This window comes from Prionailurus viverrinus, chromosome D2 (assembly GCF_022837055.1).
Source record: "Prionailurus viverrinus isolate Anna chromosome D2, UM_Priviv_1.0, whole genome shotgun sequence".
Classification (NCBI taxonomy): Eukaryota; Metazoa; Chordata; class Mammalia; order Carnivora; family Felidae; genus Prionailurus; species Prionailurus viverrinus.
The window spans coordinates 59,891,755-60,034,054 of NC_062571.1; the positions used below are offsets into that span (position 1 = coordinate 59,891,755).

At 51.8% G+C, this 142,300-nt stretch overlaps 1 protein-coding gene across 6 annotated transcripts; it reads left to right on the forward strand.

Moving 5' to 3' along the window:
- The first annotated feature begins 1,835 nt into the window (after positions 1 to 1,835).
- Positions 1,836 to 79,401, forward strand: PAX2 (paired box 2). 6 transcript variants are annotated; one of them, XM_047826478.1, is made up of 11 exons: positions 1,836 to 1,893; positions 5,435 to 5,603; positions 6,411 to 6,608; positions 32,900 to 32,985; positions 34,243 to 34,362; positions 39,943 to 40,011; positions 59,291 to 59,466; positions 61,663 to 61,789; positions 76,170 to 76,271; positions 78,455 to 78,541; positions 79,023 to 79,401. In XM_047826478.1, the coding sequence occupies exons 1-11, from the start codon at positions 1,851 to 1,853 to the stop codon at positions 79,142 to 79,144; spliced, it is 1,299 nt and encodes a 432-aa protein (XP_047682434.1). In that variant the 5' UTR covers positions 1,836 to 1,850; the 3' UTR covers positions 79,145 to 79,401. The 6 variants fall into 6 exon arrangements, with proteins under 6 accessions (XP_047682434.1, XP_047682435.1, XP_047682429.1 ...); XM_047826473.1 differs by having other exon boundaries at positions 1,851 to 1,893; positions 79,004 to 79,162; XM_047826479.1 differs by lacking the exon at positions 39,943 to 40,011 and having other exon boundaries at positions 79,004 to 79,162.
- The last annotated feature ends 62,899 nt before the right edge of the window (positions 79,402 to 142,300 follow it).

The following is a 142,300-nucleotide window of genomic DNA, read 5'->3' on the forward strand; positions in this document are numbered from 1 at the left end:
AAAGATCTCCCGGATATTCTGTACTTAACCAGTTAGGAGACAAAGGGCTTCTCCTGCCTGGTGCGTACGAGCGGACCGAGCGGGTGCGGACGAAGGCTGCGGAGGCCGGGCCAGAGGCTCTAGCAGGAGCGGGCCCGGGCCGGGCGCTAGCTCGGGAGCCGCCAAGCTGGCGGCGGGCGGCGCTCAGCCTCGTTCGCAGCCTCTTCTCCCCAGCCGGGGACAGCAAGCCTCGTCTCCCGCGTCCTCTGCCGCCAGCGACCAGTCGCTCTGCACTGTCTCCCTCCCCAAGCCCTTCTCCCAGGCCACCCGAGGGTCCAGAAGCCAAGTCCCGGGGCTGTCCCACCGTCCGCTGGGTCCCACTGAGGCAGGTGGGTCCTCGCCGGAGGTCTCCAGCTCCATCGGAAACCGAGCGTTCTGGGCTGCCCAGACCCCGATGGGCAAGGGGACGAGGGGAGCCCTCCGCGCAGCCGCGCGTGGGATGCAAGAGGACAAACTGCCGGGCACTTTGCCCCGGAATGAGATTGGGGGGTGCGTGGGTGGGGAGGTACCTCAGGAGGGAAAGGCGAGAGGGAAGGACCAGAGAGAGGAAGGAAGACTCAGGAAGGAACGGAAGGGAACTCAGAGCTGAGAGGAGGGGGGTTAAGACTAGGGATGCGGACCGGGCTCGGGGCCGCGTGGCCCACGCGGGCACTGGCCGGTGGATGGCAGGGCTGGGTGAGTTGGGACTGTGAGCCCGGCTGCCGAGAGCGGCGCGCTCCGCGGCACTCTGTCGTTGCCTGAATATTCATTAGACCCGCCGCTCTTTCTCCTTATCTAACGTTTATCTTATCGGCGAGTTTCGTTGCTCAGTGTAGTTTTAATCCCGGGCTCCCCTTTCCCCTCCCCCTGGCCCGCTCCCCTCCCTCTCCCTTCCTTCGCCTGCTGCTCCCTCCCTCCCTCCCTGCCGTTTCCCCCTCCCCTCCCCTCCCCTCGCCGGCACCGGAGTGACAGGCGCGGGGCCCTCCTCGCCGAAGCTCGGGGCTCCGGCGCTGGCGAATCACAGAGTGGTGGAATCTATTGCCTTTGTCTGACAAGTCATCCATCTCCCAGCGCGGGGAGGGGGAGGGGGTCTGGAGGGGGCTTTGCAGCTTTTAGAGAGACACACACCGGGAGCCGAGGCTCCAGTCTCCGGCCGAGCCTTCTCGCAGCCGCAGCCCACCTGGGGCCAGCCCGGTGCGGCCGGCGCTGCTCAGCTCCCTCCCTCCTTCCCGGCCCTTCGGCCGCGGCGGCGCGCGCCTGCCTTTTCTGGGGGCGGGGGCCCGGCTCGCGCTCTCCCCTCTCCGAGGCGCCCGCTCGGACATCCCGAGGATTGCTACTTCTCTGCCAACTTCGCCAACTCACCCGCACTTGGAGCGGCCCGGCTCCCCGCCCGGCGCCCTCGGGCCGCCCCGCCTCGGCTCCTCGCCCTCTCCGACCGCCGCCTCTCGGATGACCGGGTTCCAGGGGAGCTGAGCGAGCCGCCTCCCCCGCCCAGCCTCAGCCCTGGCCTCAGCGGCCGCGCGCGCCATGCGCCCCCAGATCCCCCCGGCCCGGCCCGCCGCCCCGGGGCCGCTCTGCTGACCGCCCGGCCCCGCGCCCCGACGGTGGGAAGTTGCGGTCGCTGCGGTTGCCAGCTCCGACCCGCCCGGGAAGCGTCCCCGCGGGGAGCGCAGCGCGGCGCCCCCCGCCCGCCCCGCCGCTGCCGGGCGCCCGCTCACCTCCCCCACCCCCGCCTCCCCAACGTCCCTCCCTTTTCTCCTCAAGTCCTGAAGTTGAGTTTGAGAGGCGACACGGCGGCGGCGGCCGCGCTGCTCCCGCTCCTCTGCCTCCCCATGGATATGCACTGCAAAGCAGACCCCTTCTCCGCGATGCACCGTGAGTACCCGCGCCCGGCTCCTGTCCCGGCTCGGGGCTTCCCGTCCTAACCCTATCCTGTCCCGCCCCGCGTGGCCCTGGCCCCCTGCGCTCAGGTCCCACCTTGGGGACCACGCTGGCTTCTCTAGCCCTCCCCCCTTCGTTCTTCCTCTTCCCCCCATTTTCCAGTGTTTTCAAAGCCTCCAGTTTCTCTCTTCTGCCTTATGTTCCTGGTACTTCTCCCTCTACCAGCCTTCCTACCTTCCCTGGTGCCCATCACCTGTCTTCCTTCCTTCCACCTGCTTCTTCTTAGGTCATCGATCCACAGCCCCTGGCCCTGGTTCCAGCCATCCTACTCCCTGGTCACCCTCTTGCCCTGGGCTGGGAGACTAATTGGCAGGCAGTTTTGAGGGGTTTGTGTTGTGGTGTTCTCTCTCTCTCTCTGTCTCTCTCTCTCTCTCTACCTCCCCCTCCCTCCATTCATCTCTACCTTTCTCAAACTTAGAGTGTGATTGTCCAGGAGGAGACTCCTAACATGGGCAGCTTCAGTGTCAGGACAATCAGGCAGAAGAGTGTGGGGGTGGGGTGCCCCCATCTGACCCTCAGCTCCCAGCACCTCCAGGCCGTGCCAGCCCCAGCAGGGCTTCTTGTGATTTGTAATACTTCCTTCTTCTCCTTTTCTTTCCCACCTCCTTCCCTTCTCCTTCCCCTTCTCTTCTCCTTGAGTTGGGAGTCTGAGATTGGCAGGATGTGATGGTCATCTTTCTCCGCCTCTCCCTGGGAGATGCTCTAAAAACAAAGAGGGGTTCCAAGGAGAAATCCAAGTCAGCAAGAGATGGGAGTAGAGGAGCCTGCCAGGCGGCCCCTGGGCACAGCCAAGCTCCGCTTGCAGTTCTGGAGGCTCCTTGCCGGCCTCCCACTCCCTGGTGAAAATGGTCCAGCCAGTGACCTGGCCAGTGGGTAATCAAAGAGAGAGAAAACGAGGGGGAAAAAACAAAAGGAAGGCAAGCAAATGCCAAAGCTGGGGAGAAAGGAAAGAGAAAAAAAAAAAACAGGGGGAAGGAAATAAAAGAAAGAAAACAGAAAGGATGTTCCAGAAGAAAGAGAAGGGGAGAAAAATGAAAAAAAAAAAAAAAGAAAAAGAGGGATTTATTTTAATGAAATCTGAATTTATCTAATTCATGTCCTATATCTTTAGCTCGGAGAAGAATTCGGAGATCGTTTTTTGCAGGCTTTTTTTTTCTCTCCCAGATAAATGAATTCTAAATAGAAAACTTCTCCTCCTCTGTAGATTAATAATTAAGGATGGTTTGTAACTTTTCACAGGGAAACTTTTTTAGACCTGGCTTGGATCGGTGCTCTGGACAAGAGAGCCGAGGAGGAAGAGTTGTGTTTTTCTATAAGCATATAATTAGCGTTACAGGGGGAGCTTCAAAAAATACTCCTGGGATAAAATATATTTTCCTAAAGAATTTCTAAGCACAGCTAATCCAAGTCAGGGCCCTCTGGCCGCGGCGGATCTCCGTGAGCTGAGCCAAAAATCCTGTCTCCTTTTCGGAGTGAGTGGAACCAGGTCGACCCGCCGTCTTCGCCCAGCCCGCCGGCCTCCCTGCTCCGCCGCCTCTGCTCTCGCCCTTCTCTCTGGCTGATTCCGCCGGGGGAGTCTGCCGAGTCCCGGCCGCCCACTGGGTGTCACTTGGAAACCCAAAGGGGAGCAAGGCGAGCTGAAGGCGGTCGGAGGAAGGAAGAGACCGCGGAGCGAGCGAGCGAGCAAGCGGGCGGGCGGGCGGGCGGGCGGGCCAGCAAGCAGCCAGAGCCCGTGTCCGCGCCGGCGGCAGTGGCGCATTCCAGGCCTGACTCATCGGCGGCTCCCGGCCCCCTGGCCTGGACTCCTGCCGTGCCCCCTTCCCATCCCCTTCCCTTAGATTGGGGACGAGGGGCCGGGCCCGGAGCCCGGGGAGGCTGAATTATTCATCTTTAATCTGCCCGCAGCTGCCGCCTTTTCATACCGGTAACGCGAGTTCTCCCGGGGCCTAAATTATTGATGGTCGAGGTTTGGAGGGAGGGGAGGGGTGAGGAGTGGGGCTAGAGGTAGGGAGAGTAGCAGGGATGAGGGGCAAAAATAAGAGGTTGTGGCCTCCCCCAGCCTCCAGATCAGAAGCCTCTCCCCAGGGGTTTCGCCGGCCCTTGCTCTCAGCACCCCCAGAAGGGGACGCGAAAGAAATGAGCGGAACACAGATGTCCCCGCTTTCTCCGAAAGTCGCCTGAGGCTAGCAGGGCAGGGGCTGTAGGTTGCCGGTCAGGTCAGGCTGGCCGCTAGAACTCTGCGCTTGGATTGCTCAGGAACTGCGGCTGCGGGTTGATGGCTCTGGGTGCAGGATTTCTAGACTGCTGTAGGCCAGGGAGAACGGGGCGCCGCGCAGCGTCCTCAGGTCTGGCATCCGGTGACCACTTGGGCTCTGAGGTTGAGGGCCCGCGCTGGAGTCGGGTTGGAGACCCAGCGCCCTTGTCCTGGGCGGGAGAGCAAACGCCCTTGCTTCGCGGTGTCCTGGGAGGCTGCCGAGGTCTAAGAGGTCAGAGGGACAGGAGCTGGCTCCGGCTGGCAGCACGGGGTGCCCCGGTGAGCCCTCAGCCTGTCTGGGCCACCTGAGCCATGTTACCTAGGCAAGGCAATGGGTCCCAAGCCTGGCGCAAGGCGGCAGGCAGACAAGCCCCTGCAGCCTGCGTTCTCTGGCTGTTACCGAGCAGAGCGCCCGGCCGCTCTCCGCTGCCTCCCAGTCTCTGAGCGCAGCAGGCTCTGGGCCCCTGCCTCTTCAGCCTTCCCTCCTCCACCTGGCGTTCTTTGAACTTTAGACACTAGGGAGACCAGTGGGAAATATGTCCCCCAAATATATAAATATAGAAAACATAAAGGAAAGGGGAAATCCCGGTCAAAAACCAAAATAAAATAAAAACAAAAACACAGGGAAAGAGGTAGGAAAACTCCAACTCTGATTAAAAATCGATACAAGAGGTAGGGAGCAAAAGGAGAGGGGCAGGGACTTAGCCCCTTTCTGTGCTTAGAACCCTTTTGTACTGAGTCCACCGGTCCCAGACACCCCCCCCCCCAATCATCTGCCTCCAAGCCCTAGCACGCACCAACGACTCCCCCTTGCTTGCGGCTCAGGCGGGCTCCCGCTTCGCGCTGCTTCTATTCTCTGCTCGGCCCTTCCTTTCCTCTCCTACATTCTTTCCTGCCTGCATTAATTCCCCCTCTTCCCTCTTTCCTCTCACCCTGCTTCTCCATTCCTTCCCTCACTTTCTCCCTTGCGAGGTACTGGCCTTCGAGACGCGTTCTTCCCAGCCCTCTCCCCAGCGTCGCGCTCCCGCATCTCTAACGCCCCGTGGGTTTCAGTCCCCAATCCGCCGCGTGGTGTTGACCGGACCACTGTTCTTCCGGGAGTCCGGGATCATGCCCCTGCGCCCTGCCTGCTCCCTTTGCACGTCCTGGGCCGCGGACCCTGACTAATGGCCGGTCCCTGCTGTCTGTGGGGTGTTGTGTTTTTTTCTTGTCTCTCCCCAGCAGGGCACGGGGGTGTGAACCAGCTCGGGGGGGTGTTTGTGAACGGCCGGCCCCTGCCCGACGTGGTGAGGCAGCGCATCGTGGAGCTGGCCCACCAGGGTGTGCGGCCCTGCGACATATCCCGGCAGCTGCGGGTCAGCCACGGCTGTGTCAGCAAAATCCTGGGCAGGTGAGGGCCTCAGAGCTGCCCCTGGGAGACACCTTGCCTCCTTATCCCTCCGCCCTGGGTCTCCAGACCAAGGACTTGGCTAAAAGTCAAGGACGCCAGTGGGAGAGGGGCTATCCAGATACTCAGAGGTATCTAGAGAGCTGCTCCTTTCGGTGAGGGCGCTCAGGTGGTGGCCGCAGCCCCAGGAGCCAGGGCGGAGCAGGGTCACTCAAATTCCGCCCAGCTTCGGGGTTCTCGGGGTTCTCGAGGCTGCCAATTTCCAGCCTTCAGTAAGGGAAGGACTCCTCTTCTAGGAGAGTTAACGCAGACTGGGGAGGGGGGTTGGAGGAACAGGGTGGGGAACGGAAATGGGTCCCCAAGAGAAGAAAAAAATCAGCACTGGGTAGGGGAAAGGAGGGTCCTGGTTCTCAGGGGGCTCTGTGCTCAGTAGGAAAGGGCTGGAGGTGGTGCCTCCGCCGGGGTGGGCCTGGAGGCCTGGAATCGTGCTGTTCCTCCAGTTCCTTCCAAATGAAAGTCTGGGCTTTCAGACTCCCAGGGGCGCCTATTCCCGCTGGTGTGCTCACAGCCCCCCTCCCCCGTGACTGCCTTCCCGGAGGGAGTGTCCCTCTCGTCCTCCCCTTCATCCTCCAGGCTATCCCTCGCCCTAGCCACGCGCCCTCTGGAAGCTGGCTCAGCCATGCTGAGTCTTTTCCCTCCACGCTGTTGCCTCGGGTGGGAGAGTGGCTCGGCCGCTCTGGAGCCTGCAGCCTCCCTGCCCCCGCGTACGTAGCCTGCTTCTCGCTGACCCCGCCGGCCTTCCGGGCACAGGTACTATGAAACCGGCAGCATCAAGCCCGGAGTGATCGGAGGCTCCAAGCCCAAAGTGGCGACCCCCAAAGTGGTGGACAAGATTGCTGAATACAAGCGACAGAACCCAACTATGTTCGCCTGGGAGATCCGAGACCGGCTCCTGGCCGAGGGCATCTGCGACAATGACACGGTGCCCAGCGTCTCGTCCATCAACAGGTGAGCAAGCCGCCCGGGGCTACGGGCTACGGGGCGGGACTCCAGCTCCCAGCTCTCGCCTACCAGCGCGTCTCCCAGCTTGCGGTCTCTGTTCTTTCTCCAGCCTCTGCCCTTGCTCCAGGATCTCAGCCCCAACGTCCTTTGGGCAGGGAGAGGGGACCTGGGAGGCAGAGAGCTAGACAGACAGACAGAGCTGTCTCCAGCTCAGGGCTGGGTATTCCCTGCCAGGCTTCTCCCGCCGGCGTCCTGGAAATGAATCCAAGTGTTTGTGGTAATTAAGACTCCAAGATTACGTGCCTCGGTATCTAGAGACAATCACAGCCCACAGCCGAAGCCTTTAAAATGACCAGTGTCTATTCATCGCTTCCAAACAGACTTCCCTTTCTAAAGGCATGCTCCCTTTCTCCAGGGGCAGCCTCCTGTTCTGGCTTCCCCACCCTCCCTGCCAACTCCCACAAAGCTTGCCTCCCAGGAGCCCAGGCCATGCTAGCCAGCTCCGCACAAATTTCCGGCCTACGAGCAGCACGGAGTATCCAGGCCTGCAGAGCAAACGCTAACCACCAGCCAGCAGTTGGCAGGGAGTAGAGAAGCCAGACAAGGAGTGGGGCACCAGGCGAGAAGGGAGAGCTCTGGACCCCGAGGCTCAACTTTAGGGTGCTTAGGGCCAGGACTCAGTCTGCACCAGATGACAGGCTCAGGCACATGGGGACGACATAGGCTGGAGTCAGCCGCACATATAGCTGCACAAGGTAGTCTCCCAATCCCCAAGCTACTCTAGCACGCTCTCTGGCAGAACGCACGTGCACACCCCATGTACGCACACCCCCGCCAGTGTGCAAACGGGCCTGTGCTGGGTACAGCACTTGCAAACAGCAGTTGGATGCAAGAGCCCAGGATGGCTCCGACATCACAGAGCTGTGCAATCTGACATCAACAGAGACCCTGTACAAGTTCCAGACTGCTTGGCCGGCCTTTCAACCCCTGCCCCCCCCCCCATTTTAAGGCAGATTCCCAAATTAGAAGAGGATTTCCTACCCTTGTTATTCTTTGCACTTTTCACGGGCTCATTATCAGGACAACTAATAATTCAGATGGTGCCTTTTCCTGAAACTGGCATCACGTATTAAGGTTTTTTTTTTTTTAATATTTTGCAAATGATATGGAATTATCCCAAATCATCCTGAAAACAGCAGGTAAAATTAGCTGGTAGAATGTACCTTGGCTAAAGAAGATTCCCTCTGCCACACTCGTGCTGTAACGTACTGCGAGGCGACCCCAGAAATTATCCCAGTGTGTGCCATCTGTATTAAAATGGTTATTCAGTTATGAACAGGGTAACATAATACTGATCAGCTAATTATACACCCTCCGAAAACCCTCCAGCTCCCTGGGCCTGGCTCACTAGGTGTTGAAAGCATAGCGGTTTGACATTCAGACACCTTCGGAAGAAGCCCGAGAAAGACTGTGGGTGGTTTGGGAGGGGAATGTGTCTTTTGCATTTAAAAGCCAGAGGAGGCTGGGGAAGCTTTGGGGCCGGGGCAGGATTGGCGGTTAGGGAAGGGCAGGGGACAAAGCATTGTTTTCTGAGCCATCTGGAGACAGCCTCTTGGCTGTCTGCTGGTCCTGGGAGTGAGTTGGAACTGAGATCTTGCGAGGAGAGCAGCCTGCTGAAGAGCAGTGTTGTTGGGACTGGGCGCTAGTGTTCTGGGGGACGTTCCAGAGAAATGCTTGCTGTCAGTGATAGGATTTGCAAGCCTTTGGAGGAACCCAAGACACGCACAGTTAAGGCAATTTGCTTTTCTTGATGGGCAGAGGGTCAGAGCGATCAAGGCAGTTATGGTGGCAGCCTCCCTTGTCTACCACCCCATCCAGCACCCACCCCCGCCTCTCCCCCAACATATACCCTTTCAGGCTGAGATGTTTTGGGAAGCTGGCTCATGCAAGAGTTTGGGAATGCCCTCATCCTGAAAAGCCACAGAAGACGGTGAACGGGTGACCCCAGGATCAAGCTCAGGAGCCTTGGGGTACTCCACCGGAATTGGGGGGAGGTAAAGGAGTGAAGAGTAGAGAGCGGGTTGAGAGTGGGAAGAGAACAGCCTCAGCTTGACAGCTCTGACCGTGGCCCCGTCTGCTCAGCGTGGCGCCCCACCACCTAAGGGGCACAGAGGCTTCCTCGGGTGTGTAGAAATAGCCATCTGTGGGCAGGTGTTGCTGGAGATGGAGAGAGAGTGGGAGGAGAGGAACGGGGAAGCCACGGGCAGCATGGGCAACCAGCCCTGGGCCTGTGGTTAGGCCTCCTGGCTTGCTTTGTCAACCAGGAGCAGTCAGGGTATTCTGGATTTCACTGTGGGACAGAGTCCTACCGTGGTTCAAATTTCGGAGGAAGATTCTGAGGGCTTCCCAGTGTGCTGCTGAGTTGGGGCTGGAGGGATGCGTCTGGGCCCCCGTGCCCTTAGCTTCATCCTTGTAGGTGCTTTGCTTGAAAGAAGGAAAGGTTTATTCTGAGATTTGTTGGTCCACCCTGAAACCGGATAAAGCGGGCTGTTTCTGCCAGCGTTGGTGATGTCGGGAACTTTGTGAATTCTCATCCTCTATAGGAAGAGCCTGGAGACTTTCCTCCATGCAGAAAGTGCACCGGGGAAAGGGTGGCTCTTGAGTTTAGAGTCTTACTGTTGGTGAGGTGCCCACTCGTCTTAGGTACGTGTAACCATTGTCAGAGTGTGCATGTGCCGGTGGTTGGCAAGAAAGGAAGTCCACACATGCTCACCCACCTGAGCCAAATTGTGAGATTTTTTTCATTTTCTCCTCCCCAAAACAGATGCTGTCGCCGCACTTGAAATATGCTGTTATGGTTACAAACTCAATTGCTTTTCGTGCCTCTAAAATTGGTTTTGGCTTTCTCTGATCCTGTCGCGATAAAGGCTTGGACATTCAATCCGTACACTCCACTGGCAAATCCTCAGAGAAATACCTCTCTGAGTCAGTGGAGTAGGTCAGGGAGGCCTCCCAAAGCCACTCCTGCCCCCGGAGACCACTGTCAAACACCCAGAGGGTCGACTGGATTGCTTAGCATGGGGAACTTTTGTGACTCATTCTTGATGTTGGGTTACTGATTGCTGACCAGGGAGCTGCCAGTTCTTCAGCTTGCACGCTGCCACTGTAGAGGGTGGGTGTTTACGAACAGGTGACTTGAGGTTGAAGCCTGGTGTGGGAAATGGCCTATGGATGGGGGAAGTGATGCTACCGAAGGAGGAAGTCACCCAATTATATCGCTGAGCAATTGACGAGGCAGGAAGGATTCTCCTGATTATGTGCCAGAGTCTCCTGGTTTGGCTGTTGCTCTGGGCAGAGAGTACCGCTCCTTTGAAAGAATAGGCGCAAACTCCAGGTAGAGTCTAGGGTTACGGAGGATCCCCTGAGGGTGCCCCCTTGGAACAAGTCGATAAAAAGGCCGTTACCCTCTTAACTTTTTCAGCCTGCCCTACACTCTTGGGATCAGGGCCTTCCCTGCTCCTAGATCTTTGGACTGGACTCTTCCAGAGTCAGTTTCTCGCTGATCACCTGCTACCCACACTCTCTCTCAGCCTGTTTGGCTCTAAGTGAGCACGTTCATTTTCCCAGCAGTGGCAACAGTGGCTTCAAGGGCTGCAGTCCCAGTGCTGTTCAAGAATTCCATCCTGTGTCGTTCACAGGCCTCATCAGAGGTCTGGCAGTGGGGTGACAGTCGTGGGCCAGCTGTTCATTCAAAGACTATCCAAACAAGCCAGGAGCCACTCATCCTAGCTGAGGGAATGCTGAAGACATGTAGACATGTTCGGGGCCAGAGCCTGTGTCTGTCTGTCTGAAACTTGGGTTCTACAACATGGCACTTTTGACTCTTAGACCTGACTTGAGACCAGAAGGGCAGCTTCACCTGCCCCATCTCCAGAGTCGTGGAGCTGTTTCGTGGTCAGGGCTGGTGGTCTCACGCCAAAGAACTGAGGCAAGTTGGTGAGCTAAGAGGAAGACTTCTGTCCTCAGAAGAATGGGAGAAATAAGGACAGAGAACTTGCCTTCTGTGGCCTGGGACCTACCAGCCGCAAAGAGCCCCAAATAGCGAACAGATATGACAGTTTCTGTCTGAGAAGCCTTGCTCACCTGTCGTTCCCTGGGGAGGGCTCTCCCGCTGCTGAGGTTCCCCCCCACCCCCACCCCGTCATTAGACAAACATGTGTAATAGGCGGGACTGCTGATCTTATTTCTTAAAACGACCTGGAGTTGTCCCCCGCGAAGGGTCATTTTTGTTCCCTTAGTTATGTTAGACTTCTCGGCCAGTGGTTGTATTGGTCTGACTGTTTCTCTCCTTGGCTGGCTCAGAGTGGGCCCTCAGGCCACCAGATGGCTTCAGGTGAGAGCAGTGGCTGGTGGCCCTGAGCTCTTACCTCAGCTGGCAGCTCTGGAGAAGAGGAAGACAGGAGGGCTTGTTCCTAGTGAGAACTCCAGGTAGGTTTTGGAAGGCGATGCAAGGAAGAAAAGAGAGGGAAACTCCTAACTAACTAGCTAAATAGTGTCCCAACTATTTTGAGAACTCAATAAAACAATCACATCAAATATGAAGAGGCATAAATCTTGTGTCTGCACAGGTAACCTACTCAATTGCTTTTATTATCGCTCAGGCTGCCTCCATTTATTACCGTCCACAGCCTGGGCAAAGGAGGTTGCATAGAGGGTGGTCTCCAGTGCAATCCTACACCCTGAGAGGCAACAATCAGCCCATAGAGCCAGGGATTTCGATGGGAGCTCAGGAAGGGCCCATCTGTCTGCATGAAAACCAATCAATAACTCTGTAACCAGAGCCCTTGTCACAGGGAAATGGACAACACAACAGTTCAATACAGGGGCCACAGGGGGAATTAGCCAGTGGAGATGGGGGCCAGGCAGGAGCAGACCCTGGAGAAGGGAAACAGGGTGCCTGGAGAAGGGAAGGTTGGGGAGGGAGTGGGCTGTGGCAGGGGAGAGCAGCGGCTTTGTGTGCATATTGGCAGAATGGGTGAATTATTGTGCAGAGTAGATCCAGGGACGGAGAGGCACTGTTGGAAGTCGGTTGGGGAGGGAACAGTTGGGCTTATTCTGGCGCACGGGAGAGAGTGTGGTTGTATGTGTGATGGTATGTGCCTATAGACTAGAACGTTACAGATTCCAGAGAAGGACTGGCAATGGTAGTAACTGGTGCAGAAGAGGAATCGCCACCCCCGACCCCTGCCACCAAGAGCCTGCACCACGAAGAGGGGCTTGGTATGAGCCAAAATGGGATAGGGGTCCTGCTTCCCCGTCTCGTGAGCAGGACTGATAAAGGAATACTGTGTGCCAAGGGCTCCACCATATGCTCCTAGCTTTGGAGATCTCCGGCTGTAGCTACTTTGCAACTTCCCCTCTTAGTTTCAGGTTTGTCCTTAGTCCCCCTTTGTTGCTACCTGGAGCTGGAGGTCCTCACAGCAAGAGGAAACGACGTATATGTATTTCCTTTTCACTTCTGGTCCTTTAAAAGAGTGCACTACAGTGTTCTAACCTGGGCCACCACTTCTCTGAATTCCCTGCTGTTTCCCCCCACTCCCCAAGCCAGTTGTCCGGAGTTCAGACCCTTGCAAAGGAAGCAGTTACAGGTACAGCTTTGGTCAGTGCAGCTCACCAGCCATGTGGGTGAGTCTAGAAAAGAGAGAAGGGCCCGTGACAGATCTGAGGCGTGGGAAACAGTATCTCACGGCAATGCCCAAGTAACAAGTGAAACAGATGGGAAATTAAATCACATTGGGTTTATCTATCTACCAGGAAGCCACGGGGTTGAATGGTTTCCTCCTGTTGAGCCTGTTGTTTTGGTGCTATCAAGGTGCAGCTTGCACATATTCACGATGGTTTCTAGGCATAGAGGTTGACATCTTCAGTGCATGTGGATTTGTATATGTATGCGTGTGCCATCCCGTGTCTGCTCTTTGGTAAAAGGGCGAGGAGGCCAAGAACAAAGGGAGGAAGGCCCACAGGACGTGACCTACAATCACTGACAGAGGCTGGACACCTTGTCTCTGGCCCAACAGTTTAACCAGTGATGCAGTCACGGGGCCATTGGCTGATAATAGGACTCAGCTGAAGATTCTTTGTTTTGTAATTTGGGCAAACCCAGGTCAAATTTTCCTTCGATCTTTATTTGCACTGTCACACTCCATGGTCCAGTTAGCCCCCCAAAAGAGGGCCCTGGCTACAGTGATGTCACCTTTGTAGTGGAGAGCTGAATGGTCAGCGGTCCATCTTCTCTTAGATACCTGACTCCCAGCCCAGTTGGCAGGACTAGTTAGGGGCCAACTGCACAAGCAGCCGAAAAGGTGCTCTTCCCAGTGGGTCTCCTTCCTATAGACTTGTGTCACAGAGACCCACCAAGGAGTGCGGGTCCCTCCAGCAGGAGGCATGGTAGCAGCACTGGGGCATGGTCATTGGCAGAGCTCTCCCAAGGACCAGGCCCTGGGCCCAGCTTCCAAGTCCTTCCCCAGTAACCCAGATGCCGGGAAAAGAAGGGAGAGGCTATGTGTGAGAACCACGTAAATGGGAACTGGAGTGGGCTTGGAGACCAGGAAGGGCATGAAGGCACAGGCAGATGCCTGGGGGTTCCAGAGAGGGCTGGGCCTCGGGGAGCTGTTGGGAGTGGGAAATAAGAGGAGAGTGACCGAGCACTGGAGGAGAAGGGGCAAGGCCTTGTGCAGGTCCCTGTGGGAACTCCTGGGTGGGAGAAGAAGGTATGTCGAGGGGAGGTACGGAGAGGGGAGAGGCTGTAGAGCCACGTTCCTCTTGTAGCCCATCCTCAACAACCACACACACACACACACACACACACACACACTGGACTCTGTCTTTTGGTTTCTGAGGGATAATATATATGATAAGGAAGTATTTTGTGTTTTTCACATAACAGTGAGAGAAAATGAGACTTGCTGACCTTCTAGAGAGGTCAGGTTTACCGTAGGGATGTGGATGGAGGAGGGTAGCGCTGCAGGAGATGGAATGGAGCTGGTGAGAGCTGGACGAAAAAGGGCCTGGAATATGCAGGCCCAGCCCAGAGGCAGGAAGATTTGGGGTTTAAAAACTCTGTGCTGGGCCAAGAAAACACCATTTCTGGCCTGATTCAGTCCATGGGCCCTGGTCTGCAGCCCCAGGGCTGTGTAACAAGACATAGCTTCTCTTCTCTGCTTCAGACCAGAGGGGTAGCAGGGCAGGTGCAGGGGTGCAGGTGGTACTTCCTGAGCCCCTTGGTCCAGGAGCCCCTGAGGGAGGGAGGTGGAGGGGACGTCCACTCTCTACCGTGAGGGCAGGAGAGGGTGAGGCGGGAGTGGGAGAGGAGGACAGAAGTCAGAAGGAAGGCTGAAGAGTGAGGAAGGAGGCGGGGAGGCTGAGGGGCAAAAGGGAGAGGCCTCTGAGCTGGCTTGGCCTGAGGAGAATGGAGTGAATGGCAGGAGTACAAAGCAAGGAGCTCCAGAAGCTTGAAAATTGGGCTGGATCCTGTGCATCTCAGCCAAGGGCCTCTAGTAGAGCTTGGAGGCAGTTGGAGGGACCCTCAGCTCTGGACACCTGGTAGACCAGGCTAAGGGCGGTGGGGGGGGGGGGGGGGTGGTGCTCAGGAAGCTTAGAAGGTGGGAAAGGAGAGAAGGGAGGCCAGCCAGGAGAGGGAGAGGTGTCAGAGTGAAGGAGGTGGCACGGGAGGTCAAGTGGCGGGAGCCGGGGCTCACGGCCGCCCGCACCAGGCAGCACACAGCACCAGGCGGGCTGGCGGCCGCTGCGAAGCTGCTGCAGGTGTAGCTGCTGCAGCCTGGTCCCCGCAGAAGGGAGAGTGGGAGGGAAGCCAAGAGGAAGGGAGGGAGGTCCTCACTTCCTAGGTGTTCCAGAGTGGAGCCCCTTCCACCTGGGAGCCTCTGGCCGCTTTGCTCAGGGCTTCCTCTTCTGCCTGCCTTCAGCCCTGCCCGAACTTCTCTGCAGTGAGCTCCCTCTGCAGCCATTCAGGAACAGAGGAAGCCAGAGGACGCCGGGAGCAGCTCCTGGCAGGAGTGGCGGAGAGGCTGTAGGACAGGGCAGCAGGCTGGAAGGGGGACTGTCCCCACCTTGTAGGCACAGTAAGGTCACAAAGTCAGAGAGGAAGGGCTCAGAGGACTGCGGGAGGAGAAAGGAGGGCAGGAACGGAGAGCAGTGGCGGCCCCAGAGCTTGAGCAAATGGGAACAAGCATCCCCTGCCCCGATGCTCCCTCTTGGCGCCAGGGTCTTTGCTGGGCTGGTGGAGGAAGCTTCAGGAAACCGGGAGCCATGTGGGAGGAAGCTTCAGGCCCCAGGGATGGTCAGGGAGGAGACCTTCATCCTGCCCCTTATCTTGTGACTTTCCATCCTGATTGTCGAGGGCGAGGTGGCACCTGCCATGTGCATCATACCAAGAGAAGTTGGTGACGGTGTGTTGAGGGCCTCTGTGTGGCTCTGTCGTGGGGAGAGTCTGGGAACTTTGGGAAGAGTGTGTGGGTCCAGCTGAGCGTAGCATTCGCGCCCTGGGAAGCTGTCTACCTGGTGCTGGTATTCCAAGGAGCTCTTAGAAGGAGTCGGGCTTATCGAACGGGGAGCTGGTGGCTTGCTACTCAGAGGGTTTGCGGCTGAAGGGATCGTTTGGTCTCAGAATGAAAGTCTCTGCCGTCGCTTGGACGACCTGCCCGTTTGGGACGTTAGCAAGCGTTACGTGGCAAGTGTGAGTTGAATGGACAGTAGCGCTCCCACTAGGCTGAGGAGTAGGGTTTCAGGTCAGGTCCGCAGGGTCCCGCCACACTCAGTCTGAACGCGGGCACATGTGCGTGTTCTCTGCTAGACGGGAGGGTGTAGAGTGGTGTGCGAGGGCCAGATCGCTACCGGGAGCACAGTCGCGGTGCGTGGTTTGCGTCTGTTGAGATCCTCGAGGCGGGTGTGCATCTAGGTAAGGACACAGGTCAGGCGATTTATCTCCTTTTCTCATCTGCAGAGAGGAGACCTCCCCTCCCTCCCCCTATCCCTTACCTTTTTCCTTCCTCTCTCTCCTTCTCCTCGGGTTAGCTGGTTTGGCTTAGGAGGCCAATCTCAGTAGACTCTAATTGAAGAGGGAAGAGAATGTGATAAGATAAGGAAGGCCATCCATGCTCTGGGGACCAATAGAGGTTTCATGTTCCCCCACTCCGCTCGGCTTCTCTAGGGAGCTGACACCAGGGCAGGCGGCCTTCCCACAGACTGTGACTGTCTGGCCTCTGGCAGAGCCAGAGCAAATGAAGTATCCCTTGGGGTCAAGACTCAGGTTCCTTTCCCCGTCACCATGGGTCTGGGCGGGGGAGGCCCTGACCAAAGAGGAAAAAGGGGTAGAAGAGAGACGGCCTAAGACAGGAGCAGTGAGAAGCGGAGGTGACCGACACCGGTCAGCTCCAACTAAAGCCTGGTTTGGGGGCCACAGAAATGGACTGAGTATGTGTGTTGGGAAGGGGGGTCTTTTTTTTTTTTATTGGAGAAGAGGCTCTGAAGCCTTTCAGCCAGTCTGCTGGGCTGAGCACTCAGCTCTTTTCAGAGGTACAGGCCTGGTTTGGTCCAGGTCCTCCTAGAAATAGTGTCCAGCCCTCACTCTTATGCCCCCTGCCCTCCAGCCCCAGCACATATGCATTCGCCTCTTCCCTCTCCCAACCCTTCCCTTAACTTAGCTCTGAGGATTAGGTAGTTCCTGGACCCAGGGAGGCAGCCTGGAGATTCCTTAGGAGATGACCTCCCAGGGTGGGTACAAAAAAAGTTGAGAGAAATTCATTTCATGGCCAGTGGCTGCTTAGAAAAGGCGATTCCAGCATACGAATGTGATAAATGTTAACTGAGCATTAATCGCATTAAAGAGGGCCCTATAAACTTTTCATTTCTAATTAAATTCGTCCAGTGATGCTGCCCAAGCGAGTACTCTGGGCCTTTGTTTATGTGGAAAATTAAAATGCAAATACAATGGGATTTATTTCCAGGAGTGGAGTGATGGGCTGGCCCCTCTGGCTACTGGTCTCCAGGCCTGTCCGGCCAGGTAACAGCTTCTTTGGAAGTGCTGTCCCCCTTGGGACACATTCTGGTGTGAAGGGAGAGGACAGAGTTCAAGGTCAAATAGAATTAGCAATGAGGAAGTGTGGAAAGATTTGAAGAGAGGGAGAAAAAGGCAACAGATGACCCAGAAATATAGGAAGGCATTGCCCTGGTCCCCCCCCGCACCACCACTTCGAACTCACACCTCTACGAGAAGAGATCCCGAAAATCTTGCTTGGGAATAATGTCATCACAAGCCTCTTCTGCAGCTCTGGGAGGAAGGGTGTATGTGGGAGGGAGAATTTGGAGGAATCAGCCCTGCCAGGCATACGTGGGCCTCCTCCTAAAAGAACTGAGTGGTCATCAGCAGGGAAGGCCCTGGGCCTGGATTTATCTGCAGCACCTTGAGGGTGGGCTGCTGTCCACATCGCGGTTTCACTGATCTCTTCCTGCCGGTGCCAAACGGCATTGACACAGGGCAGTGGAGCATAGAACCGAGGACGCTGTGCAGGCACGCCCGCCCGCACGCTGCCTTGTCGTGTGTAGGGAGAGCCGGTCGCTCATAAGCATAAACAAATGTCCCTTGCAGGGAGTCCTTTAGTGCCACGATGCCTTTGATAAAAAGCAGTAACCCTAAATACTGTTGAATGGAGCGATCTAAAGTTCCTATTTACTAAAACATAAATTAAGTCAAGTGGAGAGAAAACACGGGTAAGGAAAATCGTGTGGGTAGATCAGTAGCGACACTGAAAGATCGCTGTGCTGCTCCATGGATAAGGAAGTTGTAAACGGCATTAAAAAGTAGAGAGGGAAAGAAAATGGAAGTAGAGAGATGATAAAAGGCAGAGCACTAAATCACAAGTAGGGGTACGTGCACAAAGTCACAAACCAGATTTACACCAAGCGTTGCAAAATCTACAGCTTGGGCTGACAACACACAGAGATACTCTGCACCCGGGCATGCAGGCATCCAGAGAGTGGATGGGGCCATGTCAGCACCAAGAGGCTGGATGTGGCCGCAACGTGGTCTCTCCCTGCCGGACAAGGGGACTGATTCATTAGCTCCGCCGTGCAGGGATCTGACTGGTCCGGTTCTGCAGACGGTCCAGGATACAGCCTTGGGACGTTTTTGAAGGTCTCTGAGTACACGAGGCTCTTGTGAACTGGATCCACGTTCTAACGGATCTCCAAGATGGAGTCTGATTGACTAGTTTTGTTAAATAGCTTGCTACCCCTGTTCTCTTTAGTCTGTTTTATTCTGGGCTGTTCTTGTCCTTTTTGGTGTTCACTTATGTCTCTTAGAAACGTATGAGCACTTGCTGACAAACAGGTAAATGTGACAACTCCCAAACATCTGAACGAAAATCAAAGCCTTAGTCAATCGTCTATAAGGGTTGTCAATAGGATGCCAAATATCTGGTGATTTGGAGACATCATTGATCAAATTTCTTAGTTTTTATCCAGGCGCAGCATCAACACTCGTTTTCATTCCACTGGTGTTGCATTTCACTGGAGAACACCTGTTTCCAGAGGGAAGTATTGTAGGCGACAAAGCGTTGTGGTTAGAAAGCATCTTTGATGCACTTGGGTCTGGCTTCTGGTTTAAAAAGAGGCTGGTCTTGACCCGAAAGTCAGGTGGAGAGCTGGTACTTAGAGCGCTTAGTGTCTGGACAAGTACAGCTGATGGACCCAGAAGGTTGGTTGGGAGGGCAAATCGCTTTGTCCAAATAAGGGTAAACTGTCTGGTAGGTCTGGCTTCCATAAGGGGATCCTTTTTGCCACCTTAAAGGGGAGTATCGGGTGCTTAGTAGACATGGCCTTTCATTCATTTATACTTTCATTTGTCCATCCGGAAAACCTTTGCTAAGCACCTGCCATATACCAAGCAATGCACACAAACCTTTGTAACCCAGAAAAAGTAAGAGAATGGCCTCTAGGAGAGATTTCTGGAGTTTGAAGCAAGCTTCCCTGCTCACTGGCTGCGTGGTTACAGGTCAATCTCATCTCCTCCCTGGACCTCAGCCTCTCCACCCCTCTAGCACGGAGATAACCACACAGTTCTGTCATAGGTGTTTGTGAGGGTTATGTGAGTTCGTCCACATAAACCTGCTTAGCATTGCACCTGGCACGAAGCAAGTGCTCAATAAATGTTAGTTATTATTGTGGCAGTCGTAGCCATCGAGTGTACATTTCTTGTGATGTGTCTGTGTCGATGTGTGTGAGTTCTGGCCTGTGTGTGCACAAACAGTGAACTCTTCTAAATTTTTTTTTTCAACGTTTATTTATTTTGGGGACAGAGAGAGACAGAGCATGAACGGGGGAGGGGCAGAGAGAGAGGGAGACACAGAATCGGAAACAGGCTCCAGGCTCCGAGCCATCAGCCCAGAGCCCGATGCGGGGCTCAAACTCACGGACCGTGAGATCGTGACCTGGCTGAAGTCGGACGCTTAACCGACTGCGCCACCCAGGCGCCCCATCAGTGAACTCTTTTAAATAAAAGCTCGAGTTGAAAGGATATTCTGTGAACAGAAATGTGTATCATGAATGCCGGTGAGAATTATGGTGCTCTCTGGGCCCAGCCGGATTGAGGAAAGGGCCTGTTCTATGTGTGTGCAGGGAAAAAGCGCTCTGAGTCACTTATCTGAGCACTGAACAGAATTAGTCAGATAATTGCCCCCTTTGTCCACGTTGTTGGAGAGCCCAGCCTGTGTGTGTGTGTGTGTGTGTGTGTGTGTGTGTGTGTGTGTAAACTTCGTATGCCTGCACACTCCTTCTTTGGAATGAGCTTACTATTGCTTGAGGAGTTGAAGGTTGGCATTTTCTGGGCTTCATGGCATTTTCATGGGTTGTGGTGCTTTGCATTTTATAGGGTTTTTTTTTTTAAGATAAAATGAAACGGTAGTGGAAAAAAATCCTTATTTGATGGGTTTGAAGGGTTCCTCTGATTCTTAAATGTCATAGAGGGAAGAGAAGGGAGGTAAACAGGAAGAGGAAGGAAAGAGAGAAGAGAAAGTAGAGACAAGATAAAGGATAAAGAGAGAGGTGAGGGGGAAGTAAGCAAATATTTGACAAGTTCAAACTGATCTGTCTACTATTGTCCCACATATCTGGATGTTCCAGGGAACCATAGGAGGTTGATAATCACTGCAGTTATTTTCACTGCTAAGGGCTAAAAGATATTAAGAAGTAAATTTAGGAGAAAATTTTACTTTGGGCTTGATGTATGAACACATTGAGCAATGGCTCCAAGTAACGACAACTACAGATTCTTTTTACCCTACACTCAATAAGAACAAAGGTGAAAACCAAAGTTCTCCAAACGCCCGATGATGTGTTCTGTCTCCCCACCTCTATGGAAAGGCCCGTGGAATGAGGCCAAGGCCCAATCCCATTCTTGGCTGTAGTTTTCCCGGCCCCTTTGGTCTGGGTGGGTAACCAAGTTCAGCTCAATGGACTTTCATAAGATCCACACGCAACTGCCTTAATATTCACTGATCTGATTTCCTTCTTATCCCTTCCTTATTTCCCAATTAGACACCTGGATTTCACTATCCCTTATTTATACCTATTGGCTGGCAAAGGTTCTGACTTTTAAAATTAGAAAGCAAATATTTTAAATGAGCTAAATTTGAACCCTGAGGACTCAATTATCCTTGAATTTTTTTTCATAAGTGTAAAATGCCTAAGGGCCACCACCTTCCTTTCTGCCTATTCATCCTTGCGGGGCTGGATGCAGCCCTCTGTATGGAGACAGGCAGTGGCGAAATCTGTCATCCCCCAGCCCCTGCCACTGTCCGAAGGGACCGGAAGGCCGAGGAGGGAGCTACCCCCTGCCTCCACACTACCTGACTGAAGTTTTTACACTTCTCTGCTTAGATCACACACAGCTTTACTCATCTTGGGGTTTTAGGTATGTTAGCACACGTGTGTACACGCTTGTACACATGCAGAGGCCAATCTATGGCCGCTTTACTTGGTAAGCCCTTGTGTTCATAATAATAGTAGCTAACAAGTGCTTACTGTAGTAGAAATCATTATAAGCATGTTGCGTGTATTAATTGATTTAAGCCTCGTAAACAACCCCATAGGGCTTTATAGGATTGTTTATAGATGAGGTAACTGGAGTTTAGTGACGTTAAGTAAGTTACTCAGGTCACAAGGCTAAGCAGCAGAACTAGGATTTGAACCCAGGCGGTACTGGCTCTAAAACCTATGTGTTCATCCAGCACTCCACCCTTCAGATCGCCTTCGCCGTCAGAGGAAGGGCAGGTGTCTGCAGTCTCTTGCAGGGCTCTGTGTATCTCGCAGCCTCACACCCAGCGATGTAGTTACACATTTCCTGACAAGCTCAGAACAAAGACCCTGAACCCTAGTAGAAAGTTATGCCTAGTAGGTGTTGCTGTACTCTTCCATGGTGTGTGTATGTGCGTGTGTGTGTGTGTGTGTGTGTGTGTGCACGCGTCCGCGGCCTGGTGAGTGCAGGCCGCTGCTGAGCCACATCATCTGGGGATGCTGGGAAGGAAGAAGGTGCTGATGGCCAGAATCCCAGCGAGGATTGGACTGGGGAACTAGAATTGCTGTTGGACTTGGGTTCATGTTCCTTGGAATCGGGGAGTTTACTCCCATCTATCCTCCTCTACACAGGCTTGGAGGCTTAACTTTCCACATGAGGCAGATGTAGGGAGGGTGGCCCCAGGACCTGTGTCAGTGTGGTCAGGTCAGAAGTGTCCCACGGATCAGGGGCAGTGTGCTTCCAACAGAACAGAGCCGTGCTTCTGGTCATCAAGAAGAGATCTGTCCCTCATCTCTAGAATCTTCCTTCTGGAAAGCAGCAGTGCAAATGACCAGGTCAAAGTAAGCTAAAAAAGCTAAAGGATGGGCCCTCTCGCCCGCCTCCCGCCACCACACTGAGAAAGCAATTACCGAATCGTACAGCACCACCCAGATCCAACATCATTACTCAACCCACATCACCAAGGAGACACCCATTAACCTAATCTCTGAGACGTACATTACAAAAAAAAAAAAAAAAAAAGATGCTGATATGATCAACGAACACAATAATTCAAAGCTGAGACGCAGACATTGCTGCTAAACAATACTCAAATTCCTCCAGCTCAGTGTTACACAAAGTGCAGTCACCTCAATGTCATATCACCAAACACCAAGTAACAAACCTCTCGCCGGCTGCAGGAATGCGTCCGGCCACAATGCGTTACAACGTACACCCGACACAATTCAAACTCTGCATCCCACAGGCGCACCCACATGCAAAGGCTGAAACCATGCGGCCACCAGAGCAATAGTAAACGCGACTCAGACAGACACAGCAGTGGACCGGGAAGCACAGCACCCGGCCCTTCTGCACACCCAGCAGAAACCGGTCCCCGCCGCAGCCTCCCCAAGCTCAGCGTGCTCTTGACCCCCAAGCTCAGCGCAGCCTGCCAGAAAGCAGCAGCACCATCCGGTTTCTCCAGCAGGTGGATGTGTCCAGACCATCACCTTCAATAAGGCCTCCGGGCCCTGGTTGCTAGTAAGAGAATAAACTGTCCCCTGAGCCTGCTTCCTGAGACAGGATGAACCCCGCTCTCTCCTGGTTGGGGTTTAATAAGACTTTGCTGTTACTGAGAACGACAGAGCTCCGGGGAGGGAGGGAAAGGTGGGGGAGGCCTGGGAGGGGGCTCACCAGGCTGGGTGCGGGATTCCCCTTCCTCCACCAAGCCCTGCCTTCCATGGCCATTCCAGAGCCGAAGCCCTCTTGCTGGGTGTTCACTGAGTATCGATTCAGTCTGCAAGCAATTTTAATATTTCTTCAGGGACTTTCCAGCAACAGCACAAGTCATTAATTCACCCTCCCAAATTGCTTATTCAATAGCAGGAACATGGCTCCTGAATAAAGTCCCAGAATTTATGTGACTCGCACGAGTCAGGAGGTCAAACAACTGTTATGGAGCGAAGTTAAAAATCCAAATAAAATATTGACACTTTTTTGGGGAGGGGGAGGGGGGGGACGTAAAGGTATTTAAAATAGGTTTTTGTTGCAATGCCCCCAGGATAAAGAATGGAAGGAGACTGAAGACAAGTTGGAGTTTATAAAATCAATGGAATTTATTGCACATCTACTTGGCATTTAATAATTCTCTCATTTCCACATCCCCTGCACCCCATCCTAGCCATAGACAAAAAGATACACAGGTGTACAAGTGCACATTTATGCACATCAATACTGGTTCACGGACCAATATAAAAACACAGTTGTGATGTGAGAATCTAGACACCCTGGGAAGGGACCAGTGATACGTGTGACTGCGGCTTACGTGTTTGACAGAAATAGGCATCACTGGGGCAGAAATTCATGAAGTAGGTTTTGATAAATATATCCAGTATTATAAATCTTGGAGCAATGCATCAGAGCAGACATGAATATAAAGATACACTAATCATGGAAGTGGTTTCTAGAAACATAGAAACCGAGAAACACTTCTGGATGCGGTATCGCCACGCGATCATGTACATGATTTGAAAACTCGAGAGATAGATAAAGAAATGGATGCAGAGAATTTGGAAACTCTACACCCAAACCTACCAGTGCACATAAAATACTGAAACCATAGCCACTTAACCTAAAATTGTGGTTCGTTTGTTACACGGACGTGCTGCTCATCAAATACAGGGGAGAGGTTAAGCATGTTTGGAATCACTGCTGTATGCAATTTCTGTTTATTGTCTCCACATACATTTGCTCAGTTGTCCAGATCGCAGAGGCGAGAAGACTGTAGGGGAAATTTGTTCATGCCCAAATAGTTAATAAACACAGATAGCTATTAATGTAGAAATTTCCAGGAGAGGTAAGATGGTTCAGCCTATACACACTGGAGTCCCAGGCCTGTACCCAAAGTCTGGCTCCAGTGCTGTTCAGCACGTGACCTTAGGCGAATTGCTCAGCCTCCTTGTTGTCGCGTTGGTGTAAGAGACAACATGCGTATTTGACAGAGTTGTAGTTCAGATTTGAATGAGAAAATGCACTTGTCACAATGCCTGTCAGTTAGTGAATATGAAATAAATTTTAGTTATTTCTTTTGCCATCATTATATGCAGCTCTTCTATTCAGGGCCAGCCTCTCATAGATTCTACCATCTGTTCTTGATATGAGTTATTCTACCCAGTGGTTGGCAGCGTGGGTTCTGGAGTCAAGCTCCCAGGTCTAAATCCTGGCTCTGCTACTTACCAGCTGTGTGCGCTTGGGCAAGTGACTTAACTTCTCTGAGCCTCAGCTTCCACGTCTGTAGAACAGGGATAATAATCTTTGTAAGAAGTTGTAATAAATAAATTAAATAATCCACCTAAGGTGCTTAGCACAGTGCCTGGTACATAGTGAGCATATATTAGCTCACTATATCCCTTAAGGTGTCATCCTTGTTATTAATAATAACATTCAGTTGTTTTTCAGCAAATAGTTTTTTTCTTCAAAAAAATTTTAAAATTCTGCAAATAGTTTTGAAATACTGACATCATGGGGGCGCCCTGGGTGGCTCAGTCAGTTAAGCTTTGGACTTCGGCTCAGGTCATGATTTCATGGTTCATGAGTTCGAGCCCCAAGTCGGGCTCTGTGCTAACCGCTCCGAGCCTGGAGCCTGCTTCAGATTCTGTGTCTCCCCCTCTCTCTGCCTCGCCCCAACTTGCTCTCTCTCTCTCTCTCTCAAAAATAAATAAACATTGAAAAAAGCTTTAAAAAATACATGTAAATACTGACATCATGCCAGGCCCTGTTACTAGGTGCTGAAAATACAATAGTGAGAAAAATGGGCATGACATCTGTCCTTGTAGAGTTCAGAGTCCAGGGGAGGACTCAGGGTGAACTGAGTAAGCAAGAAAACAAGCTTTCAGCTCTGTGCTAGACCCTGAGGGGAAGAGGGGTTCAGGGCAGAATAGATCGGAAAGCCAGGGTGGAGCCAAACTGGGAAAGATTTTGAAGGCCAGGCTAAGGAATTTTGAATGAATTCCGTTGGTAACGGAACGCAGTTGCGGGGCTTAGCCACATCCCATTCTTTCAGCAGACAGACTAATGGGTTGTTTTTGAATACTGAAGTAACTAGGTAAGAGGTAGAGGGGCTAGGGGCACAGAGGTCAGGTCCCACCTCTGCTGCCACTCAGGGCACTTCCTCCAGGCTTCCTTCCGCTCACCCAGGGAGGTGGGCATGCCAGGGAGGGACACGAAGGTTGGACGGGCAGGACTTGGTCCCAGCAGTGAGTCTACACAGCACCCCTTCCACCATCCTATCAGGATACGAGGCAGTCTTCTAGCCTCTGGACCTTCCCGAGCAGGACCGTGGGCTGGACAGCTGGTGGACCCCAGTTCTAGCCCAGAAGCCCTGACAGATGAGGGCAGGCCGGTGGCGAGAGGAGCTAGTCTGGTCACGCTCTGGGCTTGGCATGCACTGCAGACTGGTTTCCAAATGGTTAGTTAAACACATTGCCCCTTAATTTTTAAACCTATGCATATCTTGAAGTTAAATCAATCCATATGCTTACCATCCATCATATAAACCATCACTATTGCCCCCTTGGGCCAGCCCCATGGCCCATCTAGCCTGGTAAATTGTATCTGGCCTGGGCTCCCAGGGACACGTGGTGGAAGGATTATCGCCCTTAGTGCCAGTCTTAGAAGGCTAAGGTGATGCAGAATACCTAAAGAAATAATAGCTAAGGTGATATCTAAGGAACCCAGTGGGAATCTATCGTCCTGGAATGCACAAAAAACTATCTGCAAATTATTTTTATTTTTAACCTGTAGTTCAGTTTCCACAGAGGAACCGGTAGCTTCTTGAATTTTGGTTACTGGGCCAGTTAGAAGTCAGGATCAGCAGATGGAGAGAAATGTCAGTTGATAGAAATGAGTACGGAACCTTCTGAGCCACTAAGACTTTCTCTCAACCCTCTCAAGGCTCCCCTCTATAACCACAAGGATGGTTTCTTCCCCCTCTGGCTTAAGCTAGTCCTCTCAAATACTATAGAGTTTAAGAGTAGTCTAGAGAATTTGCTTAAATCCAGATTTCTGGGCCCTACCACCATCAGAAACTCTAATCAGGAGGCGTGGGGTGGTCCTCAGGGATCGCATTTTAGCACGAGTCCAGGGGATTCTAAATGCAGGTCGTTCAAGGACACTAGTTTGAGGAAACTCTTCTGCAAACTTTTCATTTATTGGAGCTCAGTCGTGACTTCTGAGAAGCAACCAAAGAGGCAGAAGCTCTTGACACATGTAGGGGGACCCCTGTTAACCTCGGAAGCTGTGCATTCCAGCTCCGCCATGCTATGGCCAGAATGGAAGGTCCTGCCCATACCTTCTCCTCACCAGCGGCCGTTCTCCTGCACAGACCCTGCCTGACCTATGGTTAGTTGTCCAAACCCAAACCTGTAGGGCATGTGAGTGGGCGCGGGCAGGCAACTCTAAGCAGCACAAATTGCAAAGCTGGAACCTGGGACGACAGAGTTCGCACAAAGAAAGCGCTTCCGGGCTGCCAGTGGGGAGGGCAGATTGGATGGATGCTGTGTCCTCTGCGAGGAGGAAGCGGTAAATTTAGGGTTTTAGTTCCTGGGATGTACAGAGGGGAAATTCTAGTTCTTTACTCCCCCGGAGTGGGGGGAGGTAGGAACCATTTTTAGGAGAGGTGAAATCTTCCTGGAGAATCTGTGATCCCTAACTTGAGGTTCTGCTGTGAAAAGTCCCCAGCTGTTTGCACTGGTCCAGTTTGACTCAGGGCTGAGCCAGGGACACGTACCTGATAGAGGCTTTCTCAAGGGCCTGTGTTGAAGCGATTACGTGCAATCACTGGGCAAAATATCCTTTGCTGAAGCAAAAATCATTGTGTCCTTTGGAGTGACCCGGCCTACCATAGCCAGGCAGCCCAAAGCTCTGGCAGGGGCCCCTCCCACCGCTCGCCTGGCTCAGTGGGCCGTGGGGTCAGCTAGTCTGAGACATGCCCTGGAGTTCCCTTGGTTTACCAAATCAGGAAAGACTTTCCCTCTGTGAAGAGTGAAGTATTTTCTGCAAAAACTGTGAAGTGAGCAGTCTACCACCCCAGGGCAATTTCAACTGATTTTTACATGTATACGGCACGTGTGTGTGGGTACCTAGGACTTCTTGCGCTAAAAAACCATTTCAGCAAACCAGTAATATGACCAGGCCTGGGGCCAGGCTGAAGGCCAGAAGGCCATTCTACTAGGAAGTAATTCCAGTGTAGGGAAAGCAGTCTGTTCTAGGCAGCTGGACGGGACGTGATGGGGACAGGCTTGCAGATCATGTGTATATATCACATTGTCAGCCGCTGCTTCTAGTAGGTGTTACTACTCCCGTTTTAGAGCAGGGAATACTGAAGCTCGGGGAGCCCCTTACCCTTGGTTTCTCAGAACACAACAGCAGAGACTGGAAATAGAATCCAGGAGTTTGGACTCTGGGCTTTAGGGTCTCTCTTTTCTGGAGGCAGGAGAGTTTGGTGGTTATGGGTATGGGCCCCGCATTTAGTCTACTTGAGTTCAGTCCCCAGACTTGCCACTAAGTAAACGGGTGACCTTGGGTAAATGATAATATGCCACATCTACAAAATGGGCTATTGTGAGGATTAGGTAAACTATTTGTTTGGGGCACACAGAACACTGCCTAACACATAGTAAACCCTCAATAGACAATGGCTTGCATTACTGGAGCTCCTGCTAAGCGAGCACTGCTCCTAGAAATCCTGACCGGCCCAGTCCCGGAAATGCCGCCACCTGCCTCTCCAAGGTGAGCTGTCTGAGGTCACCCCAATGCTAATAGGACCTCTTCTTGTCTCCACCTCAGGGGGAGTTTTTGCACACCATTTATTATCATATAATACAATGCAATATAATATCATACATAACATAACATAATATGATGGGTAGGTTAACTTGGAAACCCTGAGGCGGACCGTGGATGGATGGATAGATGAATAGATACATTTGTACTAAGTATACATACATTATATCATTCTATTGATTTGTAAAAAGTTCCCGGTCTGCCTGGCTGTAATGAGATTTTTGAACTTTGCGTGGCGATCAATGAGTGGAATATTATTGGCCTGGAGAATTGATATACCTGCTCTCAGTGGCTTGTTCTGCTCCCAGGCTGCCCCGGCCCCCCAGGTGTACGATTTCAGCAGACACTTAACCTTTTTTACAGTGTCATCAGGCTAAAAGGAATCTAATAGTGACACAGGACTTGTGCTCAGCACTCTGCCACTATTGCTTTCCTGTCACAAATAATTTATAGCCTTCTATTTCCATCCCTGAGCCTGCACCCCAGCCCTGCCTCCCGCTTTCCCCCAGCTCCCGGGAATCAATAAACTCACACAGCCACAGTGGGACTACAGGGTGCCCAGAGACAGACAGACGGACAAAGAGAAGGGAGAGCGACAGAGGGGCAGAGAAAGACAGAGAACGAAACACAGAGGCAGGAATGCGAGGTGGAGGAAGAAGTGAGAGAGGGAAGAGAGCCAGCGGAGGGGCAAGAGTGTCCCCCCGGCGCTTTCTTGGAATGTTGAGAGCTCCTCGGTTTCTTCATGAGTTTAACAAACTGTTAATGGGAGTCTCATTACATGCTCTCCTTCTGACTCACAGAGCTGATGAAACTGTCTTGATCTCCAGCTCGGTGGGAGGTGGAGGCTTCCTGGGAATTTCACCAAAGAAAGAGTGGCTTCGCCCCCCCGCCCCCCCCCCCCCCGTCGTCTACACCCCGAAGCGCCACCACAGCTCCCTGGCATCTACCGGGTCCCGAAGAAGCTACTGCTCATACTGTCTGTGGACCCTTCCTGGGGCCCCCAGGCAGAGGACCCTAATGTATCTTCCTGAGAGTGTCTCTGATTCACCTCTTTTTGGGTCAGGCTGTGACACCTGCCACTGGTGTTTCCTGTCTTCTCAGTGCCCTTTCCAGGGCCGCCATAGCAGCTACACTGGCCAGGCTGGACCGTGCTGGGCTGAGAGGCCTCCTGCCCGTACCTGGCTCAGTCCCTAAAGAGAATGCAGCCAGTCCTGGCGGTCACTCATAGGAGTAATGCTACAACTAGTCGTGATTATTGTTATTAGCGACATTAGCGTGTATTGAGCCCAGCATCATACAAATCATCTTACATGCGTTATCCTGTTTAATCCTCACCACAATCCTAGGAGGTGGGTAGTATTATTATCTTATTTTACAGATGAGGGAGTAAGAGACTGCCAAGGGTTTCACAGGCAGTTAAGTAACAGAGCCGAGCCTGACCCAGAGCCCACAGCCCATCCCCTTCTTCCCTTTGCCCTAGTCGCACCCTTGCTAAGTGCCTAAAGTCCCCGTGCTGGGCTCAGGCAAAGCCAGAAAGGTGGAGGAGGAAGGGCATCCCTGTGAAGGAGAACATGCTAGAAAGGGAAGTGATGAGCAGGCGTCCTGACGTGTTCCCATGGCAACAGGAAACAGCACTTCTCGGCTCCCCTGAGTAGAGCTATGGCCTCCAGCACCCCCACTGCACCCTCCGGAGACCCATACCTGCAGACTTGACTTGAAGGCCAAGCCTGCCCGGGGCCACGGAGGCCAGGATGTGTCTGGCTGTCTCGCCGTGCCAAGAATGAAAAAGATCGGAAGAGAAGGAAGATCAACAGGGGGGAATAGTGCCAGACAATCACCCAAAGCAGTGCTTTACTTTATCCTTTTTAGCTGTGGTGATATTCCCACGAGTTGTTGGGTTGTGTACAGGATGCAGGGGGGCAATGGATGACTACCAGGGACCCGCGATCTCAGTTCTTAAATTTCCCGAGAGCAGCTCTGGGGACTAGCAAGTGCCCACTGCCTGGGGGGCACGGATGGACGCCAGGAGCATTAGTAACTCACGGCAGGCATCCCGCCCAGCTCCTGTCCCATGCACCACCAAGCCCCCATCAGGGAGTAGTGATTTTCTATCACTTGCTGCCTCAGCTAAATCTGCACTGGTGCCTCAGGGGTCAGAGGCTCTGGGTAACAAAGATAGAGACCCCACAAGGCCATCTCGTTACCTGTCTCAACCAGCCCCAGCCCTGGGGCTCCCTTAGTCCAGGGCTCATCAGCCCGCAAGCCAGAGCCACCCACAGCAGGACCAGTGAGATCCCAGAAGCTTTTGCTGCAGTGAATTGGGAGCGGCTGCTCTGAGCTGTATACACAGCCTCCTTCTAGACTTTTCCGGTACACCCGCCTACATCGCCCTTAGCCACTGTCCCATCTTTCCCATTGTGATCACGCTCCAAACATTCCCTTAACTCTTGGGAGGTGACCTTCCCTTCTGCTTTGCTGAGAGATAAAAACTGTAAAAGCTCCTTCTCGAAGCTTTTGGCCACCTCAAAATGCACCATCTCTCACCAACTCCCCCTGGCGCCTCTCCTTGTTCTGTCTCGATTTCTCCATCATCCACATTCTGTCAGGCAACTTCAGCTCTTCTCTGGTTCTCCCTCCTCAGCCTGCAAGCGTACCCAAGTCTTTCCTCCCCCAACCAGCCTTCCCTCCACTCAGCTGTCAGTCCCATCCACCGGCTTCCACATTTTTCTCTCTTCCTTTCTACGAACTCCCGAAGACAGGAATCTACTTTCACTGCCTCCCTCTCCTCCTATTCAATCCCTAACCTTTCTGTCTGGCTCCTGCTCCAGTTGTTTGTTGAGACCTCTGTCCCCCAAATCCCCAAACCTGTGCCTCTTCTTATTCCCAGTTCCCTCCAACCTTTGCATTGTCACCGATGCCGCGAATTATCTTCTCCTTCCGGAAACGTTTTTCTCCGTCGACTTAGGTGAAACTGCCCAATCCTTGCTCTGCCATTTCCATTGTAGCCAATTCTGACCCCTCTGCAAGGTCAGGTTCTTTCCCCCAGCCTGTGAAAGCCAGTGCCCTCCAACATCCACTCCTTCGGCCTCTTGTCCCTATCAACGCTCTTTTTCCTTGATGGTTTCTTAAATCCACATGTGCTGTGCCAGCTGGACACCCCCCTCCCACCTCAAACACTGCGTGTCTGAGACAAAACCCGCCACCTCCCTGCGTCTCTCCTCCTGACAGTGGTGCAAACCACCAGCCTTCCAGGTACACAGAATTAGGTTCTTAGAGCCATGATGGACTTCTGTTAGGTGCCCAGTCGGCCATTCTGCCTTCATGACGTCTTACAGACTCTTTCTTTCCTTTCCTGTGACCTTGCGCCTGTGTATTGCTTTACCAGGATCTGTTTGCAAGTGTCCCCTCTGGTTTAGAAATCACTCATGGCTTGAGATTCTCTAAACCTGGTTGCTGAATGTTGGGAGAAGTATGACAAAATACCAGAAAAAGCCCACGTCCTAGAGACTGAGTTCTGACTCTGCCCTGAGAGTGTGATTTTGACTAAGCTACTTAACCTCTGTGAGCTTTGGTTTTCCATCTGAAAAACGAGGATAATAGTATCTACTTCGGAGGTTGTTGGGAGAATGAACAGTAGCATATGTAAGTAATATAAATTGCATATAGTGTTGGCGCATGATAGATGACCAGCAAATGGAAAAATCACGATCATCGCCGTCACTTCCAAGTTTTCAGCCTGATTTCCTCTTGCTTCTTCCTGTACCTCCGCTGCTCCTGGCTGGCTGGTCTGGGCTTTACCCCTAAAGCTCATTCGGCTCCCATGCTTTGCTTCTGTCTTCCTCCAGTACCTACTTTTAATGGTCCCTACCCATCCCCTCTGCCACGGCTTCTCTGTTCACCTTAGAACCATGTTATTTTTTCACTGCAGAGGAGACCTTAGAGATCCTGTAGTCCAACCTTTTTTTTACTTTACAACTGAAAAGTAAAGGTCCAGAAACATAGAGTGATGTACCTCTGAGTCCCAGAGAAGAAGAATGATGAGCCCAAAGCTATGGTGGCCGATTAATGGCAGAGTCAGAAGCAGGACTCAGGGTCCCGGCCATGCATCCCGGTGCCCTTATCACTCTCCTCCGTGCCTTGGGCCCCTTTGTCTGTTCAGCCCTGTCCTGCTTTGAAGGTCTACATGAAGCTCTGCCTCCTCAGTGACTTCTTTCCCAGTCCCCACCTGCAAGGTGGCTGGATTCCTCCCTTGCCTCCCTCTAGCGCTTATGGCCTGGCCCCTCGGGGCTCCTTTGCGTTCTTTGGGTGTGTGTCCTCCCTCCTCAACTTCATCTCCAGCACTGTGAGGCAGGTGCCTCACCTCTGTTGCCTGTGGGTGCTCGGTTAAACCTGGTTACAGTGGAGTCTGCTCATGGTTTGTGACTCACCTGGTCAGTGTGGGTGAACTTGACTCACATGCCACTCTGCAGGGAGGAGCAATGCCATTGGAGAAATTGCCTCAAGGGTACCTATTTTGACTAGCGGATGGAGGGGAGCATTCCTTGGTCTTGGCCCCAGCATTGGTCTCTTGCACGTCTGAGCCCCGGGCTTCTCAGACCACTGACAAGCAGGCCTATCCCCAGTCCTGGGACATTTGATCCAGCCCTCTACCCCTAAAGTGCACAGGGTGGGTGCGAGGCTTTTCAACTAGGCTGGAAAAGAAGCTGTGGTCCAAGTAAGACCCCAGAAAAGCAGGCCATTGGGGCAGCAAGCTGGGCAGAGATAGGACAGTAAGTGGGCTCAGGAAGAAGTTGTTCAGGGCCTGACATCTGGCAAAGGGACCATGTGCTATGCTGGATTCCCTGGGACAAGAAGGGTCATCTGTGACCCAGCCCTTTCCAGGCTATTTCTTTTTAGCCCAAGAAATAGGAAAATCTCACTTTCCCCCCCAACTCTAGAAGACTGATACAGTCCCAATAGGAAAAGCAACTCCAAAACGATCTCTAGACAAAGGAGTCTTGTTCCCAGGAGGAGGTTTGCGTGTGGTTGAGAAGGGAAGGGGGGACAGCAAGCCATCAGGGCAGCCCCCACCCCCAGAAAGGGGAAGGATGCTGTGCTCCGCTCACTCTGCTGCCCCAATCCTTGCTACCAAAAATCAAGCTGCAATTCAGATGATGCACACCGCAGGAGAGAATACAGACTCCCTCTGTCCAGCTGCACTAGGTCGGGTCTGCAGAGCCAGTGGGAGGGAAAGTGCGTGCCTCGCAGCAGTCAGTGAGGGCAGGGGTGCAGGGAACAGATACATGAGGAAGGAGCTGGGGAGCTTGGGCGAGCCCCTCTGGGCTGGGCTGGAGCTGGTGCAGGCAGGAGAAGGCACGTGATGTGTGATGCTGTCGTGATGCTGTTGCAGGATCATCAGGACCAAAGTTCAGCAGCCTTTCCACCCAACGCCGGATGGGGCTGGGACGGGAGTGACTGCCCCTGGCCACACCATTGGTAAGAGGGCTCAGGGAAGGGAGGAAGCGGGGGCCCACCCAGGAGAGCCAGGACGCCACCCCCATTCCCTTCAAAATGGCATGCCTGCTGAGGCCCCAGGACCCCTTCCCCAGCCCACGCTCTCCCTGAGCTCCTAGAGGTGGGGATCTCCCCCAGGAGACTAGCTCACCAGGACTGTTTTTGCTTCTTGCGCACAACACTTTGTAGCTGCCTTGTCTGTCTTTCTGTCTCTGTCTCCTTCTAAATCAAGCTTTTCTTCTCTCCCTGCCTTCCCCTTCCTCATCTTTTGTTTTTATCTGATTCTGTCTCCACTTGCCCCTTTTTCTTTCCTATCTACCCTCTTACTGCCTTTTAAAAATTTTTAAAATTCTTTCTCTCTTCTCCCCTCCTCTCCCTTCCCTCTCTCCTTTCCTCTCTCTGCCTCTCCCTTTCTCTTTTCTCCTCTCTTTATGTGTGGCTCTGGGTCTGTTCGCATCTCTCTGCTTCGCTCTTCACAGCTTCTCTCCTCTTAGCCTGTCTCTTCTTGATCTGTCTCTCCTTCCTCCCCTCTGTAACTCTCTGCTGCTCCAACCTCCTTGTTTACTGATCCTTGGCTGTGGCCTCTCAGAGACACAGCCCAGGCCTACCAGAGCACCAGATAAAACCCCCTCCCATATTGTCTTCCCTTTGACCCAAGGGTGCTTGGTGGTGCTGCAGCCATAGATGAAGCCTGGAGTTTAAGGGGCTGAAATGTGATTATACTTTTGTTGCTGCCCCTCTTGGAAGCTGTCCCCTTATCTCTTGACCAGCAGGAAGTAGAATGGCTGGTCCCAGGCCTCCTGAAGTTGGCAGGAGCCGCTGTTCATGAGGCCGTGTCACAACGTGCGCCGGGAGGGAGGATCGGGCCGGGCTGTACCTGAGCAGAGTGAATGGTTTCACTGGTCTGTGCCCTGAGGGAGAAATTGGGAACTTCTCAAGTGATTTCAAGACCAGAAGCAACTGGGAGAGAGGAGCTGTGCCCTCCTGGGGAATATCGTGGCCATTCTTGTGTCTCCTAGAGAGAGACAGATCTTAGAAAGCCACGGCGTCTGAAAGGAGATAAGTAAAGGCCAGCCCAGGAGACCAGAGGCAGGGAGCTGGGGTTTGTTTAGAGGGCGGAGGAGAACGTGGGCTCGCCATCCCTCTTAATCCTCTGCTTCTCTCTGCCCCCAGCCTCGGGGCTTTGGTCTGTGATCACAACTGTTATCCTGATGGCATTTCCTCCTTACTCTCGTCCAGTTCCCAGTACGGCCTCCCCTCCTGTTTCCAGCGCCTCCAATGATCCAGTGGGATCCTACTCTATCAACGGGATCCTGGGGATCCCTCGCTCCAATGGTGAGAAGAGGAAACGTGATGAAGGTAGGGAGGAGGGAAGAGGCTTGGCTTCCCTGTGCATGCTTTGTCCTTGGACTCAGGGCTCCGGTTTCGGCCCGGCCTCGCAGCTGCTCTGCTGGGAGATCAGTTTTAGTAGCAAAGCCCAGGTCCCCCCACTGCCCTGCTGGCTCCTGGAAAGGGAGGCAGGCTGCTGGTGGGGCCATCAGCTTCACCATCTGCTCAGCAGTCTTGGTGGCCTCACCTTCCACCGGGACTGCCCCTAATATCCCAGTGGGGTGCCAGGGGAGAAGCGCAAACCAGGTACCTTGGGAGGGTTCAGGAAGTTGGGGGACAGCTGGTCTTTGACCCAAGGATGAGAGGCCAATCTGCCTTATTCTTACCTGATCCAACCCCTCAAAAGATGGGGGCGTGATGTCACGTGCAGCTGACCCCAGTGTCCTTTCTCTGTGACACATGGATTCTGCCCCCCATTGAGCTGGACACGGGCCCTCTGTACTCTTCTTCCCTATGGGAGGAGACACCACTCAGGCTCCTCTCTGTCCCTTCCCTTCCATTCCCTATAATGTCTCAAGTGCAGCCAGCTGTTAGGCAGGGAGTTCAGGCGAGGGAGGAATGAAGAGGAGGAAGAGAGGAGAAAGGATACAGGAAGAGGGAGTGGTGGCCATGGCCTGGGAGAAGGTGTTTTACAAATGTTGGGATGTGAGGGGTCCCTTGGTGACCATCTGGTGCTCTTCTCATGCATGAGCCCAGGGCGCAGGGCTGACCAGCCCAGACAAACGGAGACACCAGTGTCTCAAGCCTGCTTCCTGCCCCAGTCTCATGGTCCCTGCTGGGGAAGCAGTAACCTTCTGGTCTAGGGAGGTCTAGAGAATCTCCCATGAAATAGAATCCTCTAGAGATGAGCATACAGGGGGACTGCATACCCCTTTAGCCTGGACAGTCCCAATTTATGCCCTTTGTCTCTGCATCTTGGCCAGTCAGCATCTCCTTTTTCTCTCAAAAATGTCCTGTTTGGGCAATAAATCACGTGGCCATCCCAAGCATAGACAAGCCCTTGATTGGGGCGGCTTCCGAGGGTAAGGAACAGAGGAAAGGAACAAAACTGAGCTTCCCTGGGCCCAGGCTGAGGGGAAAGAGAGTGTGAAAGCCCTGGCCTCCAGCGGAAGGGACAGGACAGGCCTAGGTCTGGCAAGACAGTGATGACCTGGTGCTGGCCTCCTTCCAGAAGCCCTAATGGCCTCGTTTCACAGGGAAACAGCTTGTCTGGCTCTATTTCTCCTTCTTCCAAAATATCCAAACCCATTTGGCTGCCACGGCCTTTGCCACTCACTAAATTTCATTGTGGTTGTTTTGGCGGCCACCCTCGATGGGCAGGGGGAGGCCTCGCGAAAGGCCCTAAGTCCTAATTCTCCCTGGGGGCTGACCATACTCCAGCCTTAGCCAGGTGCCCTGGCACCCCGAGTGGTTGGGAAGATTCTGCCTCAGGCCCCAAGGGTTTCTCCTTTAACCACTGGCCCCTGCATTTTTTAGAGTGTGAGATGTCCAGCAGGCAGGGCGGGGGAGGCCACAGGACCCCCTGTGTGCTCTCCCCTGTTGGTTCCCAGTTGGGGCCAAGCATGCCCTCTGCTTCCCGGGCTCCCGTGGACCATGAGAGGAGGCCAAGAGTAGGGAGGCACTGGCATGAGGCTGTGGCCACCCAGGGTCAGGCCCCACTGGCCCAGAACAGACTGCTCTCCTCCCTGCAATTGATTACATTCATTGTTTCAAGTCAATTCAATTCAGTGAACCTTTTCCTGTGCATCAGCTGCAAGAAAGGCTTGGTGCTACAGGATCCCAAAGCAGAACAAGATATGATTCTTGTCCTTAAGGAGCTTCCAGTCTAGCGGGGCGTGTAAAACACGTGACCTCAGAAAGCAGAAAGCTCCATCAGATATCTGTGTCGTGATGGGAGGCCTGGGCCGCAGGCCATGGGAACTCAGAGTCAGGAGGGAGTAACCTGGCGGAAAGGGCCGCATTTTGAGGAGGAACCTGAACGAGGGGTGAGGGGCATGTGCAGGGACGATGCAGGGTGAAATTCTGTCTGGTGGGGGAGCCTTAGGACCAGAGGGTGCTGTGGCGGGAAGGTGCAGATGTGCTCTGGCAGAGTTGCGAGGGCACTAGGGAAGGGCTGGGAGGGAAGCTCAGTAGATGGGTTAGGGCCACAGGGGACTAGGCCAAGACCGGACCAACTATAAGGAGTCTAGACTTTTTTCTGCAAGCATGAGTAGCCATTGAAAGTGTCTGAGCAGGAAGAGAGAAGAGCAGGGCCGGGTTTGGGAAGACCATCCTCCAGCAGAGTGACCGTGATGGCAGTGGGGAGACATCTCAGGAAGTAGTCAGTATCTCCTAGGTGAAGGATAATGGGGACTCTTAGGTTCCTCTTCCTGCTTAAACACTTCTCTCCTGGGCCTAGCCAGGGTACAAGGAGTATCAGAGGCCCTATTTCTTTCTTTTTTTTTTTTTTTGGGGGGGGGGACGGTTCTCTGGCCTTGACTCCTGCTTCTCTTGACTAACCCCAAACCAGATGGAGCTGCCCTTTCCCTGGTGGAGGCCAGCACCTTTGAGGGAGGCTAGGTCTCCCTGACCTTGCCCCACCCATCCCCCCCCAGGCCACGGTGCACACTTGACCTGTCAGATCCAGGTGGAAGGGAGAAGAAGGAAAGGAGAGAGCAAAGGCAGACCTTTCGCAGCCCTGCCCCCTCCCCCACCCTGGGTGCCTCCAAGCAGCCAGGCCCAGTTTGCATTAGGGAGCAGCTCAGATGATTAAGAATAGGAGAGATAATTATGTGTCAAGATGATGTAGCCCAAGTCTGCAGTCAGGCCAAGGTAGCACAGCAGCTGGCAGGCCGGTAGCAGGAGGCAGCCTCAGGCGTGGGCTGCAGACACCCAGGTATGTCCTTCAGCTACTGGGCCAGCACCGAGGGCTAAGAGAAAACCGACCTGGGGCACTGAGGGGTGTTGGGATGAGAACGGGGATCCATGTCAAGGGACTAGACCTTGGGGGAGTGGAGGGGCATATCTTCCTCCCGGAGGACCCCACTCTCCCTGCCAGGCTGGCTCTCCTTGGGCCCCACACACTGTGGCATCTTTCTAGAAGTGCCATATCCCGAGGGTAAGCCGTGAGCCTGTCTGTCCTCAAGGAAACCACTCCCGCTCCCGCCTCTGGGTACGGTCCGGCCTATTCTTCAGCTCTAACAATGTCACGGTGGTGGGCATTAGCGAGGACAATCACTGCGGCGTGTGCTGGCATTATTGGAGACAATCTCAGCAGTAGTTATTGGTGTTCACAGTGATAATACCCAGAGCGTTATTGGCATTGGCACTCGGAATATGGACAGCGTTATTAGTATCTGCAGCAATCATATCTGTGGGGATATTAGTAAAGGGCCGATCAGCTGTGACTCTGGGGAGAAAGGAAACCCACAGTGGCTGTCAGCCTGCTTGAGACGCCTTCTCACACCCTGGCCATTGGAAGTACGGGAAAATTCCGGGGCTTTCCTTTGAGAAATGTGCTAGTCAGGAAGCTTTGACACTCCCCACCTACCTGAGTCCAGGAGCCCCCAGAGTGGGACAGGTAGATGGGCCCGGGTAGATGAGGAAGCTGTGTCATGAAGTATCCAGAAGACAGGCTGTCCATCAGTCTGAGAAGGTAGATCCCCATTTAGTACCCTGCTAAAATCTCCGCCTCTTTTTGGCTACAATTCGGGGGGAGTATATTAGGGTCCTTGGGAGGGACCCTGTTTCCATGACTGTTGCATTCCCCGGTTTATGTGGCTGGAAGATACAGCCTCTCGATGTTTTCAGGCTGGGAAACCAAAGACCTTTGCCTTTACCCAGTTGCTCTCGGCCGTAGCCCAAAACATGGCTGTCCGTCCGTGTTGTTGAAGCACGGAGCAGTTACATAACTTGTCCAAAAATCCAAATGAAGTCATATGGTATGAGTCTGTTGATCTGTGTGCGGGGAGGTGTGTTGGTATCATCCTTTGATGTGTGGGATCGCAGGGGGCCGTGATTTTGCATTCCATTAATTAGGTGCACAATGAATTGTGCAGTTGAGTGGAGCCAAACCGGTGCAGTTGTGCGTTTGCAGACAGGACGGGTTTGCACGGCCACTAACGGCTCAGTCCTGTCACTGCCTTTAATAGCTCCCTTCTGCCTTGGATGAAGCTATAACTGGAAAAAAGAGGCTGATTTCCTTAGTTAGTTTCCCTTCTCGAAGTCCCCGAGTGCGTTGCTCAGGTTAGACTTGGGGCAAATGAGGGGATTAGGCTGCGAACATGAGCAGCGCCTGCCCTGTCCAGGAGCCCCGGCCTCGGGCAAGAGGAGGCTGTAAGACCCCCAGCGAGAAAGAGGATGCCAGGGGGAGGCCAGCAGGAAGTCCCCGGAGTGGCGTGGATGGGCAGCGTGGCTCGGTGGGGAGGGGTGTGGGCTCTGGAATGAGGCACACCCAGGGTTGAATCCTAGGGCCTTGCGCAAGTCACTTACCCTTCATCAGCTCGGTCTCCTCCGTAGAATGGAGATGGTAACAGCACTTATGTCACGGGACTGTAGAGCGGACTACACAAAATCACGGAGGTAGTGTTGAGTGAACTCCATCTTGGAAGATGGGTCATTGGGGGTCTCTGGGGGAAGACCTAAATGGCAGGTTTATGTTTTGAGGGGAAATAAAGTCACGACAGAAGGAAACATTCGGGCACAGGCTCCCTCATCTTGGTGCGGGGAAAGCTAATGCTGGGATGAGCCAACCTGGGTGGGACCAGGGCAGTGGGGGAGAGATGTCAGCCTCGCCTGTGTGACTTGGGAGGACCTTTGTGTAGCTCTGCTCAGTCATTTGCTCTGTGGTTATCCAGGGGGGCCGCGTGGCATCTCGTAGCGTCCGCAGGCATTTTAGATGTGTCTCGATAAATCTAGGACCCCCTTCTTTTCTAACGTGGAGGCACCCCTCCCTCCATCCATTGCTGTGCATTTCTGCTTCCACACGTAACTTTCTTTATCTAGGGAAACATGTGTTTGTTGTTTCATGGACCCCATGTAATTTCTTACGTGGTTTATGCAAATGTGGGTGTGTCTTCTACCATGCTGAGATCTTTGGGTGAAAAGGGGTGTGGAACACCAGGCACTGGGCAGGCGTGCCATCTTCCGGGTGATGATGGAGAGATGGAGAGATGATTGGAGAGATGACCAGATGCGAGCGGGTGCGTTTCCACCAGTACTAGTGAGCGGGGAGAGCGCGAAGCTAGGCCTGAGTGCGTTAAGGGTCCACAGTACTAAGACACAGGTGTGCATATAGAGTTTTGCCCAAAGGGCCCCGTGGGCATCACCTTGCGTTCTGTTGGCAAATGGATGGGCTGTCCTGAGCCTGCCTCCAGGTTTGCTCGGGGCCGAAGGCTGGGGAGACTGAGGCTGGGAACCCTGACACCCTCAGGCTGTGTGGGAGTCGTCTCTCAGAAACCTCACAGCCCCTCCCTTGAAGAGGAGCCTGGTCTCCCAGTCTCAGGGTCTCGGTCTTCTACCTGCCTGTCTTTCGGGATCTCTCAGTGTCTGTCTGTCTCTTATTTGCTCTAGTCGAGGTATACACTGATCCTGCCCACATTAGAGGAGGTGGAGGTTTGCATCTGGTCTGGACTTTAAGAGGTATGGGGGCCAGAGGGAACCTGGTGTGGGGGTCAGGGGAAAGAGCCGTGGGGGGGTGGCGGTTAGAGACTATTCAGAGAGTGGGCTCCTGAGAGCCAAGGAGCAGAGACGGAGGAGGTGGGTCAGGCTTCCACCGGGAAACCAAGAGGCTAACAGAGTCTCGGGGCCTGGATCGCTTCCGCCATGGGCCAGCGCTGGGTTCGGGGGCGGAGGCCCCGGTGGCCTGGAGGGTCAGGCGCTCAGTGGATGGGGGGTACTTTTCCCAGCCCTTGGAAAAACAAAGAGCGGATCGGGTAGTAAAACAAAAGCAAAGGAGACCTGGAAGCACCTGACAGCCCTAATTCATCACGGCCCAAGTTTTTTCCTGTGTTCCCATTATATTTGTTTGTAAAAGTGGAAATCAATTTTGAAGGTAATTTTCTGGAAAGAATGGAAGGGAGGTGGGAGGGCCGGATAAGGCAGAGATGGTAAAAGGAAAAATTTAGGCCAGGCACAGCCCAGGGGCAGCTCTTGGCAAGGTGAAAGAAAATTGCATATTCAATCTCCATCCATGAATCTCCCTCACTGCTGCCCGCCTCCTGCTTGAAAACAATGAAGGCTTTTTCCCAACGCTGGGCAGGGCCTCGGTATCAGCCCCACTTTAACTTCAGGGTCATTAATTCCCTGATTATTGAAGGAGAAGAGAGGGTTGCAGCACCTTCAATTCCAAAGGCACACCCCCCCCCCCATGTGATCAAGCCCGGGCTGGGGTGGGGCGGGGGGCAGCCCGGGTGAGGTGAGGTGGTGTTGCAGAAGACCAGAGGGGTGGGGAGGGAGGAAATGGGGAGCCAACTGGACTGGGGGGAAGGAAGCCAGGAGGAGGGTGGAAGAAGGCAGTCATTACTGCATACCTCTGTTGTGTTGTTATTGCAAATTAAAAGTAGCATGTTCCACTCCACAGCTATCTTTGGGGAGGGAGGGGCACCGAGGGAGGTGGGGGATCTTATCATTGCTTCTTCAGCAGACCAGCCGTGGTGTCACCGTGTGAGGTGACATTTGAATTTACAATTCCGCTGAGAAAAGCCATTAATTCACAAATTAACATTTCTCCCTCTCCCTCTCTCTTTAACACTCTCTCCCTCTCTCACATGGATGTGCAAGCAATTGAAAAGACAAAGGAAATAGCCTTAAGGAAGAGACTTTACTGCTAGTCTGTCTGTGCCGAGATTGCTCCCCCTGCTTCCAGATAGATAAACCAATTACCTGAGCAGCCCTGCTCCTGGCCGCCCGCGATCGCCTCCTTTTGTGGGCTGCCTCCATGGCTGGATCACACTCAGTGTATCTCATTAATGTAAACCAGGCATGCCCTGGCCACCGGTCTCTCTTCCCCACTCTTTCTGGAGGGGCAGCGGGAGGAGTGCCGGTGTCAGAAAAGGCAGACAAGGAGGACCCCGGGGAAGAGGAGAGGCTGCACTGCCCGGCTGCCAGGCCCTGGGACTCGGGGTGCGCCCACAGTCCCGGAGGAGGTGATGGGGGAAGCCTGCAGGTGAGCATTCCTTGGTAGGCTGGCGTGGGCGGACGCTTAGAGGCAGAGGCAGGGGCCAGAGCCTGACTCGCCCAGGCCGGCAGGGCCGTTTTCTGTGGCCCTTTGGTCCAGATGCAGAGGACTGGCAGAAGCAGAGAGGGACCCACGCACTCCTTACACGGGAAGAGCTTAGGGAAGTTTTGTTGAGTATACACCATGTCAGCGGGCCAGGAGTCGGCCCGAAGGAGCTGGTAGGGGTGCCGAGGAGGGTCTAGAAGACTCCTCGAGGCTGTACCTTCTTGCAGATTCCTTAACCTAAACCCAGGACTGGGGCACAGTTATGTCTGTTTGCCACCTAACCCTTACACCTGTACCGAGCCGTCTGCTTCCCTTCTCAGAGAACACTCACCCAGCAGGGTGGCCTGGGTGGCAGTGTGCTCTCAGAACTCTGGCGGGAGTTTACATCGCGGGCAACGGAATCGCAGAACCTCTTTTGGCTTTTACTCTCCTCCAGGCCCTGGCCAGGGACTGTAAGAAAACATTATATTGGCAGAGGGAAGCTGAGCAGTGTTTGAGGTTCTCAGAGGAGACGAGGACGTACTCTGTGGATTATTGCTGGGATTATATGATTCCACACGCACGATAGTACTTAGCCCGGGTCACGGATTCTGCGCCTCATGAGGCAGGTCCTATGAGAGTCCAGAAACCAAATGCACATGAAGGTAGTCATTTGTCTAGACAAGCGTCCGAGTTTAACTGCATCAACACAACTCAACCTATGTTCATTTTCCAACAAAGATTCAAAACCTGGCTACTGTCCACGCCAGTCCAAGAAAGAGCTAAGCTTCAAAGGTCAGCATTCACTAAGCCACCAAAAAAACAACAAAAAAAATCCACTCATGAACACACATTCATTGTTATGATTATATCTTCCTAGTAACCTGGGAAATTAGACCGTTCATACCTGAGGGGGGAGTTTTCCTATCTTAGTTGGATCACATATTTTTTTAGCCAAACTTTCTGGGTAATGTTGGCCATGAGCCTGTTGAACACCGACCATGTCGTTATACAGAGGTAGGGGTAGGTCATGCTGATATTTTCTCAAGACCTTTTTCCTTGTCATCTGTGCTTACGTGGACTTACGTGTGTCTGTGGGGAAGCCCTAGGACTTAGCCATGGCAGTGGACATAGGCATGTGCAGTGAACATAGGTGCCTGAATTGCTACATAAGTCTCTGCGTTTACGCCAGAGACTGGCAGCCAAATCATTAACCAGCGCAGTCTCCCGGCCAGTTCATGCTGCTGTGGATAAAGAGTTCCGTTTGGTTGTTTGAGGAAGTATGTTGAGGTTTAGCACGAAAGAGAATTTTTTTCATAAGGTGCCAAAAGGTCGGAATAGGTAGGTGGACTCTCCCCCCACCCCCACCCCCACCCCCACCCCCCAGGAGAGAAGGTACAGATTTGCAGTCGAGGGGCCTGTATGTATCCCTCCGCCACTGGAACTTGTGCTGGGGGAATCACAGCATCGCAACTTTTCCGACAAGGGCCGCCTCCTGCCCCCACCCCTGCGTCTGTGCACTCCTGCGCACCGCGCACGCGCGCCCGTCTTGTCAGACTAGGTCTTCGCCTCCGCCTCCGAGTCTTCCATTCGGTGACTACCTTCCAGCCCTGCCGGTAGGCATCGTTCTCCTTCCTCCACCGGCAAGGGCACCAAGCGAGAAATCCGCTGCCTCAGCTCTGCCCTTCTCCCCCAAGTGCAGGCTAGGGATGCAGGAGGGAGGAGCCGGGCCCTGCTGCTCTCGGGCTCACCTTCCCAGGCGCCTCCTCCTCTGCAGGCCGGGGAGGGGGCAGCTGGGAAGCGCAGGGGCATGGGGGACACTTCAGAGAAAGGGTCCGGAAGGCAGGTAGGCTGGGGAGACCCCGAGTGCTGCTGCCGGAGGGGTGGATCCTAGCAGCCTCCGGACCTTGGCTGGCTGCCCGCGGAGGAGCCCTGAGCTCAGGGCGGGACCCCTTCCCTGCCTGCCTGCCATCGCCCGGGCCATGGTGGCCACAGGACTCTCCCAGACCCTCCCCATTCTGCCCTGTGTGGGGGGGTGAAAAGGCAAGGAGGCTTGGGGGAGGGCCGGACCTGGCTCTGGGGCTGGGAGACAGATCACGAGCCTCAGAGCCGAGTTGCAGCAGCGCCAGTAATTCAAACCATCCTGACCCTTCGGTGAACCCGAACCTGCTGACCTTGACAACACCAGACAAGGGAGGCCTCACAAACCTCAACCTGCACGAAGGCCTCGCCTTCTCTCCCTCCCGTACTTGGAGCCCTGTGGCCCAGCCTCCAGGTGGCTCCTAATTTGGCTGTCCCCACCAAATGTCAGCATCTCTGCCTCCCTGAAGTACCCGCCCGCCTGCCTGCCTCAAAGCACCCTCTGTGCTCGGCTCCACTGGAGACAGTACATGGGCATCTCACGGGGTGGGGGTGGGGGGGGCTGCAGGGCCAGGTCAAGGAATTCTCCTTTAAATAGGGCTTTTTAAAAAAGGTGTATTTATTTTTGAGAGAGAGTGAGAGAGAGACACAGAGAACACAAGCAGGGGAGCGGCAGAGAGAGAGGGAGAGAGAGAATCCCAAGCAGGCTCCCAGCTGTTAGCGCAGAGCCCAACTCAGGGCTCAATCCCAGGAACGCAAGACCATGACCTGAGCGGAAATCAAGGGCCGAATGCTTAACTGACTGAGCCACCCAGGCGCCCGTAAATTGGGCTTTTACGCCTTGCCCATTCTCCTCCTGCCTGAGGCTTCATCTTTTCTAGAAACATGGCGTGTGTGTGTGTGTGTGTGTGTGTGTGTGTGTGTGCGCGCGCGCGTGCGCGGTCTGAGTGCACTCAGGGGCAGGGATAAAATGTGATGGAGACAGAGCGGACAGAGGAGGGAAGAAAAGCCGGAGGAAAGCAGCCACAGGAACCTGCATTAAAGTAAATGCAGTTTATGAAGTTTATGCTTTCCTCCTAGGGAGAGCTGGATTCTATCCAACAGCCTCTCAGAGCCTGGCAAACAGCTCCTGAAGCAGAAAGTGCGGGCAGGAGCTCAAGCAAGCCAGTGACAGAGGGAGAGATGCGTGGACACATGCACTCTCTCTGTCTCCTCCCCGTCCCCCCCACCTCTTCCGCCAGGTCTCCCTAGGCCACTGCAAAGTCTGGGACGGCGGGGTGGGGGTGGGGGTTGGTGTGTTTGGTGGGAGTGACTCCAGGACCTTCACTTTCTTTCCCTCTCACTTCCCCAGCCCCCCATCTCATCTCCTTTGGTGGCGTGGCCAACCCAGACACACGGGCAACGTGGACACCTGGGTGGACTGGTGGTGTGGCAAGCTGGGCCGAGGGTAATGTGGGCAGTGTGGACCCTGGGGCAGCCGGCTGGTGGAAGCTGCCCCGGGTGAGGGACAGCGCAGTGAGGATGGTTTTGGGGTGGTAGGCGTGAGGCCTAAGTAGTAGAAAGGACCAGAACGTGGTCTCCCAGGGAGCTGCCTTTTTTTTCTGAGGCTGGGATTCATTTTCTCCGGTACCTTGGTCTAGGCCAACTGGGTACCTTGCAGCTACTGAAGACAGCTGCTGGAGTCTCTTAAGCAGAAACGATTAGCAACCGTATTTTTTCTGGGAATTCAGAGGAAACAAATGGTTGACAAGGTTAGGATACCCGCGTTCTCGGTGGGACTTACAAGCAAGGTGGGATAGCTGCCCTTCTAGACCTTTCTTCGTGTGCACAGGCACGCAGGTTCGTGTGTGCGTACGCTAACAATATGTAAGTGGGCCTTGACTTTAGAGGAAAGGGGAGTGTCCGGTAAGGCTGTCACTCGGCCCGGGTGGGGGCATGGCGCTCCCTTGCCCCTGTGCCTCATCTGGGGATGGGAAGTGGGGAGAAGAAGTCTGGCTCCCGCCTCTTCCTGGGAACTCTGTGTCCCTGTTCAAGTTCTGCCAGGAGCTGGGACAGAGGAGGACAGCAGAGGTAGAGTCGTCCGAAGGCAGGGCATCCAGAGAAGAGTCAGAGGGAAAGTGTAGGGTGGGCAGAAATTGCTGATTGCGGAGGACGCTCTGGAAGCCAGGAGATGCCAGGCATGGAGGGAGGCAGAAAGTGGCCAAGGATGGCTCTCGCCCTTTCTCTCCCCTTCTCTCCCCTTTCCCCTCCCTCCTTCCCTTATCCCTCCCCTCTTCCCGCCACACATCTTTATTGGTTCCGGTAATAGCGTTGATTTGCATGTCAGGCAAAGCCTTGCTACGCACACAAAAAGAAAACCCCAGCCGAGGCGGTGTGGCAGTGTCAGCTCTCGCTGTTGTTCGACAGTGTAAAATTAAATTAATAAAGCCCCCAACACAGGAAAACATAACAGGAAATTAATGGCCTTTACTGTCGCTCTGATGCAGTCATTTGCAACCCTGCTTTCCGCACCAAAGACTTCATAAATGCAAGCAGTTTCTCTAAACAAGCATACTTAGGGCGGCCTGGTATGTAATTTTTCGCCTTGCTTGTGTCCTTTGAGCTAACAAAGCCCCCTTCCCTCCCGGCTCCAGAGAGGTTTCTAACTGGTTCTGGCCCCAGCTGGAACCCAGCACCAGGCAGGAGGCCCCAGCCCCTCCCTGAGAGCTCACGTAGGGCTGAAGGAGGACACAGGTCCCACACAGACAGACCCTCTGCCAGCCCCCCTTCCCCACTGGCGGCCGGGAGCCTGGAGTCCCAGCCTCGGCCAGCAAAAAGACACAGTACGTGCTCTCCGGCAGGAAAGCTGATCACTCTGGGGAAGTCACCCAATCCCACCCAGCACTCACCCCTCCCCTTTCTCCGTGCATTTCAGTTGTCTGTCCACTACCTGTTTGCTCCCCTCCCATCACTGGCTCTGGCCTTCCCTTCCCTCCAGCTTCATCTCTACCTGCTTACCCTCCTCTACTTCATGTATGAGTTGCACACACTCACGCTGGCTGTGCGTTGGCCGTGGGTGCCCACGCCCTTCTTTGCTACAGGTAACCCGGGGCTTCTGGGAGGAGCGAAGGGACCTCTTACTCAGAAGGGGGAAAGTAACCGACCTGGCATAAATTCTCCGTGGAGTTCTAGGTCTCCCCCTTATCTCCCTCTTATCTACTGTTTGGTTACAAAATATGAGGGCCCTAAGTGATCATTCAGGCCATCCCTCCGTCCTTGGGCAAATTTCCTATAAACCATTTCAGAGGGCTGAGAGCCTATGGTTTTGCTTTGGTGTGTAAATAGTGGAATGTTGACAAAACTTACACTTACTTCTTTGGGGAGCTGTGTATCAATGAGGGCCCAGGTGCCCACTGTGTTGGGATGTATGAGAGGAACACGTAACGAGGACTTTGGTCTCCAGGAACGTACAATCTGCTGGGGGAGGCAAGGCTATCACACATCAGACAATAAGCTCTTAATTAAATGCTAAACCATGTGGCTGAGCATCCAATAGGAATCCGAGGAAGTGGCTAGAAGGGCAAGCAGGAGATGGGACTTGAGCCTGGGAGTGGCCAAGATGCAGACAGACTGTCTCCAGAGACCCCCTCCCGTGTGGAGGGGGGCCCAGTGGCTGTGCTGAGGGTGGTGACAAGGCAAAGCCTCAGATTCTTGAAGGTCATCTGGTCTTATCTGCCACTCACATAGGACTCTCCCTTCCAGCAGTTCTGCATGACAGGCCACTGCCCCTGCCTGGACATAGGACATAGATGGACGGTTGTCATTGTTAGCACCACTGCCTTTATACTGAGTCTCCGTAGTAGTGTTGAGGGAAACACCTTGGAATCCGAATGTCTGGATGTGGGGTCTATCGCTACTCCTTGCTTGCTGTGGGACCTTTGGCTATTTACATAATCTCTCTGAATCTCAGTTTCCTCACCTTTAAAATAGCGACGACAATATTAACCCCTTATTAGAGTGGTGGTAAAGATCTCCCTCTGACACTCTCTCTTCTCTCCCTGCCTCCCACCCTTCCTTCCATTCGTTCCACCTGATTTGCTGAGTGCCTGGAAAAACACTGGGCTGAGCCCTGGGTGGATTTTAGTTTCCTGCACTTGAGGAAGGTTTTTCACCATCCTGGTTACCCACCTCTGAATTCATTCTTGACAGTCAAAGTCCCTCCTACGTGAACACTGAACTCTACAGACAGTCTAGCCAATGCCAAGATCAGTAGAACCATGGCCGCTCTCCATCTGGAGAGTCTGCGTCCATACGGTAGCCTAAGATTACATTCGATTTTTTTAGCAGCTCTGTCACACTCAAGATCATATTGAGCTCGTGGTCAACTAAAACCTCGAGATCTTTTTCACATCAATTGCTATCAAGCCAGGTCTACCCCATTCTGCGCTTGTATAATTGATTTTTTTTAACCTAAACATAGGGCATTCCATTTATCCCTGTTGAATTTCATCTCGTTGGTTTGGGCTCTTAATTCCACCTGATTAAGTAAGATCACAAGGATGTCTTCTGTAGCATCATCCTAGTAGGGTTTTTTTTACAAGAAGTATTGGCCTTTAAAATAAAGGAGAGGGTTAAGCAGCTGACTTGATGAGATCGAGCCCCGCATTGGGCTCCCCGCTGGGTGTGGCACCTGCTTAAGATTCTCTCTCTCCTAGTCTCTCTGCTTCTCTTTCTCTCTCTCCCTCAAAATAAATAAATAAACGTCAAAAAATAAAATAAAGGAGAGATAATGCTCCACCAGCGAAAACCTCCCTTCTGGTTGTAATAAACGAATGCTTTAGGTACGATTGAGCCCAGCAGCCATCAACCATTTCACTTTTCTTCATCTTGTCCATAAAATTAGGAAGGAGATTCTTTGTGAAATGTTTACATGCACAACATCCACAGCATTTTCTTAATCGATTAAAGAATGCAATTTAAGTTGGTGAACAGATCTATATATAAAACAGGGCAGGACTGGGGTGCCTGGGTGGCTCAGTCGGTTAAGTGTCCGACTTCGGCCCAGGTCATGATCTCACAGTTCATGAGTTCGAGCCCTGCATCAGGCTCTGTGCTGACAGCTTGGACCCTGGAGCCTGCTTCGGATTCTGTGTCTCCCTCTCTCTCTCTGCACCTCCCCAGCTCATGCTCGCACTCTGTCTCTGTCAAAAATAAATAGACTTAAAAAAAGATTTTTTTTAAACAGGGCAGGACGATTTACAAAAGTAAATAGAATGCGGTTCTTGACTGCAGGAAGCTTCTAATCCAGTAGGGAGGTTAACTGTGTACACCACAATACAAGAAGAATGTGATAGGGGCTATGATCAAGGTATAAAGCACTACGATTAATTGTTTCTTTAAAAAAGAAAGAGCGGTTGCTTCCAACCAGGGCAGTTCAGGAGGTTCTAGTGGGGTTTGCATTTGATATCTAATCATTGATATCTAATGAATGTGCCACAACTTCTCAGTGAGCGCATACAGGTCCCAGGGCATCCATGTTCCTTCCTGGTCCCCACAGATTAACTGTATAATAATTTCTCCTATAAGATTTCCGCACCCTGGCATTAAACTTATCAAAGCGTTATTTGCAGACGCATACCTTTCCCCCTTTTGCAGGGCAGGTGGCATTGAGTTTTGTCACTGCTACGTCCTTCCATTATGACTTCCCAAGGATTATCAACAAAACATTTAGGATCCTACCTACTTTTCCCCCCAGGGTCCTGGTGCATGAATTATCTGGGTCTGGGAAAGTTAAGTCCATTGAAATTGTTAGGAGTGACCTGCCGGGCCCCCTCCTGACCTGGGCAACTCCTGCTGGTCCTGTTTTGAAGATTCTTTCTCTGAGGGAGAAGGCCAAGGCAAGCTGAGGGTCGAGAAGTTCTTCCTTGTCTCCCCCCCCCTTTTTTTTTCCTTCAGTATTACCTCCCTTTCCCAAGTACTGAGCCCTAAACCTGCCTTCCTTTTTGTTCTTTCTTCAAACATAGCTATTGAAGGCCCTTTTTTGTTGTCTCAGCTTGTTCTGAGCTTTTGTCTTCCTGACAGGTTCATGCTACTCTCATATCCATCCTTGGTTATGGTCCCCCCCTCCCATCTGTTGTGTGTCCTTTTTAAGAGGGGAAAAAAATAACTTTCGTCTGATGATCAGTGCAATACATGCTCATTGTAAAATATGTGGAAGATAAAGTAAATTTTTACAAAATCACCCATCGTCTCCTCTCTGAGAGATAACCGCTCTTAAATTTGGTATAATCTTTATAGTCTTTTTTTTCTTCTGTGCATATATAATTTCTTATCAAAATTGGAATGATACTGTATATACAGCTTGTGTCTTGCTATTTTCACTTAACATTCCATAGGACCATTTTCACATATCATTAAATATTCTTTGAAAACATGATTTTTTAATGGCTGCATAATCTTCCACTGTTCGGTGTACATGTCCTTTTAAAATCTAGGCTCATCATATTTTAAAGCTTATCCGTGTGCAACAACAATGACTTTCCTTAAATGTCCTTCTCTTTCAAGCCCTCCCCCACTCCAACCCCCTTTGTTTTGTCGGGTTGATTATTTGAGCTTGTAGAGGCGGAATTTCATTTTTTAGAGCACCCTGTCTTTATGGAATCATATTCCCTTGTAGAATCTCTTGCCATGGGATCGCACGACCATTCTTTCCCTCCACGTGTAACAGTTTGCTTTCCTCAAGTTGGATTCTGTCCAATGCCTCCTTCCTTTGCCACCGTCAAATCCAGACATGGTTGCTTTCTCCCCAGATCCCCATCACATCCTTTTGATCAGTTTTTGTTTCTTGGTCAGAATTAAGCGGCTTGGAGTAGTGAAACTGAGAACCTCAGTCCCCATCCTAACAATGACTAGCTGTGTGACATGGGAAAATTACTCAATCTTTCTGAGCCTTTTTTTTTTTTTTTTGGCTTTAAGAAGGAATCATATTCAACGATCTCCATAAAATTTACAGCTGTAAAATGCAATGACACCGAATCCAGAGCGGCAATTTCCTTTGTTGCTTCTTTTTTTCTTCTAAAAGGTAAACTGTTGAGCGAGGCAAGCTAAGAATTTACCAGCCTTTACTTCTGGAATTCGGTTAGATGAATCAGTCAACATTTTTTTTTATCACCTCAGGCCCTATGCTAGGTTTACAAAGATTAAAAAGATGGGTTTCTGCCTTTCAAACAGTCACAGTTTAGTGAGGAAAAAACCCAAACCAAGCCAATAACCATGATAGGGGCACCTGGGTGGCTCAGTCAGTTGAACATCCAACTTTCGCTCAGGCCATTCAGGATCTCATACTTCGTGAGTTCGAGCACCACGTCGGGCTCACTGCTGTCCATGCAGAGCCCGCTTCAGGTCCTCTGTCCCCCTCTCTCTCTGCCCCTCCACCACGCATGCTCTCTCTCAAAAACAAAGAAGCATTGAGAAAAATAACCGTAATATAGATTCCGAATTTGGCTCTGCCACTAACTGGCCATAGTAGATAATTTGGGGCAAGTTACCTTTCTATCCCTTGGTTTCTCCACATTACAAGCTCAGCTGCCACAGGCTCATTGCCTGGGTTTGCTTCTGCCTCTTCCATCACTTGTTAGCTTCATAGCCTTAGGAAAATTCTGGAACCTGTGCACGTCCATTTCGTCACCTACAAAATGGGGATGATAGTAGAAGCTTCCTGCTTAAGTTCTGGTGCAAATTAAATGAGTTAATATATGTACAGTTATTAGATGAGCACCTAATATATAGTAAGCACTTAATGTTAGTTGCTGTTAGTGTAAGGATTAAATCAGCGTATATATGTTACGCATCCTGTCTGCTACTGTAATAGAAACAGGATAGATTTCAGTTATTATTATTATTTCTACAATAGAGGTTTGGATAGATGGCTATTGGAACACAGGGGAAGAAGAAATTAATACTGTGGAGGGAGGAGCTAGCCACCCTGGTGTAATTTTAAGGAAGCTCAGTCCAGAAAAGCTCATGGGACTTGGACAAGGCCATGTAGCAGTGAGTGACAAAACCAGGATTTCAAACCAGATGTTACCCCTAGTCCAGCGTTATGTTAGGATGTCTAATGCAGGTTAGTGTCCCTAGAGGCACGCGGGTGCGAATGGGCACAGCAAGACTGAGGTTAGACAGACCAGCCGGCCACCCCCACGTTCCCCCAGCCATGAACTCACTGAGCGTTTAGAGGCTGAGCTTGGTCAAGGATAGCAGGTGGTTTGCCAGGACTAGAAAGCTAGGCAGAAGCTAGTCTTGCTCCGAGCCTAAGCTTTGAGCCGTACTTCCAAGGGCTTCTTCGTGCTCTCTTCTTGAGCTTGGCTTGGCCAGGGTAGACCCACAGATTGTCCAGCTTAAGGATGGGAGGCAACGGGGCACGTCACCCCACATCTCCTTGGACAGTGCTCCCGCGGGCACACTCTCCAAGCCTGGCCCTTGCAGCCCTTCCCAGCACAGGGCAGCCCCGTTCCTGCCAATTTCTCCTTTCCTCCAAGCTTCCCCTCTTCCTTCCATCTCCCCCGCCTCTTCCGCCCTCCACTCCCCTTTCCTCCCCTTCCCTCTTCACTCCCTCACACTTTTCCCTCTCTTTCCCCCTATCCTCTGCCCTCTCTGAGGGTGGCACGAATCCCGGCTCTTTCCCTGGATGAAAGCGGCCCACTCCTCGCTGGGAATGGGCCGCCCTGATGCATCCGCTGCATCCGTGGGAGGGCCCGGCGCCGCGTGGGGGTGGGGCCGGGGCCGCACCGGCGGCTGCCCTGAATGACAAGCGGGGATATTGATCGCATTCTGAACTCAGCCCAGCCGATAGAAGGTAATTAATGACTCCATTTGCCTCAGTACCGAGGAGAACAATTGAGTTTGAAACTGCAACAACTGGCAGCTGGGGGTGAACCCCTCAGAGGGGGAAGGTAGTGTTAGAGGAGCCAGGGAGGGGCTCAGAGGCCACCTTCGGGGTGTTAGCCCAGAACCCCCACCCTAGCCACCGCTAGCCCCTGCTCCTCCCTTGCGCCCAGCCCCTAGGGGCTGAGGCCCATCACCCACCTTCCCACTTCCATGCCTTTCTCTTTTCTTCCTGTATCACTTTTCCCCCTGCTCATTTTCTGTCTTGGGATGAAACAAGACTTCCTTTCCCCCAGATTGCTTCCTGTCAGCTGTACGATCTCGCACATCTCCCTCAGCTTGCTCCCTCATTTGTAAAACTGAACTAATGGTCTCTCTTTGGCAAGTGTTCTGTGGAAATTGGAGATAATGTGAGTAAAGCACTGGAGCCTACCCAGTACATAGTTAGTGTCCGTAAATGATGGTGATGCTGATCTTTGACAAAGAAGGTAACTTTGGTGGCGTAGAACTTTGGGGTTAGACATCCCCGAGTTCAAATCCAGGATAATGTTGAACAAATAAGTTTGCCTCTCATCTGAAGAATGAGAAGAAGAAGAAGAAGTACGTTGTGAAGTTGGGTGGATTTAATGAGTGTATGTGAAAGCCCTAATATTGTCAGTTTCCCCACAGACAGGTAGATACGTGTATTGGGGCTCACAAAACTGCGGTTAGTATAGCTCTTTGCTAGACTTTAAAAGAATTCCTCTCAAAGGCCTGATTCCTACTTCTTGGGATTTGGGAGGTGACACTTGTTCGTCCCCCCTTAATTCTGTAGACTTTGGTGAGCCTTGGGGCTTTCTGACCAAGGAAATGGCATGATTTCATTCTGTCTCTAATCATCACCCCACCCACCTTTTGGTCAGTGCACAAGAACTTCTCCTGTCCCTTGCGGTGACTACTTTGAGGACTCAGGTAGCATGTCTTCACACAAGGAGCACAGAACACTTCTGTTCCTAGCCCTGCTCCCTGCGACATGGGGTTCCCTGGCCTCCCTCCTGCCCAAGCTGCTGGGACCTCACTGGACAACACTATTCATGATTGGCCTAGCCTGGGGTCAGAGAGGTGGAAGGTAGGGCTCTGCCCTCAGGAAGCCCACAGTGGATGGGGAGTGACAAGGCTAAGTGAGCGAGGAGATCAGATCTTTTGCTGAAGAGTAAAAGATATTTTTATTAAAGATTCTAGAAGTGGTGCACACTTGTTATACAAAGACTGGACAATATCGAAAAACTTAGGTGAAAAGAAGATAATTTGCTCCTGATCAGACGGTAACCATTGTCAACCATGTCAGCGGCTCTCCCTTCAGTCAAGATGACCTTTGGTTTTACAGTTGTCTTCATCCATGTGGGGACTGGGACGCCGTTGCTGGAGCCCATGCTCTGGATGCTGCAGCCCATTGCTGCCCCGTCCCCAGCTGTGCTCAGAGCCCCTTCCCTGTGCCAGGCTCCCTGGTGGATATGCCCTTGAGCTAGCCACTTACCCTTATAGAAGCTATTCTTTGTTTACTCTGAGCCTGTTTCCTCACCAGTAAGGAAAAAAAAAAAGAAAAAAAAAAAAAAGGGACCATAATCCCTACCTGCCTTAGAGTGTAGTTAGGAAGCCCAGATAACCCAAGGTCTATGAAAGCTTTTTGTTAACTGCTCAGCAAATAGGAAGCAGTCAGAGGAGAAGACAATATGAGCCTTTGTTCCCCCAAAAGAATAATATACATCAGAGTTTTAGCTCAGCGGTTTGTTTAATTTAATTAATTAATTTATATCTGGCCTCGTTTCCAAAAGGACTTGTAGTAGCTTACTCTCCTTGACAACGCTCATGCTGTAGTGGACAAAACGCCCGGAATGGGCTCCAGTCCTGAGAGTCCTACTACCCAGTTGTGTGATCTGGGACTGGTCATCTGCCCCACGTCACCTCTCACCCCTTCTGGTTTTCCTTTCTGTAAAATGAGAATTTGGACCGAGTGTCCCCCTAATCAGTCTGAAGTAGTCTGTGCTCAGCTAGCTCCACCAGCTCACTGAAGGCCGCTCCTTCGGTGAAGGGAGGGTGCAAGGCAGAGAAGGCTGGGGCGGGGGTGGGGGTGGCGAAGATCATGTCCCAGATGGAGTCAAGTGGTCCCCAGCTGAGCCCCTGGGTTTGGAACCTGGCCTGCGGAGTGAAATGACGTAGTGGGTAGGCTCTGGGCCAAGCAGACCTGAATTCAAATCCCGACTGTCATTTACCAGCGGTATAGCCTTGGATAAGCTACTTAACCTCTCCACCTCAGTTTCCCTCTCTGTCACATAGGTATCACGGTACTCCCCTCACAGGGTTGTTGGGAGGATTAAATGGCATGTAATAAGTTCTGAGTGTTGTGAGCAGCTAATGGATGGTGGCTGGGTAGGGGACAGCTGGAGAACAGGGCTGACTCCTCCACAGGTGGAGACTGACTAGCACACGATCCCTCCCTTGCTCTGGCAGGGTGCGGGGGAGGTCTTACTTACTAAACGTACAGCAACCACATTTTCCAACCTTAATCTAAAAAAAATGGACTGGCCGTGGGAAAGAATCCTAAAACTCAGAATTGCTCCACAAAGCCCAGGACATGTGGCCACTATACTCCAGCCCTCTTCTCGAAGCCCTGATAACAGGTTGGCTTTTGTCTTCAAGATAAAGGCTGAGGGCCTCCTCCCTTCATTTAGGGAAGGACTTCCCTGGAACCAATAGTCACCGTGGGCCGATAGACCCATTTTATCCCAACCTTGCTTTCTGTGACAAGGCCGTGGTGTGGGATGTCCAATTTAGAGGCTGTCTCTGAGCCCTGTTCTCAAGCGAATTCCACTGCCTTCTTTGGATGGCAGTTCTGTAGCTCCGAGGTTAAGTTCGACTCTTAACTGGGAACACGGTGTTCTCTGTCCCTTGGCACTTAGGCGGGCAGGTGGTTTGCTGAGGGTGGTGCTCACCAGAGTGGGGGTGAGTGAAGGAGGGACATAAGTCTACCCTGGGGCCTGCTGTGGATCTTCCCACATCCCTCTGATCGCTAGAGATACGCGGGACTTCCCTGATAGGTGACTGGGTGTTCTGAAGCGCCAAGCCAGTCTGATGGCCAGTTCAGACACCTCCGGCCAGGGCTTTGGCTTTGAATGTTACCCAGGGGCGCCTCGGTCATTCATTCAGTCACTCATCAACACCGACTCTGTGCCCACCTCTGTGCCTGGTGCCAGACCAACAGAGATGCATCAGGCATGTTCTCTGCCCACAGGGAACTCACAGCCTGGCACCTTGGCACAGGGGAGCAGTCGGTGTTGGGTCAGGAGTCTTCTTGGGGAAGAGTGCTATCTAATTACTCACATATTTTCCCTCCCCACTCACTCGGAAACCTAGATCAAGACCCGCTTCTGCCTCCTCCTCTACTTTGGCCCAGCTCTGCCAGAGAGCCCTGAATGTCCGGGCCTAGCACTGGTGTCGTAGCACGGTTCCAGCCTCTCCTTGCTGTCACCTCTGAGAATCCACCCTTGGGAAGTTCCACCCTTGGGAAGCCCCACCCTGAGCGCTTTCTCCATCATCCTGAGGAGGTCCCTGCCAGCGGTCAACACTGACCCTGGTCAACGCTTCATTTTTCCATTCCTTTTCTATTCTCCCCTGTTCTCTTTTCATGCCCGCTCCTCTTCCTCTCCTCTCTTCTCTTTTCCCCTTCCTCACCCTACTGTCCGAACCCGCCCCCATCCAGGCCCCCCCTTAGCTGGATACCCAAGTGTACCATTCATGTGCCCTCCCCCAGCCAGCATTTCCCTAGGCTTCTGGCATGGGGAACTTCTGCCCTTTTTCCTCTCCCTCTGTCTGCCCTTTCTCCGCCTCTGGGTTTCCTCCTTCCTGAGCTCTTCCTTCTTGGACCTCTGACCCCAGGCTTCTCCCCACCACCTTTCCTCACTTCCTTCCCACACTTTCTCCTTGCCTTCGTCCCTCCCTTCCTTCTCCAGCTGAAGCAAGGGTGCCACCCCTCCTCTGGAGAGAGCCTGTGAGAGCTCCCTGTCCCCACCAAGGATGCCACTGCCCTCTCCCCACCCGCAAGCCCCAACCCCCCACCTCCCCGAACTTTCTCTGCGCTCCTGCACCATTCATGATTACAGCCGCCTTTCCTGACTCTTCAGGATCTTCCTTCTCCTCTGGGGCGTTTCCTCGAGCTTCCTGCAGCCTCTCTTGGGGTTGTTTCTCTGCAGGCTTTCATCATACCACCTTGCCTCCCTGATCCTCCAGCACCTTCTTTCTCTCCTTCCCCCACGCCCTTCCTCCTCTTGTTCTTCCCTTTGCCCGCCTCCCACTGCCACCTCTTCCAGTAGCAGGCTTCCCTTTGCCTCTCCTTCCTCCCTCCCCCTTCCATCGCTGCCTCCGTAACCTGTCTTATCACCAGGGCCTGAGTATACAAAAAAATAAATAAATAAAAAGGTCAGTGAGTGGAGGGAGCAGCAATAACCCCTAAAACAGTACTATCAGTGGAACATGATTGATCAATTGAATTCCATAGCGGCTGAAAAATGTGGGATTAAGTAGTGTATTATACGCACAATGAGTTGAGGCATGATGTTCATTTCAAGTTCATTTCGCCGGCCTCTGCCACCAGATCAGGCAATCAATAGGGGCAGCAGATATCATATATCACCTCTCTGCGGGCTGGGGAGAGAGCACCATAATCTCTCGCAAATTTAGAGTGACAGATTTGTCAAGATCTGAAGGGCCCCTGAATAAATGAAGGAAAAGAGACTCCTCCAGCCAGTGACCTGAGGACAAAGCCTCAGTTCAGCCCCTACACACACACACGCCCGCACACACACACATACACACACACAAGGTTGAGCCGAGCCACACACAGGCATATACACAAATCCACACAGAGGCATGATATGAATCTTCCCACACATATGCACACACTCATGCACATCATGTGTGAGCACATGCTCGCAGACAAATGCACACTTTCCTTCCTAGGACCCATTTGGTGACACCGCAATAACCACACACAAAGACACCCGCTGCCTCCCTCGGCCCTGACAACAGGGCTTCCCAGAAAAGTAGGAGGACTCCAGCAAGAGAGAACTGGACACAATGGAACATGCAAATAGCTACGAGGGGGTGGAATTGGGATGATAGCACCTCCTCAAAAGAAAAACAGGCAGAGAAGAAACATGGGGCACATGAGCTCATGCTCCCCATGCAACCACACACACACACACACACACACACACATCCTTTGATAACGGTTCTTGCTCTGTCACTTACAAAGACACAGACACATATTTATCTGGATGTTTATACATGTACAAATACATATACACAAGGAATGCCCACACAAAAGGAAAAAATAAACATGCCACACCCTACCTCATATAAGAGACACACACACACACTCTCCAAGACAGAACATCATTCCAGAGGCTTACACAGTAAAAAACACAACCACCAAGTTTTGTGTCCATAGGAATGTGGAGACATCGAAATACCGTGAAAGCTGTGCCTGTCTGTCCACCTCAGACTTGGTCCTGGTCTTCATTTCTCTCTCTTTCTTACACACACACACACACACACACACACACTTTCTTTGCTTTCCCACCTCCTGAGGAATAGAGTGGAGGAAAGGCAGCAGGTCCCATTTGGAAAGCAGACCCCCTTGCTCCGTCTGGGAGGCCAGAAGAGAGGATGGCTGCAGGTGGAGGTTAATCAATATGTAATATTTTCTATGGTCTCCTGAATGATACTGTATGGTGTTACTGTATATAATGCAATATTGATTATATCATATCATATAATCACCTATAAACTGATATATATAACAGTCCCAGAGGAACACCCTGAGGCCTACAGCATGGGCTGGCCCCAGGCCCAAGGCTCCCCAGCAGGTCTTGGGCCGAAGGAAGCCGAGAAGTGGCCCTGCTGTGCCTGGGGGGGGCACCCAGCTTTGGGCTGGGGGGTTGCTGGGTAGAGGTTCAGAGAGAGACAGAGAGCAGGCACTTAGCTCACTGCGTGCTCCGAACACCCTAACAGACCTGATGCAAGGAGGTAGGGAGGGGTAGAAAGCCCCCACACGTAGAAGAAAGCCCGGGCAGAGCACCTGTAGACAGAATTGGCCTGCAGCCCCAGGACGGGCACTAGTGTGGCACCACCATGGCCTTTTCTTCACTGAGTGAGTCTCAGCTCTCTGTGAGACCCGCAGGAGGAACTGGAGGGCAGAGGATGGCCTCTGATGTAGGCCTAATCAGAGTCTGGGTCAGGGACAGAGGCTGAGGCAGGCGGCCTGGGCACAAGAGCATCCACAGAGACCCTGTCTTTAGTCTCTGCCCAAGGCAGTGTGCCACTGCTCACGTGCCAGCCGCTGTCCTCCTGCTCTGGTCTGAGTCCTGGCCCAATGCAAGCAGAATGCCTCAGCTTGACTTTCAGAGCCCCTCCTCCCTCGGTGGTGAAGTTAATTACTTCACCCAGTCTCCATGTTACACTCAGCCTCGGAGATTTGATGATTTTCCACCCCTGGAGTCAGTGGAACTGAAATTCATCTCAGAGCCGAGTTCAATTCTCCACAGGCTCGGTAATGCTGGTCTGAGACACCCAGCTCCTCCCTCAGGCTGACCCAGGCCTGGGGACAGAAGGGGCTCAAGGGAGACATCCCCTAAGGAGACGATTCCTAGCAGCCCCCTGGCTCTACTTCTGCCCAGTTTTTCCCTCACGCCGCCCCCCCCCCCCCCCGCCCTGCCACCCCACACACACACTGGGACAACTTCCCTTTCTCTTCCCAGGTCCTTCAGAGGCTCTGGCTTCCTCAGCCAGATCTCAGAGGCATGGCCAGCCCCTGGGTCAGCTGCTCCAGCCTAGAAGCTGGGAGTAAGGGGTCCCGGCAGGGGTACAAAACTCTGGGGGCCGAGCCAAGTGCCGGCCCCCCGGGCCCACTGTACCTCCGCTGGCCTGTGCTGATGCCCCCAGTGTCCATGTGTCCTGCAGATGTGTCCGAGGGCTCAGTCCCCAATGGAGACTCCCAGAGTGGCGTGGACAGTTTGCGGAAGCACTTGCGAGCTGACACCTTCACCCAGCAGCAGCTGGAAGCTTTGGATCGGGTCTTTGAGCGTCCTTCCTACCCTGACGTCTTCCAGGCATCAGAGCACATCAAATCAGAACAGGTGAGGAAGGCGTTTTCTGCTTGCAGAAGCGCAAAGGAACAGGGCAGGACAAGGCCTCTGGACAGTGTGTGTCGCCAGCATCGCACGTGCTACATGTGTGTGCACCACGTGTGTGCTGTGTGAACACGCACGAGGACGTAATGGTCGAGTTAAGAAAAACCATTCTGGTATAGGGCAGTTAGAAATGATGAGCTCTGGGTGCTAGGATGGTCTTGGGTAAGTCTTGCCCCCTTCAGAGCCTCAGTTTCCCCATCTGTAGAATGAAGGACTTGGGTAAGGTCTAATAGGTCCCATCCAGCCTTGCTGTTCCATGAGTCTGGCATAGAATACCCAGAAAGTGTCCCCATGCCCCTGCCGTGTCCCTCGCCTAAATGGCCCGAAGGTCTTACAGAAAGTTTGTGCAAGCCTGGGGTGCTCTTCTTGCCCAGCGTCACGAGGAGAGCCCTCTGTGCCTGCCTCCTACTCCCCAGGGCAGCTGTCCGGTGTGACCCCAGATAGGCCAACGGCCCTCACACCCAGTACTCCCTCCCGATGCAGAACAGCCCAGCGTGGCTGCAGCCCGCAAGACAGCGGCACGATGCACAACGCGGACATACGTCTCTGATTCCTCCTGTGTACCCATGTGCGCGTGTTCACCCACCACCACAGGCCCCTGCTCACTGTACTCAAAGCACGGCCCCGAGAGCCGGAAGGAGCGCCTTTCCCAGGCCACAGCTCAGCACACCTCCCGCACCTGCCTCCACCCACACATCCCTGTGGGCCCCCCGGTGCACGCACGCAAAGATAGGAGCACACACCCATTCCTCCCACACCTACGGCCCAGGCCAGGCCCACAACCGCAGCCCAACACCGTCAGCCGGGCTTGCACGCGCACCCGCGCGGTGGCACAGCAGCGCCGCCCCGCGCGGCACAGTTCCTCCCTCGGACTCCGGCAGCTCCCAGCCACTCGCCTTTCTCTCCGCCCGTCCTTTTATCCCATAAGCTGTTTGTCTTCATAAAACAAAAATCAAAAGTCTTTTTAAGGTGCCCTGAGCCATAAACCAACAAAGGAGGAGCCGGCCGAGGCGGGCGGCTCGGTGCACCCTCCACGAGTCCCCGGCTGTATTACAATGAATAACCTTTATTTACTTTCATTAGACTATTAAACACCAGCACAGTCATTTTTCCCCCTGAAACTCGGAGCAGGGCCCATAAAGCAAATCCGAAGCCTAATTGAGTTCATTTTAATTTCTCTCCGATCACAGCGAATTACTCTGGTGATAAATCAGGGGGCAGCTTCACCCCCAGTAGAAGGCCTAATTTGCAGCTAATTACAAAACTGATTTCTACAGGAAGATCAATACGAGAAGGAATTGGAAATGACGAGGCAATCCCGTCCAGCCAGGGAGGGGAGGGGGCCCTCTGGGGGGGCCAGGAAGCGGAAGGGAAAAAAACGGACCCGAAAGAGCAGAAAATCAGTTTTAATTTAACGTAATATTAATCAGAGCAACTTTTCCTGCTTTGTGCAGGCTCCTGGGCTGCCCAGCTCTGGGGTCTGGCTTAGCGGTGGCTGCAATAAAAAGGCAATTACCCGAGTGTTTCGGGCAGGACACCCTTTCAGAGTCAATGACTGGCCCCCTCCCACCCTTCTGTTAGCCATGTGGACTCTCCCCCTCCCCAATTTCATACCCCAGTGCACAGGCAGAGAGCGAGGGGCCCGTGGGGCTGTCTTTGTTTGTTTTTTAAAAAGGGGGCGCCAGCACCCGAGCAGCTAGCCCAGCGGCGCCAGGCCAGAGGCCCCGCTAGGCCCTTCCCCCAGCCCCTGCCTCTGCCATCACTGCATGGTTCGCCCTCCTCCCCAGGACTCCAGGGGGGACCTGAAAGCACCCCTTGCCTCGCAGCAGGGGGAACCCAACTGCTACACTCCGCCCTTGGGGCTTCTTAGGCAGGGGACGCTGTGGCAATTGGAAGGATGCTGGGATAACCGCCAACAGCGTATACCTCCAGCTACGCCGAGTCCGGTCTCCCCCCCCAACCCACACAAAACTCTCCATCATCCGCCGAGCCCGCCCCTCCCTCTCTCCCCTCCCTCTGCCCGGCCATCTCCTTCCACCCCATCTGGGAAGGCTCCCTGTTCCTCCTCCCCATCTGCACACTGAGCCCTTTCTCCGCATGTGCGCATCAATAGAGAGCTGTCGCTTTTCTCTCTTCTCCCAGGGGAACGAGTACTCCCTCCCAGCCCTGACCCCTGGGCTTGATGAAGTCAAGTCGAGTCTATCTGCATCCACCAACCCCGAGCTGGGCAGCAACGTGTCAGGCACGCAGACATACCCCGTGGTGACCGGTAAGGAGGCTTCCGGGAGGGTGGGGGCGCTGCTTGCAGTGGGGGCACCTCAGCCGGTGCCATCTGGGCCCAGTGTGACAAGGGGCCCCCTGGCATGATATCTGCAGAGAGAGCGAGCCTCCAAAACCCAGGGTGCTTCCTGAACAGATGCGTGCAGATGTGGCGAGACAGAGTTGTGGTCAGGGGCTCTGCCTGGAAAGGTCGAAGCGAGGAGGGGGCGGCTGCTGGTCCCTTCTGCCTGTCCTCCGGCCTCTCCTTTTGCCTTTTTCTCTGGCCTCCACCGAGGCGCCCAGAGTTATTAGCCTCTTGCTAGGACATGTGCAGAAGAACGCGGAGGCCGGGCTGGGGAGAATGGAGCATGAGGCCCAGGGTCCAGCCTCCATACTCCCATGTCTCCAAGCATGCCTTCCTCTACCCCCCCGGGAAGCCGGGTTAGCTGTGTGGCTTTGGGCTTCGTGGCATATGGCATCCAGCTCTGTGGTTACAGATAAGCACGATTCTTCCAGCCCTCCGTCCGCTTCCCGGAGAAATCACAGAGACTGAGGCTTGATTTCAAGGCAGGGTCAGGCCTGTCGCACAGTCAAACGCAGGGGGAGAGGGCATTTGTCCAGCCGCTCTCGTGGGTTAGGAGCGGCAGAGGCAGCTCGTGGGAAGAAGGCCGGAGTGTGGCGCCGCGCAGGGCCAGCCGATGCCGCTCTAGGCCGCCGGGCTGCGGGCTGTGGAAGGCGCCTGGCACTGTGGAAGGCTTTCCGGGCCAGGGAAGTGCCCAAGTGGGAGAAACACACATTGAGGTGTTATTAAAATTCACCTAATTATTCTGGAGACACTAAAGCCAATGTGCCGTTTGTTCCTTGGGAGACAGAATGATTGAGAAGGGTCTCGGTGGGGATTGGGAGACACTGAGGCGTTACCTGCCGAGCGAGGCGGGCGGAGGCGGCCCGGGGACCTGGCAGCCAGCGTCACAGCCAGTGGCAAAGACAGGGAACAGGCCCTGTTCTGACTTGGAGCCCATCTGAGCAGGGCTCAGGCCTGAGATGGGCTGTGAGTGGCCACACGGCCTGCAACTAGGGGCTGGGGAGGGCCCTGCTGTGAGCTCTCGCAGCTTCTCCTCCAGAGGCGTCCTGCTACAACTGTTTCTGGCCCGGACAGGGTGGAGCTCTTTGGCTAGGCAATCAGAGACTGTTCTGGAAGTGTCAGAGAACTGGATGGGGCTTTCGGGAGTGACAGGTGGGTGGGTCAGGACACTGCCTGTTATCAACTGGGCCTCGACTCAAGCCCTCCTTAGCCAACGTGGAAGCCCTCTGAGCCACTGGGGGTTCTGACCCAAGGCAGAGCAATGGTGCAGGCCGGGCCACCTTTCCGGTCTGCTGAGAGTTTCAGTGGCCACTTCCCAAAGGTGGTCCACCCCAGGCAGCTGACAAAAGAGAGTCCAAGAGACTCGTCTCTAATCCCAGCTGTGCTTCTCTGTGCCCGGGGCCACAGTCCAGAAGGCAGAGGCTCCCTGGGGTGGAGAGATGGACCTTCGGGTAGGGTTCCTGCTGCAGGAGAACTCAGGCTGGTGCAGAGAAGTGCCTCCACCTTGAGCATCCCCCGCCCGCCTTCCTGCCCGCCCCCCCCCCACCATGGCCCTGGAACGGTCCCAGCTCAGCCTGGGAACATCTCCGGCTGATCCATCTGGATCCAAGTGTGAGAAAAGTTCATTTCAGACCCAGCTTGACATTCCCAGGTGGCAAGTTAGCACTAACATCTCAATCTGTATGCGACATTTCAATCAAGCGAGGAGTAACAAAAGCAGAACCATTAACATTCGGAGCTGTTCACCAGTGGTAATGACGGGAAACTCGCTCAGAAACTGGAAATTACCAAAAAGAGGGAAGTGTGTGGAGAGGTGGGGGAGGGGAGGTGGGAGGAGGTGGGGGCAGGGAATGATTTTTCCAGACATAGGCCAAGATCCAGTGTTTGGATTAATGGTGCCATTACCCGAGAAAGGGCTTCAGATTATGCTCATTCTTAAAATGTTTTTGCTGGCAATTAAACGGCTGCAGTTATTGATCTTTGTTGATTTTATGTCCTCCTAATTTGCATAATCTATTAAAGATGAATGATTCACGATGTGTTTATTATGGGGACAAACAGAAATTGCTAGAGGTACTATCAAGGTGAGAAACGGGGCAGTGCCCAGAGACTTCATGCGCCGGCTCAGGAGCGGGTCCAGCATGGTGGCCTTCGGGCCAGGACTTTGTGGGGAGCAGTGAGCAGCGATGCAAGGAGAACAGACACGAGAGAGGTGGACTTGGGCTGTGTTCTTCTAGAAGGATCTTGGCATCTGTGACAACTTCAAGCCCAGCTGGGATACAGGAGAGGCTTTTGGTGTATTTGTGGAAATTCCCCTCGGAGAGTCTTAAAAAGCTTATTTGGTTGGAGAATATGAAGGGCTTTGGTGGAGAAAGAGAAGGGGAGGCTCGTTCTGGCCAGGCGTGTGCTAAAGGGGAGGGAGCAGGGAGGTCATCCGTGCCCACAGCCTGGCTTGGGCGTGCTAAGGTGTTCAAGGAACCCTCTTCATCCCCGCCGTGCCTCAGGCACCCAGCTCGCCTTCCTCCCCGGGGGACAGGCAGCTGAGGCTATAAACCTTCAGGTGTGAGCCCTGAGGAAACCGGCCCAGCAAGGCCCTAGCCCAACCTGAAGAGCCGACCTTATTGATATTCCTGCCACCTCCTGGCACTGGAGGCTGATTTCAAACTTCACCAGCCACTTGATACAGCTGTTCCACAAGGTCAGGACTGAGAGGAGAGAGGAGCCCTGGCTATTGTGTGGAGGGGAGAGTGGGGCCCAGTGGGCCAGGACACAGCTAATCACATTGCAAGCAAGGGTGGCTGCCAGCGACTGGGGCCTGGCCTGATAGCCTCCCCTCCCCACCTTCCATCTTGGAACCAAGGAGAGAGACCGATTTTTCTGGGTAGTGTTTGCAAGTTCTGCCGAGATTTTAATTTCACTGCATCACAACTCAGCAAGCTGCCAAGTCAAGCTGGTTATTTAAATTTATCACCCACTTTCCCTTCCGCCGCTGGGCTGCTCTAGCTCAGCGGCGTCTCTTCTCTCCAGCCCACTGCTCTAGGCTGCTGGTCTGGAACGGAGCCGAGCGTCTCCGAAGTGATAAGGAAAAAGGGACCAGCTAGATGAGAGAGTGGGTTGGGGGTACTCTGGCCCCAGGCTTCCTCAGGTTGGCTGGCTGATGGCTGGTGCCTTCCAGCACTTCTCACCCTTCCAAAGGACTCCATAGGGGGCCGCCGTCGACCCCTCAGTAGTCCCAGGGACCTCTAGGTCAGGACTTCAGTGAGGACTCTGGCTCCAACTGTGTGCCTGCCGATGCCTTCAAATCTCCCACCACTGGTAGGAAACAGCCCTTCTTCCCCCGCGAGCCCCACCCCAACCTCTCCCTTCCTGTGTCTGTCCAGGTCTCTAGCCATAGAGGACCATGAGGGGACACTGGCAACAATGTTGATCTGAGAGAAGATGAGTACTAGTTTCGGGATTCCCCGAGTCCCTTGGAGACGCGCCTGAGCATTGAGAGAGTCCCTTGACCTGGTGAAAGTCCACCCCGAAGGGGAGAGCAGGTTCCCCACCCTGGAGGCCAAACGGAGCGAGTCAGGGATGGTTCGGCGGCTCTCCGTGCTTACCCTGGCATCCCAGGAACCCAGCGGCCCCTGGACTTGATGCACAAGTGGGCTTCACTGGCCTCTAGTGGGCATCAGCACCAAGCACCAGGAGAGATGCACGCGAGCGTAATCCTTGCCGCCCTCCTTTTAGTCCCAGAGAGATAATGGGGGAATGAGGCCAATGTCCAGAAACCAGGCAGGTTGCACTCACCAAAACACCGCTGGGTAAAATGTAACAACAAGAATTGTTAATACACAGACAAGTCTCACTCTGTGGCACCAGACGTAGAGGGAAACTCAAAGCCCGGGCGATCTGTGAGAGACTGAGGGTATCGCACTGGAGGTGGACCCTAACTGGGGGACGTTGGGGTTGTAACACATCAGAGAGGAGCCATGACCTTGGGTCCAAAGAAGCAGGAAGCTAGAACTGAGCATTACCCCACATAAAGCCAGGGACGGAGCAGGACAACACTGTCCGTGAAAGGGAGACACATAAACGTATCCCAGTGGGCCCAGGGAACCAAGCAAGGGGGAAAAATGGTCTCCATGAAAAATGGTGCCCTGAAGCCTGACCCTGGTTCAAGAGTTCAAGTTTATACCTGAGAGTGTGCCAGGAACTCCCCAGCCAATAGCTGGCATAAAAATGTGTCTAGAATAGTGACCCACTCAGAAACCCCAGCAAGGACAAGGGCAGACCTTCTCTGTAGGGGCAGTCCCCAACCTCGGGCACCTGGGACTCCGCCACTGAAGATGAGCTTGCTACAAAAAAAACAAAAAACAAAAAAAACTACATACTTCATGTGAACACAAGCTATCGTGAGGGAGAGTTAGCAGAAGCAATCAAAAGGACGATTACTCTCCCCAAGAACGGGACATAGTGGAGCAGTCCAAAAGCATCTATAAAATAAACATGTTTTAGTCTTAAAAAGATAAAAGTTAAGTATCAGTTTTGTGTTTGTTACAGATCTAGATATCACATCCCCCTCCCCGCCACTGCTCAGCCAATCGTCAGGTAATAAAAATCAGAAAGGACAAAGGCTGAAGACCACACCTATAGCGCATGGTTTTGAGGTCCAGGCGCCATGGAAAGAGCTGAGCCTCAGGCCTGTACCCTGAGAGTACAGCCTGTCCCCTGCTTCTCCAAACTCCCAGATCAAAGGGTCAGCAGAGAATCTTCCCTTTTCTTTGGAAAAAAATGTCTGAACTTTGGAAAGCTAGGGATGAGGAAAATACATTCGTCCTCAGTGAGAAGAAGAGCCTTGTTAGCTTCCCTACCCTGGCAGTGGGGGGAGAAGGGGGTCTTATTCCAAGAGTTTGGGAGAAACTTCTCGTGATGCCTTAAGACTGCAGCTCTGAAGGCATCTATAGCTAAGACCCAGGAGGAGATGTGGATGCTGCTCAAGGCGGGGCAGAGAGGGAGCAGAAGATTCTCCTGGAAGCTGGTAAATTTGAGTAGAGGTGGGGGGAGGTCAATAAGGCAGAGGTCAAAGCTGGAAAGCAGGGCTGACCCCCCGCCCCAGGTCCTGGAGGCCTTTGTGGACAGTGCAGGCTCAGCTTCTGAAAAAGGGTTGTGGGCTCTCAGAAGCTCAGACCCCCTGCCCACATCTGGGATGGTCAGCGAAGCGGCTTTTTAGCCGATAGAAGTGTGGGTCCTGGGAAACCCTCCTCCTCCTACCGGGGAGTCCTGAGGACCTCTAGAAACTGCCTCTTTCCTGTAGTTAACAACCCCCTTCCAATGCAACTGCACTTCCCTCCATAAAACAAACAGCTTAGCTCTTGGCCAGCCCCTCCGGGGGAGGAGAGGGCAATAAAGGCTGAGAAATGTTTCTAAAGGAGGCTGGGAGTCTCCTAGCCTTGTCTGTCAGCTCAAAGACCCTGATTAGCTAGAGGAATTTAGGGCACAGACATCAGAGTTCCTCTCCAACCTTGAAAGAAGGGCGCTAGGGCAACTTCTGACATACAGCAAGTCAGAGCCCTTTGCTGAGGAGGCCAAACCAGACCGGAGGCCTTCTGCACAGCACCCACGGGCCCTGGACGCTTCATTTAGGCTGAGAAGGCCCAACAGTATGAAGCTAGCCTCCTCCAGACATCCCTGAGGCCTCCGGCTACATCCCCAAGGACCTCCAGGCCTTAGACCTCAGCTCTGATTTAATTATGGGGGCATTTCCATAGCAATGAGACATTGACAGATAATGCGGGTGCCCTGGGCCTGCAGCTTAGGGAGTCATTGAATCAGGGCTCTGCCCCTTCCTCCTTTATCCAGTTCACCTCTAAAGGGAAAGGATACTGAAAAGAAGGGGCATCAATCCACTCTAGGACTGGGAGAGTGAGATCAAATTGGAGCAGAATAAAAGCTGTACCACCCCAATTTTCATCCTCAATCCACATCCCATGTCTGTGCCTACCAGCCATCCCAGTGGCGATGGGCTGCCCATCCCAGCAGGGTGCCTTGGACAGAAGCACAGCGGGTGCAGGGTGGGCTGCTAATGGAGTTGCAGAGGGGAGGAGAGTCATGGGGAATATGAAGACAGTATGAAAGGCTCCAGGGTATTTTAACAAAGATGCAGTACTGTGGTCATACCTTGGGCCTTCCTCTTGACTTCTCCCTTCGTCTCTTCCTTCCATCCAAGAGACCCAAAGTCTGAGCACCCCAGATGGATTGTGCTTCATCCTTCACAGCAAGGGCTCGCTGACCCATGTAGAGACCAGGGAGAGGGGCCAGGTTTTTTTTTTTTTTAATGTTTTTATTTATTTTTGATAGAGAGAGAGAGACAGAGTACTAGCAGGGGAAGGGCAGAGAGAGAGAGAGAGGGAGACACAGAATCCAGAGCAGGCTCCAGGCTCTGAGCTGTCAGCACAGAGCCTGACGCAGGGCTCAAACTCACAGACCTTGAGGTCATGACCTGAGCCGAAGTCCGACGCTTAACCGACTGAGCCACCCAGGCACCCCAGGAGGGGCCAGTTTTAATATGAATTCAAAATATGTTTAAGAAATCAATGATCTTTATTCCAAGTGCATATAGTAGCCAACTCAGGCTAATAAAGAGTTGCCTAATAGAAAGCACTGGGCACTATCTTCATGATTAGCTGGTTTAGAGAGGACCTTTCAGCTGTCATAGATGTTTAGAGATGCATGGGGGGGGGGGTCCCAAAGGACAATTCCCCAAAAGGGGGCTCCCCTGCCACTGAGCTTGTTCATTATTTGGCCCTTTCTAAGAAGAAAAGTTTGGCTAAGTAAAAGTAAAATCAGTCAACTTAATCTTTTCTGAATAACCAGAAATTCTAAATGGTGGTATCCTGATGAATATTCCAGGTATGCTTTGGGACCAAGGGCTCAGAAATGTCCTGGTGGGCTCAAAGCCACCTAGGTAAGACCTGAAAGCCTGTTTCCCCCAGAGAGCCAGCCACCCCCCAAGGTGACAGGAAACACCCCCCCTTATTCCCCCCACCACCACCACCACACACACACTCACACACCTGGCCCAGGGTGATCAGAATCTTTCCTTCCCCCACTATTAGCCTCAGGACAAACAAGCCAGTACTTTTTCACCCCTGAGCTTTGGGAGGCAAGCCTTGCCACTATTGTTACTTCTGAGAGGGCTTTGCTCCCTTCAGCCTGGAATCCTCTCCTCTCCTCCCCCGTGGCGGCTGGGCTGCTAGGCAGGGAGGGAGGAAGTCTGCGGCCCGCTCCAAGAGCAGCCTAATGCTCCAGCAGCTTAAGTGGCCGTTTTCCTTGGGATTAGGGTTTCACTTACACAGAGCGCCTGAAAAACGCTGCGCTTTCGGAAGGATTAGAGCTGACAATTCAGTGGTCTCAGAGAACAAAATAAAGCCGGAGAGGAACTGGGAGACCTGGAGTATCGGGAGACTGTGCAAACAGGCTTAACCTCTGCCCACCCAGCACGAGGGTCTCTCGTGCTCTTGAGCCCATCCGTGAGCCTGGGCCCGCCTCCGGGGGGTGGGGGGCGGCGGTGCGCCAGCACCTGCCCAACTCCTGGTCTCCACTTGGGATTTGCTAAAGGAGCCAGAGAAGGCAGCTTGGGGAAGTGAGGGAGGAGAGGGCTGGGATGTCTTCCCCTCTCTCTGAGCCTCAGTTTCCTTCTCTGTAAGGTAAGGGGGTTGGACTAGGAGATAGCCAGATTCTCTTTCAGGCCTTTGAAAGTGTGATTCTCCCCAACACTCCCTCGCCTTATCCCAGGATCCTGAGGCTGTAGCTCCATCCATGGTCCAGCTGAGTTAAAGGGAAGCCACCTCTTGGGGGCCCTAGGCCAGCTCAGATGAGGGCAGTGAGTGTGCTGGAAGGGGAAGGGGTGGGGACGGCATGGCTGGTGTATCCAGCTGGTTGGCTGTCTGGGCGCAGACCCCCCCTGAGCCCACACAGATCTGGGCGGCGTCCCTGCCCAGGACACCGAAGGGACTAAAGGTCCAGCTGTCAGTGGGAAGCAAGATCAGCTAGGAGAGCAGCCACCTGAGCTGCGGGCACAGCCCCCTCTGCTGGAACCCAGAGTAGGCAGGGCTCAGGATGAAGAGCTCTGGGGCCAGCACGGTGCCCGGGGCTGGCGGCCGTCGCGCAGGCACCTCTGCCCTCAAGGAAGAACCTTTGGGAGGATTTGGAAACCTTGGAAATAAGAAACAGCACGAAGTAAGTGGGAAACTCCTTAAAAAGCAGCTTTTACGGATGTGAAGTTTGTTACTTTAGCATATTGTTTAAACTTGGATTGGTCATTAGGTGATTATAATCGGTACACCAGTGTGAATGTGCAGTGTATTGAGGCGGTAATTACAAATTTAATAACTGCGCATTCTTGGAAGTATTACGGATGCTTGTGTCAAACCTGGCACAGACCGCCAACCTCGGAGCAATCTAATGTCTTCATCGTCAGTACCTTATGAGAAGCAGACAAAACTTGAGACTAGGATAGTAAAACAAGAGTTATGTTTTCTGGCCTTAGGCTCCTCCACAGTGTCGAGCGGATGGCAGAAGTGCTCATTTTCAGAGAACGATGCTGCGGAAAAGCACCCCTACACTCACCGACTGGAACTTTGGCTGTATAAATCTGTGTCTAATAAGTCTGGTGGTCTGAGTCATCCCTGAGCCCGAGCACCTCCGCCACTCGGGCAGCTGCCTTTTTATTGTTTCCCGGGTCTTCGGGATGCTGACGTTTCCCCTACTTGAGATGAGACTCTCCGCTCCCTCACATATTCTCCTGCTGTTCTCTGTAGGATCTCGTCTACTGGTATGATTGGTGCTTTCGAACAAATCGGTGTCTTTCTTAGGCCAAAGAAAGGAGGTTCGTTTGGTGTGTTATAAATAGTGTTTCTCCATCTCTGAGTCAGGCATACTTTTGCGAATATGATAAAGGCCATCTAGATGTTATATATGTGTACTCATAACATCTGATGTATAGCTTTACATGGACCCTGTGAAGCGTAGCTATGGAGTCCCTGCAGGATCAGTGAACTCCAGTTTAAAACCCTTGCTGTAGAAAATGAAAGAACCTGAACCATGCAAGAAACAAGGAACCACAAGATGTTGCTGTAGGAAGGATTCATTTAGCATCATCCCAGGTTACCTTCCTGGACCAAATACCTATTTTCTGGGTCTATAATACTCAAGAATGCCCTTCTAGAATCAGTTCCTATGGTCCTGCTTATTCTGTCATCCAGATTCAACCATCTACTCTCTGTGAAATCTCGAACATAATACTTCGCCCCTCTGAGTTTCAGTTTTTCATCTATACCACGGGGATTACAAGCAGATCGACATCATTGGTGGATTTGAGGATTAAAAGAGAGAAGACACAGAAAATGTTTCGGACAGTGCCTAGCCGTCGTCGGTGTTCGATGAATGCGAGCTAGACTAGATCAAGTAGAAACACAACTCTGCCCTTGAATCTTAGAGCTGACAAGATAGCATAAATTCTCTGGTGACTGAAATTTTCCAATTTCTTAATAAAGTCATTCGCCTTGCTTTTCTCTGTGCTTTGTAAGAGGAACTGCACTTAGATTCTCCAAAACAGTTGATTTGATCTGGCCCATTTGGTAAGGAATGTCTGACAAAAGTGCACCGTCTGATTCAGATGTAGTGATTGCTGTAGAAATTGGCTGTAGACTCTTCAGGGACTTCTGCAGTTGAACTGAGAAGACATCCTCATCAAGTACAGTGCTGCTAACACTTCTGGGTGCTTTAAGATTCTCGACTACTACTGTTTCTTAAAGAGCCTCTTTGTTTTTTAGAAAACTCTCCAAGGAGATTAATACTCCACCCCATGGAGTTTTACTACAGACTTTCGGTGTCAGTATTTTATTCTTTATGTCCTGTTTTTTCTTGCCTCATCTTAATGACAACGGCGACAGTATGAGCTTTTGCCTGTTGGATGACTTCTTTTCCTTTCCTTTGGCTCTTTTGGGAATTATCTGGCTTCACGTTATCACTAAAAGGCGGTGTGGGACAGACACAGCTTCGAACTCGGGCTCTCTCCTTTACTGGCTCTAGACCCATTAGGAAATCTTGATGCCTCTCCGCGCCTCCGTTTTTTTCTCAACTTTGAAACAAGGACGTTAGATCATCTCGAAGGCTCGTCCATCTTTAAAACGTTGTCATCTTAGGAAGCAAGGATCCAACACGAAATGCCCATTCCTCTGGTCATATGTGGGTTCTTGTCCATTTGTGATTCCTGGTGCTGTTGTCCCATGACTGGCACTGTGGGTGAGCAAAACACTCTTGCCTCTCCCTATCCTCTGTTGGGTAACACGTACTTACTAACCTATGTATTTCGCCACGTGGCTGTTTTCTCCTCCTTCTGTGCTTTCGCTCCTTTGTTTTTAGGGGTTGGTTGTGCTTCCAGTTCTCGAGTCTCTCTCTGCTCTCATGTGTCCATCCGTCTGCAGTGCTCTGCCGATTCTTCCTTGCACACATTCCATTACCCATTCATATCTCTCGCTAAAAGAGGCTTGCTCAAAGAATGCTGCTGGGCAAATGGTATGATGGTCTTAGTAATTTGAAAACTTCCTGCGGTACGTGTTTTCCATTATTGACAACGGGGTTCCAGAAGAATATATGGCTCTGGCAAGAGTTTGGTCAATTTTTTCCTCCTCTTCTGGTGTCACCTGTGTACTAATGAAGCCATTGAGCGTGCTTTGTATGCGGCGGCTTGCACCTCCGTTGGCTCAGGGGTCCTGATGGGCACCTCTTTGTGGTGATGCTGATGTTTCAGAATCCGCAGTGGCAGCAGCTTCGCAGCTGTATGCAGAACACCAGGAAGCTTGCGTGCTTCTTCCTCGTCCTGGGCATCTTCTCTCACATTTTAAAAATGTCTGAAAAGCACTTCCCGGGTTCAGTTCTTTAACTAGAATTTGGGAATGTGTCTTTCAATGAACAATTCCGCGGGTGACTTCCAGCATGCAGAAGTTTCTGTGTGCCGGAAGTTAGCCTGACTGTTTTGCAAGAGCAAAAGCCAGTGGAACTAAACAGTGCAGTGGGGATAACTCCAGGCTAGCTGGAGACACCTTTCCAGGCATCCAGCCTCTCTTCCTTTCTCCGAAGCTAGGTAGGAAATTGTATGACACAACCTCAGATTACAAGGAATTCATGTGTGGCAGGCTGTAGGAACCAGGCAGCTGAAAATCAGAATTCGGGCGCATTTAGATTCCTGTTTTTCACTTTTCTGGCTGCTTTCCAGGCATTAAGATCGCAGGACCAGGAGGAATTGGATTTCTATATCTTTCTCATTTCAAAACCTCTACATCTTCCCTAACTCTCCTCTGTCTGGGGGCTTTTTGACCAGCACATGCCATATTATTAGTCTCTCAAGGAGTTGATAAATATCGCCGTCCTTGTCCATTTCAGGCCCACTCCACTGAGAGATGGTCAGGAGGAGTGAGACTTAGAAGTCAATGAAAGAAAACCCACAACAAAGCAGGCACAGATACTTCCTTCTTCCTCTCTGGGAGTCCGAAGTGATCTCTTGTCTGATGGTTCTGCTCCGTTGTTTGTTCTTGAGTTTTAGGAAATATAAGACCTTAGCTATATTAGACAGTAGAGAAGAGAACCATTCTATTGCTTGATGGGCTATAAGTCACAATACAAGTCACCGTCATCGCTCATCATGCCCTAAAAATTCATAATGGCCTGTTCAAACTATTTTTAGAGAAAAAGCAGATTTCAGCATTGACATTCTGCCCCAGCCTTTACCTCTTCAAAGGAGACCAGCACACATGAAACAGTCAGAAAACAATACAACCCGCCTGGCGTTGGCTGTAAGTGCAACAGAGTGATAGAGAATCAGTAAATATTTATTGAGCATCCTTTATTGAGTTACCAACCATGCAAGGCAGAGCAGAAGACAGGGCCCTGCCCTCAGTTTGATTATGGTCTATTTGAGGAAGCAAGCCATAATATGAAACAACAGGTCTGATGCCTTATGAAATATAATGTGGTCAGCCATGCAGCACAGACACTGTAGAAATTTGGAAGAAAGAAACTTCCCTGATGGGTAGAATGGTAGGCATTTTAAGGCTCGAGCTGGAAGGGGAGGGTAGCTATGCGGAAGACAAAACGATACGGCAAAAGCACAGAGGTTCCACAGCGCACCCGCCCATGAAAGCAGTCCAACTAAACCAGGTGGAGTGAGAATCAGAGCTGAGAAAGTCAGGTGGGGAGAGTACCCAGGAGGCTTTGAAAGCCTTGGCAGAGTGTGGATTGCAACTGTGGACCGCAGAGAATCCATGGCGGTCTTCACAAGGGAAGTGATAGGTTGAACGCAACGTTTCATGAGGACTAGCCAGGCAGCCACCCTTGGGATAGATGGGAGAGGCAAGAATGTGGAGGCAGGGAATACAAGCAAAAACACTGTTGTGGCTGACCAGGGGCAGGTGCTCAGGAGCTGAGCTATGGAGGTGGGAGAGGCAATGGAGACGGGACTGATGTTACAGACATTGCTAAGGGGAATTGGTAACACTTGCTGACTGACTTCATCTAAAGGGGAAGGACAAAGGCTATACATCCAGAAGGATTCTAAAGTGTTTGGTCTGGCAGTCTTCAAGAGGGTCAGGAGACCTGATTGGGAGGAAGATGAGTCTGCGTTTATTCCTGCTCAGTTTTAGGTGACAGTGGGACAGCTAATGAAAATGTTCAGTAGGCAGCTGGAAATGCAAAAGCCTGAGCTGTAGCCCTGTGTACTTTGGGAGAATTGAATCACTCAGATGTGTTGAGGGAGAAGTGAGGAAACTCACACGGGTCAGAAAAGTAGGAGATGAGGTGAAATTCACAGAGAGAGTGGCCAGGAGAGCGAGGGGCACTTTGGAATAGCCATAGGGAGGATGAAAGCTGCGTGTGGGTGGGGGGAGCTGAGGAAAAGGAAACGCACGGGGCCAGATGTGCAGAGTTCTGCGACTCCCTGCATCTTGCCACGCCTTGCCTTCTCAGGGTCAGACAGAGGCACCAGAGTGGGACAGTGGACAGGCTGAAGAGGAGGATAAGGGGAATCTGGAGAGGATAAATGGGACCCAGGAGAGCATCACATTGTCTCTAGGGCATGGCACTGCGGGAGAGGGAAGAGGGCAGATTGTTGGCATTAAAGATTGAGGCATAAAACGTAAGGGAGATGGTGATCCCTTCATGGCAATGGAGGGGACAGGCAAGAAGGGGAGGCCACTCAGGTGTCGCTGCATCCCAGAGATGTCTGTGAACCATGGGTGGCTCCCTAATACTGGCTTGCTTTACCTTCACTCCAGGACACTGCGAAGGAAAGCCCTGCTTCACACCCTCCAGACTCTAGCTAGTAGAAGTTTCCAGAGACTGAGGTCCAGCAGTTGGTGGGGGGAGAGGGGTTTGCTCGTTGGAACTTGATCTGATCCACTTGAACTGTTGGCTCAAAGCCCCTGATTCACTTCAGGGATGGTTTTTTTTATCATTTAAAATTTTTTTAATTCTTTATTCATTTTTGAGAGAGAGACAGCGACACCGAGTGTGAGCGAGGAAGGAACAGAGAGAGAGGGAGACAGAATCCGAAGTGGGATCCAGGCTCTGAGCTGTCAGCACAGAGCCTGAGGCGGGGCTTGAACTCATGAACCACGAGATCATGACCTGAGCCAAAGTCGGACGCTCAACCCACTGAGCCACCCAGGCGCCCCATATCATTTAAATGCCATAAACACTAAGAGCAAAGTAACCCACTGGATGCCTCCCCCACCCCCACTCTCCACACCTGCCAGGCCCAGCACCTGCAGCTCCACTGAGAGAGGACAAGAAATGCCCATCGGGCCCAGAATGGGTGGGGGTGGGGGTACCCTCCAAGTCTGAAGGAAAGATGGGGTGTTAGAGAGGTGCGGGGTGAACAAGATGATAGAGGTCCATTTGGCTACTGGAGAGACCACAGCTGAGTAGCTTGCTGGGGAGGAGGAATAAAAGCAGGTCACCCCCCCCCCCTTCTCCGTCTGGGTTTGGGCAACAAAGGGACACAAGCAACACATAGGCACACGAACACACACAGAGACACACAAAGTGCTGGAAACAGCAGAGGTGCATGGCCGATCATAGGACAGACGTTTAGCTAACGGGCTTCAACGCGTGTAAGGGCGCACGCGGACCTGCTCATTCAGCTCTTCTGCCACATGTCTGCTCCCTCCTTGCCAAGAGCGCCCTTCCCATGGAGTACCCTGGTGGGAGCAGAGGCAGGCCTCTCCCTTCCAGGCCTCACCCCTTCCCCTTTGTGTCTTTCTAGGTCGTGACATGGCGAGCACCACCCTGCCTGGTTACCCCCCTCATGTGCCCCCCACTGGCCAGGGAAGCTACCCCACCTCCACCCTGGCAGGAATGGTGCCTGGTAGGTGATAATGGTGCAGCTGCCTCGTTTAGATGGGGGTGACTACGCTGTGGGTGAGCTGCTGAGTCGGCTGTAGTCTGAGGCTGGGGGTGGGGGGAGACCCAACGTCCCCTCCCCCCAAGCCTTTTCTGTTCCATCCCTCTCTCTCCCTAGAGGCTGCAGTTGGTCCCTCGTCCTCCCTCAGGAGCAACCCAGGGAGGGAGTTGGCCGAAGGGGCTCTTGTGTGCACCCCACCGTATGCCAGGGCCCCTCCACGGTGCCCACCCAGTGGAGCCTGTGCCCCGGCTCCTCTCTCTGTGCCCCAGCCCACCCCAGCCAGCTGACACTGCTTGGAAGGGCCTGCCCTGGTTTCCATGGAAACTTGGAGCCCAGAACCATTTCCAGGGGCATTGTCAGTCACTCAGACAAAGCCACCCTGGTCCACACCAACCCGCAGGGAAAACCAGTGTGAACTGACCCCACCCCAGGGAGAGGAGGGAGCTAGTCCCTAAGGAAAGAGGAACAGAAGACAGGCTATGGCAGGATCCAGAGAGACTCTGGCTTCAGAGAGACAAGCTAGAGAACCACGTCTCCTCAGAGGTACCGGGCCCTCATTGCTCCTGGGAGGAGTTGGGTCTGGACTGTGTGGATCGGAGAGGCGGAGGCCGGATTTAGGGACTGAGGACTGTAGCTGGAGGTTGTGCTCTTTCCAACCTCCCATCCCAGATCGGGAGCCTGGCTTGAAGCCGGAGAGAGCTGAAGCTTCTGTTCGTATACACACCAAAAAACCCTCTTATCTTCAAGAGCGTGAGACTCGCTGGGCCTGCAGTCCACTCCTGCTGGTTGCCCTCTTGTGTGTCCCTTCCCTGACACACAACCCTCACGGTGGGGGAGGATAGAAGAGGGTGACTGGCCCCACTCCCGGATGTGCATCCAGGGGCAGCCCTGGGGAGGCAGAGCGTGGGGGGAAGGGCAGTGGCAAAGAGGAAGACTGCCCCGGGGTGCTGTACCCCCATAGGGGCTGAAGGGAGTTAGAGGAACTGGCTAAGGAAAGCTGGGAGGTGTAGGTGAGGGGATTCCTGCCCAGATCTGGAGGGGCGTGGGTAGGAGTGTTGGGGACAAGGAGATTCTTCTGGGAAGGTCCCAGCAGTGAGCAGGTGGAGGCTGGAGAAGGTCTTAGAGAGGAGGGGGTGAGGGAGGGGGGAAGCCTGCAAGGAGGTGGGGATGAGGGGAGCCGCAGAGAGCTCATGGTGGCAAGGGGGGAGTCGTTAAACAGAATCTAGTGCTGATGAGGAAATTACACTTGTTTCATTAGCGATGGGGAAGGAGATAGCTCAGTTCCTCTTGGTCACAGTTGAGCTCAGAAGCTCATTATCCTGCTGCACGCATGCTTTCCCTCCTCGTCAATAAACAGGCTTTCCAGTGGCTGCATCCCCCACCCCCACCCCAGCTCCCTCTCGGAGAGGGGCCCCTTCTCCTCTACTTAACCCGCGGTTAGGGATCACTGTAAACAGTCTGGGGTCATCACACAGGAGAAAGGGCGAGGGGGAAACCCGGAGGCCTGGCCTTTCTCCCGCGGAGGGAGGGAAGCAGCTTCCGTCCGCTCCCAGCCCACGGGGCCCTCCGCTAACCGCTCGCGGACCGGCGGGCTGTCCCCCTGCTTCCCACCGCCTCCTTCTGCTGCGTGGCCCGCCTATCGAATCTCTCCAGGGAAAGGCGGGGGGGGGGGCGGTGTTTCCCAGCAGAAACCCCCACCCCTTGCATTGGCACCGTGCTGAGATGCCATTCTCAGGACTTTCTGGGACAAAGTGTCCCGAGGGCCTTTCTTCGCCACCCTCCCCGGCTTCCATCCCGTGGGGGCTACGATTCCTAGAACCAGAGTATCCACTAAAAAGGCCCTAGACCCCAACGCAGCGGGGTAGGCGCGCCTGGACCCGGAACAAACCCTCCCTGGGTGACCCAGAGCGCCTCCGCGGCGGAGCCCCGAGCCCCCAGCCCATGTGCGAGGCCGGTCGGTGCTTCTGCACCCGTCCCCCCACCCCCGCCCCGCAACGGGCTCTCCCCACGCAGACCCAGTGGATTGCTCTGCCTCTGTCCTGCCCGCCGCACCTGCACCTCGGGCCCGGGGGAGGCCGCTGGCGGGGCACGTCGGGTCCGCCCGGGCGTTGCGCTGGTCTGATCCCCACTCCCCAACCCTCCCGCAGGGAGCGAGTTCTCCGGCAACCCGTACAGCCACCCCCAGTACACGGCCTACAACGAGGCTTGGAGATTCAGCAACCCCGCCTTACTAAGTGAGTACGCCACCTGGCTGGCCGGCGGCTCAGCGCGTCAGCCCGCGGGCAGGCTTGGCCGGGCTGCTTCCGGACGCCGGTCTCGCTCCCCTCGACCCGCCCTTCGGGTGCCGGGCGGGCAGGCTCTGTTAGTGCAGCACTGAGGCCCCGGGATCCCTAGAGGACGCCCGCGCCTCCCGTCCCTTCCCTCCCTTCCTCTCCCTTCCCGGGGGTTAGAAGGCTCTGCGCCGCCCCCACCCTCGCCCCCCCCCCCGGAAAGTCCCCAGTCGGGCGGCGGCGGTCACCCATTGATCGGGCCCCTCTCCCATCGGTGAATGAAGCTCTCCTGGGGGCAACCGGCCCAGCAGCCCAGCCGAGGTCTCCCTTGCCCCCAGCCCCGGGGAGGTCTTTGCTTTTCTTTCCTTTTTTGTTCTCCTGTTTGTCCTCTCACCCAGCCCATTCTTCTCCTGTGTTAACTTCCAGGTTCCCCTTATTATTATAGTGCCGCCCCCCGGGGCTCCGCCCCTGCCGCTGCTGCCGCTGCCTATGACCGCCACTAGTTACCGCGGGGACCACATCAAGCTTCAGGCCGACAGCTTCGGCCTCCACATCGTCCCCGTCTGACCGCCCACCCCGGAGGGAGGGAGGACCGACGCGACGCGATGCCTCCCGGCCACCGCCCCAGCCCCACCCCCACCCCAGGAACCCTGCAGCCCTTCACACCACCCCGTCGAAGGCCGGACAGGACGGGTGGAGCCGCGGGCGGGACCCTCAGGCCCGGGCCCGCCGCCCCCAACCCCGCCCGCCGCCCCTCCCCGCCTGCCTGGACTGCGCGGCGTCGAGAGGAGGGCGCGACCCAGCTCGCCCCGACTTGGCCCGAGCCGGCCCCGGAGCGGACCAGCCACACCGCGGGACCCTGGCCGGGCCCGCCGCCACGCGCGGGGGACACGTTTCTGTGACACACAATCAGCGCGGACTGCAGCGCGGCCCAGCCCCGGAGCAGCCCGCCCCGGACGCTCCGGCGCCTGGAGGCTTCGCTGGAGGGACTGGGCGAAGGAAATTAAGAACAAAACGATTTTTCTGCAGAAGGAGGAAGAGCCCCCTGCCGAACCCTCGGGGAAAAGTCCTTACGCTCGCGCCAGCCGGACTGCCCCCACCTTCCGAGTGTGCCCTACCCCAGAAGGCGGAACGGAATGGGGGCGTGGGGTCCGGGCTCTTGGGACGGGGGTTGGGGTCATCAGGTCTTTCCGAAGTTGGGACCCAAGGCACGCAGGCCCCAGCAGCGCGCACCCACCGAGCCCCACTCTTGGCTCTACCCTATTCCACCTGAACTGCCTGGTTTTCCAGGGCACGCCTACTAGTGACCAGACTCTCGGCCCCATCTCGCCCCTACCTCAGCGTCTCTTCCATCTGCGGCCCTCCCATTCTTCCCCCCTGCCTGTCCTTTTCCCACCCCACGACTCTGCACCTCTCCTTCCTAACTCCTCGCCCCTGCGGAGGCTCTCCAGTGCCCGCTGCAGGACCAGTTTCCGTAGGCCGCGGGCACTGGTCTTCCCGGGCAGTTCCTGGACGTCCCCTCCCCCGACACAGACTCGCGATCTGCCGGTGGTAGGAGCCGGTTCTGAGCCGGCGTCTGAGCTGCGGCGGGGTGGGGGTGAGGGCCGCCCGCCCCATCCCCACCCCCACCCCCACCCCCACCCCCACCCCCAGCCTCCTCCTCCGGCAGGAACTGAACAGAACCGCGAAAAGTCTACATTTAATATGATGGTCTTTCCAAAAAGGAGAAGCAAAACAAAACAGAAACCCAACAGGCTGCTGCTTTGTAAAAAGACGGTGTGTGTCGTGTGAAGGCGAACCCCGATGTATATAAGCCCGCCCCTCCGCCCCGCCCCGCCCGGTAGAGTCCCCGCTGCCCGCCCGCCCTGCCTGTAGATACGCCCCTCTGTCTGTGCTGTGAGAGTCGCCGCTCGCTGGGGGGGAGGGGGGGACACAGCTACACGCCCACTAAAGCACAGCACGTCCCGGGGGAGGGGGGCATTTTTTATGTTACAAAAAAAAAATTACGAAAGAAAAGAAATCTCTATGCAAAACGACGAACATGGTCCTGTGGACTCCTCTCGCCTCTGTTTCGTTGGCTATTTCTCTGTAATTCCGTGTTTTCGCTCTCCTCGTCTCTCTCCTCCGCATCTCTCCCCTCTCTCCATCTCTCTCGTCCCCGCCTCTCTCCCCCTCTGTCTCTGTCTCTGTCTCTGTCTCTGTCTCCGCCCCTCCCTCGGCCTCTCCCCCAGCCCCGGCCCGGCCGCCTAGCCCTCGCCGGCTAGCCCCGAGGTGGCCCCCCGACCCCAGCCCCGGGCTCGCCCCTCCGGCCGTGCCCCGCGCGCCCTGGGCCGCCCCGCCCCGTAGTTGCTCTCTCGGTAGCGGCGATGCGCCCTGCATGTCTCCTCACCCGTGGATCGTGACGACTCGAAATAACAGAAACAAAGTCAATAAAAGTGAAAATAAATAAATAAATAAAAATCCTTGAACAAATCCGAAAAGGCTTGGAGTCCTCGCCCAGATTATCTCTCTCCCCTTCGAGCCTTGTTATTTGAAAAGGAAAAACGAGAAAAGAGAATAGTTGAAGGGAACTGCCGGCGCCCGGCCAGGCTCCAGTGGCCCGAGCGGGACGGCGAGGGCGCTGAGGTTCAAACTCCGAGGCCCGGTCCTTCCCAGTCCTCGTGGAGCTGGCCTGGCCGGGCAGGGGCCCCAGACCCAGGACCCAGCCAAACCCTCGAGAGATCCCCGACAGCTCTGGTCTCCTTAGCCACTTTCAGCGCGTCGGTTCGTTTTGATTCTTTTCTTTTTCTTTCTTTTCTTTTCTTCTTTTTTTTTTTTTTGTGCACATGAGAAATAAATAATAATAATAATAAATAATAATAATAATAAATAATAATAATAATAAAATTTTGTATGGCACTCCCCATGGCTCCAGGTTTGTCTCTCCCTGTCTCTGGGACAGGCCTCCTCTCACACTGGTCGACCCCAAATACCTGACTCAGTGATCCTCCAACCGTGACCTCCCTGTCACCCCTTTGCCAAGACCCTTTCGTGATGGCTGAAATCCGGCAAAGGCCCAGATGAGTCCCCCCTTCAGTAGCTACCCCCACCGCCCGCCCCGCTCTGGGGGCAAGGAGTTTCGCTTTCCAAAACTTAGGTAACTTCGAGTTAGGCGTCTATACCAGGCCTATTTTGTCACCCTGCCTCTCTCCCCGCACCCCGATTGAGGGTTCAGGCTCTCAGAACGGAACGCAACGTCGGAGGCGCTCTACCCGTGGGTGGGGGTTGCCTGCTGTGCCCGCTCCTTCCTCCGCTCATCCCTCGGCCGCATTTTTATCCCCTGAGTCCACACAGCGACCGCGGAGGCCGCAGACGCCTGCCACGAGTTTCCTCGCCGGTCATTTGCTTCCAGGCCTGGACAGTGCCCAGACCCGCGGAGACTCAGGGAGAACTTGCCGCTCACCGGACCTCATGTGCCCTTGGCTTTGTCCCGGAGAGGGCGCTTAGGCGCTTCTGTCTGTGTGTCGGTGGCTTCTATTTATGTTTCCGTGGGTCTGTACGGCCCTGGGAGGGTCTGGTAGTGGAGAAGTAGGAAAACAGTTCATTTTTTCGGACACTCTTACTGTTCTTGTCCGGGGAAGGATCTGTGCGTCCGTCCCTGTGTCTCTCTGTTCCTGCTTTGGGGAGGGATGGAGTGATTGTCCAGGATTGTCCAGGCTGCATCCGAGGTACTTGAAAGGGGTACCCCCTCTATCTCTCCAGCAACCTCCCAACTCCAGCCCTGCCACAAAGGCCACAGCCTCCACCTGGTCTCTCTGCTCACAGAGACTTTCTTTCTTGGCCTTTAGCCCCCAACTCTGCCTTTTCTCACTTGACAGACTATTGAAACTCTGAGCTGCCAAGGACGGCAACCAAGGCCTGGAGGCAGACTAAGGAGTGACCTTCTCCCTTGGCTGGTATCTCCCGGACACCTCCTTCCCACCAGGATCCCAGGGGCCTTTCTTTCCCCCAGCCCATTTGCCCAGCTTCACCCACATCATGGGACTTCAGGAGGATATGAAGGATCCCCAACAAATCAGCAAGCCCCTAATCAAGGCTATCCCCTCTCTTCTCCCTCTCCACCTAGGTCTCCTCCCTATTCCCCATCTCAGCAAATGACAGTCCCGATTTTCCACCCTGCCCAGTGAGTCTCCTGGAAGAATGGTCTTCAGACTTCTTTGATCATACACATCTATTGGCAAAAAGAATTCTGAACGTGTACCCCCAATATAGGTATATTTCCTTATTTACAAATTCCGTAAATGTACTACCGGACTAACGTTATGAATTTCATAGCACGTAAAAAAAAGAGAAAGGGTGCGATTGGAATACATAGAAAGAGAAGTTCTAGTGTTCTCATCTCATGCCTAAATGGATTCTTTTGTACTCCCTGGAAAAGTTACACCCCACTTGGGAGATCCTGCTCGGAATCCATCAAGACCCAGGACATCCATCCAGCAGAACCCCTAGCTATTGCCTGATGCCCAGTGGGTGAGTTCCTGGAAATTCCTGAGTTGGCCCAGCCAACGCTGCTCTCATCATGTAGAAGGCTACCGGGCCCCCAGTACCTGGCTTTGCCTCCAGGTGCCCCTAGACTGGGAAACCTTCCCAGGGTTCATTAAATTAGAAGCCAGCCCTTACCTGGGTCCCACCAGAACCCCTTGCCTTCTGTTCTATTCTGGTCACCTTCAGACCAAGTTGGACAGCGAGGATCCCATTGTCTACAGTGACCATCTTTGCCCAGAAGCTTTCACGTTGTGCCCCTCCTGAGGGGCACAAGATTTCCGCTTGGAAATCTGAGGGGCCCCCAAGCAGTTCTGCCCTCTTTGGCCAGTTTCCTGTTCTAACTGCAGCCCCATTTACCCACCCCAAACACCAAGAGGGCCCATTCTCTAGTTTCAGTATCCCCCAGAACTCACCTAATTTTGACTTGGCAGGTCCTGTCCCTGCCCCACCCCACAGAGTTCCCAGCTGAGGTACACCAAGTATGACAATTAGAAACAGATGAATAAAGGTGTCCTGGGTTGAAGGAACAGCGGGAGGAAAGACATAGAGGCATGGAAATATACCAGATAAAATGTGGCTGGAGAATCAGGTGCCTGGGGAGAGACGGGGGGGTGGGGGGGGTGGGGGGGGTGGAGGGAGATGGCGGGAGATGAAGCGTAAAAGTAGTTGAGAGCCAGGATACTGTGCTGGAAAATGTCAAAATGGTATCCATCACCTACACGGCCCCTTTAGGGAAGCTGCCCCACTCCCCGCCCCTCCTGCGCATGTAGACACCGTATTTGTACCAATGACTCTGCTACGTGAATTGGACTCTAGCACAAATCCAAGCCGAGCCAATCAGGACAGCACACAGGACGCGGGAGACAATGAGGACATTCCCCGTGGGGAGCAAAGCCCTGCGGAGGCCCTGAGGGGATTCCCCAGTCTTCCTCATCTCCATCTCCCTGGAGGACAACTCCATTCTACCACTCACTCAAGCCAAAGACTCACATCTTCCCTGACGCCCTCATCTTTCTCACTCCACTGGCGCAATCAGACGGCTCTACCTTTAAAACAGACATGGAATTGGACCGCTTCGGACCACCGGCACTGCACTTAGTCCAAGCCACTAAGATCGTTTACCTGGATTTACAAAAGACCATTCTCATCAGTCTTTCTGCTTCCATCTTTGCCCCACCCACCCCAGTCTGTTCTCCCCCAGGCAGCCAGACTCATGCTCCAAAATGTAGAGCAGACCACGTCCCTCCTCTGCCCAGAGTCTTCCAGTGGCTCCTCTTCTCCTGCGGAGTCAAAGTCAGAATCCTAAAACTGACCTATAAGGACCTGCACATTCTGGCTCTCTCCCCGCCCCCACACCCCTTCCGCTGCTATAAGTCACCTCCCATTACCTCCTCTAGCTCACTGTGCTCTGAGCCTGCTGACCCCTGCACAATACTTTGGTTTCTCCAAGCATGAGCCTTCTCAAGACACTTGCACTTGATGTGCTTAATACGCCCTGACACTCGCCCCACTTCCTTAAGGACTCTACTCCAATGTTACCTTATCAACAGGGCCTTCCCCGACCAACTTAAAGATCCCTCTGCTTCTCCATGCTCTTTACCACCACCTGAAAGATTATGTTTTACTGGCTTCTGTCTTGCCCTCTCCCATTAGAATGTGAGCTCCGTGAGAGCAGATTTTTGTGTGATCTCTTTGCTGCTGTATCGCCAATGCCTGGACAGTGTTTGGCACACAGATGCTCAGCGAATGTGTGATGGACAAATAAATGAATGGGGTGATGAGAACAAGAAATTGTGAGTAGGCGGGGGGCTGAGGCAAGGGAGAGAAACAGTAAAGAGTGAGAGATGAGAGGAACCCTCAGTCACATAGAAGAGGAGGATGACCCCCAGAGAGCAGCCGAGTAGCTAAGAAAGAAGTGAGAAAGGGCAGAGGCTGTTCCTACTTCTCTCACAGCCCGGTGGTTTGATGTGATCACAGAACTCCTTGAACAACTTCCTCCGTTACCTAGGGTGACTCTTTGCCACCGTTGTCCCCATGGGGGCGTTGAGGATGCATCTCTTCATCCAGTGGGACACTGCCCCTCCACCATCCTGTACAGTGCTTATGGGGCTGTCGATCAGAGTGTCCTAGCAACCCCTGACCATAGCTGTGGGCCTGAGACCCACATCTGGCCAATGAGGACCTCATGTCCTTGTCCAAAGCACATAGTCCTCAAGTTAGGAACAGAGTCTTGTCAGAAGGCTCATTATTGGGAACTGGAAGAGAGAAGTTCTCTTCTCTTGGCCTATAAGCTCAAGTGATAAGGGCTTTGGACCCCTAAGGACTGCCACCCACCATGTGGAGAAAGCAGACCCACTCAGAGTCAGGCAGGGACACCGAGCTGAGAAGTAGAGAGAGAAAAAGAGTTCTGCTGGTTTTATCCCAGCTTCTGGAGCCGGCTAGGCCTGAAACAAGACCACTTTTGGACTTCCAGGGTCGTAAGCCAGTACTTTCTCCTTTCTTTCACTTAAGCAAATGTGTTGAATGTCTGTCAATTGCAACTGAAAGGGTTCTGACTTACACAGTTGTAGAGTGCACAAATGCCCTGTTAAGAAGTTTCAGGGGCGCCTGGGTGGCGCAGTCGGTTAAGCGTCCGACTTCAGCCAGGTCACGATCTCGCGGTCCGTGAGTTCGAGCCCCGCGTCGGGCTCTGGGCTGATGGCTCGGAGCCTGGAGCCTGTTTCCGATTCTGTGTCTCCCTCTCTCTCTGCGCCTCCCCCGTTCATGCTCTGTCTCTCTCTGTCCCAAAAATAAATAAACGTTGAAAAAAAAATATTTAAAAAAAAAAAAAAAAGAAGTTTCAATTTTTTTTTCTATAGGCGATGAGAGCCATGAAATTTTTTGAGCAAGAGAGAATGGCTTAATGGGCCTGTGTTTTTGGAAGAGCTCTCTGTCCATGATGTGAGGAGTAGGATATGAGAAGAGACATTGGGTACAGACAGGCCTGTACCACAGTGGCCCAGGCAAGAGATAATGGCGGTCTACACTCAGGATTCACTCAGGAAGGACACTGGCATGGAAAAATGATGAGGTTATATTTTTAAGCAAAAAAGAAAAGAAATGTGTCGAGCAGTAGACACACTGTATAAGAAAAAGGAAAAATAGAAATCATTTGCTTCTATATACATAAACATTGGAAAGATAAACACCAATCTAATAAAAAGAGCTGTCCCTGTGTGGGGAACAGTGTAGATGCGGACCCAAAGAAGTAAGGTATCTCTGGGTATATACCCTTTTAATGTAATTTTAACTTTATTGAAAAAAAAACGAAATTTAAATTAAAAAATGCAAAGAGACAATCAGGTCCTTGGCATGTATAGGCATAACTGTTTGATGAATACACCAAATTTTGCTTTTTTGCGGTATGACTAAGGAAAAGGACATTGCATTTGGTGAATAGGGGATACGTGGTGACCAGAAAGCTAGTGTTTTTTGAAGGTGGAGGGAGGACTGGGGTGGGGGCGGGGCAGGGGATGTGGCCAAGACCTGAGGAAGCTGGAGACAGAGTGTAAACAATTCTTTTGAAAGGTTTGGAGAGGAAAAGGCTTGAGACGTTGTGATTGGTGAGCTCAAGGGTATGTTCTTTCAGGCTAAAGGCTGTGGATAAGCCTGCTGGTTGAGGCAGAGGGTGGAAGGCAGGGGTAGGGGATGAAGAGAGGCTGTTTGAAGATGGATGTGAGAGGCTTATGGAAGGAGGTCTGAAAGAATGGGGCAGAGGCATAGGGGTGAGGGGTGGGGAGGACCCAGAGAATTCTACTGGGAGAGGAAGGCCATAAGGGGAAGGGAACTGCCGGGGTTACTCAGAGGGAATTTAGGAGGCACAACTTCTGTCTGCTCAGAGTGTGGGGAGCAGGGCTAGGGCCAGCCTTGAGGAGGGTAGAGTTGTAGAAGAATCTCCTGGGGATTCAGAAGGATGTCTGACAGCAGGAGCGTGTTGCCAGCCAGCAGCAGAGAGAACACACACGGGTGGTAGATCTCTGGCTCCCCTTGGCCAGGCTGGTTCCATCTGTCAGGACAAAGCAACTAGATACTCCCTCCCAAGATTGCACTGCTCCTCCCTTTCTGATCTGATCCACATCCCCCTCCTCCATGTGGCCTCTCTACCTGAAAGAACCCCAGCAGCCACTCAGGCCCATTTTCATGATCTGATCTTTGTGACTGTCCATCCCCAAGTGCCCCGGCATGACCTCAACTGCCTTATAAGAGAAGTCTGTAGAAGACCCATCCTCCCAGCGCTCCCCCACAAGGAATTCCCAGCCCCCATATGCAACCTAGAGGCACAAGCATGTGTGCATGGAGGCATCTCTAAGCCAAGAGCAGAAGGGACGCAAAAGTTGGGTCTAAAAGGGCCAAGAAGGCCCTTCCTCTCTCTGTGCCTCAGTTTCCTCATGTGTAAAACCCAGATGGCCTCTGGGACTCCTTCCCACTTTGACATTCTAGGCTTCTACAGTTATAAACTCTAGGTGCTCAGGCAATCTCTGTGAGCAGGAGAATTCAAGAAACCTCTGTGGAGGTCGAGTAGGTATATTCAGATGGTGAAGGTGATGGAGGAGGGTTTTTTGAACTGTAGAAAGAGGAGGCATGGATTTATTTATTTGTTGCCATCTCTCCCATCTGGGAGTTAGTACTGCCTTTTCCTATCTCTCTTCCCAGTGTCTGCCCAGAGGTCTCTAGGGATAGGGGCTGCAAGCATTGAGACAGGAGAGTGGTGGAGCCCATTGAAGGTGCAAGGTAGGGGACTAAGGGAGGAAGACAAAGGAAGCAGCCATTTGGGGCCAACTACATTCTCTGCCTCCCCCCACACCCCCACCTGCCCAAAGCATCCCAATACCCTAATTAGCCAGTCCCTTAGGCCCCTGTTAGTCAGGCCGGCTGAGCGCCCAACTCCCTGGGGACCAGCCCCCTTACCCCCCAGACTAATCAGTCCTTTGCTCCTTGAGTGCATGAGCGTGCGCGTGCATGTACACACACACACACACACACACACACATACACACACACACACACACACACAACACACACACACACACACACCCTTATTCTCTCCCAGATCCCCAGGCCTCATTCTCGCCTTCAGAGGGTTAATTTAGGGTAGTACTAAATTCTCCCAATGAAGACACCCCCATTTGAGATGATTGAAGAGTTGGGGAGAAGCCAGGGAAAGTTTGGGGGTGCTTTCCAATTGGAGTTTTCTCTCAAACTTATGGGACCAAGAATGTATAGCAAAGGATGAAGCCATGAGTGGGGGTGCCCTATGGCACCCCAAGCCCTTGGGATGGCACCTCTCAGGCCCCCATCTATGGTCAATATTCACCCCAATCCAGACCCCCTCCTCCCCTTCATCTCCCATTCGTCTCCCCACCCCCTTACCCCCCGACACCCGCACTGTCAGCCCAAACACATGATAAATTGCCCTGTCAACAGAATTCATTCAGGGACCAATTAATTCCACAGAAATGAACCAGGAGCCATCAGTTGCTGAAAAACTCAGAGTGCAGGGAGCGGAGGGAGGGGGTGCAGGCGGGGGGTGGGCGGCAGAGGAGGGGACAGGGAGGCTGGGGAAGTTAGTCTGACAGAAATTGGTCATTTAATGCTTAAGTGCACGCTAGACAGCCCTGTCATCGCCCGCGGCCCCCGCGCGGGATTAATTATCGGAGGAGGAGAGGGCAGCCCAGCCCAGCCCAGCCATCTGTCACCAACCAAGGCTGGAGTCACCCAGGACTTGGGCCACCCTGAGTCCACTTCCAAGTCTTCAGGCCTCTTGCTTCCCCGCTTCCACATCCTTCCACATCCCAATCCTATGTCCAACCTCATATTGTAGACCCTCAGGTGCATTTAGTCAGGTCTTGTCATCAGCTTAGGCCAACCAGGAAGCCTCTTTGACCTCTTGACTGGGTTAGGCCCCATAACTCCCTGTACTCCTCCATCATTACCCTCAGCCATCTTGGGTAACTCTTTGTGGGTAGCCCAAGATATGATTGTCCCACTTGATCCTGGTGTGAGGGAATGGCACCATCTTTCACACAACTGCTCAAGTCAGAATCCTACTGGTTGTCCTTGACTCTTTCCTCTCCCTTACACCTCTCATCCAACCAGAATCCAAGTCCGGTTGGTTCAGCCTTCCATAAATATATGAAATCTGGGCCAGTTGCTTCTAGCTCCTGACCACCACCCAAGGCTGAGCCATCAGCAGCTCCACTTGAACTCCTGATTTAGGCTCTTGCTAACAACTAACAATTATCTTTAAAAATACAAGTAGTATCCTGTTGTGCCCCTCCACACAAACACACATACACATACACACTACCTTCCAGTTTGACACTCTTTGGTGGACCACCATGGACCCGCAGGGTGTCAAGTTCAAACTCTTGACTTGACTCTCAAGGCACAAAGTCCCAGCCTCACCTCCAGTATGCTTCCCTTGCTTTCTCTACCGTCCTCCCTTTCTGAGTCCCACTGACCTCCCTTTCTGGTTTTTCTCCCAGCCTACAAACGTCTTTCTACCCTGTGACGCCCTCGGCCAACTAACTTTACTAACTGCTATTCATCTTTGAGATCTCAGATTAAATGTTACTCCTTCCAGAAAGCCTTCCCTGACCCCTTGATGTGCTTGTATAGCTCCCAAACTTCCATTCATCAACATGTCACCTTATTTATGCATTGTCTGTCTTTCCACCAAAATGTTAATTTCATGAGAATGGAGTCCATGTCCTTATCCTTCTAACCTGGCACTTAATGGATATCAGAAAATATTTGTTGAATAAATAAATTAATGAATAAAGGCCTAACCTTGTCTTGGCTCTATCCCTAGCCTGACTCTGGGGCCAAGCTCCTCAGAGTCAGATCTTTCCTGGAAGCCCAAGACATGCTGGCATGACTGGGGAGATGGGAAACCCTCAGGATACTTGTGAGCCCCTGAAACTGACCCAAACCAGCTATGCTAGGTGGGTTCAGATGAGGCTGCCGAGAGCTGGAGGTTAGATTGGTCAAGAGAATGGCTGGAAGGACTTCCTAGAAGAGCAAAGCCCAGAGTCTGGAAGAAGCATGCTCTGTGCAGAGACATGGGTTGGCTGAAGCATGGGGCTGGTCAGAGAAGGAAGGGGTAAAAAAGTTGGAAAGAGAACTTTCCAAATATGATTTTGCTATACTTCCCAAAGGTTGAACTGACAGGACTTGGATACTGATTAGATGAGAGGGATGAGGGAGACCAGTTTGTGAAGGGCAATGAATGCCAGGCTGAGTTTGGCCTTTCTCCTGTCATTGACTGCTTCTGATGATGGCCAGATGCAGAGTTTTATTTGCAGAGTTAATTCAGGCTGACAAACAGGGTGATTAAAGGGAAAAGTTGAAGCAAAGAGATCATTAGGAAGCTGGTAGAGTTATGAGAGACAGAGAGAGAGAGAGAGAAGTTGACCTATGGAAAGAAGGTTTGTGACAGAGAAGTCTCCCATGACAAGCAGAGGGGGATGAGGTGAGCGGAGGGATCTTCTCTCCAAGAAGTTCAAGAAGGCCTGGTGGCAGCCTCACTGAGATAGCATATCGGGACTTGGCTGCCAATTGTATCTGAAGGTGAGGGAGAGAGAGAACAAAAGATGATTGGCTCCAAGGTTTGTGTTCCAAGAGCCTGGATGGCTGATGAGGCCATCAGCAGTGTTAAGACAAGAGGCTGACTTGGTACTAGAAACAATGAACGTGACTTTGTCTACATGCCTGAGTTTGGCATGCTTGGGCATGATGTCCAATAGACAGAATTAAAGAGCAGTAGCTCAGGGGTGTGAATTGGCCTTGGGATGTAGAATTGGGAGCTATACCTTCCTACCTTTGCTTTCCCACCTATCCTCCAAATTTGCATATCAGTTTGGATAAGCCAGTGTAACTTTGTGACAAATTACAATAGTATAACGCTTAAGGTAATCCTACAATAATACATATAATGCAGTAAAGATATGTCATCAAATACAAGTCATAGTGTAATAATAATAATAATAATATGTAATAATGTAATCTAGAAATAAAATAACCATATGACAATTTACTAATATCAACCAGGAAATTATGAGTCAATATATTGGTTAACAGTATGGGCTATATTTTGGTAATGAGGTAACCATGTAATCAGTGATTGCAGTGAATCAGTGTTGAAATGACTGTAACAAGGCATACAACCCAGCAATAAAATGACAACCTGACAGTGTAATCATGTTAACTTGGTAATGAGGTACTGATATAAGGATGCCATGACTCAATGGCAGAGTGGTGATGATGTCACACAGTAATAAAGCCTCGAGATCAGTGAAAAGAAAGAGGACAGAACTCTTAACATGAGCCCCAAGGCCCTGAGAACAGAGTGAGAGAGTCCTAAGTTTGAATAGAACCTTCCTCAGGATGCAGCAAAGGTCTGGAAGCAGCTTCTGGAGGGATGATATAGCCTGGGACAGGAAAGAACTGAGCCAAGAAGGAAAGTTGGCAAGGCAAAACAAACAAAAATAGCATTGGCTTTGCAGGACAGGACACAGTGCTGTGGAGCTGGCCAGAATGGAGGGGCCTGGGCTGGGGTCGGAAGGAGGCGGTCTCTGATTGCCGAGTAGTATCTGAACAGCCCTAACAGCATTCAGTGTTCTGAGTGCTCATTTGGCCCAAGAGATGTCTGCTCCCTCAGGAGCTAGAAAGGACGGTAAATCACGTTCTGTACTGTGCTTGTAAGATTCTTAGAACCATCAAGTTGACAAATATAGAAAAGAAAACCCAGAGCTAATAATAATAACACAATTGAAAACAACTCACCTTTATCCAATCTTTAGCATGGACTAGGCAGTGTAATCAGTACTTTCCCTGCATTATCCACAAGAACCCTGTTAAGAAGGTTTTACTGTTTCTATTTTATAGATAAAAATAATGAGATTGGTTAATATATTTGCCCAGAGTCACAAGGCAAGTAAGGGGTAGAGCTGGAATTCAAACCCAGGCCCATTTCCCTTTAGAGCACATCCATGCCCTTGCCATTGGGTATCTGCTTTAGCATGTGTCCCTAAGTAAGAAGCAAACCAGGGGGCAGGTTGAGCCACGACAAAAGTGTGTAACATATCCCTAAACACTAATTTTATTAAAGGACCAGTGTTAAGGTGGATGAAAATATGTATAATAAGCAACCACCTATCTCATAAAGAAAGGAGGAATATGAACACATATACCTATTTACACACATTTTACAAAATGGAAATATGAACCAAAAGACTTTTTAAAATGTTCATCTATTGAAGAGGGGAGGAAATAAACGACGAGGAACAGGGTAGAAAATAGACATAACTGGCTATATCTTATTTTGTAGACTTGACTTTAGAACCATGCAAATATTTTATATAATAATACAACAAAAGTAAGTAAATTAATAAGGAATCTCTGCCCCCCCCCAAAAAAAAACAAAAGCAAAATGAGACAAATGGACCTAACTATTCGTGGAGCTGGTGTCACAACCACATAGACAGAAACCATTTCAAGTAATTTAAAACCTAGTCATTGACTGTACATACATTCCCTAGTGGGACATACATTAAAAGAGAAAATAAATAATTATATCAATATTCATGGAGTTTTTCAGTGTGAGAGAAACAAACAAAACCAGATGGAAAATCAACAAAGATAAGTAAAAGCTCCATAGTCCTGGATTTAATTGGACATATTAGTAATAACTCAATGCATTTTACCTTTTTTTAAAAATTACTTTCCTGGATCTATCCATGGAAAAAGAAAAAGAAAATGACCAACTCAATACCAAGCACCCCAATCCCCAGATTGTGGTTTTTAAATACCACGTTTCACTAAAAGGAGCAAGTACTCTGGGAAAATGGAAGATTCCAAGTCTGAAATAGGAAATGTAAAAGACGATTCTGGAAATCTTGTCATATCAGAAAGCAAAAAATCTACTAAAGAATACTAGGGTCATGTTAAAAGGACTTAGTTGCCAATTAGAGACTCTCACTGGCCAATGACTAACTGAGCATCAATGAAAATAATAACTGCAATTAATTAAAAATCATAAAATATATTTAAATTCATGAGTCCATAGTTATACCTAAAAGAAAAGCCTTATTGATCTTCTTTGGAGGTTTCTAGGGAATCAACTAATTATTTGGGAAACTGATAAAGAGAAAAAAATCAAGTATACTTCTACTGTGTTTCTTATATGAACTGTACCTTAGGAGAATCAAATAGTAGGTGAGGGGAAGTTTCTCTTTATAGAAGTCTTCCAGCTAATAAATGAAGAAGGCATGGATGGGACTAGAATATTATCATTTTGTAATCCCTAACGGAATAATAAATCTAGACAACAATCATTGATGGCTGTTAATTTCCCAAAAAAAAGAAATAACAGAACATTATGTGCCTCTTGATGAAAATACAACAACAACAAAACCTATTAATTGGTATTTCCAAAAATATCAAACCTGAATCTGAACAAGTCACTGGATATAACTCGTATTTTACAGAAAATACTATGAACAGAGGAACCACAAGGCTGCATTCTGATTTAGGTTCTTGTCCCCATCACCCATTTAGCCCATCTCCCCACCCACGACCCCTTCAGCAACTCTCAGTTTATTCTCTATAGTTAAGAGTCTCTTATGGCTTGCCTCTCTTTATTTTTCCCCTATGTTCATCTGTTTTGTTTCTCAAATTCCACATATGAGTGAAATCATATGGTATTTGTCTTTCTCTGACTGATTGGTTTTGCTTAGCATTATACTGTCTAGCTCCATCCACGTTGTTGCAAATGGCAAGATTTCATTCTTTTTTATGGCTGAGTAATATTCTGATATATATATATATATATTTATATATATATATACATACATACATATATATATATACACCACATCTTCTTTATCCATTGATCAGTCAATGGACACTTGGGCTCTTTCCATAATTTGGCTATTGTTGATAATGCTGCTATAAACACTGGGGTGCATATGCCCCTACGAATCAGTTTGTATCCTTTGGATAATCGCCTAGTAGTGCAATTCCTGGATTGTAGGGTAATTCTATTTTTAACTTTTTGAGGAACTGCCATACTCTTATCCAGAGTGGTTGTACCAGGTCGCATTCCCACTAGCAGTGTAAGAGGGTTCCCCTCTCCATCCTCACCAACACCTGTTGTTTCCTGTGTTGTTAATTTTAGCCGTTCTGACAGGTGTGAGGTGGTATCTCATTATAGTTGTGATTTGTAGTTCCCTGATGATGAGCGATGTTGAGCATCTTTTCATGTGTCTGTTAGCCATCTGGATGTCTTCTTTTGAAAAATTTCCATTCATGTCTTCTGCCCATTTCTTAACTGGACCATTTGTTTTTTGGGTGTCGAGTTTGAAAAGTTCTTTACAGATTTTGGATATTAGCCCTTTATCAAATATGTAACCTGCAAATGCCTTCTCCCATTCCGTAGGTTGCCTTAAAAGACTGAAGCCTTTTATCTTGATGAAGTCCTAATAATTCATTTTTGCTTTTATTTCTCTTGCCTCAGGAGATGCGTCTAGTAAGAAGTTGCTATGGCCAAGGTCAAAGAGGTTGCTGCCTGTGTTCTCCTCTGGGATTTCGATGACATTTATGTCTTTCATCCATTCTGAATTTTTTTTTGTATGGTGTAAGAAAGTGGTCCAGTGTCATTTTTCTGCGTGTTGCTGTCAAGTTTTCCCAACACTATTTGTTGAAGAGACTGTCTTTTCTCCATTGGATATTCTTTCCTGCTTTGTTGAAGGTTAGTTCGCCATATAGTTGTGGGTCTATTTCTGGGTTCTCTGTTCTGTTCCATTGATCTATGTGTCTGTTTTTGCGCCAGGACCATACTGTCTTGATGACTAAAGCTTTGAAATATAGCTTGAAGTCCAGAATTGTGATGCCTCCAGCTTTGCTTTTCTTTTTCAAGATTGCTTTAGCTATTTGAGGTCTTTTGTGGTGCTGTACCAATTTTAGGATTATTTGTTCTAGTTCTGTGAAAAATGCTAGTGGTATTTTGATAGGGATTGCATTAAATGTGTATATTGTGTTGGGTAGCATGGACATTTTAACAATATTTGTTCTTCCAATCCATAAGCATAGGATGTTTTTCCATTTCTTTATGTCATCTTAAATTTTTTTTCATCAGTGGTTTATAGTTTTCAGAGTACAGATCTTTTACCTTTTTGGTTAGGTTTATTCTTAGGTATCTTATGGGTTTTGGTGCCATTGCAAATGGGATCAATTCCTTGATTTCTCTTTCTGCTGCTTCATTACCGGTGTATAGAAATGCAACAGGTTTCTGTACATTGATTTTGTAACTTGAGACCTTATTGAATTCGTGTATCAGTTCTAGCAATTTTTTGATGGAGTCTTTCAGATTTTCACACAGAATATCATATTGTCTGCAAACAGTGAAAGTTTGACTTCTTCCTTGCCAATTTGGATGCCTTTTATTTCTTTTTGTTGTCTGATTGCTGAGGCTAGGACTTCCAGTACTATGTTAAATAACAATGGTGAAAATGCACATCCCTGTCTTGTTCCTGACCATAGAGGAAAAGATCTTAGTTGTTCCCCATTGAGGATGATATTGGTTGTGGGTCTTTCATATATGGCCTTTATGATGTTGAGGTATGTTCCCTCTATCCCTACTTTATTGAGGGTTTTTATCAAGAATGGATGCGGTACTTTGTCAAATGTTTTTTTCTGCATCTATTGAGAAGATCGAATGGTTCTTATCCTTTCTTTTATTGATGTGGTATATCACATTGATTGATTTGCAAATATTGAACCCTCCCCCCTTTGCAGCCTAGGAATTAATCCCACTTGATCATGGTAAATAATTCTTTTAATGTAATTTTGGATTGGGTATCTTATTGAGAACGCTATGAAGTTTTTTAGATGTACTAGTGATATTATGATCATTTTTAGAAGTCTTTTTATTTTAGAAATATAAGCCAAAGTATTTACAGATTAAGTGATATAATGTCTGGGACTTGCTATAAAATAATTTGGGGGGTGGGGTACTTGGAGATTATATGGAACATGGCCAGCTATAAATTGATCATTGTTGGAGCTGGATTTGTTATGTTATCCTATTTTTATATATGTTTAAATTTTCAGTAATAAACAATGTTAAAGCATTGTTATATTGAAACAAACTACTTAAATTTGGGGATAGCCATCTCACCCATCTTGATTTTTAGAAAGCTGACATCTGTCTTCAATTACTTATCTGTCCAAGTTAGAGATTCTGAAAAAACTGAGCAGCCCAAAAAAAAATGATTCTAGATTTTGGTAATTGGGGTCTCCCATAAAACATTTGAGTCCCCGCCTTACTACTTTTCAGTGAATCTACTAATCAACAAATCTCAAACATGCATATGGAGTTTCCAAGCAGTCTTTCATTGCCTTACTTTTGTGTATTGATGGACATGAATGGATACTAATTGTTTTAATGTTTATTTTATTTTTGAGACAGAGAGAGACAGAGTGTGAGTGGGGGAGGGGCAGAGAGAGAGGGAGACACAGAATCCAAAGCAGACTCCAGGCTCCAGGCTCTGAGCCATCAGCACAGAGCCCGTCACGGGGCTCCAACTCACGAACTCACGAACCGTGAGATCATGACCTGAGCTGAAGTCGGACGCTCAACCGACTGAGCCACCCAGGCGCCCCCGGATACTAATGGTTTTAAACGAGCTTCTAACATAAGAGATAAAGACCAGAATTGATTGCCACAGGAAAAATAACTTGAAGCAACCAAAGACAAATCAGGGAAAAGAAGAAAACTAAAATCAAACCAGAGAGACAAAAATCCATCTTTAATTAATAGCCTCAGAGAGGGAAAAGAAACTCACATCCATGAAACAAAAGAAGGGGGTATTTTTAAGGTACATTTGGAGAACAATAATAATTTTAACCTCCTTGGAATTAACATATATGTATATTATATATGCGTATATATATATCAGAAGCAAAAAATATTAATAGAAGGTTTTCAAGGTAAAGTTGAGAAAATATCCAGAAAGTAGAATGAATAGCCGCAGAGATGAAGCCAGGAAAAAAAAAAAGAAAAAAGAAAAGTAGAGGATAAATACAGAACAAATAAACATCTGACTAATAGGGGTCGGAAAAGGGGGACGAAGAAAATGGAGGTGATAAAATTATTTTAAAATAATTCCATAAATTTTCCACAAGTGAAGGACATAAATTTCTAGATTGAAAAGACTTGCCAAACACCCAGAACAACAGATTTACAAATTCCCACTTCAAAGCACATAATCATAAACTTATAAAAACACCAAGGGAGGGGCGCCTGGGTGGCGCAGTCGGTTACGCGTCCGACTTCAGCCAGGTCACGATCTCGCGGTCCGGGAGTTCGAGCCCCGCGTCGGGCTCTGGGCTGATGGCTCAGAGCCTGGAGCCTGTTTCCGATTCTGTGTCTCCCTCTCTCTCTGCCCCTCCCCCCGTTCATGCTCTGTCTCTCTCTGTCCCAAAAATAAATAAACGTTGAAAAAAAAATTAAAAAACAAAAACAAAAACAAAAAAAAACACACCAAGGGATAAAGAGACACCTCCAGAATGAGAGAATTAAGGGGGGTAAGGGTTTCATACAACCGTGTGTAAATAAGAATGGCAGAAAACTTCTCAACAGCAACCATGGAAACTATTAAGATAATGGAACAATATCTTCAAAATTCTTAGGAAAAATGTTTTTGAGTCTAGAATTCCCAGCTTAAACATCAGTGAGGTGTGAGACCACAATAACATCTTTCTCCCAGTTCCAACGTCCCCCCCCCCACATTCCTTTGCATCCTTGCTTCAATTATTGGAGGATGTTCTCCATCAAAAAGGAATGAATTAGAAAGAGGAATAATACTTGGGTCACAGTGAGCAAAAGATGTAACACAGGAAAGAGGTGAGTGGAATCCCTAAAATGATGGAGAAGGAAAATTTCATAATGACAGTTGGGAACCTATCCATGGAACAATCAGTACAAGTTAGGAACAGGAACAGGTACATACCACATAGAGTTATACACGTTCTGCCTGACCAAAGGTGTCTGGCGTGGTGGCCATGGATGAGAGCCAAAATTCATCTCACACGGTGCTTGCCAAACCACATTCCTGATGAAGGATTGACTCAAACCTAGAGGCAGAAGATACTCTTACTAACTGGTCTTCACTAAGAAGGCAGTAGTTTGTAACTTGTAATCCCAGGAAGCTCCTTTTCATAATCCATCATCCGGAGGGGATGCCTCTTAAGGAAATGGACTCGGAAGGGCCATTTGTGTTAATGATGGCTCTGTATGGAAAAATTGGAGATCCAAAAAGGATGCCACCGATAACAATATGGTAACAATAGATTGCAAAATATGCTTGACAAAAATAAAAAGTTTCATATTTCTGTTGGGAATTTGGATATGAATTAGTTAACTAACTAGAAAACGTAGCAAACAACAACAACAGCAAAAACGCAGGCAATTTTTAACTCCAGGGAAAAAACACAACAAGTAAATAACGTGGCTACCTCTGAGGCACATGACTGATATGTGAGGGATGGGAGTTAGTGGAAAAGGGAGAACTTTTTTTTCTTTTAAATAGTTTTATTTTGGAGCGCCTGGGTGGCGCAGTCGGTTAAGCGTCCGACTTCAGCCAGGTCACGATCTCACGGTCCGTGAGTTCGAGCCCCGAGTCAGGCTCTGGGCTGATGGCTCAGAGCCTGGAGCCTGTTTCCGATTCTGTGTCTCCCTCTCTCTCTGCTCCTCCCCCGTTTATGCTCTGTCTCTCTCTGTCCCAAAAATAAATAAACGTTGAAAAAAAATTTTTTTAATAGTTTTATTTTGATTATTTATCTTACAAATTCTTTTTAAAAATTTTTTAAATGTTTCTTTATTTTGAGAGAGAGAGACAGAACATGAGCAGGTGAGGGGCAGGGAGAGAGGAAGACACAGAATCCGAAGCAGGCTCCAGGTTCTGAGCTGTCAGCACAGGGTCGGACGAGGGGCTCGAACCCACAAACCGCGAGATCATGACCTGAGCCAAAGTTGGACACTCAACCAACTGAGCCACCCAGGTGCCCCTGTCTTACAAATTCTTATGCCATGTGCTATTCGAAACAATTTACACTCATTTAATCCTCATAACAATTCAAGTCGGACCATCCTCCTTGACAGAAGAGAGTTGGCTATCGTTTGAAGTTTTTTCAATGATCAGGTGTTCCTTTTTAAGTAATAATTTTTAAAAATAACGAACCATAGAAATCTATTCTCCTTTTCATATGACAACCATTTGGTTATTTGAATTCTTTTTCCCCCCAAGTATATAAAGTCCTAGTTCTTCCAATGATGCCTCAAAGGTAGAATTATTATGCATTACCGTTATTAATAACACTTTACTCTCAAATGTGTGCTGGTTTAGGTGATAAATTTTATGGTCATAGTGCTTGGTGTTTAAATCCTTTCCCATGGGGGTTGCCCTTCCTTAGTCATCACTCTTTAGAAGGGTCCTCAGCCCTGAACCTAGCAAAATATGGAACCTAGGAACGATTGGCCTTTCTCATTCCAAGCCTTCTGCGTCTACCAAGGCAGCTTGGGAGCCTGGCAGTCATCCTCCTGACAGTGCCACATAACTGATGCACAATGAATTAAGTATCAAACTCAGTCTTCTTTGAGTGACTCATTCTTTTTTAAAGATTTTAAGTAATCTCTACACCCCACGTGGGGCTTGAACTTACAACCCTGAGATCAAGGCTTCACATGCTCCACCAACTGAACGGGCCAGGCGCCTCTGAGTGACTCATTCTTCAAAGAGGGCTCCCAGTCCCATATTTGTACCTCTGATCTTTTTAACCTGCCTGCAGGATTCCATATTTGCCCTCCTCCAAGTGTCACTTGCTCATGGAAGATCATTGTACCAGCCTGTCAAGATCATTTTGAATCTCAATTCCGTCATCCAACCTATTAGTGACCCTGTTCCTCTATGTGACATCTGGAAGTGTGATGAGCTGGACAGCTAGATCGTCATCTGAGCCACTTCTACAAACACTGCCTGACCAGGGCCTTCCACTGGCAAGACATAATCCCTATCATCATTGCACTTCTTTGGGTAGTGAGTCACCGGTTATGAATCCTCCAAGCGGGGCCATCAGGCAGCCCACGTTTCTTCATTGTATCCACAAGGATAATATGACAAACTGCTTCATGCCCTGTTGAAAGCGAAACAAAACAAAACAAAACAAAACAAAACAAAAAACAAAAAAACGGTATCTTCAGCATTCCCCTAACCTCCTCATCCAGGATACTTCCCAACAAAAGCAGCATGATATTCTGCCCTTTGACAATGTGTTCTTAGAGAACTCATGCTGGCTTCTGTCAAAAAGGAGACACATTTTCCTTGCTAAACATTGACCATATAAACATTACCATATACATTATGGTATGTCATAATATATATACCTTGCTACATATTACCATATATAATAGTCATTTCAAGAATTTTGTCAGGAATAACCTCAGTCTTGACAGTCTTTAATTTCCAAATCCATTGTCTACAACGAATATAATGGCAACACTTGCCCATTACTCATAGCACCCCTCCCATCTGCCATGATTCCCCAAAGGTCACTGAGAGCAGATTCTTGATCACATGTGATCTTGACACCTATCTGGACCTGAACACTTTGTCCATGATTTTTTTCCTACTATTTCTGATTTGAAGTCATTCTCCTCTGTACCCCGGAAAGAAGGGAGTAGGGGAAGATAGCAGCCCTTCTCTCTGTCTTTGGTTAACACCATGACCTTCTACCCCAAATGTTGTCCTGGATATTAAGCACATTTTATTCATTTATTTACTTAATTAATTAATAAGTAAAATTCATTCATTCATTCATTCATTTATTTTTAATCACACATATAATACACACTCATTAAAATGCAAATATTACAAATAAAGCTAGAGCTGTCATTGACCACTCCTCCTAATTCTAGTCCATTCTTTATTACTGGCTTGGTGTATACTCTTCTATGCATTTACACACATATATGTACATTTAAAAAACATATGCTTTGGGCTCGTATTTAACTATGTTGGCATATCCTGTAGAACATATTCCCCCATTAACATTTTCCTGGCAGAACATCTCTAGGTTTTCGGCACTCAGACTTTATAGAACACATGTATCTCCCAATAATGTGTTTCAATTATTTATCTAGGAAACACATATACAGCACTTGCATCCCCAAAACTCAATATGGCATTCTGAACATAGTGACGTACAGGGAAAACCCTGAGTTCCTTTTCAAATGGAATTGGGAGGTAGGTGTCAGAATCATGTGTAGACGTTTTGAAAAGTGTCAACAAAGAGGATGTGAGTCCAGAGTGTGGCTGAACTGAGGGCCCTTATTATTGCTAACAAAGCGGTCATTTGTCACAACCATATTCATTGGTAACAGGAAGCAATGTTTGACCATTTTCCATCCTAACATCATAAATAATTTGTTATTTACATATAGGCATCTTACTGGGATTTGGTTATATTTTAGGAAATCAGTTAAGGGATTTGAGTTGGCATATAACCTGTTATCATTTTTCCCATTTAAAATAATAGAAAACATGGGGCGCCTGGGTGGCGCAGTCGGCTAGGCGTCCGACTTCAGCCAGGTCACGATCTCGCGGCCCGTGAGTTCGAGCCCCGCGTCGGGCTCTGGGCTGATGGCTCAGAGCCTGGAGCCTGTTTCCGATTCTGTGTCTCCCTCTCTCTCTTCCCCTCCCCCGTTCATGCTCTGTCTCTCTCTGTCCCAAAAATAAATAAACGTTGAAAAAAAAAATTTAAAAATAAAATAATAGAAAACAGGCTCCCAGGTAGTGTTTACAAAAAGAGCACTTGATCTGAAGCAGTGGACTTCTGACATTAGGAGAGAAAATGCCTGCCCAGAGACAGAAGACGAGATGAACAAAAATGTGGCATGGGCACACAACGAAATATCGCTCATAAAAAGGAATAAAGTTCTGACACAGGCTACAACATGGATGAATCTTGAAAGCATTATGCTCAGTGAAAGAAGCCAGACACAAAAAGACAAATGCTGTGGGGCGCCTGGGTGGCTCAGTTGGCTGAGCGTCCGACTTTAGCTCAGGTCATGATATCGGAGTCCGTGGGTTCGAGCCCTGCATCCGGCTCTGTGCTGACAGCTCAGAGCCTGGAGCCTGTTTCAGATTCTGTGTCTCCCTCTCTCTGACCCTCCCCCGTTCATGCTGTCTCTCTCTGTCTCAAAAATAAGTAAACGTTAAAAAAAAAAAAAGACAAATGCTGTAATGATTTCATTTATATGAAATATAAGCAAATTTGCAGAGACATAAAGCAGATTAGAGGTTCCCAGGAGCTTACGGGGCATGGGGGGTAATGGTTTAATGGGTACAGAGCTTCTGTTTGGGATAATGAAGAAATTCTAGACATGGACAGTGGTGATGGCTGTACAACATTGTGAATATAGTTAATGCCCCCGAATTATACACTTTAAAATGGTTAAAATGGTGAATTTTATGTTATACATATTTTACCATAGTAAAAAAGGAAGTGTACCATGTATTAAAAAAAAAAAAACACCTCTCTTTTTAGCCCTGAGATTCTTTTTTTTTAAATTTTTTTTTTCAACGTTTATTTATTTTTGGGACAGAGAGAGACAGAGCATGAACGGGGGAGGGGCAGAGAGAGAGGGAGACACAGAATCGGAAACAGGCTCCAGGCTCTGAGCCATCAGCCCAGAGCCCGACGCGGGGCTCGAACTCCCGGACCGTGAGATCGTGACCTGGCTGAAGTCGGACGCTTAACCGACTGCGCCACCCAGGCGCCCCTTTAGCCCTGAGATTCTTATTTACATCGAGTCCCACAAAGGTTAACCCACATACGGAGAAATTTCCAAGAAAATCTTGTTTTTACCTTATTAAACTGTTTATTTTGCTTGAAAAAAAAATAAGTCAGATGACAAATGCCTTGTTATGTAATTTGCTTTTCTCATTCAACAATATGATTGGAAAGCCCCCTGTGTTTTCCAATCCAGTATCTGGATTTTTTCAGAGTCCTGCACAGGGGAGATGTCTGTGTAGGGTAGATGTGCATAGGGTCCATCTGCCCATTGTACCGCCAGGCGATTTTTAGGAACCTCCACCTTTCAGGTACTTCTCACAGTGTGTTGACGGTGTCCCTCTCCCTAATCATTCTTCCCTCCTCTCATGGTCTATGCAAGCCCTTGGCCGATCTGGCCTCATTAGATACCTCCCCAGGCAGTCACATTGGTATTCTCCCATGCCTGTCTTGGGTTTAGAGATACATGCTCAGAGATGTTCCTTGCATTATTGTTTATCAAAGCAAATGGCATCCGTGTCCATCAATAAGAGATTGATCACTCAATGACGTTAGCTTTACACTAGACTTAGACATAGGAATGCAAGCCTTAACAATGTTGGTATAGATCCTAGAGCCATATTTATTGACACAAAAAATTGCCCACAATTGTTAAGTTGAAAGAAAAATTTAAAAACACGTGTGATACAGTACCATTTTCATTAAAAAAAATTCATTAGGTACATAAAAATAAAGTCTGGAAGGCTCTACACTGAAATGTGAACAGTGGCATCTGGGGGACAGGGTGATAAGTGATGGTTTATTTTGCACACTTGAATTGCTCAGTTTTTCTTCAATTAACATCCATAACTCCTGTAATGAGGGAAAAGAACTTTTTAAAATTTTTTAAAAAATGTTTATTTATGATTGAGAGACAGAGAGAGACAGAGGAGGAGACACAGAATCCGAGGCAGGCTCCAGGCTCTGAGCTGTCAGCACAGAGCCTGACGCAGGGCTTGAACCCACGAGCCATGAGATCACGACCTGAGCTAAAGTCAGACGCTTAACTGATTGAGCCACCCAGGCGCCTCTCCCAGATGGTATTTCTCACACTCTTCTCTCTTTCTCCCTGAGAGTTTCAGTCTCCACTCTAAGGTGGAGAGAGGGGAGGAGGTGGGAGGTGGGCCATCATTCGTAGGCACAGTACCAAGCTTTGGCCAGTGGCTTTGTCTCCATCCTTGCATTTAATCCCACAACAACGGAGAAGGGGTAGATATTATTAGGCCTCATTTTACTGATGAAAAAACTGAGGGGCGCCTGGGTGGCGCAGTCGGTTAAGCGTCTGACTTCAGCCAGGTCACGATATCGCAGTCCGGGAGTTCGAGCCCCGCGTCGGGCTCTGGGCTGATGGCTCAGAGCCTGGAGCCTGTTTCCGATTCTGTGTCTCCCTCTCTCTCTGCCCCTCCCCCGTTCATGCTCTGCCTCTCTCTGTCCCAAAAATAAATAAACGTTGAAAAAAAAATTAAAAAAAAAAACCTGAGACTCTGAAATGATAAATAACGGCGTTCAACCATGCAGCGCATAGCTAACTAAAGCAAAATTCAAAGCCAGGTCTGCTTGACCCCAAAGCCTTCCTCCTTTCATGGGTCCCTGTAGCATCCATTTTGCCAGATTTATCTGGACCTGGCTTTTCCTGACACCCAATCGTCAGCTTACGGTTTATAGCTCTTTTCATCGGGGCAGCGGCTTTTTTCCTGAAACTTCCCTGACCACCCTTGCACAGTCCTCCAAAAGCAAATCCTAGCTTTTAATCTTTAACACCATTTGTAAGCTCACCCTCACATCTCTCTTTCATCCTTCCCTACAGAAGCCTGAACTCCAAATACCAGAAGAAATGAAAAGTCATTCCCCACACACCCCAGCATACCCAGATTTCTTCAGTGTCTCTACCCAGGACTGCGAATTTCTGCAGATGGCCTTGGGGAGTTCCAACAGGTGGGCGGGGGGGGGGGGGGGGGGGGCTGGTTCTGCCAGACTTCGGATGCAAACCACAGAAGGTCCTCTGGGATCGCTCTCAGGGACCTCGCAGGATGCCCTTCACCATCTACATCAGAGAAGTTTCCAAGATTCTTTCCACTTGGTTCCTTAACTTCCCTGCGTGAGACCACCTGGCCCTTCCTCTCCTAGCACCTGTGCAGTTCCGGTAGGGCAAGCTATTTCCTCTCTGTCAGCCACCTCACCCTGGCTTTGCCTCCCTGCCTCCCTTTTAGCATGTTTTCATTGCCAGATTTTTCCTTCCTGCCTTGTCTCGGGAAGATGGAGTGCAGCCAGACGGCCCTTTAGAGCTTTTACCTTCTCCTCTGATAGAGACACCAGTTTACGTTTCCAGCACCCAGAGCCAATGACAGCCTCAGTCAGGTAAACACAAGCTCTTTTCCTTCCCATTTCCCTTGTCTGGTGGCCACTTCTGCGTCATGGTCCGGGGGGGGGGGGGGGGGGGGGGCGGTCATTCCTAAGGAGCAGCCTAGAGCTTCCCAGTATTAAATCTCTTTTTGCTTAATTTGGGAAGGGGGCCTGTTTCCTGCAACCGAACTCCTCATGATGCATAAATAATAACAATAACTCCTCCTTCCCATTCTCGCGGGCCTGACGCTATGTGAAAGGCTAAACCTCCACTGCCTCATCTGATTTACATAGCAGTCGTGGGAATTAGATATTGTTTTCTCAATTTGCACGTGAAGGAACCAAGGATCAGAGAGGTTGCCCAAGCCCTTGCCCAGGAAGTGGCTGAGCCTTGGCTCAAAAACAGGTCTGCAAACCCCAGAGCGTGTGCTCCTCACCATATGCCATATGGCCTCTCACATGGTTCCGTGTGAGAGGGACACGGAACTACAGCATAGACAATATGCTCAACAGACTTTGTAGAAGATACAGAGCTGTTTTATAAACAAGAAGTTATAATGTATATAACCATAAGTTGTAATGACTTTGCTCCAAGGATTCTGCTCGCTCTCTCCACTGTCTCCCCCCAACTCCACCCCTCCAAGCCTACACACTTTCCTTCCCTTGTCCCCGCCTCCCCCCAGGCCAGGACCCCACAGTCTCCCTTTCTGTCATCACCCCGCTTTCTAGAAGAGCACCTGTATTGCTACTTTTCTCCCCCACCCTCAGCCCTGTTCCCACTGTCACCTGGCTTCTGTCGCCACTACCCCAGGGAAACTCTTCCAGCCATGATTTTTATGTCCTCTCATTGCAAATTCCGTGGCTCTCAGATTATCCCCACCTTCTTGAAGCTCTTTCCTCCCTTGGCTTCCTGACAACAGTCTCCCCTGATTTTCTTCCAGCCTTTCTGATGGTGACTCTCACCTTCATCACGGGCTCTCTAACGCTCTTGACCCTCAAATGCTGGTGTTTTCAGAGTTCTGCCCTCAGTCCTCTGCCCTCACCCCCTTCGTCAGGCACCGCGGTCCTTCCTAGAGCGGTAATGGCCACATATACCCATTGACAACTCCTAACCTGTTGTCTTCAGCTTAGATAACTCTCTCATACTTTAGGCTCATATTCCCATCTGCCTAACAGGCACCTCCAACTGGAAGTTCCCCTGGAAACCCCAATTCAATGTGTTTACAACTAAATAGTGCAACATGTTTCCCATAAGCGCATGCGCACACACGCACACAAAATTAATTATGGGTGGTAGCAGTCCATGTGATGTTTTATTTTGCATATCTGAATTTTCCAGGTTTTCTTCAATTAACATTCATAGCCCATATAATGAGGAAGAATGTCTTTTTTATAAAAATGTCAAGGTTGGGGCGCCTGGGTGGCTCAGTCGGTTAAGTGTCTGACTTCGGCCCAGGTCATGATCTCACGGGTCGTGAGTTTGAGCCCGGCGTCAGGCTCTGTGATGACAGTTCAGAGCCTGCAGCCTGCTTCGGATTCTGTGTCTCCCTCTCTCTCTGCCCCTAACCCACCTGCATTCTGTCTCTGTCTCTCTCAAAAATAAATAAACATTAAAATTTTTTTTTTTAAATGTCAAGGTTGACTTGCAGACCCTGGTAATTGAACAGAGATATTTTGGACTTCAAGTAACATTCTTCACACTCCTCTCTTTCTCCCTAAGTTTCAGTCTCCACTCGAAGGAAAAGGGAGGGGAGAGAAGAAGGGAGGCAGCAGCCGCCATTTTTCTTATTATTTTTTTTTTTTAACATTCATTTATTATTAAAAGACAGAGTCAGAGCATGAGCAGGGAAGGGATAGAGAGAGAGGGAGACACAGAATCTGAAGCAGGCTCCAGGCTCTGAGCTGTCAGCACAGAGCCCGAGGCAGGGCTCAAACTCATGGACTGCGAGATCATGACCTGAGCCAAAGTCGGACGCTTAACCTACTGAGCCACCCAGGCGCCCCAGGAGCCACCATTTATAGGCACAGCCCCAAACCTTGGCCAGAGGCTTTGTCTCTATCGCTGCATTAATCCTCTCACAACAGCCGAAGGGAGTGGACATTATTAGGTCCGTTTTACAGATGAAAACACCCGAGATTCTGAAATGATAAACAATTTTCCTCGATCTTACAGCTATAACCAGCTCAAGCAAAATTCAAAGTCAAGTCTGCATGACCCCAAAGCGCTCACTCACATGCACTCTCTCTCTCCCTCTCTCTCTGTCTCTCTCTCTCTCTCTCTCTCTCTCTCACGCACACACACACACACACACACACACTCACTTTCTCCCTAGAAGCACCCCAGAGTTTTTGCTTAAAATATGCCACAAAATCTCCCTCTCCTCTCCACCCCTTCATATCCAGCAGGGGCCGGAAGGGGGGGGGGGTGCCTGGGGGCAGTAACACACTCTGATGTTCCTAAAATGTTGTGCATAGCGCCACAATAGTCCTACCCCAATACAGCTGTCATCCACATTTCTGTGGGAGAAGTCATTTATTCTCTCATTGACTCTACACTCGGCACCTGCTATGTCTCAGCCGGAAGGACAGACCCTGGAGATTCAGTGATAAACAAAAGTGGTTCTTGCTCTCGTGCAGTTTATATTCGGGCTGGAAAGGCCACTGCTAACAACGTGTAGGCACTAAACAGAGAACATCCAGGCAGAGTAATAACCAGGGTAGGTTCACCCAGAACGCATAGTCAAATGGATAAAGGAAAGGAAAAAGTAGATGGGTGTAAGCCCAAAAGGAAATTTTTAGAGCTTGGTCCTGTGGCTTCATCCTCGGCCCTTCCTATTCTCCGTTTTGGTTCATGACCTCCAGGCTCATCAGATTATCAGGAGATATAAAACTTAAATGATAAGAGGACAAAAGTAGCGACCCCACAGACAACTGAGAATAATGGGTCAAAATTAACATAATGTGAAGTTCTGAATTTGTGTTACAAATCAACTGCTCCCGTGCACTTTGGGGCAAGTCCAGGTTAGTAGTCAGCGGCGAGTGGTGAGAAAACGCAGGGAGATTTTTGTTTTTTTCTTGCGAGCTTACTGTGGGTCCACAAAGCTGACCTACTACTAAAAAGCTAGGGCGTGGGTGTGGGCAGCCCTGAAGGAGCCCAGCAGAGGCTGGAAAGCCAGGTGCCCCCGCTGTCCTCTAGGGCTGCCCTGAGAGGGCCCCCCGCCCCTACGGCCTTGGGGGGCAGGCTGCCAGCACCAAAGACATGCAGCCTCTCTGTGAGATCACGTATCAGGGCCGACCACCTGCTCCGTCCCCTCATTTACAGAGTAGCCAACCAAGGTTCAGAAGAGGAAGGGGTGAGCCCAGCGAACTCAGTAAGTTTGCGGCGGTGCCAGGACAACTCTTGACTATTTTGAATGAACGAACGAATGAATGAATGAATGCTGTTCACAGGGGAGGATAAAGGACCGAAAGGGGCAGTGGATGAGATTCGTAACATCCATTTCATCTTCTTTGAGGCATCAAAGAGGAATTCATCATAGTGACATCTTCCCGCTGATTTATGCACAGGTTCTGTGTGCCGAGTATACGAGGTGTGCCCACACCACGCCCCCAAGCTTCTGCTGTCACCTCCCACGTGCTTTCCTCCACACCCCCTGCTAGTGCTGGAGGCCATGGGGAGGACACTGTTCAGCCCTGGTCCAACTCCCTAGGTTTTCTTTCCTCTTTCTGAGGCCCCTCCTCCAGGAAGCCTTCCTGAATTAGGGAGGCAGTGGTGCTGGCCTCCCACCCAGCCAGAAACCCCCGCCACCTGCAGCAGTCCCTGCTCAAGGCAGTTATCCTAAACTATCCTAGTGGGGCAGGAGCCTAGAGAAAGCCCCTGTCTTGTGCCCTTGCACCCTCCGTCTCCCTGTCTGCTTCTGCGCCCCTGGCCCTCATCTACTCACCCTCGCCATGGCCCCATTCACAGACTCAAGTCTCCCTCAGACCCCAGGCCCCCAGTTCCCTTTCCCTCCTCCTGTACCCTCCCCCGAGAGTCTCTGTCATTATCTCTGGAAAGTGAGGCTTGTGCATCATCATTAATGGGCTAAACAGCAGGGTCAGCGAGGCAGGTAGCAGTAAACGCAGCAATTACGGCCGCGCCTTCATCCGAGCGCCTTCGCTCCCAATCCATCTCCCCTCATCACCGGGCGGTGCTGAGCCGGCCCTGCCTTCATTACATTAATCAGGTTAATTCCAAGTTAGAGTCCACATTCTAATCAAAAGGCAGTCAACAGGGGTGGGGTGCCAGGGGAAGTGGGAAGAGCTGTCCTCCCAAGGAATGGGGGTTGACAGGAGGCCCAGGCCTGGACACCTGACAGCCTGACCTCTGGGGTCCCATCTCTTCCAGGGTCTGCTTCTTGCTGTGTCTGGACCTTGCTCCTGAGACCTCTCTTGCATCTGGATTCAGGCCAGGGCTGAGGCTCTGGATATGTTGTTAGAGGCAAGGGAGAGTCTCTTTCCTTCTCTCTCTAAACAGGCCAACCACGCCATCATGGATTGTCGGCAAGGCGATACACTGACAACTCTAGGAGAGCACCATATTCATATTGCAGTGTGCATAAATCATGTCTTTAGAGTTGTGCAATGTACAGCATGCACAACAGTCCAGAGCTACTCTGCAGTCCACCTCTGGAGAAGCTAATGGTCTAGGGAAGTAGAGGGACAGTGGAGGAGCAAGAGTAGAGGCCACAGAGCCAACACTGCCACTCAAAGAGCTCGTGAAGAGGAAACAGAGATCAACAGACCTCCATGGCCAGCGATAGCTCCATCAGCCCCAACACGCTGGCATGTCTCCAAAGTTCTGTCCTCGTCCTCTGCCAGGTGAGCTCATCTGCTCTTACAGCTTCAAATATCACCATGTTGATTAAGAACCTCTTCCCAAAAATCTTTCCCACCCTGGCTTCATATTCCATATGGGTAGCTCCGTGTGGAAGTCCCTCCAGCAGTATAAAGAACGTGGTTAAAATAGCTCAGAAAGCTCTCTTTCAAATTTACTTCTCTTTCCTTTCTCAGTAAATTCCTCTCTATCTGGCTCAAACTAGTAATCTTGCATGTCACTTGAGAGCCCTCTTTCTTGGACTCCTCATTGGTTTTCTTTTATTTCTGTAACAAATTACCATAAACTTAGTGGCTTAAGACCACACAGATTTATTATCTTTCAACTATGGAGGTCAGAAGTCTAAAATGGGTCTCACTGAGTTCAAATCAAGGTATCAGTAGGGCTACAGAGGCTCTAAGGGAGAATCTGTTTCCTTGCCTTTTTCAGCTGCTGGGGGCCACCTGCATTCCTTGGCTTGTGGCCCCTTTCTCCGTCTTCAACACCAATAGTATAGCATCTTCAAATCTTTCTCTGAGTCTGACCCTCCCACCTCCCCCTTTCACTTATAAAGGCCCTTGTGACTACCTTGGGCTGCCCAGATAATCCAGGCAAGTCTCCTGGACATGATTAGCAACCTTTAATTCCATGTGCAACCTTAATCCCCCCTTGCCATGTAACATAACATATATATAGGTTCTTGGGATTAGGATACAGACATTGAGGGGACATTATCTGGCCCACCATGAACACAAATGCCCTGTTGATCTTCAAGTTCTATTAATTCTGTGCCTCCAAGATGATCTTTCTATTCCTTCCTACAGTCTTTGGCTTGGTTTTCCTGGACAGTTCAAATCCCCTTCAACTGGTATCTCTACCTCTAACCTCGCCCTTCCCAATCCATCTCCCAAGTAACTGTCGGAAGGTAGCAAGATGCCTTTATTGTCCCCAGCACCTCTTCCCCTCGCCCCCTACTGATTTCAGTGCAGCGAGCCTAAGAAAGGGGATGAATGGGCCAGGGAGCAACTGGAAACCAGTGGGAGACCTCAGTCAGTAGATAAATGCCCAGCTTCCTGTCCGTTGGAGGGACAATGCTGAGGTACATTCTACATGATTCTTGACAGGGTCTCCAAAGATTGAGCATCCTTTGCCCACCAGGACAACCAACTTTCTTGTCTGTTTCCCTCTGTTTCCTCTCCCTCTCTCTCTCCACCTTCTGCTCCCTGGGATCACCTCCCAAATGAACTGCCTTCACCTGAATCTTTGAAGCTCTATGCCATACTAAAACATAGAGTGGTATTTCTAAAATGAAAATCTGATCCAGTCATCTTCCTTATTAAAAGATAGTCAATGGGGTGTCTGGCTGGCTCAGTCAGGAGAGCATGCAGCTCTTGATCTCAGGGTTGTGGGTTTGAGCCCCACGTTGGATGTAGAGATTACTTAAAAATAAAATGTTAAAAAAAAAAAAAAAGACGGTCAAAAACTCCTGCCCTCAGACTAAAGTACCAACTTGCAGGTTGGTGTTCAAAACCCTACGTACTCCAACTCACTTCTCCAATCTCATTGTCTTCTCCATCCATCTATCCATTCTGCACACCAGCCACTCCGGATTCCTGGACACACTCCCACTCCCCCCAGCCCTCACTCATGCTGAAAGACTGGAATTCTAGATTCTGCCCTCCTGGACACCTCCACGTGAGCGTCTCCCAGCAAACCTCAAACTCAACATGTCTAGGACTGAACTCAACTTCTCATCAAAGCACTCCTCTCTTTCCAAATTTTCTCTCAGTTTTCCTCTATTTTGTCTGATTCTTTGTCCTCTTTCCCAGATTCTTATTCTTCCTCTGGGATGATCTACATGGGTAAGCTCCAGGCTTTTGCTCTCGACCCTCTTCTTTTCTTGATCTCAATGCTTTCCCTGGGTAGTCTTATCCATTCCCATGGCGTTATTTACTACCTACACGTGCTGATGATTCGTCTCTTTTTGTCTCTGGGCTGGGCCTCTCTGCTGAGCTCCAGATTCATGCCCAGCTGCCTGCTATCACAGATTCAACTCTACGTGTTCAAGACCCTCCCCTCCAACTTGCTCTTCCTCCAATATCTCCTTTTATAGAATCACCTATCACCTAGATGTTCATAAATCTTCAATACTTTCTATTCTATCCACCTCCCTCAAATTCTGCCCATTTTACCTCATCTGTTCTCTCTTCCCTCATCCCTCAGACCCTCACACTCTCTCCCCCGGAGTTTGCAATGGTTGTAACTAGCTTCCTTGCTTTTGGTCTTACCTTCTCTGATCCATCCTTTACACAAGAGTCAGAGAAGACTTTCTAATCCACAGATCTGGCTGGGTTACTTCCCACTCAGTAATACCCTGCAGGAAAGGTCCACATCTCTTAGTATGACCAAAGCCCTTTCCTGCTCTGTGGTCTGCCCCCCTGAGCAGCCCCAGCTTCCCCTTAAGCTCTACATACCGTTTCCTCTGGTTGCAATGTCCTTCCTGTATCATGACCCCATCAATCCCTTCTCTACTTGGAAACTTCCTATCTTTTAAGCCACCTCTTCCGAGAGACTTTCCAGAGTGGTGCTCCCGGAGAAATTCATACAGCATAGTATTATAGCATTCATGTACTAGTCTGTTTCCTTTGTTAGACTATGAATCCTTGAGGGCATGGACCCTATCTTAGTTATCTCTGCCCCACAGCACAGTGGCTTTTAGCAGGAATTCATTCAGTGCTTGCTGAACAAATGAACTAATAGACATGCAGTTTCACACACGGAGAAATTCTTACCTACACAATGACACACACATAGTCACTGTATTCATGGTCACGCAGGCAGACACAGCCATCCTCATTCACACTGATGTTTCCACATACAAGGAGTCTTCGACAGTCAATCACACACCTCTGCTGTCACTTACCTATAGCCAAATACCAACATTCACCCACACACCCACCCACATGTCAACCAAGTCTCTCATAGTCACACCCACACAACCATGCCTAGTCACAAACACTCCACAAGATTGTATACACAAATTCACACAGAGCCACACATACACAGCCACACACACAGCTCCAAACACCTCGAGGGCACACTTCATCTCCAATTGTGAGCAAATGCTGTTGGTTTTCATTAATCTGCAGACTCTGTGTTTGCCAGTCTCTCTGGCTCCCCCTCTCCCTCTTCCCCACTCTCTCTCTTTCTGCTCGGAGGCAGGTGAGCGCATCAATTTTCTCCTCGTCTGTGGCAGTTAAATTAAATGGAATCGGCCTGATTGCTGAAAATCAAAGGGAAGGCTGATAAAGCAATTAAATCCCTCTAATTCCTCGTCCTGAAAGGTGCAGCGGCTCTGAAGCTAATTAACTTCATAATGAAAATCCTTCTTCACCCTTTTAGGCTCTTCTCCCCGGGTCTCCTCTCCTCTTCTTCTCTCCTTCTGGGGAGAAGCTAGTAACTGAGGAAAAGCTGGATCAGCAGCATTAAGAGTCAGAACCCTGGAGAGGTCTTGGGGGCTCTCCATTATGCTCCCAAATCCAGCACCCTTCATCCCTTCCCCACTCACCTGCCCACCCTCGACACCCAGCCCCCTTTCTCCTATACCCAGTTGCCTGCCTACCTCTCAACATTACGTTTCTAACACGCATCCCTACCCCAAACACCCAGTACGATGCCAACACCGTCCCAACCTCCAACACCTAGCTCCACCTCCAAAATCAGTGCTACTTCGGCACCTAGATCCACCTCAACAACCACCCCATCCCCAGCACCCACCCATTCCACCTCTAGCACCCAGTCTTACCTCCACACTTAGCCTTACCTCCCCAACGCCAGCTCTGTTTCTAATACCAGCCCTACTCTAACACTCAGCCCCACTTCCAATACTCAGCCCTCCCCCAAACCCAGCTCTAGCCATACAGCCAAACTTACCTCTTCACCAGCTCTACCCCAACACTGAACTCTACCTCAACACCCAGCCTCACCCTTACATCACCCTTTCCTAGTCTCTAATACTACTAGCCTGTCTCTAATACCAGCATACCCAACACCCAGCCCCACCTCCAACCCCAGCCCTATCTCACCACCAGGCTACCTCCAATGTACAACCTAAAATTTTGAGCACCTAATATGTGTCCAGAACTACACTAGGCACTGGGGCTATAGTGATGGACAAAAAAACAAAAAACAAACAAACAAACAAACAAAAAACAAAACAAAAAAAAAACCCAAGCCCTACCCTAAAGTATCTCCTGACCTAGAAATAGAGACAAACAAGCAAAAAGACAATCCCCATATGAGCTAATAAGACCTTCCTAAAGAGGAGTCTATGACAGGGGCCCCTAAGGGGCTCTGGCAAACAGAGAAGGCTCCCAGATGGGAGACATTTGAGCTAGGTCATTAAGAGTTAGCTGGGCTGGCTGGATGGGAGAGGGAGGTGAGATCAAGAAAAAGAGCATGTGCAAGGCTTGGAGGTAGAGAAGAGCAAGGGCTAGCCAGGGATTGGGATTGGAAAGATAGTCACTGGGGCATCTAGGAGGCTTGGCAGAGGTGAGGCTGAGTAACTGGGCAAGGATGAGTTCATGAAGGGCTTCGAAGACCATAGCAAGGGGTCTTGGTTTCTTTAAAATAATGTCAGGAGTTGAAGGACTACGTGGCTGATCAAATCAGAGTCTGTTGGACTTGTCTTCCACTACCTCACATGTGGAAGCAGGGCAGACACAGGGAGCCTGGCTGCCTCACATATGTATATGAGTGTCTAAGGGCACCTTGGCAGGGAGTAGGCCTAGAGAATGGGGACCACAAGAGACACCCAAAGATTTTCTAAGAAGGTAATGGAGCAAGGATAGCGGAGTGCCTTCCATGATTTGAGAGACAAGAGACCCTAGCTCTTTGGTTGCCCCTCTTCCAGCCTTGCAATGCTGGCACTCTAACACCTTCCTTTCTTCACCCACTGGCAAGATCATGCACTCTCATGGCTTCAGATACCACCTCTCCATTGAGCCCCATAAGGGAAGGGCATAGCCTGTCTCATTTACCATCACATCCCCAGCCTGATCTACCACAGATGCTCAATACATATTTGTCGACTAATACAGAGAAATGAACAATGACTTCCAAATTTGTAACCCCAAGCTCTAGGCTCTTGTATTCCACTGTCAACTGAACATTTCCACCTGGATAATTCCATCTCATGCTCACAATATCCAAACCCAAACTTAGCCCTTCTGCCACCCCCACCCCAATCCTGCTCCTCTTCTGAGCTCCCCATCTTAGTGAATGACACCACCAGACACACTAGTGACCAAGCCAAAGGCCTGGGCTTCATTCTTGGCTCCTCCCTCTCTTCCAGCCCTAGTCCCACATCAAGCCAGTCCCCAGTCCTATTCATTCTGCCTTCCTAATGGTTTCCCTCTTTCCTCTCCCACTGTGACACCCCAGTCATCACCTCTCATCACCTCTCTCAGACTACTGCACTGATTTCCTGACTGGTCTCCCTGCTTCCTGTCTTGACCACTTCTAATCCATCCTCCGGAATAATTGTTCTAAAATGGAAAACAGGATCACACCATTCACCTGCCTATTACTCTCCAGGGTGGCTCCTAACTGCCTATAGAACAAGGGCCACAACACTCAACCAGCCTCCAGAACCCCCAGGCTTCAGCCATAGCTACCAAACATCCCAAAATTTGCATCAGGGTGCCTTGAATCATGCCCCCACGCCTGCTGGGAATGCCCTTCTCCAGCACCCTCCTCCACAGCTTCCTCACGATCACATCATTCCCTTGGCAAAATTTCCACTCATTTCTTGACACTCCCTACAATTTTCTTTACAGACTCTATTTGGTTTCTGTTTTCCTTTGAGTTTTCCTGTGCCTTCTTGGCATTCGAGACTGAGCAAATATTATTTTTGTAAGTAGAAAACGAAAATGTTTTTTATGCAGCTGAGACACCCTCCCCCCTCCTATGTAGTTTCTCCCCAGTCTTCCACACTCCTACCCATAGAATTCAGCCTTCTTTGGGCCTCACTGGGCCTCTCTCTCCCACCATCTGAAACATCAGCATCCTTATCTGTTTGCACACCTGTCTCCCTAAAGGAAAGGAGGCCCTTGAGAGCAGGTTCTTGCTCATATTAGTCAGCACAGTGCTTGGCAGATCAAATGATTGACATGATTATTGAATGAATGAATGAATGAATGGCCTGAGAAGGAGCTGAGGGTTTGATCCAAGCATTCCATGGAGAGTAAGGGTATTGGGGACACTTGATCTGGGAGATAGAGTAGCTAGCATGCCCACCCCTGCCTTCGGGCCCCATTACAGACCCAAACACCCACCGCTGCCACCAGCCAGGAGGCTTGTCTCCTTGCCATGAGGGGGAAGGGTTGTAATAGAACTTCCAAATGGAGAAGACAACCCTACGGGCCTAGGTCCCAGCCTCAGCCCAGCCCTGATCTCCACCATCACAGACTCTCAGAGGAGTGGCCAGAGGCACAAAATGAGAAAAACAGTAGGCAGAGAGGAACAGGAATGTGGAAGAAAGGCAGAGACTGGGAGAGTGGCAGAGGGAAGGTGATACTCATGAAGACCAGACAGACAGAGAGAGCAGCAAAGACACAGGAAGGGCAGATGGGCAGCAAGACCCCAGACACAACCCAGGAAGCCCAGAGTACAAACTCTCACTGAGGTTGGGGGACAGGGACCCAGGGAGGCGGGAAAGACGAGCAGGTTCCCAATATCCCCGGCAGGTGCTCCTGGGCCCCGCCTCCCCACTGGATTCCAGAGCCGGCGGGCGGCACCCAGCAGGGGGCAGATGAGGCTGTGACGTGAGTGATGAGTGCTGATTTGGGCCCAGATTATCAGCTCTTGGGGGGCTGGCATAGCTCCGGGACCAGGAGGAGGGGTGGACTGGGCATTTGAGGGCCGGACCGGCAGTCAGAAGGGGGTATCTCTCGAGAAGCACCCGGCTGTCTTTTTTGAGCACCCAGTGGAGTTCTGGTAACTAAGGAGGGGGGCGGGGGTTGAGAGGGGCATTCTGCACGGAGCCTGACTTCGGTTTGCGGAGCGTGCAAGGCAGGCCCGCTGAAGGGGTGGTCGGCCATAGGCCAGCAGGCCGGGGTGTGTGGGTCGCCCCCCGGAACTGCCCAGGGGGCGTGCACACATGTGCCTGCACACACACCATTCCCTAGCCCGGCATCGCACCGTGCGGTGGCTGGATCGACACGCTCAGCGGCACTGCCTGAGCGCCTACTGTGTACTATAGCCCATCTGAACCATTCCCACCCCCAGCCACACCCCACACACCTCCTCATAGATCAGCCCCACACGCACCGTGGTCTCCCCCTGGTCATACCTCATCACACCCCCACACTCTCATCTTCCCACAACTCACGCTCAGTCACTCACACTTCCACAAGTCGCAAGGCCCAGCCAGACACCTCACTCAGTCAGACTTGCTCAGTCACGAAGGGCCACCAACACTCCTCCACCCCTCTCCCAGTTGCTCGGTGTGCAGGTCAGGCCATCCACACGGACGTGAGCCATCACACGAGGGACCTCACAGTCTCCCATTCGCCTCCCACATAAGCGGGCAGACATACACGTGCGCACATAAGTGCACACACTCAAAATCAGTTCGGCAAAAGCGTTGGGGATAAGCCCAGAGATTCAGAGCCGAGTGTGCGAGTCTTGGTTTTGAAGAGAGAAAGAGACAATCTCGGGCTACCGAGAGACAAATCGATGGCCACCACCCTGGAGAGTCCAATGAGGTCAGCCTCGGGGCTGTCACGGGGGCCAGGTCTCTTGGGGACAGTCTTGTCCGTCCCAGTTGACTCAGGCCTCACCCACACCGTCTCCAGACGTCCTCCTGCACCCTGCCAGGGTCCAGTCCCCTTCAGTCCCTACAGTCACCCCCTCCCTGGCTCCCCTCCTGTCGGCTCATTCTCTTTCCATCTGCATCCCTTCTCCTCCCCCCCTCCGGCCCCCCCATCCCCGCCCCCCCAGCCTCGGTGATAAAAGAGCCAGATTGGAGCGGGTGCCACGCAGCTTCTTCATTCCCCACCATATGGGCCCAAAAGCCAAATCGTCAGCTAAGCGATTAAATCAAGTATGTCGAACAAAATGTTATGAACTGACATTATGGGTATATAATTTTATGCCATTTGTTGCCATCTGTTTATCTAAACAGCCCCCATTCCACACAGACATACAGACTCACACCTTCCCTCCTACCCAACCCCCCATCCGTCAGGATCCCCCACCCCCACCCCAACCAGAGCCAAGGGTCAGGGACGGGAAGACATGCCTGGAAGTTAGAGAGCTGGGGCCTCCAGGGTTCTTGGGAATCAGAAGGAACTGTGAGGCCAGGAGTCCCAGGGGGCCGAGGGAGAGGGGAGTAGGGATCAGGCTCACTGGCTGGCCTGGGAGGGACAAGGCACTTGGGAGCTGGAGGTTAGGGAGTCAAGGGTCCTGAGCATAAAGAATGCGGCTGGGGCCCCCGGTTGCGGGAGCAGGGACCGGAGCCAGGGGGCCTCACTGGCAAGCCTCCAGCCTAGCACGTGGCACGTGTGAGTGAGTGTGTGCGCGGGGGGCAGGCACGAGAGCGGCAGCTGTGCCCCTCGGTGACTCCGGGAGCTTGCTTGCCCCCTGCCCCATGTCTGCCCCGGGGCCTGCGGCTCTCAGCCTTGCGGGGTGGGCTGGCACCTCTCGAGACCCCAGGCACAGACCCCAGGTCCAGAGGCTGGGGCTGCAGTTACGCACGTATCCTCCTCAGCATGAGGCCCCAGGGCAGTGCCCCATCAAGCCCCGAGGATGGGGAGCCCCCTCCTCATAGCCCTTCAGAGCTCCTCAAACAGCTTCAGTGTCTGGAACTAGGCCTGTGAGCGTAAGTGTGAGCTCCCCGGTCACAGATGCTCAGCCGTCCTACCCCTGCCCCATACTGCCCGGCCCCCGACCTGTGCGTATGTTTGGGGTCTCTCTGCCTGTCTCCCTTGTCCATCACCTGTGCCTTAATCTCACCTCTGCCATGGAGTCTCTGTGTGTCTCTTTCACCTTGGTGCTGGTTTTTGTCTCTCTCGTCTCTGGGTCTCTTTCTGTCTGCCTCTGGCTCCGTTGGCCTCTGACTCCCCTGTAGGTGGAGGCTTGGGCCTCAGCAATGCCCCAGTAGGGGGGTAGCGGCTCTGCAGAGGCGTGCAGGCCAAGTGGGGGTAAGGGGCTGGACAGGAACATAGCAGGACAAAACATTAAATCCCAGGGTCTCCCCAGTGGACAGTAAGGTGATCCTGGAGCAATGAGAGCCTCAGGGCGGTTCAGAGAGCTAAAGGGAGAGTGGCCTGTGGGTCAGGAAGTGTGAGGAAAGGGAGGGAAGCCTCGTGCTGCCTATGAGGCTAACCCGGAGGGATAGGAGGAGGGAGCCCTGTTGGAGGAGGCATTGGGCAGAGAGTGGGGAACCTCTCCCAGGGTTTGTTAAAACACTACCCCACGCGTGCACACACACAGGTCACGTCCACACCCGTGCACACAGACAGACCCACATGGCCACACACTGACACACAACGAGGGTCACAGTGATGCTCCCCCTATAAACAAACACCTCAAGGTCACTCACGCAAATAACCTCACAATCAGGGACAGTGTTGTTAGCAAAACAGTAGCTCACGGAGCCCGCAGGCCAGCCATTCCAAGGCCCCGCCTCTCTTCCAGGGCTCCCCCAGGTATGCGTGCACAAGGGGGCACCCTAAGCCCGGTTCACGCTCCACTGCCCACGCAGCCGCGTCACGCATCCAGCCGGCATCTCTCCAGGCCCCCCTGTTTCCCTGGCAGGAGGAGACATGCTAGCGACAGAAACCCAAGCAGGGGAGAAAGAAACAGCCAGAAAGGCTCAAGGGAAGACTGAGGGCAGAGACGAGGAGGAAGAAGGAGATGAGGAAACAGAGAGAGGCAGAGACAAAGAGAAGCAGGAGACTTGACCAACAGGGAGCGAGCGGGAGACCGCGGAAGAGCGAGGGGACGCTGCGGGCGGGGCGGGCGGGAGGGGGCGCCCAGGACGCGCAGGGCCGGGGAGGCGCGTTGGTGGTGGTGGCGCCGGGGATGGAAAAGCTCATTTTGCTGGTAATTTACTCTCCTGCTTTTGGGCCGCTCCGCCTGCCGCTGCCGCCCGCCCGGGCTGCCTGTTCCAATATTAGATATAAACAAGTAAACTGTGTAATGGATCACATTAAGCAGGCCTTGCGTCTTGAGGCAGGATTTAATTTGCATGGCAGATTAGCTTGTCTTCCCAGCAAGGCACCCCGGGGCACCCCGAGCTGTAATAGGATCCCGCCTCTTAGAGCCCATTAAGGCAATTGAGAGCGCCTCTTAATCTCCCTCCCGCCCTGCACCAGAATCCCCTCCTGCCGGACCGTCTTCCATCCCCCATTCAGGCCCCACCTGGCCCTTAAAGCAGCAACTCTCAGATCCCGTGCGTTGCACCCTTTCCAACCTCAAAACTTTCTCCCTACACTCCCCAACTCTGCTTCAGAGGCCCCCAACTGCCTTGAACCCTCTTTTTTCCCATCTTCCCAAGGTGTCTCCGAACTCCTGGCCAGGGCTCTGACCCAGCTTTCTCTGTTTCCTACATAGCTCCACAAACCCCTCCACCCATCAGTTGGCTTCTTAGCTGAGGTCGGGGATTAGAATATGTTCCATCCCTTCCATTTTCCATTGAACAGCTCTTCCTGGAGCTTCCTATACCCTCAATAATATTGTCGCCAGCACAGGAATCAGAGCAGGACTGAGAATCTGTGTGAAGATTGATGTTCGAGGCACAATTTGGTTTCAAACTGAGGCCGAGGTAAATGGTTATAACGACCCTCATTTGTGGGTGATTTAAAGTTTGTAAGTGTTACACCTATTAGGTCCCATATCCTCATAGGAGCCCTTTTAAATCAGCCTTGCTTTAGGATGAGGAAACTGACGCTCAGAGAGGAGAAGCGGATCCAACAACTGTTAAGTGTCAGCTCCAGAACTCAGCCCAGGCCTTTCCGACCCCCGTGCAGCAGCCTCTCTGATACATCACAGTGCTGGGGTCAGCACTGGGCTCCAGAAAGGGACAGGGCAGCCTTGAAGTTAAGAACTGGATTACCTGGGGCGCCTGGGTGGCGCAGTCGGTTAAGCGTCCGACTTCAGCCAGGTCACGATCTCGCGGTCCGTGAGTTCCAGCCCCGCGTCAGGCTCTGGGCTGATGGCTCAGAGCCTGGAGCCTGTTTCCGATTCTGTGTCTCCCTCTCTCTCTCTGCCCCTCGCCCCGTTCATGCTCTGTCTCTCTCTGTCCCAAAAATAAATAAACGTTGAAAAAAAAATTAAAAAAAAAAAAAAAAGAACTGTACTAGGGTCTGTATCAGGGTTAGGACAGCCATGGATTCCCATTCCCTGCCTCACCACTGACCAAAGTGGGTGGAGCCCACACCATGGTCCAATTTCCCCACTCATTGAACAGGAGGTGGTCCTGCAGGGGGGTTACTGAACGCTTGTTAAGGGGACAAAGCCACCGAGGGCTAGGAGCATCAGAAACTAGCGAAATTCGGGGTAGGCATAGAGAACTTTCCGTCTGTGAGAACATCAAGCTGGGCTCCCTCAGCATTGGAGACACCCTGAGCTGGGTCACGCTGGGCTTGGGGGGGCGGGCCATGGAGCCTGCAGGCAGTGCAATGGGGCCCAGGGTGGGTGGGTATGGGGCCAGGCCAGTGGAGAAGGGTCAGCTCAGCCCTGCGTAACTCACAAAGGGTCCTTGTTGTGGGTAATGGGACTCCCCTGGCAGCTTTATTTGCTGTCAGTGGCTTTTATTAAAGTCTCCAGTTTCAGACCCTCCAACCTCCAGCCATTGTGTGTGCTCCCCAGGGCTCTGCCCCCAGCCCCTGTCTAGGCTGACTCTGAAGAGCCCCCTTACCCCATCTCCCGGGCCCCAGGCCCCCCAGCTACCAACCTCCCACCTCCACCTCCCAGCAAGAGGGCAGAGAGGCAATGCACTCCAGGAGGAATGTCTCAGCCTTGGCCCTCAGCACCCAAACAGACCTAATCTCCCAGATGTTGTGACTGGTGCCAGGGGATAGGGCCACGAGTCAGCCTGGGCAGAATCCACTCTGAGTGACACACATGTGTGCACGTATAGGTGCGTCCATGTGTGTCCTTGAGGGGTGTGCACCCATCTGTTCCCTCAGCTCATCTCTGCACACAGACACACAGGTGCTCTAGAATGGGTACTATTTAGGGATTCGGTGGGGGGCTATGGTTTGTTAGGGACACCCTCCACCGCCGCCAGATATCTGGTCACTGCTAGGGGCTGGGAGAATGGGGAAGTGTCTCCCAGCTCAAGCTGTTACCCCGGGGTATTGGCTCCCCACCCCCTTCCTTCCTCTGGTAGGCAGGAGAGAGTGTTTGCCGGGGGAAGGAAGGGAGCAGAGGGAGCAAGGCTGAGCTCTAACCCTGGGTGGGGAAGAGACTCAAGTGCGCTGAACACCCACACAGAGTTTAACCTCACTTCACCCAGATCTAATCTCTTGCTTGGTCACCCAGAGCCCAGTCCTGAACTCACAGCCCAGGGCCCAAGGAGCTGAGGCCCGAAGAACATACTTCCTTCCCCAAGAACATATTGGGGTTGGGGCATGAAGAGACCCAGGCCGGGCCGGGCTCTTTGGGGATACCCCCCTACAGACAAAAGTTCGAAATGAAAATGGGTGTTCATTCCTGGAAATGCTTGCTGAGCAGAGGAAAACACAAGAAGGGCATATGAGGAGGCCAGAGAGCCACAGGTGGCCGCTGGGGGTGGGGGTGGGGGGCTCAGATCACACACAGGAGCTTTCAGCCCACGCCACACCCCACCCCTTGTGGAGGAAGCGGGAAAGTAGCGACCCCTCTCCATCATGCACAAATATGAGATCTGAGGTTGGTGTCAGTGCATGGCCAGTGACTGTGTGCAATTGGGCGTGGGCCATGGGGAGTCTGTGGGGACGTGTGTGCACACAGATGTTGGGGTCCATATCAGCCTGAATATTTGGAGTCAGGCAGGATATCAGTTTGTGTGCCTGTCTGTTTCTTTTCGGTGGGGGGAGGGGTCTGCTCTGACGTGGGGGGGGGGCAGCTGAGTGCATTTATGTGAGAAGAAAGTGTCTATGTTTGAGGGGGCCTACATGTACTGGTTATGGGATGTTTGTCCTGCATGTGTTCAAATGTGTAAGAGAGAGGGAGATCCGGGGGGTCCCCAGCCCTCCCCGGGGTCTTCTGAGCTCCAGGCTCGGCCTGTGCCAGGCCATGTGGGGAGCGCCCGTGCTTTATGGTGCGCGGGTGAAAAATGGAAATGCTAATAAGTAGTCGTTAAGTTGTCTTGCAAAAATGTTAAATGATAAATTGGGTAATGTTATTGTTGAAATGAAATATGTAAAATAAATGAGTTATTTATTTCTAATAAATATTTTGTTTACGATATATTTGTAGGGGTGTTAATTATTTTCCCCCTCAATCGGGGCAACGTATAAATTCTAATAAAGCGCGGGCCGCGGCGAAGGCAGCAGCCAGGGTGGCGGCTTCTCCGGGCCGGGCCGGGCTGAAGGACCAGGTCGTGATGGATGCTCCAGTCACATGTGATTGTTCTCACTGCTGTTGCAGGTTCCCTAGTGTGGCCTGTTTTCTCTCCTCAAAACAAGAAAGGGAAGGGGGTGTGGGAAGGAGAGAGTCCGGGAGGAAAACAAACAAACTAGGGTCTCCACGATGAGACGATCGCATTTCCCACGGCCAGGTCTTGCGCCTTAGCTAGCTGCACAGGCCCTGGGTATGCGCGTCACTGCTGGAACCAGCTTCGAGGAAGAAGTAAATATATAAGCAAACCAAGTGGCAAAGAGATTTCATGTCCCTAAGACCCATCCGCAGCACGGAGCACTCCCTCCGGGCTGGGGGCCCTCAGTTACTCCCACCCTCCCCTACTCCAGCTGAGACATCTCCAGGGAGGCAGATAGCCCCATCTCTGGCTGTTTCTCAACTTGCCCTACCAAAACTTCCTCCTTCCTCCCACCAAGGGAAGCCTCCTCTCCCCTTTCACACTGCCTTTTCTCCCTTTCTTGCTTTCCTTGGACCCCTTCCTACGGGGAGCTCCAGGACTGTCCACGGCCTCCCCAGAAGAACCCTAGTTTAGCCCCTCAGGATCCATCAGACCAGAAATTCAACTAGGCCCTGGCCAGCCCCTGAGGCTGGGATGGGGGGGGTGGGGTGGGGGGAGTACATTCCCTTTCAGGACAGGCTGCCTCCCCCCAGGGCGTTATCTCCCCCTGGGTAATAAAACTGCTGAGGCAGGACGGCCTGGTGGGCAGGGACAGGTGGCCAGGGCACGGGACGCAGGGCCGCTCTGTCCCCGCCGCAGGCACCAGCCACCCTTCCCTCCAACCCCCTCCCCCAACTCCTGGGGCTGAGCTGCGCTCCAAGTTCTCACCACAGGGCTCGGGGCTGACCTCCAGTCAGGGATCCCAAGCACTTAGCATACCCTTCCTCAGGGTGGGGGAACTTGGGTGGGCCGCATGGCCAAGGGAGCTGGGATTGGTCAGACTCGGGCAGTTCCTGTGTGTCTTTAGAGCCGGGGTGGGGAAGCCGTGGCTTGAGGTAATGCCTTCCAGGCTAGGGTCCCCCACAGTCTGCCAGGAAGGGGACCTGCCCCTCTTCTAGCCCCCTACTGCTTCCCACCACCTCGAGCTGAGCCATTGGGAGCTACCTCTCAGAAAGTGGCCCTCTGCACGAGTGTGACCCGTGTGTATGTGGGCACACGACAATGCGTGTGCAAGAGGAATAGGCTGACTGTAGGGGAGACCTTTAGCGTGGCATTGAGAGGAAAGTAAGTGACAGAGGAAACAGAGGGACACCACAGACACTGTGGTGTGCATGCCTGTCCACGGGTACCCACGCGCAGATGCTGGACTGGCGGTCAGTCAGTCGCACACAGTGCTGGCATCGTTCACATCAGGGGCACGGCCCAGTCCCACGCGATGACAGTTCCACAAACAGAAATTCTGCCAACGACACTTGCAGGGGAGTTTAAGGCAAGTCCGTGAACAGACAAAAAGGGAGGCGAAATCATTGCCTGTCTGAGGCTTTGATGAGGGGGAAGGAAGGGTATCAGCACCATGGGGAGGGCGCCCCCTGCTGGGAAGAACAGCTGTAACGCCCCACCCCGCCCCCAGCCAGGCCGTCTAAACCTGCCCCTGACTCACCGGCACCCCTCTCCTACCTCCTGCTAGATATCCAGACCTCACGCTTGTCTACCACACCCTGGATAAACCCCAGGCCAGGCTGCGTAACTCTGGGTTGTCTTCAAAACGTGTAAAATCTTTGATCATCATTTGTTTAAACTGTATAAATAATCCACCCGGTTTTAATAGGATTTTTCTATGAATCGGCAACAAAGCATGAAATGTGATATTTTCACCATGAGTAGTTGGGAAATTAGTCACCTCTGTCCATGGCTCTCTGCTGGCTGGAGACCCCCATCCTGTCTGGCCCCTCCCTCCCCTCCACGTCAGGCCATCCTGGGCCCTTCAAAAGCCACCCCCTCAGCTCCCACCTTTGGGGGGTAGTGGGGGGAATTCTACGGCATGGCTCTGAGGAGCCCATCCTGGTCATCTCTGGATCTGAGAGCAAAGACCAGGCTGCCCTGAGGCTCTGTTTCCCAGACTCCTCCTCTGATATCAGGGCCCCACTGTGGACACCAGTGCGCATTGGAGTAGGGTTCCAGGGTGGCCAGTGTGTTGTGGGATTATTTGGGGCAGAGTGCTGGTATGAGGCAGAGAGTTGGGGTCATCCACCATCTCCCCCAATCTCCCAAAAGTTTTTCCACACTTGCCCACTCCCCAGGCTGTTACACACCTCTTTGCTGTTACATATTCACAGAGGCGAGACCCACATGCATACTCAAGAGGCTGGGCTTGTCTTCCAAGGCTGACGAGTTGCCCACCCACTCTGGGAACAGAAGATGCTGAGTCTGAGAGACCAGCCATTGTTGGCAACAGGGAGGGGGAGAGATGGGGGGTCCGATCTGGAGAAGCAGGGCATGGGAGCATCAGAACTGAGCTTCAGGGATGGGAGCCAGACAGGAATCCGAGATCAGGGCAGGTCTGCGGAGTTATACAGAAGAGGCAGGATTGGTGGGGAACTGCCCAAATATGCAAGAGAGCCTTTCCGTTCCCGTCCCAAATGACTCCTGACCCTGGCCCCTGCCACCCAGTACAGTAACCCCAAAGCACCCCTCCTCTGCCTCAGTGCCCCACTGAGAAAAGCCAGCAGCCAACACCAGGGACCGAGGGCCTACACAGTAGGCAGACTGAGCCACCCAGCCAGGCCTCGGGCCTCCCAGGTCTCGGCCACAGCCTGTGGGGCTCAGCCACAGACCTGGGCACGGCAGTGGGGGAGAGCCACGTGGGGGTCCTCTCCCCCCGCCCCTGCGATGCGCGACAGTCCACGTGCTCCAAGCTGAGCAGGGCCCCCTTCCTTTCTGCCCCCTGCCCCTGGCCTGAGATGAATAAAACTCAGGGGGGTGGGGGGAGCTATTCATAGAACCAGAGAATGTGTGAGCCGCCCAGCAGCCCCCTCTCATTAGGGGACCCCCGTCAGGTGGCGCTCATTAACTTCAAGTTGTCTCTTGTTTTAAAACTCGGGTGAGGGGGGCCGGGTGGAGGGGCACATTGTCTGGCTGCTGCCCCAGAGAGATTAGGCGCCCAGGGGGAGGAGGCAGGCAAAGGCCCTTTAATTAGTTACTTTCAAAGGTTCCCTGTCCCCTTTCTCTCAGGGCCCCCTCCTGCCCCCGGCTGGGCCCAGCTTCGAGGGGGGCGGTCTTTTCTGCCTGGCAGAGCTGCCTGGTCACTCAGCTTAAATCCGCAGTCTTTGTTCCCGCCCGGACAATGGGCCCAGCACAGCAGCCACGGAGGCCATGGAAGGAGCAGGGCCTTCTTCTGTAAGCCTGAAGCCAGCTGAGAGGGGTGCACCCCGGCTCAGGGAGCAGCCTGGGGCTCCAGACAGGGGCCCGGGCACCAGGGGCCTCGCTGGGCTAAGAAGAAAAGGGGACACACGCGTACACCCGCACACACCCTAGCTTCAAGACCTAGTTCTAACAGAGGAAAGAGCTGGGACGAACCTCACGTCAGGGACTCTTTCACAAAGAAGCTTCGCTAGCTCATGGATGGGCTTCCTCTTCCCTCTACATAGCTGAAAGAACGCGGTTTTCGAATCAGGCGGATCTGAGTCAGTCCCGATGTTGGCTCCACTACGCGTTAACAAGTAACTAGTCTCTCAAGCCTCAGTTCCCCTCATCTTTAAAATGGGGGAAATAATCCCTGTCTCTTGGGTCGTGAGGATTAAATTCTTAACGGTATGAAAATGTCTAGCACAGTGCCTGGCCAACAGTAAGCCCTCAACACGGTCCTTGTATGGTTCCCAAGGCCAGAGCCTGACCCCACACCCTCCACCACTGGCTGCAGGCACATCTGACCCTTGCACTTGGCAGGTGCCGCTGGCAGACATGGCCTCGCTGCCTTACATACAAAGTGCTGGTACCCACACGCAGGGAAACACTCGCAAGTCGGTGAGTGTGCGGGCAGGAAGGAGGAGGAAGGAGGATCCCAGATGGGAGGGTAATGGGGTTTGGGAGGCCATCAAACAGAAGAGGTAAGCAGGAACATGAGGAGGAAGTGGAGATTGAGCCAGCCTGGGGAAGGGGGTGGTGATTAGCAGATCCTAGGGGGTGGTCTTGGGGGGTGAGTTGAGAGGCTGAGTTGCGAGAAGAGTTGGTGATTTGCCTGGGTCAGCAGATTAATGGCACTAACGAAGTTTCCAAGAGCGTGGTGAGTTGGGGGGCCGGGGGCGCCCATGTGGAAAGGCACATGACTGGGGATTGATCAGGCTGAAGATGAAACAGAGAAAGCTTCCCGGGCAGCAGAGGTAGGAAACGCCAAAACCAATTACTCCCCAACCCCTCTGGCCTCCAGATCCCTCCCCCAGGGAGGAGGGAAGGGGCTGTGACCTCTCTCTGTGGGTGCATGCACTCCGGGCGCGCACACACACACACAGACCGCTCACATGGGTAGGCGTGTGCACCGGGGAAGGCCCATGCGTGGGAGGGAGTAGACCCAGGATATGCCGATGCTTCGCAGGCTGGTCTGTGCGCTCTCCCCCTTGTGTGGGGGTCATTTGACTTCTCACAGGTGTCCCTCTCACGGATGACTCCTCTTAGGGATCCCCACTCCCACCTAAGTGTCCCCACGTGAGAAGCACAGGTGTCACCAGGAGGAGTCAGCGGCCCACGGGAGGTGGCAGAAGTGGAGGGGATTGCTGTGGATGGCCTTCATTCAGTTTGGGCCTCGAGTAGCAGGTCCACAAATTTGCTAGTTTGGGCTCAACCCTAGTTTCTGGTCAGAGGCGACCCTGGATTACCATTGAGGTGGCTAATTCCCCGTGCAGATCATTGACAACTTAGCCTCTGGGTAATGGGAGTGTATCCCACTTAGGGAAAGCCCACCCTTCAGGAAAGAATCAATTACACACAGGTTCCTTTTAGTAGCCCCTGAGGTTTGTTGAGTGAATAAGCGTGGCAGATCGGGCAACCCTCTTCAGCTTAAAGATTCACAAAGGCTATCAAAGAACTAGATCAAAGGGCAAGCAAACATCTCTTACAGGACCTAAAGAAGCCCTTAGTTAAAATTCAACAGTTAAGAGGTGATTAGACGTAAGATAAGAGCCCTTCAAACTCCCAACACTAACCCAATAGTTATCCACATTTGGGGTCTTTAAGGGAGATGGAAGGGGGGAGGGGAAAGAGGAGGCAAGAGAAGGCCTGGGTTTAGCTCTTGCCCACGGAGGGACCTCTCCCTTCCAAGCATCGTGCCGTGTCGTGCCACGTTTGCACCTCCAGATTTAGGGTAGAATCTGTGTTTCATGCCATATGTTGAGTGGTGTTATTATAGTTATTAGCAATTATGTTTTATCATAAAATCACTTTTCCTTTAAACATGTGAGTGAAAAAAATATCAGCTGTTCTTAGAGTAAGTTCTATCCAGTCTATTCCTCTTGGAAATTACTTCTCGTTTTATAATACACGCCGACAGGCCAACGGGATGGGAGCCCTGGACATCGGCACAAGGGACTGTTGGAGGCCTAATCATTTCACACAAGGAGCGGCCACCGCACTGCTGGGTCCAGATGGTTGGGGAGCGGAGGGCATCGTGCCCCAAAGGTGCTGGAGCCAGTGCCCCACCCTAGGCTCAGGCCTGCCCCCCCCCCAATCTCCAACCCAGTGACCACCTTACGGAGGCTGTCACCGGGTTCCTGGCTCCAGGATGCCTCCCCCTGCCCCCTGGCCCCCAGCCCCACCTTGTGCCCCTGCTGCAATGTCTACGAGAGAGACCGGCTCCTCTTGGGGCCTGCAAGCTTTTGTTAGCGTTATGTGAGCCGCTAGTGACAAGGGCCCTGAAACCCAACGCGACCAAACTCATAAAAGGGGTCACTGTCTCTTTAATTAAAGTTCCCTGTTTGGAGGTTAAAGACAAACCCGTTTGATGGTGCAGGTGTGTGGAGGGGGGTTGGGGCAGAGGGCTGGAGGGGGCTGCAGGGAAATGGAATTCTATCCTCCAAGGGGAGCAGGGAGGGGCCTCGCCAGGGCCAGACTGGCTGACCACGGAAAGTCTGTTGGGGGGCCCTAGGGGTCCCCGGTGTGGGATGTGGTAAGGGTCACAAGGGGAGAAACCAGGCAGGAACAGGGAGGCCAGAGGCCAGTGCAGCCAACTCGGACTGCCATGCAGAAGTGCCTTGCTCGGGCCGCCTGCCCTCGGATCCCCACCACCGCCATGCCTGAGGACCACTCCCCTTGTCCGCTCCTTGATTCCCCCTTTGCCACCCCAAAAGTTCTCCCCGAAAAGAGGGCCCAGGCCTTCATCCCATCTCCACATAGAAGCGACTTCATCACAGTTTAACATAAAAAGATCAGCTGGTATCGACCCGTAATTTGGACCCACGCCACGCTATTGGCAGGAAGACAGAATAAGTTAGGGTGGCCATGTTTCAAAAATTCTCTGTGTGCACTCAATCACGGCCCAGGGAAGGCGGGCGGGTGCGTAATAACCCAGCCGCGCTCTCCATTTCCCCTGTAGATCAATGCTAATACCAGGAGGCCCCGGAAGATGGATGGAACCGACAGGAACCTTGAAATCCCTACACGGGGGCTGGTGCCTCAACCGATAAAGGATTTCACTGCTGCTGGGGTGGGGACACAGAAACCCTAGGGGCCACGGGAGACAGTCTGGTGGGGGGCAAGGAGGTGGGGAAGAGAGAGCAGCCTCTCTTTCACACACACACACACACACACACACACACACACACACACACTCTTGTCCTCACTGACACCCACAGTCACTCATGCAGCCACTGACTGATGCACACTCCAGAGTCACTGACATGCACGCCAGTGGCTGGCACGCACCATCATTCACACTCTCCAGCCCGCAGCACCAACACCTCCCCAAGAGGCCTTGACTCCAAGTGGTCACTCACATGGGTCCTAGTACACACATGCACACACAGGCACAAACATGCGCACAAACTCGACCCTACGCACCAGAATCTCGGTCTCTGACACAGACACTCACGTTGACACGTTGAGGTGCTCACAATGTGAGGTGACACACTGAGGAGACATACTCACTCACTGGCGTCTACACACTGCTACGGTGAAGCGTAAAGATACACGCACCCACACGTATACACACATCCCTGCCTTTCCTTTCTCTGTTTCCATCCCATCCCTTCTCCCTGTTGCCTTCTGATTCTGTTCAGAACCTTGCTGGCTGGTGATCAGTCAGGAAGCTTCCCAGGACCTGTTGGAAGTAAATCACTAAGACAGAAGTATACCAGACTCACAGTCCTGGAGACACATCCCGATGAGAACCCAGACCCATGCTGGCTGGACGGCAGGAGACTTGGGTCCCAGGGACAGCTCAGCCACAAACTTGCTTACATGGCCTTGGGTAAACCGCTTGCTCTTCCTGGGCCTCTATTTCCTCACCTATAAAACAGGAGGTTGGGCTGGGACATTCGTAAGGTCCCCTTCCAGGCCTCAATGACTCAGTCTGTGGCAAATACAAATCCTTGCAAAGAGTCGCACACACAGGCAGCCCCAAGCAAGCACACCCTGGCTTTTAAGCGCCTGGTGGCCTGAAACCCATACCCACGATGACACACGCAGGATCACACCCTCAGGGGGTGCTCTTCCCAACAAGGGTGCCTATAGCAGGGACAGCGACTCCTCATCCTTCCCAGGGCTGGATGGCAGCAAGCTGCAGAAGGCACTTTTCTGTGGGCAAAGAATTGGGGGCAGAGCAGGGAGCTGGAGGATTGCTGGGACTTTAAGGGAGGAGGCTTGGGAGGGCAACGATTGGGACCCATAGAAGGGATAGAGAGAAAAGCCCGGTGCTGGCTGCCAAGACCGGCCCCCAGCCAGCCACCCCTTTCTGTCTGCTGATTTTCCTCCTTCCGAGCTCAGTCCCAGGACAGGAGCCGTTTCCATGGCCTCACACTGACATCTTGTGGCCATGTCTAGGATTGCGAGTAGCGCAGGGAGGTGCTGGGCCTCCTGCAGAGAAATACTGGTCTCCCAGTCACCCAGCGAATACTTGGCAGGACAGTGGCTCTTATCCCTGGGTGCCCTGGTCAGGAAGTTCAGCAGCCAGGAAAGGCACAGGAGGCTGGCATGTACCTCAAGCAGGGGCAGGTGTCAGAACAGGAGGCTGCTTTGGGAAAAGGCTTCAGGGTCACCTGATGACAAAAGGGACTGCAGAAAAATGAATGCTCAAGGCAGCTCCATTTTTGTGGTAGTGACAAAACCCTGTCATCCTGAAGCCCCAATATGAGGCAGGGAAATGCAACCCTGCCCCAGGCGGCTGCAGTCTAGGAAAGGAGAGGCAACTTTCCCCAGGGATCCTCCACCTGAAGAAAGAGATTCAGCCCTGGCTTCATACAGTCTGATGGGGAGCATTTGGCTCCCCTCACAGACAGACTAAGCCTGGCCGGTGGGGGGGGGGGGGGGGGGAGGGATGAGACATGGCTTCCCTAAGGGAGCCTCTAATCTTGAGGAAGGAAAAACCTCAACCCTCATCAGGGATGCCAATCATATCTGAGGAGCATGCGATGTGGGGGTTTTAGAAGCCCCTTCAAGCTGTCCTAGCCTCCCATGCAAATCCCTGGTCTGGAAGTCTGAACGGAATGTGATTTCTGAGTCTTAATTAGCATCCTAGGCCTTGGAAGAGGGTTGAGGAAGATGTCTGGTGAGAAGTTTGGGCTCCAGAGCCAGCCCCATCTATTCCGAAGAGGCCTGGTGAGGAGTGGGGCGGGGGGGGGGGGGGGGCACCACATCTCCCAGAGCCTTCCAGAAGCCATGACTGAAGTCCCCAGCCTGCCCCAAGACTTCTCTGGATCAGTTCCTCTTGCCGCAGTCTCCTTGTCACTTCTGGAGAGAGGCCTCGGGCACCTAGAGTTAGCAGATCACACGCACAAGACAGAAGCCATGGGTTCTCTGTCTGGAGCCAGGGAACCCTGGAGGTGCTAGGCTGATGACTTCGTTATAAATTAGAGACTCATTAAGAGAAGGTAAGAAGGGCTCAGTAACAGCTTTCGGGGCCCATCTTTTCGATTTCTTGTTCAGTTTGTTTATTGCGATTGTTCCTGTCTCATAAGCTTATTGCAAAACCAATAAAAATGATCTATTCAGAGAGGGGAGCTGCTCTTTTGACTAGTAAGCTGCCGCTTGGTCCTGGGTCCCACCCCTCCCCCTCCCCATGGCTGCAGCCCCAGCCTGGTTGACCAGCTGTCTCCTGCCGCGGGGTCAGCAGAGGGTGCCAGATTCTTGCTCACCAGAAACTGTGTCCACCTGCCATGCAGCCACCCTGGGCTGGCCTCAGGCCTCCAACCTGGCCCCATCACCTCAATGACTGCTGTACCTCAGCCCTCCAGCTCACCAGGTCTGAGCTGGGCACATGTCGGGGCTCAGTTATGAGGAGATGAGAAGCCAGGATGGGGACCCAAGGACAGTACTGGAGCCTGGAGTTTCAGGTAGAATTTTGGCTCAATTTCCACTCTGTACCTCAATGAGGTACCCCCCTGGCATGGGCTTCTCTACCCTGAGGTAGCCCTGAGGGCTGGTGAATGGAGCAGAGGAGGCCCCAAAGGTTCCCTAGAATCAGAAGTCCTAGCCTTGACCTTGATGACAGAACAGTTTCCTGGCCTCTTGCACATCCAGGACCCTGTCACAGTTGGGTTCAGGGACCCAAGAACCCCTCTCCTTACTGAGCTGGCTCTTGTGCCCACCTCTATTCCATTAATGACATCAGTTCCATTTAGTGACTATAATGTTTCTGAAACATCATGGATTTCCTTATGCTGCTGGCACTTGGTTCCAGAGACGTTCAGATGATTATTGTGGGGGGTGCAGGGTTGAGGGAAGAAGCCAACAGACTCCTTATTGACCATATAGAACTTGAGTATCAGAGCCAGGAAGGACTTCTGAGCTCATCCTGCCCAACTGCTTCATGTCTGGGAGACAGAATCACGGTCAGAGACGTGAAGTGAATTGGCCAAGGTCCCACGGCTAGTGAGTGGCAGAGCTGGGACTGGAACTCAAAGTGACAGACCTTTGCAGCGTTGTCTTGTGTCTTCCTTTGTTTATCCGGCTCATGCCAGAGAGTTCTGCCTCCCTCGTGTGTCAGTCCGACACAGGCGATAGGCCATCCCCACCCCCACTCCCCACTCGTTAATAACAGGCAAGTTTTCTCTAAAGCAGAGTCAGTGTCTTTCCTCGATGCACTGGCTCTGCCTGAGGGCCCGAAGGAGGGGGCGGAAACTTGCACAGAGGCCTTTGGAGTTTCTGTGCCGTTTCAAAGAGATAGCATCAATGGACTCTTCCTTTGTTTATTTTGGGCAAGAGAACAAGATGTGAAGGCGGGTGGGAAAGAGCAAAAGTTTTCAGGAGGCAGAGCATCTCAAGGACTTTTGGCACATCTTCAGAGAGAGCCACATCAGCATTTTCCTCGATCTCTGTGTATTTGTTTACTTTAATAGTCAATATGGCACTTAGAGTGTGGCAGGCACTGTTCTGAGTGCTTTACATATGAATGTATTAACTTAATATATACCATATAATCATTTATTGAATCCTCTTAATAACCCTGTTAGGTGGGGACTATTATTAGCCCCACTTTACAGAAGAGGAAACTAAGTCACAGAAAGGCAAGCAGCTCGCCCAAGCCCTTGCCCCTGGGCAGTGGCGACATCACCATTTAAAGCCTCACAACCCGGCTCTTATTCACCACGCTACGTACCTTCTCTTGACAGAATCCCCAGCCAAGGGCAGGTGGGGCTCCTGTGACCTGAGAGGGGAAAGAATACCCTGAACATCCAGAAGGGACAAGACATCCTTGAGGGCCAGTGCGGGGTCCTTGGTTTTGCTGATATTGAGTATCAGAGCCAAGAAGGGGTCCTTGGCTTGACCCCATCCTTGGGGTCCAGGCTGTCTCTTGTTAACCACTATCCCGGCCACCTCTACTGTTAGCTTATCTGAAGGCCAACGTTTTATGGCTGGAGTGGCCAAAGGAAGTGGAGGCAGCCTAGACCATGGGACCCTCCCGTGCCACCCCATCGCAGGGTGCCTTCTTCTGGAACCTTCTTCTGGCGCCAGGGTTCTGGGTGTGGCGCCAAGAACCCACCGCCCGGTTGCTCACTGAGCCTTGCTCCCTCCCACGCAGCCGCCTGTACTGACATCTCTGAGAGGGCCTTTGATTAAAGAGACAAGTGACTTTGCCCATTCTATTGATCAGAATAAATTACTAGGAACTAATTTATGGGCCTCCCCACAGCCGATGACATGGTGGATTGTGCGCTATTGGTCAGTAAATTGGATTGTCAGGCTAGATTATTGGTTCGTATACAGTTATCTCTCATAGCAATATCAGGCAGCCCAGGTAGAGGAGCAAAATCCTTTCCCTGCTGCCAGATGCCAGGATGTCATGAGGCCTTCCTGAGGTCTGGTGAGGAGGGGCAGGGAGAGAAGAGGAGAGGGGAAGGGAGGCAAGGCAAGGCCTCTGTGCAGGATGCTTATTAATTAGTGCAGCATCACAGCAGTAAAAGAACATTAGTGTGGAATCGTCTGCAGAGTGGTGGGGAAGTGACATGGTGGGCCTCCTCCTGATTCTCCAGCTATGGCCCTGCTGGGTAGAGGCAGGGAGGGGGCTGATGAGCAGATGGGGGGTGGGGTGCAGGGTGGGAAAGATAAAGGCTGGGGGAGATGACGGGCCAAGAAGAGGGGAAGGGAAAGGAGAGGCCACATTCGCTGGGAGTTGCAAGCCGAGCAGGTCTGCTAAGTGCCAGCGTCGCTGAGCCCCACGCGGGGGAAATGGAGCTGCCGTTCTGCTCCGTACATCACAGCCAACGATGAAAAGTTCTAGAGCTGGGATTTCTCAGGCAATTTGGCCAGTGATGCATGGGGCAGTAGATCCTCGCGCACTCTTCCGTGCTTCTGCCAAGCCAGCAATAACAAAAACTTATTTTTTGCCAGGGAAACGGATATGAGTCAGGCAACCCATCAGGAGTAAAGGGGGGGGGGGAGGCTCTACCAGGCCGCTGCGATTTGTACCGCTCGGCTGTTTCCCCGAGCTCTAAAGACCTGCCAAGAGGTGACAAAGGCGAGACAATTTCGAGTTCACAGTCCTGTGTCCTCGAAGCATAACAGCATGCCATCGATGGGGACTTTCGGGGGCTGTGGGTTGCAAAGTCAGCGGTCTTTTCCCCCAAGCCCACTGAGGAGGGGGGAAAGGGGGTGAGCAAAAGGAGAGAGACAGAGAGATGAGGCCCTGGAGAAATCTGCAGCCCTTCCCCTCCCTGGGGATTCCCAGGAGAGACTCCCCCCGCAGCTCTTTCCTCCCAGGGGGCATGGCCGGAAGGGGGAAGGGGGATGGGGGGCAGGGTTGGAGTGCCAAGCTGGCCATGGGGGTGACATCACAAGCATCCCGAGTGAAAGCCCTATGTGCCTTCCCGCTGTAGGCTGCCAGGGTCTTTGTCGCCCACACAGACCCTGGGGTCATGCAATCGCTGAAGGGGCCCGTCCAGAAAACCCATCTGATCCTGTGTTTTCCCTCTCACTGTTGAGGCGTGAGCCCTGAGGAGGCCTGCGCTTTCTCTGAGGCGTGATCAGGAACACAGATAACCTGTTCTCTGGGCTGCGGGCCTCAGGGGAAATGTTCGGATGGCGCACAGAGCCCTTCTGACTCTAGCTATCACTCATCTGACACTGCCAGTAACCCCGCAAGTAAATACCCGCTGGCAGGGACCCAGGGCCTCCGGCTCGCTCGAGTTGCCCCTGAGAACAACAGCAAGGAGTTCTCGTCAGTGTCACAAATACACCGGAATCACCCCCCTCCCCTTGGTGCTGCTTAGCAGACAGCGGCGTCCTCAGAAAAGGCCAGGCACCATGAACTAAAAATGTTCTACACACTCCAGAAGATAAAGGGCAGAGGTTTAAAAGGTGAAAAGCCCCTTCCCCCATCCTCTGGATGCCTCTGGGCCTACCCCCGTCACTCTGCTCTCCCAACATTAAGCTGTGGCCTTCGGCCATTTCAGCATGAGCTTTCCCTCTGGTCACTCTCCCTTTCTGCCCTCCACTGATGCATATGAAATTGAAAGGAGGCAGACCCTCAAAGTCAGGAGCAACAGGGCTGGGTCCAGGCTCCCAAGCCCCAAAGCTGTGCCACCCCCCCCCCCCCTTGTCTGGCACGGCTCTGTCCTGGCTTCCATTCAGCCACTATGTGGAAACAAGCTCACGGCCCCCAGAGTCCCTGAGCCTCTAAGATGGAAAAGTTTGCAAAGCTTGGAAAAAGAAAAGTGGGCCTGCTAGTCGGTCTATAAATTAGAGACTCATTAAGGAGAGGCGGGAAGGGCTTTGGGGGCCTGTGCCTTTCGATTTCTTGTTGAGCTAGTTTATTGCTATTGTTTCTATTTCATACGTTTATTGCAAAACCAATAAAAATTATCTATTAAGAGCAGGAAACTCATCTTTTGACTTGTTGGTGGAGGTTTCTACAGAATAACCTTTAACTGGTCCAACATGTCTGCAGGACAGGAGCAGGCCCGCATAGATAACTCGAGAGGTCAACCAAGCAGAGAGTAAGAATGCCCAGTCCCCGGGGGCAGGGGACAAGTCTCCCTTCAGAACCCTCAAAGAACAGCCACAATGACTCTAACCAGAGGGCAACTGTATGGTATTTCATTCACCCCACATTTAGAATGTTTTTAATTTGTTGAAATCATTTAAATTTGGGACTTTCACCAAACTATGCTGATATCTGGCTTCTCTTTAATCGTGGAAAGATCAGACTGGGGCTCACTCTCACCTTGAAACAACTGTTTCTAGCACGGAGACACTGTCTTCTCTTCACAGGGTTCACGGCCTCCTGTCCACCCCCAGTGCTCAGCCAGCCCACTTATATTTGTGAGCCTGACACCTGTCATCATGTAAGTTTGCAACTCGTACCTTCGGGGAGGACTAGATTGGAAGGGGAGACAGCTAAACATTTCATTTACAGAACCACCCTTGAACTAAAATTTTGTAAGAGTGCTTCCAAATCAGACTGATACAATTTCTCTTCCGAGGTCCCCGAAGTAAGGCCTGGGTCTTGTCCCAGCCGGACGAGAAGGGAGCTAACAGGCGTTGCCTCCCTACGTGCCAGGCTCGGCCCTTCTTTCTTTCTGTGCATTTTTCCCACTTTGCCAACAGGGAAATTGAGGCTGGGAGATGTCAGTGATGTGCCTTGAGGCAAAGGGCAATATAGCCCTCGGCCCAAGAACACCAGCCCTGGAAGAACTGGGTAGCCATCTGTCTAGTTTTGATGAAAGAACAGAAGGTTCTCAACGTTATTCTCTCAGGCCTGGAGAGGATGCCCATAGGGAAGATTCACAACCAGTTGAGGGAAAATCTACCCAACTGTGACTCAAGTTAGAACTTGCCTCCAGAGTTACCAACACCCCTAAATCTAGTGAAAGGGAACCACAGGGTCTTTAATAATCACTCTGTCAGGTCACGGGATGGTGACTAATGGGCCTAGAGGAGGAGATGGTGAACAACATTCTAGGAAATAAATTTGGGTGATTAAATTTCAAGGCAGTTCATGGAACAGCAACCCGAGGCCTAAACTAAGCCATCAAGTTACCAAGAGAATCAAGATTTCAATTTAACCACTGCTGCCCAGGAACCAATCCTGAGTCTGCCAAACAGTGGTGGGTTAAGAGAAGGCACCCTCCCCACCCCCCACCAAAGAAAACTTTCTCAGTGGCTCTGACATCTTCTCAACTCCAGCCATTCCTTCCAAAGGGCCAGCCGGAGAAAAGTCGAGGAAATTATTGTCTTTGCCTGGTTATTACATGACTCCGAGTCTTGAAGTAAAAAAATCATTGCTCACCCGAGTCAGGGAGATGGGGGTGGGGAGGGCCTCCAAGCAGACACAGGCTAGAGCCACGCACAATGTCTGAGAGACTCTCAGTTTACTAAACTAACAGAAGAGGCCCAAATCCCTCCAGTTCTCTGCTATTTCAATTGAACATCAAGCCCCCTGGTTGGATCTCAGTCGCAAACAGTCACGTTCTAGTGTCTCGGGCATAATCCCCCTCTGGCTGAATCAACACCCAGGGTGCTGTTTAAGCTTTGCAGGTGAATACAACCTAGGCTCTAAAGTGAGAGCCCTGGGTCTGATTCCCTGTCATGGCTACTGTCCATGTCCGCTGGTTCTAGTCCCTGGGGCGTCGCTCTGACTTGTTAGTTTCCTTTTGAGAAAAGCCAGGGCGGGGAGCCTTGGAGCCTGGAAGGCCCCCCACGATAGAGGAGCCCAGGCGGGAAGAGCTTAGCAACTGCAGCTGCTCCCATGGCTCCCGCTTTTGCAATCTCTTCCTCTCTCTTGAGGCTTCACCTCTCCCTGCCCTGGCTCCACCAGCTGTTTCCTGCAAATCCAGCTGAGACAGCTGCTGGCCCACCATACTAAATTTCCAGGGGCCCTGGAACCCCTTGACTCTCTTGGCCCAAATGTGGGCAAATCTCAGGCGTCCAGACAAGGCTGAGATTGTTTAAAGAACACTTCACTAGGAAACTGGGGGGAAAGCCAAAAAAGTAAATTAGAAAAGCAGAGAAACTGACAGCTTAGAGAGCACAGATTCCTTCTCCCAGAGTGACTCAAGACTAGCTTGTTGAAAGTTCGTTGCAAGAATAGGTGAAGGAGAAGGGAGGGGAGGAAAGCTCTGGCTTGCTGCACACCCACACCTCCTTGCTCCTCACTCCCCCCTCAATTCTATAAGGCTTGGATACAAAACAAAGATGCTTACGCTCTGGCCAGAGATAGAGAGGTTAACGCCATTGCCAGGCCTGATGGAGCGCTTAGTTGTTTCACAACCTGCCTTGATCCAAGGCCTCTGTCTTGATCCAGCCCCTGGATCTGGGCTATGCTGCCTGCCTGCTTTGCCCTTTGGTAGCGGCCTCTTACCAGGCCCCTGACAAGGAAACACTCTTCTGTCGCTTCCTTCTTACACAGGTTCCGGGCTGTCCCTTCCAGAGAGCTCAGTGAATGCTTCTACCTTTCCTTAAAGTTCCTTGGTCTTCTGGTTGGGTGCTGAGCCTCTTGGGTTGCCCGGCAAGATGGCAGTGAAGTTGCTACACCAGGAGCTCTTCTCCTCTGAGCTCCTAACCCTGGCAGTTCTTTCTGGTGCCCTGTCCTACCCCATTCAAATGCCTACCCAACTCAAATGACCTTCCTACATTCCAATACCACAGTAGAGTCAAAAAGCACAAATATCCATCCACTATCAACAAGAATGTAGAAGCTTTTCTCTCCACGCACCTCCAAAGGAGGTAAGGCAAACTGCAGATGACGCCTCTAAGTTCCAACTTGAGTTAGATCTTGGCTCAGCAGTGTTCCTCTTCCACATGTCCCATAGCTTCTAGGATATTTCCATCTGGCTGATTCATCTGTGCCTCAATATCCATTATCCAACTCGCCCTCTACCGAATTTGCCATCTCACCATTGCCAGGCAGCTGGGATCTATCGGCCCCATCACAGGCTTTGCGTTCCAACCCCGATTCTGTCACCTATTAGCTGGATAACCTCAGTAAAGTCGTTTCACCAGAACTGCTTTCTTACTGTGAAACGAGGATGAGTGTTTGCAGCGCCCTCTCATGGCTGATGTGAGGAATTAATAAGATCACATCTGTAAAACATCTAGCGTTTCGCCTGACGTGCAGTAATAATGTTAAAATAGAAGTATAGATATAGGTATGTAGATATGCTCCCTTCCCTGTGCAAACTGGGGCTCCATATCAACCTTCCAATACCCTTCAGTGATGCCATCGTTGCCAGAAAACTCAGAGCAATGGCCATGCCTGCCGGACTCTCCTGGATCCATGTACCAGACTGCTCGTTATAAATTAATAAATTCTCATTCTGGTTTTAGGCATGTCTCTCAAGCCTGATTAATATGTTTTTGCTACCCAACACGGACCTGTTCCTGGTTGCGGATAAAATGAGCTTTCTTAGCCCAGAAGACCGAAGGTCAGACCTTGGACCAGAGAAAAGTCTCCAAGTTACTGGCTGTCCCCTGAGAAACCTCCCAGGAGGCAACCTGCTCACCATCGCGGGAACAACTGGTCACCTCCAGATCTGACACCTCTAGCTTCGCTGCCTCTTCTCCTGTTTGGAATCGTTCTACTGGGCACCGGGATTCACATATGGTAGATATTCAGAACCCACTTGTTTTGTCAGTGCGTGGGCGAGTGGGTGGACGGTTGAGCGGGTCACCAGGAATTTGTGCCTCTTTTTGAGGCAGGGAAGAAGCAGCGGTGGCCTAGCAACAGGGGAATCTGCCTAGCAACAGGGGCGGGAGGCGGGGCCTGCTGGAATCCGGTGGAATTGGCTGACGGAAAGGCAGAGGGAAAGGAGACCTTTCTGGATCTCGTCAAGCTGGGGTTTTCAGGCCAAGAAGAGGAAAGCAGGCCCACAGAGATCAGGAGAGAAGCGTGGGAGGCAGGGCAGGAATAGAGCCAGCGTATTTGGACACGTTGCAGACCCAAACTGGAAAACGCTTCCTGCCTTTCCCAAAGTGTGCTGAAGCAGAGAGCCCTCCCCGGCCCCACCCCGAGTTGAGCGGATGCCCCGCGGTGGACAGATTTGAAGAGGGTACCACGTTTCCTTCACTCCAGTTTGCAAGGGCGCCACAGGATATACTTGCACACGTGCAGTCTGTCAAGTCTGGAATTTGCTCCACTCAGAAAGCTGCAACCCCTCTCCTCTCCCCCCCCCCCAACCCTCCCCCACCCCCAGAGAAAGGATAAAGACCTATATTCACTTAAAATCAATCCAGAGGCAGACTTAGCAACTTTCCAACCCAGTCTGTCTAGGGCAAGGAACCATTAAGAACTCGGGACTGATCTCGCTTGAATCGCTTCCCTCCTTCCCTCCCTTCTACCCATCAGAGGACAAGCGCTTGGACATCCCCTCCTGTGAACTTGCAAGACCCTCCCCTGAAGAGAAGAAAAATTGTCATCAGCCTTTGACCTGATTAATAATTAAAACTGCTGAGTCTGAGCTGCCCCTAACAGCGAGGTGCTCCAAAACCCCAGCAAACTTTAACAAATAACCAGCCCGCTCAGGGGAGAGAGGAAGCTTTTTTCACTAGACAAACCGACAATTAGCCGCTATTCAAATCCCCCTCTAGTCTTAGCATATTGGTTCTCCTTTGAAAGTGGCTCGGCATGGGGTAGAATTTTTGGCCTTGAGTTTAGAACTACTGTGCATAAAATCAAAGCAAGGAAGCCAGCAGTTGAGAGAATAGAGGCTATTTGGGGATTAGTGATTTCGGAGTTAGATTTCTAATAACTTGGTGAGTGGTGGGTTAGGAATGTCCTCCAGGAGCATCAGGCAGTCAACACCGTGGGACATGTCCTCACATTGAACTGGAAAGCAGTGAGTCACTACCCTAGAGGGTAGAAACACAA

Excerpts from the sequence above, each read along its gene's own strand:
- PAX2 (XM_047826478.1), top strand. The coding sequence starts at position 1,851 with ATGGATATGCACTGCAAAGCAGACCCCTTCTCCGCGATGCACC. Across the intron at positions 5,604-6,410 it reads GTCAGCAAAATCCTGGGCAG|GTACTATGAAACCGGCAGCA; the intron begins GTGAGGGCCTCA and ends TTCCGGGCACAG. Across the intron at positions 32,986-34,242 it reads TGCCCCTGGCCACACCATTG|TTCCCAGTACGGCCTCCCCT; the intron begins GTAAGAGGGCTC and ends ACTCTCGTCCAG.